General features: G+C 41.7%; 4 protein-coding genes and 2 long non-coding RNA genes across 16 annotated transcripts; 5 read left to right on the forward strand and 1 right to left on the reverse strand.

Annotated features, from left to right (window-relative positions):
* The first annotated feature begins 20,651 nt into the window (after positions 1–20,651).
* On the forward strand, positions 20,652–55,499 carry LOC311253765 (uncharacterized protein). Of its 8 annotated transcripts, none has more exons than XR_014621882.1 (8): positions 20,652–20,745; positions 22,675–22,837; positions 24,060–24,167; positions 39,555–39,677; positions 42,711–42,867; positions 49,468–50,123; positions 50,640–50,768; positions 53,395–55,496. XR_014621882.1 is itself a non-coding variant. In XM_084384240.1 (8 exons), the coding sequence occupies exons 3-6, from the start codon at positions 24,136–24,138 to the stop codon at positions 50,098–50,100; spliced, it is 489 nt and encodes a 162-aa protein (XP_084240366.1). In that variant the 5' UTR covers positions 20,652–20,745; positions 22,675–22,837; positions 24,060–24,135; the 3' UTR covers positions 50,101–50,123; positions 50,640–50,768; positions 53,395–55,499. The 8 variants fall into 8 exon arrangements, 3 of the variants coding, with proteins under 3 accessions (XP_084240366.1, XP_084240367.1, XP_084240365.1); XR_014621883.1 differs by having other exon boundaries at positions 39,558–39,677; XM_084384240.1 differs by lacking the exons at positions 39,555–39,677; positions 42,711–42,867 and adding an exon at positions 48,124–48,242 and having other exon boundaries at positions 49,468–49,771; positions 50,067–50,123; positions 53,395–55,499.
* Positions 55,500–67,272: 11,773 nt separating this feature from the next.
* LOC311253770 lies at positions 67,273–70,445 on the forward strand. Its single transcript, XR_014621888.1, has 5 exons — positions 67,273–68,249; positions 68,535–68,736; positions 68,865–68,981; positions 70,063–70,262; positions 70,359–70,445. It is a non-coding gene; the product is annotated as an uncharacterized lncRNA (long non-coding RNA).
* Positions 70,446–72,707: 2,262 nt separating this feature from the next.
* Positions 72,708–78,677, forward strand: LOC311253766 (uncharacterized protein). Of its 2 annotated transcripts, XM_084384242.1 has the most exons (17): positions 72,708–72,850; positions 72,986–73,144; positions 73,325–73,369; positions 73,479–73,571; positions 73,668–73,742; positions 74,471–74,559; positions 74,658–74,760; positions 74,882–74,998; positions 75,103–75,254; positions 75,409–75,555; positions 75,891–75,951; positions 76,079–76,207; positions 76,352–76,447; positions 76,574–76,671; positions 77,948–78,023; positions 78,238–78,389; positions 78,621–78,677. In XM_084384242.1, exons 1-12 carry the CDS (start codon positions 72,722–72,724, stop codon positions 76,148–76,150), a joined length of 1,242 nt encoding a protein of 413 aa, XP_084240368.1. In that variant the 5' UTR covers positions 72,708–72,721; the 3' UTR covers positions 76,151–76,207; positions 76,352–76,447; positions 76,574–76,671; positions 77,948–78,023; positions 78,238–78,389; positions 78,621–78,677. The 2 variants fall into 2 exon arrangements, with proteins under 2 accessions (XP_084240368.1, XP_084240369.1); XM_084384243.1 differs by lacking the exon at positions 76,574–76,671.
* A 104-nt stretch (positions 78,678–78,781) lies between these two features.
* On the forward strand, positions 78,782–80,862 carry LOC311253767. The gene is made up of 3 exons (XR_014621885.1): positions 78,782–79,404; positions 80,273–80,484; positions 80,847–80,862. It is a non-coding gene; the product is annotated as an uncharacterized lncRNA (long non-coding RNA).
* Positions 80,863–80,881: 19 nt separating this feature from the next.
* Positions 80,882–85,142, forward strand: LOC311253768 (uncharacterized protein). 2 transcript variants are annotated; one of them, XR_014621886.1, is made up of 6 exons: positions 80,882–81,520; positions 82,498–82,754; positions 82,860–82,951; positions 83,045–83,155; positions 83,961–84,237; positions 84,487–85,142. XR_014621886.1 is itself a non-coding variant. In XM_084384244.1 (6 exons), exons 1-6 carry the CDS (start codon positions 81,153–81,155, stop codon positions 84,721–84,723), a joined length of 1,131 nt encoding a protein of 376 aa, XP_084240370.1. In that variant the 5' UTR covers positions 80,882–81,152; the 3' UTR covers positions 84,724–85,142. The 2 variants fall into 2 exon arrangements, 1 of the variants encoding a protein (XP_084240370.1); XM_084384244.1 differs by having other exon boundaries at positions 82,709–82,754.
* A 175-nt stretch (positions 85,143–85,317) lies between these two features.
* Positions 85,318–90,891, reverse strand: LOC311253771 (uncharacterized protein). Of its 2 annotated transcripts, XM_084384248.1 has the most exons (14): positions 90,728–90,891; positions 90,407–90,629; positions 90,121–90,193; positions 89,765–90,039; positions 89,294–89,377; positions 89,126–89,205; positions 88,688–88,765; positions 88,359–88,564; positions 88,144–88,243; positions 87,881–88,043; positions 87,681–87,778; positions 87,284–87,431; positions 86,872–86,998; positions 85,318–86,207 (listed from the first exon to the last, which is right to left on the reverse strand). In XM_084384248.1, exons 1-14 carry the CDS (start codon positions 90,733–90,735, stop codon positions 85,855–85,857), a joined length of 2,016 nt encoding a protein of 671 aa, XP_084240374.1. In that variant the 5' UTR covers positions 90,736–90,891; the 3' UTR covers positions 85,318–85,854. The 2 variants fall into 2 exon arrangements, with proteins under 2 accessions (XP_084240374.1, XP_084240375.1); XM_084384249.1 differs by lacking the exons at positions 90,121–90,193; positions 90,728–90,891 and having other exon boundaries at positions 90,407–90,487.
* Between the last annotated feature and the right edge of the window lie 53,288 nt (positions 90,892–144,179).

The following is a 144,179-nucleotide window of genomic DNA, read 5'->3' on the forward strand; positions in this document are numbered from 1 at the left end:
CAAGGACACCTGTCAAGGTTCTCAAGATGGACCACAGCGCTCAATGTCATTGCTTGTATCTAGCGGTTGGCTAAGAGAATCAAGACCACGGAACCTTTAAAAAGGTGAAAGAGAGAAGGCAAGCCGCACTGACTCATTAAGCTTGCGCAACAAGATGCCTTCCAAGAGGAGTTGGACATGCTCAGTGAGAAATCAGGAAAGCTGCCTTGCAACCACCAACTCAGCTTGACCCGTTTCTCCAAGATGGTATAATGAGAGTGGGAGGAAGACTGAGAAAGGCATCTGCGCCTTTTGAGTTGAGACACCCAGTAATCCTTCCTAAAGATGGCGCTGTCACAAACCTCATCATTGCACATCATCATGATAAAATACAACACCAAGGCAGAGGACAAACTCTCAATGGACTAAGAGCCAACGGTTACTGGATAGTGCGTGGAAGTATAGCTGTAGCCTAATACATCAGGCAGTGTGTATGGTGCAGGAGGGTGCTTGCACCGCCAGAGGAACAACGGATGGTGGACTTACCGAGTGACCGTGTTGATCCTACACCACCATTCACTTACTGTGGCATGGACTGCTTCGGTCCCTTCCATACCAAGCAAGGTCGTAAGGAACAAAAACGGTACGGCCTCCTCTTCACATGTCTTTGTTCCAGAGCAGTGCATATAGAAATGTTGGAGGATATGACGACCGATGCGTTCATCAATGCCTTCCGATGCTTTGTCGCTATCCGTGGAACTGTTAGACACATTAGATCGGACCAGGGCACTAATTTCGTGGGAGCAAGAAAGGAAATGGCAAAGGCTCTGAAAGAACGCAATAAGGAAAGAGTGGCTGCATACCTGGCAGACAATCAGTGTGACTTCCAGATGAATACGCCGCACTCAAGTCATGCTGGAGGTGCCTGGGAGCGCCAAATCAGGACAGCGAGAAGTGTACTGAGCACAGTCCTTGCCAGCAGTGCTGGAAGGGTGGACGATACATCCTTAAGGACATTCCTTTAGGAAGCTATGTCCATTGTAAACAACCGCCCACTCACTGTCGACAACATCAGCGATCCCACAAGTTTGGAGCCACTCACGCCAAATCGCTTGATCACAATGAAATCTTCTGTTCCACTCCCTCCATCGGGAAAGTTCATCAAGGAAGACCTGTACACTAAAAAACGGTGGAGAAGGGTTCGATACCTGTCAGAGCAATTTTGGCACGGATGGAGGAAGGAATACCTATCAAACATTGCTCTATGACAGCGATGGCATGCGCCAAGCCGTAACATGGATGTGGGTGATATTGTAATCATCAAAGAAGAGGACGTCCCTCGCGATGAATCGAAAATTGCTAAGGTTGTTGAAGCACGTGAAGATGATGGTGGACTGGTACAAAAAGTGACAGTGCAAGTTGGAGAACGAAAGTTAGGAAAAGGGGGTGAACGCCTCAACCAGCCATCCATCGTTCAAAGACCCATTCAGAAGCTAAAAGGGGGAAAGATTAGTCATTGATTAAATGTCTCCTTTAAGCTAAAAGTGGTCATTAGCCGCTTCAAGGGACGTCCCCTTGAAGCGGCTGAGCTGCAAGCAGCAACAGAGCGCAGCAGAGCCAAGTTTGAGATAACTTGCACTACAAGGAAAGTGAAAAAAGGAGAAAAAGACAAGTGAGAGGAAATGGGGAAACCTAGAACAAACACCAGGTCGGAGAATAGCGCCGAAGCTGAGTCAATGTTGGACGCTATGAATGAAAGCCTGGCGGCGATGAGAGAGGAGCTTAAGGAAAGCATGACCGAAATCATGAAGAAGATGGAACCTCTCCAAAAGGTGATAGCTGAAATCAAACAGCTCCAGGAAGAGAATGCAAAAAAAGACCAGCTGCTAAAGGAGCTGGGGAACAGAGTGGAGGAGCTGGAACAGCAGGGAAGACTCAATGAGGTGATTGTGACTGGCCTCAAAATTAAGCATCAGACATACGCAAGGGCGGCTGCGGCCAACCGGTCGTCGGAGCCTGATGAATCGGATACCAAATCTGTGGAGAAGCAGGTGTCTGAGTTCCTGGCTGACAAAGACATCGATGTGGATTTCAACAATGTGGAAGTATGTCACCTCTTACCCCGGAGGAAAGAGTCTGGAACGCGAGCTGTCGTGCTGAGATTCACCAATAGAAAATACAAGACAGCACTGCTGAAGCAGGGCAGGAAGCTCAAAGGCTCGGATGTCTACATCAACGAGAATCTCATCAAAAAGAATGCTGACATCGCCAGAAAAGCTCGCCAACTGAAGAAAGGGGGCAAGATTCACCACACCTGGACGGCAAACTGCAGAATCCACATCAAAACAAATGGATCTTCAGCAGAAGAAGTCATAATAATACAAATCAGGAGTGAGGACGAACTGGAGAAATTCAACAATTAAGGTATGGCTCACGAACACTCCATAACTACAGCACAGCAAAGGTCAAGGGTTTTTACACAGACTAAAAAGATGATGGAAATATCAGAGGATTGCTGAGCATGAAAGTGAGGAGCTGATTACAAATCAACATGTGAACCACACCTTAACAGAACCGAATGAAGGAATTGACCCGGATAATCACTTCTACTTTAACATGACTGAGAAATGCCAGTGCTACACTGAAGATCAATACAACGAGAGCATTGAGATGGATGGGAAACTGTCTAATTCACTTTAATAGCAGGAGTCTATAGACCAACTTCAACCACATCAAGGAATACCTAACATCACTTCAAAAATCCTTTCATCATTGCGGTGTCGGAAACATGGATTAATGAAGACGAAGGCACAGATTTTTGCCTGGATGGATATAAACTTGTTTGTATTAACAGAAGAAACAAAGGTGGAGGAGGAGTGGCCCTGTTCTTTGACAATAACATCAAGTATGAGACTGTACAAAATATGTCTAAAGCTGTTGAGCACTTAATGGAATGTGTGACAATTGAAATCTGTGACAAAAGGTAGAAATATAGTGGTAAGCAGATTCAAAAATAGAAGCTATCAATGAATGTGTGGGAGGAATAATCTCAGAAACTAGCCAAAAGAGGGTTTTTATCTGTGGTGATGTAAATATTTACTTACTCAACCCAAAACAAAATACAGTGATTGATGAGTTCACTAATATGATGTATACGATGGGCTTACAACCTCTCATTACACGACCAAGCAGGATCACAACACACAGTGCTACTCTAATCGACAATATTTTCACTAATATTATATTATATTGTATTATATTATATTATATTATATTATATTATATTATATTATATTATAGGGAATGACATAATAAGAGGACTACTGATAAATGATACAAGTGACCACCTACCAATCTTTGCCATCTATGACTGGAAACACTGAGACAGACACTGAACAAAAACACATATAGAAGGGTCAGGACTGAAGAAGGAATGAATACACTGAAAAATGAACTACTGAGGCAAAACTGGAACAATGTTTACAATGAAACAGATGTGAATGGTGCATATGATTCCTTTTTGCAAGTATTTAAAACGCTGTATGACAGACACTGTCCTGTGAAAAAAAGACAAATCAAAATAAGGAGGGGAAACCATGGCTAACAAACATTGCTAAATGCCTGCAGGAAGAAAAACACCCTGTACATAAAATTAAGGACGGACCAGTCAGAAACGAGATACAAACGATATAGAAACAAACTAAATAGCATCCTAAATGATCACAAGAAAGAATACTACAGTAATCTACTAGCAGAAAACAGGAACTATACCAAAAAACTATGGGATACTCTAAACGATGTGATCAAGAATAAAAATACAAAACCTAGCTACCCTCCCGACTTAAAGGATAATACCATGAAGGAAGATAACATGAGAATCATAGCAGAAAGATTCAACAACTTCTTTGTTAATGTGGGGCCAGATCTAGCCAAGGACATTCCTGACTCATCCCTACAATGGGACCACTTTGATAAGGACAGAGGCAGAAATCCCAGCACAATGTTTCTCACACCAGTGAAGGACATAGAGATTAGACACCTGGTCAACAAATGCGTAGCAAAAACATCCACTGATGTCAATGACCTCGACATGACGCTAATTAAGAAAGTATTAGATGGAATCATTTCACCTCTAACACATATCTGCAACCTGTCATTTCAAACTGGGACATTTCCCACCAAAATGAAGTTGCAAAAGTTGTGCCACTGTTCAAGAAAGGTGACATACACGAAATTACTAATTACAGACCAGTCTCAATACTGCCACAACTGTCAAAAACTCTAGAGAAACTATTTAACAATAGGCTAGACAACTACATCAACAAACACAATCTGCTATACGATAGCCAATATGGATTCAGAAGAAACCACTCGACTGCTCTAGCTTTAACTGAGTCTGTGGAAATCATTACTGATGCTGCTGACCAAAAACTACATTCAATAGGAATTTTCATAGATCTGAAAAAAGCATTTGACAACATTAACCATGATATTTTGATAGCTAAACTGGAGAGATATGGTATTAGAGGTATAGTACTGGAATGGGTCAAGAGCTACCTACACAAGAGATCCCAATATGTTAAAATGGGTGATAACACAATAACTTGCTTGGACATAGTTTGTGGGGTCCCACAGGGGTCAGTTCTGGGTCCAAAGCTGTTTATACTATATATAAATGACATATGCAAAGTATCCAATATTCTGAAATTAATATTATTCGTAGATGATACTAATATTTTCTGTTCTGGGGATGACTTGAACCAATTAGTGGAAACAGTCAATAATGAAATGGCCAAGCTTCATATGTGGTTTAATATAAATAAACTATCACTAAATCTAGAGAAAACTAAATACATGCTGTATGGGAAAAAAGGCTACAAGAAGAGTATTAACATTCAAGTTAATGGAGTGAATATTGAAAGGGTTAGTGAGAACAAAGTGCTGGGAGTGATTATCGATGACATGTTAAGTTGGAAGCCATACATAAGACACTTAAAAAGTAAGCTGGCCAGGAGTGTGTCCATACTTTGGAAGGCACAAAAACTACTAAATCAGAAAGCACTTTATCTGTTGTATTGCACACTAGTCTCTCCACACCTACAATACTGTACAGAGGTTTGGGGACACACTTATAAAGGCAACACACATGCCCTGCTAATACTCCAAAAAAGAGCTTTGAGAATTCTACATTATGCCAATTACAGGGAACATACAAATCAATTATTTATCAAATCAAAAATACTCAAATTATATGATTTAATAAACCAATTGTACCCAAACAATAGCTGACATTGAAAAGCACAAATGTCAACTTGTGTGAAGAACTCAGCTGACTCCTGTAAATCGAGACACTAAGGAGAATCAATTGGTCCATGATGGAGTTGCTAAGCTGGTCACTGAATGCGATTGACAGACTGTTCTCAACAAGGCGTGTGGGTTCTGGTGAACCTACATGCCCGGACGGGACCTTCCTACCTTCCTATCGGAGTCAGGAATTGAGTCTCTAAACGACCCGGACTGATTTGAATACTCCAGCCCTCGCGCTGGGTATCTCCTCCCACACTATGCCAGCTACCTTACTCGCTTACTTGTAAGGTAATTGGCATAGTGTGTAATCTTAGCTGCTGGCATGAGAGACCAGACCTGAGAGCACCAAAACGTTATCTGCAGTAAAGCAATCACTACTTTGTTTTGGAGCCGGAGACAGGGGTTACCTGCTACATGTCTGCTGTGCTACTATCAGTTATATGCAGGCACGGACACAGAAAAGTTGCTTTGCGTTGTGTATTGCTCGTTGCCATGGTCATGCGATGCCATCCTCACGTCTTCCTCCTGGCAGGAAGAGGTAGGAGGCGCATGCAGTAGGGAAAGGCACTCAAACCGGCCGCTTAGAGCAGGGCTGTGAAACTGGTGTGTAAAGAACCCTGCTGTGCTTAATCCTACGTTTTTTTCGACCAAAGCATGTTACTATCATTTCATTTAGACCATTTAGTCACCTTTAAAGGACACAACAGAACAGTACTCAGAAATCACCATTAATCATCTAATGAAGAGTAAGTGTATTTCACATCTCCATTTGTGCTAATCAAAGGTAATTTGGTGAGAGTGTAGCTGACGCTCGCCATAGCATCTATGTGTTACCATGGCAACACCGAAGTTGGGTTGATATCACATTTGACTTCTGAATTATTATTATTATTATTATTATTATTATTATTATTATTATTATATGATGAAACCTAAATGCAGTTTAATTCATGGTTCTGCTGTCAGACTTGAAATGTATGAAATGTTTAAGTTAAAATAGTGGTGAGAGATTACTTCCTGTCGGACTAACATAAGATGTGAGCTGGAAGTTGTGAGTGAGAATTGGGGAAGAGAGAAAGAGACGAGAGAAAACTGTCTACTACTGGCTAATCAGGTGCACACGGTAATTATTCTATACATTTGTGTACGTTTTGTTTGGGAAAATAATTTCTGAAAGTGATGTATGTAAAATGCGTTTTGTTGCAGTTTTCACAGTGCTCCGTAACTTTCAAAGAGAGAAAATAAATTGGTTGTGGACATCAGTAAGAGGCGTGATTCCTTTAACCAGAGTAGATACAACAAGTACATAGCATACATACAGACCACAGTACGAGTACACAGACCACAGTACATGCAGTCCACATACCACAGTATACATACCACGGAACATAGTATACATACCACAGTAAAAAGGATTGAATCCTCTGGAAGCCCGCAGCGAAGGCGCGGACCCTCTGGAAGCCGGCGGCGAAACCGGCAGGAACCCACTGGAGGCCAGCTGGGAAGGCTCGGAACCTCTGGAATACACAGTATGAGTACACAGCATACATACAGACCACAGTATGAGTACACAGATCACAGAACAAGTATACAGTACGAATACAGAGGAGACAACACGCAGACCACGGTACAAACAACAAATACACAGTACGAGTCCACAGCACAAAATACACAGCAGGAAATGCATAGAACGAATGCTGAGTACACAGTGCAAATACACAATACCAAGTTCACAGACCACAGTATGAGTTCACAGCATACATGCAGAGCACAGTACGAGTATACAGCATACATACAGACCACAGTACGAGTACACAGACCACAGTACATGCAGTCTACATACCACAGTATACATACCACGGAACATAGTATACATACCACAGTAAAAAGGATTGAATCCTCTGGAAGCCCGCAGCGAAGGCGCGGACCCTCTGGAAGCCGGCGGCGAAACCGGCAGGAACCCACTGGAGGCCAGCTGGGAAGGCTCGGAATCTCTGGAATACACAGTATGAGTACACAGCATACATACAGACCACAGTATGAGTACACAGATCACAGAACAAGTATACAGTACGAATACAGAGGAGACAACACGCAGACCACGGTACAAACAACAAATACACAGTACGAGTGCACAGACCAAAGTACGAGTCCACAGCACAAAATACACAGCAGGAAATGCATAGAACGAATGCTGAGTACACAGTGCAAATACACAATACCAAGTTCACAGACCACAGTATGAGTTCACAGCATACATGCAGAGCACAGTACGAGTATACAGCATACATACAGACCACAGTACGAGTACACAGACCACAGTACATGCATTCCACATACCACAGTATACATACCACGGAACATAGTATACATACCACAGTAAAAAGGATCGAATCCTCTGGAAGCCCGCAGCGAAGGCGCGGACCCTCTCGAAACCGGCAGGAACCCACTGGAGGCCAGCTGGGAAGGCTCGGAACCTCTGGAATACACAGTATGAGTACACAGCATACATACAGACCACAGTATGAGTACACAGATCACAGAACAAGTATACAGTACGAATACAGAGGAGACAACACGCAGACCACGGTACAAACAACAAATACACAGTACGAGTCCACAGCACAAAATACACAGCAGGAAATGCATAGAACGAATGCTGAGTACACAGTGCAAATACACAATACCAAGTTCACAGACCACAGTATGAGTTCACAGCATACATGCAGAGCACAGTACGAGTATACAGCATACATACAGACCACAGTACGAGTACACAGACCACAGTACATGCAGTCCACATACAGTATACATACCACGGAACATAGTATACATACCACAGTAAAAAGGATCGAATCCTCTGGAAGCCGGCAGCGAAGGCGCGGACCCTCTCGAAACCGGCAGGAACCCACTGGAGGCCAGCGGCAAAGGCTCGGAGCCTCTGGAATACACAGTAAGAGTACACAGCATACAGACCACAGTACGAGTACACAGCATACACGCAGACCATAGTAGGAGTACACAGACCACAGTACATGCAGTCTATATACCACAGAACATAGTATACATACCACAATAAAAATGCACAGGCCACAGTATGACTACACAGACCGAGTACACGGGTACGAACACCAAATCGCAGTACAAGTAAACCTACCACAGAACGAGTACACCAACCACAGTAAACAGTACACCGCATACCACAGTGTACATACCTTAGACCACAGAACAAGTACACGGTACAAATACCGAGTACACAGACCAAAGAACTAGTACACAGTATGAATATCGAATACACAGTACCGAGTACACAGTCCACAGCACAAAATACACAGCCCACAGCACACAATATGCAGACTGCAGCACAAAATACACAGCAAGCACAACAGTCAAGCAAAACTTTGTCGTCTTTTCAAAGATTTTTAAAAACGGGTATAAAGAACAGGATTGTAATGTAGGACAGTAGCTGAAATAATGCAAAGTACTAACTGGAAAATAAATCATATTTTAAGCCATCCCTGAATCAAGTTGATTTCCAAGTGCAATGTTATGCCCCTGGTCTAGGGGAACCCAGGACATAACTGGATGGGAATCTACCCATTCTTTTCACTCCAAAAGTCAGTGTCACAGAGGAGTCACATTAAAGAAGCATTTATTTTGCTTCAGAGGGAGAACAAGGCTAACACAACAAACAAAATCCGTTTACCCTAACTTCCTGCCTCAAATCAAAAATATAAAGACAAAATCTTCCCTCACTCCTAAATCAGTATAAACAGGAGAAAAATGGGTTGTCAAAAGAAAAAGGCTTCTCCCTCCTACTATGCTAACACACAAGTAGTCTATTAATGAATTAAAAAGGACAGGTAAAACCAAATTCAACCAGTTCAGGCTATGAAACACCTTGAAAAACCTTTTTTCAGTCAAATACAGCTTATGCTACTGTACAGTGCAAAAAGAGACTTCTCTCGCTCAAAATTGACATAAGCCAGTTTTCACCCTTAATGACAGGTAAAACCTTGTTTGTCATGAAATGGATCCAAATTCAACATTCAGGCCAGGAAACTTGCTTGAAAAACCTTTTTTCAGTCAAATGCAGCTTATGCTACTGAACAGTGCAAAAAGACTTCTCTCGCTCTGAATCACTCAAAATTGACATAAGCCTGTTTTCACCCTTAATGAATTAAAGGACAGGTAAAGCCTTGTTTGCAATGAAAGATCCAAATTCAACCAGTTCATGCCAGGAAACTTGCTTGAAAAACCTTTTTTCAGTCAAATACAGCGTATGCTACTGTACAGTGCAAAAAGAGACTTCTCACTCAAAATTGACATAAGCCAGTTTTCACCCTTAATGAATTAAAGGACAGGTAAAACCTTGTTTGTCATGAAATGGATCCAAATTCAACATTCAGGCCAGGAAACTTGCTTGAAAAACCTTTTTTCAGTCAAATACAGCTTATGCTACTGTACAGTGCAAAAAGAGACTTCTCTTGCTCTGAAACGCTCAAAATTGACATAAGCCAGTTTTCACCCTTAATGAATTAAAGGACAGGTAAAACCTTGTTTGCAATGAAAGATCCAAATTCAACCAGTTCATGCCAGGAAACTTGCTTGAAAAACCTTTTTTCAGTCAAATAAGCCAGTTTTCACCCTTAATGAATTAAAGGACAGGTAAAACCTTGTTTGTCATGAAATTGATCCAAATTCAACATTCAGGCCAGGAAACTTGCTTGAAAAACCTTTTTTCAGTCAAATACAGCTTATGCTACTGTACAGTGCAAAAAGAGACTTCTCTCGCTCTGAATCACTCAAAATTGACATAAGCCTGTTTTCACCCTTAATGAATTAAAGGACAGGTAAAACCTTGTTTGCAATGAAAGATCCAAATTCAACCAGTTCATGCCAGGAAACTTGCTTGAAAAACCTTTTTTCAGTCAAATACAGCTTATGCTACTGTACAGTGCAAAAAGAGACTTCTCACTCAAAATTGACATAAGCCAGTTTTCACCCTTAATGAATTAAAGGACAGGTAAAACCTTGTTTGTCATGAAATTGATCCAAATTCAACATTCAGGCCAGGAAACTTGCTTGAAAAACCTTTTTTCAGTCAAATGCAGCTTATGCTACTGTACAGTGCAAAAAGAGACTTCTCTTGCTCTGAAACGCTCAAAATTGACATAAGCCAGTTTTCACCCTTAATGAATTAAAGGACAGGTAAAACCTTGCTTGTTATGAAATTGATCCAAATTCAACATTCAGGCCAGGAAACTTGCTTGAAAAACCTTTTTTCAGTCAAATACAGCTTATGCTACTGTACAGTGCAAAAAGAGACTTCTCTCGCTCTGAATCACTCAAAATTGACATAAGCCTGTTTTCACCCTTAATGAATTAAAGGACAGGTAAAACCTTGTTTGCAATGAAAGATCCAAATTCAACCAGTTCATGCCAGGAAACTTGCTTGAAAAACCTTTTTTCAGTCAAATACAGCTTATGCTACTGTACAGTGCAAAAAGAGACTTCTCACTCAAAATTGACATAAGCCAGTTTTCACCCTTAATGAATTAAAGGACAGGTAAAACCTTGTTTGTCATGAAATTGATCCAAATTCAACATTCAGGCCAGGAAACTTGCTTGAAAAACCTTTTTTCAGTCAAATGCAGCTTATGCTACTGTACAGTGCAAAAAGAGACTTCTCTTGCTCTGAAACGCTCAAAATTGACATAAGCCAGTTTTCACCCTTAATGAATTAAAGGACAGGTAAAACCTTGCTTGTTATGAAATTGATCCAAATTCAACATTCAGGCCAGGAAACTTGCTTGAAAAACCTTTTTTCAGTCAAATGCAGCTTATGCTACTGTACAGTGCAAAAAGAGACTTCTCTTGCTCTGAAACGCTCAAAATTGACATAAGCCAGTTTTCACCCTTAATGAATTAAAGGACAGGTAAAATCTTGTTTGCAATGAAAGATCCAAATTCAACCAGTTCATGCCAGGAAACTTGCTTGAAAAACCTTTTTTCAGTCAAATACAGCTTATGCTACTGTACAGTGCAAAAAGAGACTTCTCACTCAAAATTGACATAAGCCAGTTTTCACCCTTAATGAATTAAAGGACAGGTAAAACCTTGTTTGTCATGAAATTGATCCAAATTCAACATTCAGGCCAGGAAACTTGCTTGAAAAACCTTTTTTTCAGTCAAATACAGCTTATGCTACTGTACAGTGCAAAAAGAGACTTCTCTTGCTCTGAAACGCTCAAAATTGACATAAGCCAGTTTTCACCCTTACTGAATTAAAGGACAGGTAAAACCTTGCTTGTTATGAAATTGATCCAAATTCAACATTCAGGCCAGGAAACTTGCTTGAAAAACCTTTTTTCAGTCAAATGCAGCTTATGCTACTGTACAGTGCAAAAAGAGACTTCTCTTGCTCTGAAACGCTCAAAATTGACATAAGCCAGTTTTCACCCTTAATGAATTAAAGGACAGGTAAAACCTTGCTTGTTATGAAATTGATCCAAATTCAACATTCAGGCCAGGAAACTTGCTTGAAAAACCTTTTTTCAGTCAAATGCAGCTTATGCTACTGTACAGTGCAAAAAGAGACTTCTCTTGCTCTGAAACGCTCAAAATTGACATAAGCCAGTTTTCACCCTTAATGAATTAAAGGACAGGTAAAATCTTGTTTGCAATGAAAGATCCAAATTCAACCAGTTCATGCCAGGAAACTTGCTTGAAAAACCTTTTTTCAGTCCAATGCAGCTTATGCTACTGAACAGTGGAAAAAGACTTCTCTCGCTCTGAAACACTCAAAATTGACATAAGCCAGTTTTCACCCTTAATGAATTAAAGGACAGGTAAAGCCTTGTTTGCAATGAAAGATCCAAATTCAACCAGTTCATGCCAGGAAACTTGCTTGAAAAACCTTTTTTCAGTCAAATACAGCTTATGCTACTGTACAGTGCAAAAAGAGACTTCTCACTCAAAATTGACATAAGCCAGTTTTCACCCTTAATGAATTAAAGGACAGGTAAAACCTTGTTTGTCATGAAATTGATCCAAATTCAACATTCAGGCCAGGAAACTTGCTTGAAAAACCTTTTTTCAGTCAAATGCAGCTTATGCTACTGTACAGTGCAAAAAGAGACTTCTCTTGCTCTGAAACGCTCAAAATTGACATAAGCCAGTTTTCACCCTTAATGAATTAAAGGACAGGTAAAACCTTGTTTGCAATGAAAGATCCAAATTCAACCAGTTCATGCCAGGAAACTTGCTTGAAAAACCTTTTTTCAGTCCAATGCAGCTTATGCTACTGAACAGTGGAAAAAGACTTCTCTCGCTCTGAAACACTCAAAATTGACATAAGCCAGTTTTCACCCTTAATGAATTAAAGGACAGGTAAAGCCTTGTTTGCAATGAAAGATCCAAATTCAACCAGTTCATGCCAGGAAACTTGCTTGAAAAACCTTTTTTCAGTCAAATACAGCTTATGCTACTGTACAGTGCAAAAAGAGACTTCTCACTCAAAATTGACATAAGCCAGTTTTCACCCTTAATGAATTAAAGGACAGGTAAAACCTTGTTTGTCATGAAATTGATCCAAATTCAACATTCAGGCCAGGAAACTTGCTTGAAAAACCTTTTTTTCAGTCAAATACAGCTTATGCTACTGTACAGTGCAAAAAGAGACTTCTCTTGCTCTGAAACGCTCAAAATTGACATAAGCCAGTTTTCACCCTTAATGAATTAAAGGACAGGTAAAATCTTGTTTGCAATGAAAGATCCAAATTCAACCAGTTCATGCCAGGAAACTTGCTTGAAAAACCTTTTTTCAGTCCAATGCAGCTTATGCTACTGAACAGTGGAAAAAGACTTCTCTCGCTCTGAAACACTCAAAATTGACATAAGCCAGTTTTCACCCTTAATGAATTAAAGGACAGGTAAAACCTTGTTTGCAATGAAAGATCCAAATTCAACCAGTTCATGCCAGGAAACTTGCTTGAAAAACCTTTTTTCAGTCAAATACAGCTTATGCTACTGTACAGTGCAAAAAGAGACTTCTCACTCAAAATTGACATGAGCCAGTTTTCACCCTTAATGAATTAAAGGACAGGTAAAACCTTGTTTGTCATGAAATTGATCCAAATTCAACATTCAGGCCAGGAAACTTGCTTGAAAAACCTTTTTTTCAGTCAAATACAGCTTATGCTACTGTACAGTGCAAAAAGACTTCTCTTGCTCTGAAACGCTCAAAATTGACATAAGCCAGTTTTCACCCTTAATGAATTAAAGGACAGGTAAAACCTTGTTTGTCATGAAATGGATCCAAATTCAACCAGTTCAGGCCAGTTCAGGCCACTTGCTTGAAAAACCTTTTTTCAGTCAAATGCAGCTTATGCTACTGTACAGTGCAAAAAGAGGCTTCTCTTGCTCTGAAACGCTCAAAATAAGCCAGTTTTCACCCTGAAATGCCAGATTGTAGTGCAGCTGAGTTACTTACAACTGGTTTACGTCACAAACAAAACACTGGTCAAACCAGACACTGGTCCATGTTGGAAGTGGAAGATTGGTGGAAAGGGAGATTGCAGTAAGCCGGTGGTTTAAAAAGGGCTGCTCTCCTCCCTCTGACCAATCCAATGTCAGCAATCAAGCTGAGCAAGCCAATCAACAGGTCCAACCTGCTCTCAATCAGAAACACACACAATCACACAGAGACTGCTCACACACAACACTGAGGAGGAGATTAAGATCAGCAGCAAATGAAAAAAAAAAAAAACACAATCATGACTCAGGGTCACAACAGTAGGCCTAAACTATATTCACTATATATTTAATCACATAAATGTCTGAACTGATTACACTTAAATTGCAGACACGTGTTTGCTTTTATCACTATTGTCACTACTATTTGATCACAGGTAGGCCATATCCATGGACACCGCAGGAAATCGGTGTTGGGCTGTCGAGGTCATAAAACAGCCGTCATCAGAAACGGACATTGCTTCACGTGACGCTGCAGATGAAAGGACGTCTCACTTGTATTCAAACAGATTTCTTTGGTCCTCTCTCCTCCTGTGGTTTCCTCGGGTCTCTCCCTGAATCCTTGGGGGCTGGACTAAGACACAAGGAAAGGACGCAAGAAAGGACGCAAGTGAGTGAAACGTGGATGCAATTTACTGGCCAAATTGGGGCCCTAAGCAGAATTTTATTTTGAGGCCCCCCCTCCCCATTACAAAATGACTCTTTCAACAATGGAACAAGCCTTTTACAGATGCACACGTCTGCATTTTCTGGATGCAAAGTCATCAATGAGGTCATCATATGACAGCTGCTGTGCCACTTCTGAGTTGATGCTTATGATAGCCAGGCCACTCAAGCGTTCTTGCGCCATTGATGAGCTTCAGTTTTTGCTCAGCAAAGGCAACTGTAACAGGGAGAGTTACTGCAATGGTGCTAGCCAAATGCAATTAATGCAAATACGACTACAACTAATAATAATATGCATTATGATTTGATTTGATGATATTTCTATATTTAAATATTTTTATGTACTTATTTATACATTTAGTAATTAGGTTCTATATTCACACTGCTGTTTGCTGCTGTAACGCTTTAAATTTCTCCATTGTGGGTCAAATAAAGGATTATCTTAATTTATCTTATTTTATCTAATCTTATACTGTTATGAATTAAATTCACCAAGAGATGGCGACATTTTACCTCCATAAAAACAGCCCAAAACTTCTACTGATAGCATAGATTGATAGGCTATAAACCTGAGCCAACATATGACCACCAACTGGTCAATTAACCGCTCCTTTTTCAACAGAGGTGAATGTAGATGCAGTTAACAAGACATTCAATAAATGATAATCAGGGCCGCTGGAAAATTTAATCTCCAGTCCACATCTAGACAGAATTATCCTCTCTTCTGTCTCATGATTAGCATGCTAGCAGCTGGGGTGTTTATGCCACAAAGTTTTCTTTTTTATTTCAACAACATACCCACCTTCAAGTGAAGCACGAGCCTCCTCTTGTTTAGACTTTGTCTTTCTTTTGCTTGCTCCCGATTCATATTGCCATTTGGAGGCCATCTCTCCACCTGCATACAACTGCCTGTTGGCGCATCTGACCGCTGATTGGTAAGATGCTGCGTGCTGTCAATCGTTGCGGCAACGTGCGCCATGTCAGATTACTCGTCTCTTTTTTTTTCTCTCCTGCCTCGGGCTGACTCGGTGCTCTATGTGCCTCATGGCAGCGATGCGCATCCTTTGCACATTTGCAGAGAATGCGCCCCTTGTGCAAAATGGGGCCCCCCACGGATCATGGGGCCCTACGCACAGCGCGTGTTCTGCGTTTAGGGAGGGGCGGCGCTGGCAATTTAGGTGAAATGGGATGCACTTCTGCTGTGAACGGTTGTTAAGCTGTCTAGGGAGGGAACTCAGAACTGCATTGTAGGTGGGTGATAGGTAATGTCGTAGACCACCTCCTCTGTTCAAAGATGGTTGTTCCAGTTTGACATAGATGGACTCTTTTACTCCTCTTTCAAAACATCTGTCTTCTCTGGACAGGATGTTTACATTGTTGTCCTCAAAGGAATGATTTTTCTCCTTCAGATGTAAGTGGACAGCAGAGTCTGGACCTGAGGAGTTGGCCCTCCTGTGTTGTGCCATTCTTCTATGGAAAGGTTGTTTTGTTTCCCCAAACAGTATTATTTAGTTGTAAAGCCTGAAGCTGCTCCTCTGTCACTAACATAGTTTATAACTCCATGGTATCATAAACTGTTTGATATAAATAATCTAAATTCAAATATACTGTTATATCCCACATTGTTATTTATTCAACTGAACATCACCCTGAAAGTTTTAGTGTAGCACAGAGTGTAGAAGATCAATTGACTACTGTGTTGTTGTTTTTCTTTACTTTTTCTACAAGTGGAGTTTTGTAGTGTATTCCTGTTAGTCATTATATTTCATATGACTTTGTGCTCAGAATGCCGAAAGGCCTTGAAATTGTAATTTCCTAGAGAAAGATATCTGTATACAGTAATTGATAAAATAAAATAATAATAAGTATAACCAGTATAATAATACTGGACCAGTACTGAGTGATAAACCTACACTTGAACCACAGATAATGATGATGGAATTAGTAAAGCTCATACCAACAATTGGAAAGTGTGTATGTTGCAGCTGCAGGTGTGCCACTGGAAGCACAATGACATCATGACTTGTAACCAGGCCACTCTTGTCCAGGTTCCCAAGCCTCCTCTGTACACCTCACAGCTCAACCGAGAGAGGCGTCACCATCAGAAGCAACGCTTAGCACAAGAAGCTCAGGTGTGATCCACATTAAATATTGATCGTTTATATTTTTTGCCTTGATGACAGGATGAGATATACAGTGTTTTGTAGGCTAATGCTCACTGAAAATGGACCTTAAATCTAGGCAAGCAGAAGTTCAAGTTTGTTATTGCTCAACACCTGTCATTGTTCACAGAGGGGATTTTGTTTCTGAGTCACTTTCTCTGTCAGGATGTAATTGGAATTCCAACTGATGGCCCTCTAAATTGATTAATTTGACTAAAGTTTAACAAACTTTTCTCCCAGCACATTTGTTTCACATGTCAAACAAAGAAGAAAACAAATGAGTGACATGAGTTTGTTTGTCTTGCTGTTATTATTGTAAAGTCTGTCCACTTTGTCCATGCAGATGGTCCAGACTTAAATAGCCCAGTTTGAGATGAACAGGAAGAAACTGGTTACTTATGGCTTTGCTTCCTCATCAAGGCGAAAGAGAAAAAAAACATTTCCATGTTAACATTTAAGTAGAATTATGTATTTTTTTAATTTAGTTTAAGGAGTTTTATAGCAATATTTACAATCATACATTAGAAACATGACATTATGTTTGATTAGAATCTTTTTTATTCCAGTGGTCAGCCCTTGCCTGGAGACTTTGCTCTTCCTGGCAGCAGTCAGGGCTGTGACGCCTGTTCAGAAAGCAGCTGTACCAGGAGCGGAGAGAGAAGGATTTTCAGGAAGCTCTGGAGAGAGAGGTGGTGAGATAGGATGAATAAGGAGGAAAAGAAATCCTCTCTATTGTCACTTCGTATTAAGCATATTAAGCACAGGCTTGACTTTGTTAGTTTGTGCAGTATCATCAACAGGGTGTTAGGTATTATGAAGAGAGAGAGAGGGGCAGGAGGCGTAGTAAGACTATATGACCCATTACATGAACAATTATATGTTTATGCTATGTTTATGTTTAACAGCAATAACAAATTTAGTTAAGAATGCACAGATACTTGCATAAACACTGTTGGGACCCACAGATGAAGTCATTCATTGTGGATTTCAAAATGGACTCTGAACTGAACTCAGTGTCCCAGAATTCCCCATTCTTCACACCTAGGTGCAAAATTCAGCTTTGAGCTACTATTGGTCAGGGTGACAGACTCTCTGATCAGAGAGTCAAAACTCCAGCGCCTTCCTTTGTTCTCTCTCTTCTCCACAAGCTCTCTTCTCCTCGCGCCTCTCTTCTCCTCCAACTTCTTATCCTCAAGGGCTCCTCTCCATCTCCCCCCCCCCCCACGGGGCTGCCTGCCCTCAAGATCTCTTCTGGGCCTAACAGCTGCGGAGAGCTGCAAGCTTCATTTGCAGCAGGCCCAAAGAACTTCTCCTCACTGCAGCGACACGAGGTCCTGCCAGTATTCCTGATCAGTTAGCACCAGCAGCTGCGACGCAAAGCTTGCCAGCTAACTTCACAATCTGAGGAACATCAAGCAAGTTAGCACTGAGCCGCTATCCCTGCAAAGGAAAGGAGCGAACCGTTTCCTCCTCTGCCGACTTTCATCAGTCCTTGCACAGCAAGAACAACATTCAACAATGGAATCTCAACGTTCTCCTGCAACCACCAGCACCTTTTCTTCAAAGACTGGTAACGTTGAACTGGGCTTAGATAGCATAGCATAGCACGGCTAAGCACAGGACTTTAAACTCTGGTTGATGTAATGCAAATGTGTTCAATTTATGTGTGTCCACTGTTTGAGTGTTATTGTGATCTCAGGTCAGGTTATTGGTAGTTTGCTTTCCTAGACGGCTAATTTGACATTAGTCGAATGATGCTTCACACAGACTCAGGGTCTTTGCATGCAACAAACCATCTTCTATAACCTGGCATCACGTCACACACACACACACACACACACACACACACACACACACATTCCTTAAGCCTGGAGCATATCACACCCACATGTGATATCAGTGACCACCATTGTTTCTTTGTTCTGCCAGACACACACTCACACACACACATACACATACACACACACACACCTGTATATAGTACATGTTAGTTAGTGTGTTTTCATCTTTGTGTTGAATAAAAGACTTTTTAACCCACATGTTGTCTATTTAATATTGTACAAGAGTGAATGTTGCCAACCTCTACTCTGTCAAGAGCTCCAAAATCCTTCGAATATTACTAGCTGTTATGGTGATATTGGTTGTAGTTATTAAATTAATTATTAATCAGAGTTACAAACAGTTTAGTACCTTTCCTGAGACTGATTTGGTGAATTGGCTTTATTTTCCCTTCTTCAAGGGTGGTGCCCCAAGGTGATCTAATGTAAATTGGATCTTATTAGTAATCATAATTAATAATTGTCCCTGATAATCATTAATTATTATTGATAGCCAAATTTAACCCAAAACTCTTGCATGAAGCACTACATTATGGTGCCTCGTGTGATGTGAGCACAACAACACCAGGATGATGGCTACAGTTAAGCATGGTTTCAGTGTTAAATACACAGTATGCTTGTCTTCATTTGTCCAACAATCCTAGAGCAGATTGTCGAGCAATTAAGTGTCAGACTCTGCGGTTATTTAGATTTAGGGAGAAAATCACACAATCAAACGTACATCCATACTAGCAGTTTAATGAGTTATTAATTATGGTGTGTCCATTGACAAACTAGGGAGATGATAAAAATATTCCTTTCTTTTTACTGAAACCTTTAAAGGAAAAGTTCACTCTAAGTCCGGTGTAGTTTCTTATTCCTCAAAGTGCAGCTGGAGACCCGCGGGGGTACCCTCCGGCAGCAATAATCCATATAACGAGCGTTAATGGCGTCCGAAACGCCATTAACGCTCCTCCATACTGCTCTTCCGCTGCAATCCAAGTGTCCTGAAGTGGTGACATCCAGAGTTTACTCGAAACAACGTCATTTAGTAAATTTTTCTAGCCTAAAGAGTCACTATACTATATTTGTTTGGAGGCATGCTCCCGCGTTCACGCTAGTCTCCCTCACAGCGTTTGCACTACGGAAGCCGTGCCAAACAAAATCAACGAGACTCGCGATAGATACACACCTGTAGTTACATCCTCCATTAAACCTCAACTAGTGTTCACCCAAAGGCATGCGGGAGACTCCAAGGTCAACTGGAAGAAGTTTCTTTGGTCTGATGAGACCAAAATGAATCATACTAGATGCTATGTTTTGCAGACACCAAACACTGAACATCACCACAAACATACCATCCCCCCTGTGAAGCATGGTGGTGGCAGCATCATGCTGTGGGGAGAGGGTTTAATGAATGAAGCAAAATATAGGGAAATCCTGGAGGACATCCTGATGCAGTCTGCAACTACTACTTGGGAGAAGATTTATTTTCCAGAAGGACAATGACCTGAAGCAAACAGCTAATGCAACACAGAAATGGTTTAAAGACAACAAGGTGAATGTTCTGGAGTGGCCCAGTCAAAGCCTAGACCTCAGTCCAATAGAGAATTTGTGGCTGGACTTGAAAAGGGCTGTTCACACCCGACCCCCATTCAACCTCACAGAGCTTGAGCAGTTTTGCAAAGAAGAATGGAGTAAAATTGCAGTGTCCAGATGTGCAGGCCTGATTAAGATCTATCCACACACACACAGATTCAGTGATTGTATTGAGGGCAAAGGTGCATCTACTAAATACTGACTTTAAGGGGCAAATACTTATGCAGTCACTTATTTTACATTATATATATTCAGTTAATTTACATCAATTTGTAGAAATCTGTTTTCACTTTGACACTGAAGAGGTTTTTTTTGTTATATATTTTTGTTTTGTATATATTTTCTATATTGTCCATGATTCCATTTCTAAAAGCAATGAAAAGGGGAAAACAAATATATATTTATATATGTTAATGGGAGATATGAGATCTCAATATCTGCTCTTATGGCAAGCAAAATGATTTGTGACAAAGCCCCTGCAGACCAGACTAGGAAACCCGTTTAATTCGCTGAGTAGCACGTTACCTTCCCTTCATTAAATCGCCATTACATTGTCACTTCCGCCGGTAGGCTTTTAATGTGAAATCTAACAGGAAGTGGACTATCATACAACCGCCGGCGTTACAGCGCCGTGCCACCGCTGAAGTCGATGAAACAGGGTATAACAAGCAGCGTGTTCAGTAAGTACTAAGTATTTCATTAAAATATACAGTAGCGTAACCATGACAAGCCATGACAGTTTGATGCGTTGTGTAGCCATTTTTTATTTACTAAAACTGTCGGCTTTCTTGTTTAAAGGTCGCTTGCCGAACACAGGTGTATCATAAATTAGCACTTGCTAACAGTCACAGTCAGCTTAAGACAGTTATCAGAGTTTTCGGTCACCAGGGTGGACTGACTCGTTAAAATTAAGGTCATTTGTATGTTCGGGTGTCAGTTATTTTATTTATTTTTTATATTTTATGTTTGCCACGGTAGGAATGTAGCGGCTATATTCACTGAGTCCATCACACCTGGTGTGGGGGGATGGGTGGTTGGTTTCGCAGCACAATGCACTTGACTTGATCACAATTTGACCGGAAGTCATGCTTATGTGGGCTACGATAATCCAACCATATTGAAGTGGGCAAAGTTTTTAGAGCCATGCTTTTCAGACGAGGCGCAGTTAATATCGAAGATTTAGTGTTGGTTGGTTATAGTCATTAAACAGTGTAGCAAGCCAGGTTTTGCTTAGAATATTAATTAAGAATGTAGTGGATGTGTAACCTAAATCATGCCAGTGGAAATCAAATTCAGAGAATATATGTGTATATATATATATCATAGAAGAAAATAATAAATGAACAATATGTTAAATGAAGGATTTGGGGGCCCCACTGTACTGATTGATTTCATTACACAATAAACTCAATATTTCACAACTAAATTCAAGCTGGATTTAACAGAAATTGAGCTGGAATAGCACAATAAAAAAAAAAAGAGATGGTAAAAATGGAATGTTTACGCTTGCTGTTTTTCAGTTTGCTAAGGGGAAGAGTCCATATGCTACTTGGGTAACATATTGTTTAAAACCCTGTAACCTTATTTTACTAGAACTGATGCCTAAGCTATCTCATTTTTTATTAATTTCTTTGCAGTTTGATCCCGATCTGAGTCATTTAATATTTAGTATCTGCCGATACCAAGTCCCGATCCGATACTTAGCCCAATATTTTCTTAGATAATACAGCTGCATTACGAAAAAAAACACCTGCATCCAAGCTGTTCTTAATAGCTTTTTTTTATTTTGTTGAAACAAAGTAAATACTTTCATATGGCTCTTTCTTATTCTGCATACCCTATTGCAACATTGGTTTTCATTAGTTTAACAAAAACAACAAGTAAACAAAGTCAGTAAGTAAACCCTGATCCTCTACCACAGAGGTGGGCTGGTTATCCGGAGCGATGAATTCAATGACCTCTGTAATATTTGTTGCCATGTCGCTGACTCGAGGATATTTCTTTTTCCTTTGGAAAGTATCCACGAGTGTTTGTTGCTTCGGTGCCTTTGCCTGTATTGCTTGAGTGAACTCATGTTTTTGTTTATGTGCTAAACAGATAATAAGAATTTTTTATCTATTATTATTTATTGTTTCTAGAGCAGCAACAGTAAAGCTAACAGCAGGAACATCACTATATAAACTAATATATCACTGGAAATGAGTCAAAATGTAGGTAAACATAAATACATATTCTTTAAAATCATAATATTGAGTGAAGTTTAGAAAGGATAAAGAATACAGACGTCAGTCAGTAACAGCCATTCACCCTGTCCTCCTCCCTCTGCTGAGGTGATGCACTGCCTGCATGTATCACCTCAGCAGCAGCTTCGTGGCTGAAAACATTTTTTTCTCATGTTGACCCTTTTCTTTAAGAGCCCCAGCATTTTCTTGAGTTTGACAGTATAAAGACAGGGCATGAGCACACCACTACCATTTTTTCATAAATTCAAATTAGTCATTATTCTCGCTCTTTATCTACAGTGTGTATTTTTTAATACATTAAGCAACAGATCAAAAAACAATTGTAGTGGACATAATTTTTTTTTTTGTCTTATTTTTTTCTTACAGGACGTGGTTTATTCACCCAAGGTTCATTCTGCAAAGGAGACTTTGTAGTTGAATACAGGGGAGATTTGATTGATGATGACAAAGCCCAGAGGAGAAGAAGCTCTTACCACTCCTCATGCTCTGCATTTTTGTTTGCATTCAAGTGGAGAGGGAAAACATGGTGGTAAGATTTTCAGTTACTATACTGCTTTATAGTTATATACATTGTTAAATTTGACATACAGGCTTGCACAATCAGTGATCGCCATTTTGCCATCTGCTAATATGATCCTGCAATGTAAATGAAATACATTTCGAAATGTATCAAAGTTAAAACAAATAATTGTATAGGACCTGTAGGAGACTATTTTCATTTCTGTAATATTTTCCCCCTCCCTTTACTTGTTTTTTTATCCTTTTTAAGTATTGATGCCTCCAGAGAAGACGGTTTATTTGGGTGTTTAGTTAATGATGATGCTCTCATGGGTAACCACTTCTTCTTTTCTACTTTGTGTATGGACTTTTAACTTTGATGTGAAGCAAGACTTATTTTTTGTAAGATTTCTACATGTTTTATCCTGCCTTAGGACAACGGATAAAATTTAGCAACTGTGCTAACTCCGGCATATTTACATTGATGCTTTTCGCTGATATGTTGATTAATATGCATTGTCCTAATCAAATAGATAAATAAATAAATAAAAATGAACACAGACATCCAAATTGTAAGATGAAAAAAATTGATGTGGAAGGAAGACCACACTTATGTGACATAAAGGAAGGTGAGGAAATTACATATGACTATGGAGGAGATGACTGCCCATGGCGAATGCAAGTTTGTGTCACAACTGCACAGTGTTTAAGTGTGTAGGGTTTATTGTCTCAGAATAACATGGTGGTTGAATGTAGCGTCATTTGAAAAATAAATGAAATCTAATCAATCTGTGTATGAATACTTTCACGAATTTATGACATTTAGGACAGATCTGAACTTTAATAGACATGTTTTCCTTTGGCAGAAATATTACTCTAATCGGGGACATTCACAACGTCCCCACAGTGCACTTTTACTCTGGTGTACGAGTACAAACTTTTTTTGTTTCTGATGACCTGGAGACAACTGGTCCCCATAAATGATGACAACGTGGTGTGTGAAATGTCCCCACTAAGCTTCTTGTTTTCAAGATGTGTGACAGCACACAATAGCTGAAGTAATTGTAGGAAAAAATGCAGTAGAATTGGGTGTTTGTTTTCCTCTGAAGTCTGGTGTGTAGGCATGTCTTTATCTTTAGAGCTAAGTCCTTAAGGAAATGTATTACTCTAATTGAATATTATTAGTGTTAACATCAAATTGACCAATTGCTTAACATATTTTTTATTTTTTTTCTTCCATGAAATCATTGCAGACGACCACAACCACAAGGGATGTTCCTCCTGTCACAGGCTCCAACCATGCTGTCGTTACAGAGATGGAGATAACTGATGCTTCTTGTCCACAGGACACTTATCAACAGGTACGTTCATAGTTGATGTTAACTTCTGGAGTCTCTGAGTCTTCTTTTAGTGCTGTTATCTTTAAGCAAGTAAATGCAACAAGTAAGGTCAATATGAGGGAAATCTATTGTGAATCAGGTGAGCCATACAGTTTGATCTACTGCACCCATAAGGCAGATGATTTAAGGGACATTTAGGATAGATCTGAACTTTAGTAGACATTTTCCTTGGACAGAAATATTGCTCTAATCAGGGAAATTCATGACGTCCCCACAATGCACTTTTACTCTGGTGTACGAGTACAAACTTTGTGTGAGGTTTCTGATGACCTGGAGACAACTGGTCCCCATAAATGATGACAACGGGGTGTGTGAAATGTCCCCACTAAGCTTCTTGTTCTCAAGATGTGTGACAACTAGACTTTTAGTCAAGACTGCCTAAACCGAGACCAAGACACTACCAAGACCAGAGAGTATCGAGTACCAAGACCAAGGCAGACCAAGTCAAGACCAAGACTAGTTCAGCTCAAGACCGAGACCAAAAGAAAACTATTTTTTTTTGCCATTTTGCACGAGTTGTAGAACATAAGCACCATATTGGGTTCAGCTGCTTAGTATAAATATGAGATTGTATTATTTCAACTACAGGCACAATAATACAGAGACAGTGCATGTATCATAATGCATCAAATATGTGTAGCAATTGCATGACCGCTATTTCTACACTATTTGAGGATTGACTTCTTGAGTGCTGTTAAGGACTGACATGACTATAGTCCCAAAGTCATCTAACAAAATAACAAGCCTCCAACACCACCCTGCACCTCAAAAAAAGTCTATGGGAAACATGTTATGATTTAAATTAAATATGATTTAAATTGTACTTAATTTGTAGATGAAACGTGAATTTTAAATATAAAAGATACACACAATTATCAACTTGAAATTGCATTATTTCCAATTATAGTAGCCAAATTACACCGTATAATATCAGCATCACTGAAATGGCATAGGCCTAATGCTTAATCAATCACAACGATATGCAAATATTATTCAAAGGCCAATGATGCCATATATTTATTCAAAGGCCATTATAAGCACAATGTTTCACAATGTTTTCACAATGTTTCCATGGAGGGTTTCCACACTGTCCAGGCTGACAGGGACTGCACTATGAGCGGTAAGCGCAAAGGAGGGGGGCTTGCTGTTTATGTGAACAACAGGTGGTGCAATCCTGGTCACATTACTATCAAAGACCGCATCTGCAGCTCGGATATTGAACTGTTAGCTGTGGCTCTCCGTCCCTACTATGTACCCCATGAATTCTCACATGCTATTGTCGTGGCTGTGTATATTCCACCGTCCGCTAACCCGATGTCGGCATGTGACGTCATCCACTCGACAATAGCCGGACTACAGACTGCTCACCCGAGTGCTCTCATTATAATCTCGGGTGACTTCGACCATGTCTCCATTAAAAAAACACTCCCGAAATTCACCCAGTATGTGACCTGTAAAACCATAGAGGAGAAGACCCTGGACCTGCTGTATGCTAATGTAAAGGACGCATACACCTCCACGTCTCTCCCCCCACTGGGAAGATCAGATCACAACCTGGTGCTTCTCACCCCCTGCTATGTGCCTCTAGTGAAGAGGCTGCCTGTGACCACAAACACAGTGAGGACATGGTCAGAGGACTGCTATGAGGCACTGCAGGGCTGCTTTGAGGTGACTGACTGGAATGTACTCTGTGAGCCACACAGAGAGGACATTGATGGCCTTACTGAGTGCATTACGGACTACATTAATTTCTGTGTGGAGGGCATTGTCCCAGCAAGGACTGTGCGCTGTTACCCAAACAACAAGCCTTGACTTACAAAAGAGGAGGAGCTGAGGGACATTCAGAGGGACCTGAATGTCAAGATCAAAGAGGCTAAGGACGGCTACAGAAGGAAGCTGGAGTGGAAACTCCAGCAGAATAACATGAGGGAGGTCTGGAGTGGTATGAGGACCATTACCGGCTTCAGACCAACTAGCAGTGGAGCTGAGGGTAGTGTGGCTAGGGCCAATGAGTTAAATCTATTCTTCAATAGATTTGACACTGCAGCCCTGGCCCCTGCTGGCTCTCCTGTTGACTGTCTCCAGCCACCACAGCTTCAGACCCCCCCTCCTCCTCCTGCTAGCACCCCATCCAACTTCTTGAGCACCTCACACCCATCCCCCACTCCTCACACCTACTCTGGCTCCCATGCTACCTGGCCTCCTCTCATTGTGGACTCCAACTCTCCCCCTCCTCGACCTGCACTGTTTACACCGCTTCATGTCAGGAGACAGCTGAGCAAACTCCCCGCCGGTAAGGCTGCAGGCCCTGACGGTTTCAGCCCACGGTTTCTCAGAGCCTGCGCCGAACAGCTCTGTGGAGTGCTTCATCGTGTCTTCAACATGAGCCTTAGCCTCCAGAAGGTCCCTGTGATATGGAAGACGTCCTGCCTCGTTCCAGTGCCAAAGACGCCGCAGCCCAGTGGTTTCTCGGACCGGTGGCACTGACGTCACATATCATGAAGACCCTTGAGAGACTCGTCCTGGAGCAGCTCAGGCCTATGGTCAGGCCGCACCTGGATCCCCTCCAGTTCGCCTACCGGCCCCGGATTGGAGTCGGGGATGCCATTATCTTCCTGCTGAACCGTGTCCACGCCCACCTGGACATGCCGGGGAGCACTGTGAGGGTCACTTTCTTTGACTTCTCCAGTGCTTTCAATACCATCAGGCCTGCTCTACTGGGTGACAAGCTGACGGCGATGCTGGTGGATCCCCCCCTTGTGTCCTGGATTGTGGATTACCTCACTGGCCGACCACAGTACGTGCGCTTGCGGAACTGTGTGTCAGATGCTGTGGTCAGCAACACCGGGGCTCCACAAGGGACTGTCCTCTCTCCTTTCCTCGTCACACTTTATACCACGGACTTCAGCTACCAGACAGATGTCCCCATTATGGACATCTAAATCTACCCAGCTCAAACCAAACTGGGGACAAGTAGTGGCGGCTCCAGAGATTTATTACTGGGGGGTCCATGGGGGGGGGCCGGATTGTTTATAGGAGGTGCTAGTGAATTCTGACACAACAAACACCAAAAAAATAATCTTAATAATAAGATTTATTGATCCCAGATTAATATACTGTACATAAGGGTTTTGTGTTTTGCTTTACTTCAATTATCAAAACAATCATACAATCAACCCAGTATTTATGTCCCCTAACCAAATAACATGACGGCACAAAACAAAAACAGCAGCTGATCACCATCACTCCAAAACTAAATAGAAAGGGTTCCAGATCTTGTCCGACTTGTGTTTCAGGCTGTAACATGTAACATCATAAGCACTGTGAATTATTTTAACAAGCACCACAGAGAACATCTGTAGATTTACAAAATAGTGCAACTGTGAGCAGCAACAAATGTAGCACAGTATATAGTTAAATATACAAAGCCATCTAACAAAATAAACTGTTACAGGCTACATAACTTGTGTGTCACTCCTCTTGTGTGTCCTATAAACTCCTCTCCACTCCCATCCTCCTCTGTTCTCCCCTCCTTTTAGGGCTCCACTGAAACTAACAAACAATAAGTAGCATAATTCAGACCTGTCAAAAAAGAATTGTGTACTCACTAGTCATAAGAGAATGATCCGCCTGTTGTTGTGATTAGCTGCGAAGCGGTCAATGACTGCATCCACATCCAGTTCTTTGGTCCTTTTTGGAGCTGATTGCCAGCACACCCAGATTGCTGGTTCGGGCATATCCACTTCTGTTCCTGAGGTAGGTTTTTAAACGCCGTAAGCAGGAAAAACTCCTCTCACATGCAGCTGATGTGATGGGCAGTGTCATGGAGATGCACACAAGTTTGCACAGGTCGACAAAAGCATCCTTGTATGTCCTCAATAGCACCAGCACATCATGGGTGGTGCTGACAACGTCCCCACTTTGTTTTTTCCTCACAATAAGTCTTTTTACCTGGTGAAGTTCTGCTCCAAGGTTTTCCTCCAAGACTCTACAGTGTTTAGCCATGGGCAAAAGGGCATTTTTGTCCATGAATGTCTTGTGTTTGGGGTTAACAGCTGCTGCTCCTTTCAGAATGTGGCAGCTTTCAGAAGAAAATCGCCTGTTCAATTCACTGATTAATCTGTCGATTACTGGGGAAAAAGCAGTGCTTGCAATAGTCATCTGAAGTTTCCAGTGGCTCTTTTGATCCTGTTTGGCTGTTCACCACAAACTCCAGCAGGTGGCGGGGCTGTTTTTTTCTCCTCACTTGTGGGCGCTGCATGTCAATGCTAAGTGACTCACACATGTCACTGGCACAGTCCCAGATTTTTGTCCATGTTTCAGCATTGCGTTTGTCATTGAGGGCATCAACAACTGCAAAGACCAGGTCAATGGCAGATGCCAGCTCCAAATCTGTGGCCTGTAGATGATCAGATAAGGTTTTTGTGAGACTAAATATGCTCTCCAGCATATAGATGTGCAGAACAAACTGTGCATCAATAAGTCCAATCAGTGATTTCGCTTCAGTAGCTCTATGAGCATTCGTCTGGTTGCTCACATCCACAAGAGTTGCTAAGATATAAGGGATTGTTCTTTTTATTGCCCACAGTGTAGAATATTGGCAGGCCCATCTGGTATCTGATAGTCTTTTCAGTTCTGCTGTTCGTTTAGTGGGCTCGAGTTCTTGCTGTTTCTCCATGAACACCTTGTGTGTCACTGCCCCAGAAAAAAAGTTGTACAGCATCTGGACTGTTGCAAAGCATTCTGCAGCTGGTTTCACATTATGCACACAGTCAACTAAAACTAAGTTTAGTCTGTGCGCTTCGCAATGGATGTAAAGTGCATGTGGCACTTCTTGGCGAAATTTTTCCTGGACACCGTTGTTGCACCCGGACATGACAGATGCCCCGTCATAGCACTGTGCAATGCATGCATTTTTGTCTATGTTGCACTTAGCCAATGTCTGTTTAACTGACTTGAGTAAAGACTGTGCATCCAAGCCATCTGCAGGGATAAAGTCCAGAAACTCCTCATGAATGTTGTCATTATTTAGGCAACGCAGAACAACAGATATCTGCTCTTTCTTGCTCACATCTTTTGTTTCATCCACCATTAGAGCAAAGTGCTCTCCTAGCTTAACCTCGTTGCTTACTTGTTCTCTCACCATGCTGGACATAATATCAATCAGCTCATTTTGAATATCATGGTGCACATATTTAGCATTACCGGGTCCACTAGATAATTTCTTTGACACAGTACTGTCAAATTTCCCCAGCAGATTTAACAGTTCAAGGAAATTACCTCTGTTGGTGGACTGCTCATCCTCTCTGTGCCCCCTCTGTCCAATCGTTTGACAAGCTGTAAACTGCAGTGACTCCACCACTGCTTGCATGTACTGCCTGTTTTCTTGTACAATCTTGCTATGTCCAGTATCAAGGTGCGTCAAAATCCTCGACCCGCTTTTCTGTTTTTCCTTAAACTCACACCATCCTTCCATGGCTAGTCTGTGAGAAGCACTTGCATTGTGCTGAGCCAGTTTCTCTGCTCCTTTTCTCCAGTTTGTGAACCCGGCATGGGTGAAGCTCTTTTCTGTGTGACTCGGCCCATGGCCAAGGTGGTGGAAAAAATGCCTACAGGCATGGCAAATGGCCTCATCAATTGACAGCGAGTATTGCAGCCACGAATACTGTTTGAACCACAAGTAGTTAAAACTCCTTAAAGTTGGCTGGGAATAGGATCCAAATCTCTGACGCATGTATGACTGGAGTTGAGGCCGCCTCGGTCCCTCTGCTGGGTCTTGGCTCAAATCCACAGGGCCACCAAGATTCCTGCCGCCCGTGACCACAGTTTCACCGCTCGTTGAAGCACGCCCTTCCATCTCGGCACCGTTCTCATTTTCGTGTCTGTTAGCATTACCTCTGGTCTCAGAGTCAGAGTCTGTTGTTGTTGGAAATAAACCCTCTGCGGATGCAGCAGTCGCCGCTGATTCCGCTGACGCCGTTCCAGTTAATGCCTCTTCCTTGTCTTCATCCTCCCCTTCATTCTCATTCTCCACGTTTGGCACCATCACTCTATCCTCCATGCTGGCGCTGGAATGTGTGTGTGAATCGCCGCAACCGCCATCGTCCACTCTCACTCATTTTTTTGGGATAACGAAAGTAAATCGGTCCATGATGCTAACTCGCAAGCTAGCGGTTAATAGCCTACGCCAAGCAACGTCAAAAGGTCAAATGTAACGTGCCGTCTGCGTGCGAAACCAGCCAATCAAATCACGTGACACAATAGCAGCAAGGGTCATCATCATTTAAAAAAGTTATGCCGGTGGCGGCAAGGAAGTAGATCCGATGATTAAATGGCTCCTCGGGATCCCCCTGCTCCATGTTGATCCATCTGAAGATCCCTGAGAACCTCTTCTCTAAAGACTTTTTTAGTGCTCTAACTATTGTCACAATCTGCGGCAGCTGCACTTCCATCTTGTTGAGGTAAGTTCCAGGACGGTGGGGACCAACATGCTGATGGTAACCACAATATCTCCTTCTGTGAGGTCTGTTGCCTCAGAAAAAGGCTCAAGCACAGTACAAAGGTCTTTCAGCTTGGGCCCATTCTCGGACTGAAAACGCAATATTTTCTGTATCACATTCGCTGCACATTTCTGTGACAGCCCTGTGGTATTGCTAGCTGCCGGGATAGATTTATTAGCCCCAAAGTGGGTCTCAAACATGTCTCTGACCTTAGAACTGCTGTGAAGCAGGGTTGTGAACTTGGTGGCCTTAGCAATGGCTCTTGCAATTACCTTCACTTCTTTCATGCCATCACTGACGACCAGTTGGAGCGAGTGTGCGAAGCAAGACAAGCGTTCACCTGATGACCACGGCTGTTCAAAGTCTTCTACGTCCTCCCACATCATTTCATCATCAAGGTCATCACTGTCACTTTCAGGTTGCTCTGAGTCTGGCAATCTCACTTTAAGGGCCCGCTTCATGTTGGATATGTTATCCGTCAGAATGAAGCTTATTTTGTTGCTAATGCCATACTCCTCAACAATTTCATCAAATTCTGAGGTGATTCGTGTCTTGTACTTATTTGTACCTCGTAATACAACAAACGGACCAGAGACCAAGACGTGTAGTTGACTCTTTACTGAAGCATCACTTCCTATCTGAACACTTGCGCATGCGCGCTCATTACATATCCAAACCTGCTCACTACATCTCCCCCTTTAAACTGAGACTTTCCACTTCTTTATAGAAAACTGAAATCATATGCTATTAAAGCCTAATGCAGATTTTACCTTCTACGCAGGGGAACAGATGACATGTTAACCATCACTGTAAACATGAGCATATATGTAAACTGGTTAGATTAACTGGTTGATTTCAATGTTACATCACTTATCACATCTCATTTTCTCTCTTTTTTTTTTTTTTTTTTTTTGAACATTAAGGTAAGTACATAACCTAACTGAGAGGTAGGGTAGACTGCCTGATCCTCTCTGTTGTGGTATGGAGTTTATTCTGCTCCATGTATACACACAACACTAAACTACAAATTCAGTCTTTTCACAGGCTTGACTTCCCTGCCAGCCCTGGTGTGTTGTGCAGAGTCTGGCTGGTCCTTAGACGATGAAGGCACCACTCTCAGGTGAGAACGGTTTCTCCGGAGACTGCCGGTGGAGGTTTGAACCACATAAGAGCGTGGTGTCCCTGCTGAGCCAGAGACGACTCCTGTGTGTGTTGTGTTCCGTATCCAAACCTTCTGACCTGGCTTGAGAGGTGGTGTCTCCCGTGCTCTGTGTCGTCTGTTGTATCCCTCAGCCTGTTGTCTTTTCAGCTCCTGGTCTTTCAACTCAAAAGCCCTTAAGTCCGGCCAGGCTGGTGTGAGGGTGTTTGGACTCACCGGAAGGGGTGTTTGAATGTTTCGCCCCATCAGGAGCTGTGCAGGTGATACTCCATGAGCAAGAGGAGTTGCTCTGTACGTCATGAGTGCTTTGTGAGGGTCCTCACTCTTCTGCAGCAAGGCTTTGACAGTTTTTACTGCCCGTTCAGCTTCTCCGTTGCTTTGTGGGTAACGGGGGCTACTGGTTACGTGTTGAAAGTTGTAATCCTTAGCAAAATCTGCAAACTCAGTGGCAGCAAACTGTGGTCCGTTGTCTGTGACGAGTGTATCCGGCACTCCGTGGCGGCTAAAGATGGCTTTCATCTTCTCGATCACAGCTGTTGCTGAAGTGCGTGTAAGATTGACAACTTCAATGTAACGTGAATAATAATCAATGACAACTAAGTACTGACCCTTCTTCCACTCAAATAAGTCAGCTGCTAGCCGCTCCCAAGGGCGTGAAGGCAAGGGTGTGGTTATCAGAGGTTCTGTGGCATTTTGACACTCTTTAGCGCAAATTTCACACTGACGTACTTTCTCTCTGATTTGTGTGGTCAGCCCTGGCCACCACACTGATTCATGCGCCCTGGCCATGCATTTCACCATGCCTTGATGACCCTGGTGTAGTTTGTCCAAGATGTCGTTTTGCATGCTTAATGGGATCAGTATCCTGTTTCCTTTCATTAGCAGGCCATCTACCATCAGCAGGTCATTTCTGTATTGCCAGAAGGGCTTTAACTGTGGTGCCGAACTGTTTCTTTCCCACCCTGTGTGGATCAGGGAGGACAGCTGCTTACACACGGGGTCTTCCTCCTGAGCTCTCCTTATTTGTAGCAACTTCTCAGGTGAGGCTGGGAGCTGCTGAATGACCTCCTGGATATGAGCGTTCACGTCATTCTGAAGCACAAGGTCATCCTCTGTTGCTGTCGACTGTAGTGGCGCTCTTGATAAAGCGTCGGCTGCCACTAGGTTTTTTCCTGGTACGTGTATGATCGTGTAGGAAAAACGCATAAGTCGTAACCTAAATCGCATGATGCGAGGTGGGACGTCATCAAGCGGCCTTGAGCTGAGGAGACTGATCAACGGTTTGTGATCTGTTCGCATCACAAAGTGCAGACCCAGGAGGTAAGTCTGAAATCTTTCGCAAGCCCAGGTGACTGCAAGGGCCTCCTTCTCAATTTGGGCATATCTGCGCTCTGTCTCAGTCATACTGCGGGATATGAAAGCCACTGACCTCCAATCTCCTGAGTCTTGAAGCTGAGACAGCACCCCTCCTAACCCATACGAAGAGGCGTCTGCTGACACTCTTGTCGGTTTGTCTGGGCTGTACTGGGCAAGGACAGCAGATGAACTGAGCTCGTCTTTCACTCTATCAAATGCACTCTGCTGCGCTGCTCCCCACATCCACATGTTTTCTGTTTTCAGGAGTTCTCTAATAGGTCCTGTGAGCTCTGCAATGTTAGGTGAGAACTTTCCCACATAGTTGACCATTCCCATGAAGCGCTTCACATCGGACACGTCTGTCGGTGGTGGCATCTCCCTAATCGCTCTGATCTTCTCTGGATCTGCATGTGTGCCTTCTGCACTCACAACATGTCCAAGAAATTTGACCTGCTTCACGGCAAACTGACATTTGTCATTTAGAGTGAGGCCATGCTGCTGCAGTCTTTGCAACACTTTATGCACTCTCTCATCATGTTCTGTGGGGGTGGCACCGAAAATCAGGATGTCATCTGCATGACATAAGGTTCCCTCCAGGCCGTCCAGCAGTTGCGTCAATCTCTTCTGGAAGTGCTCAGGGGCCGACGATATACCAAAAGGGAGACGATTAAAGCAATAACGACCAAAGGGCGTGATGAAGGTGGTGAGTGGGGCTGAAGCTCTGTGCAAAGGCACCTGCCAAAAACCAGCAGTGGCGTCCAGTTTGGAAAAAATTCTAGCTCCGGCTAGTTTAGCTAGTGTTTCATCAACTGCTGGAAGAATATGTCGCTCCCTGCACACATTTTCATTCAGGCGGGTTAGGTCAACGCATATTCTAATTTTTCCATTTGGTTTTGGTACTACAACCATACCTGAGCACCACTCTGTAGCTTCCTCTATGGGAGAAATAACACCCATTTCCTCCATCCTTTTTAACTCTTCTTGGACTTTTCCCCTTAATGGCAATGGCACGCGACGTGGCACAGCGAGGGCAAAGGGAGAGGCATTGTCTTTTAGTTTAATTTTGTATTCTCCCTGTAGCTTACCTAAGCCAGTGAAAACTCTGGGATATTGTTCTTTGTAGCTTGTTTCCGCTGTTGTGATAGCCTGTACTGGATTGAGCAGGTCAAGGTCTTGTATAGCAGGTAATCCCAGCAAAGGAGTCACTAAACCTGGCACAACGTACACCTGCTGCTTTGCTACAGTTCCATTATGGCTAATCTCTGCAGTAAAATGTCCGTTTACCTCTATGGGAGCGTTGCTTGGTCCACACAGTCTTTTGGTTGTCGGTAACAGCCCCCCGTGTAGCTTTTTTGAGTACAAGCGTGCTGGGATAGCTGTCACTGCGGCGCCCGTGTCCAACTTGAACACCATCTGCTGGCCATTCACTGCAACTGACTTCTGCCAACATGTGTCGGATTTTGTACAATTCACTGTGCCCAGGAACAATGACTCAACTCTCTCATCCAAGTCACTTTCTTTAATTTCCTCCATTCTCATTTTAGTTTTACAGACAGCGGCGAAATGTCCCTTTTTCTTACATTTCTTGCACTCAGCAGTGCGGGCGGAACATGCATTGAATGAGTTTTCATGTATCCTTCCACATCTGCCACATTTATCATTTGCATAATTTTGCACTGTTCTTTCCTTCGGCTTAAAGCCACTCTTCCCATGTGGGGAGAATTTCTGTTTGAACTTGAATCCAACTGCATCCATGTTTGCCTCAGTGGCATCAGTGCTACTTCTTAATACAGGCTGTTGCTTTTTAATTTCCTCACTTTGTCGGATTTTCGTCGTAGCTTTCACAAGAGTTAGCTCAGAATCTAGCTGTTATTTCTCTGAAAGTGCGTGGTCTTTGATACCTACGACAAGGCGGTCTCTGATCATCTCATCTTTGAGAACTCCATACTGGCAATGCTCAGCCATTTTATGCACAGCTGTAATAAACGCTTCTGCCGTTTCTCCGGGCTCCTGGCGACGTTTGTTGAATTTAGCTCTCTCGTAGATAACGTTATGCTTGCAAATGAAATGCTTGTCAAACGCTTCTTTTACTTTGTCATAGTTTTTCTTGTCCCCATCCGACAGTGCTAACGTGTTCAGAACATCATCCGCCATATCTCCCATAGTGTACACTAGGGAGTTCCCTTGATACTCTTGACTTTTTTGATTAAGTCCTGCTGCTATGCGGAATCTTTCAAAGCGTCGGCTCCAATGTGGCCAACTACCAAAGTCTCCGAAGTCAAATGCTTCTGGTGGACTAATCGAAAATAGAGAATCCATTCTGTTTTACTTTCCGAAGGCTCCCCTCTGTATCATTGACCGATGTTGTGTCAACGTAGCTTCACGTTAGCTCTGCTAGTTCACTCACTTCACTGGAGTTGGCGAAAAGTTCTCTTCCCGTCGGTAAACTGCAACGAACCTTCCGTTTACTTGCGTCGGGTAGTTGCTTTCTTATCAGAGGCGAGGACGGTCACTTCTGACACCATGTCTTGTACTTATTTGTACCTCGTAATACAACAAACGGACCAGAGACCAAGACGTGTAGTTGACTCTTTACTGAAGCATCACTTCCTATCTGAACACTCGCGCATGCGCGCTCATTACATATCCAAACCTGCTCACTACAACTCGTTCACCACAGTGCTTCCCTGTGAAATGCCGACAATCCAGCAGAAAGGATTTTTAACTGTAGGAGTCCTTGTCTTCGCAGGCAATATGCGCAGTAACCCCAAGGAAGGAGCGAAGCCTCCTGTCAGACCAGAGGTCGGTTGTAAGCGCAACACTTGCCTGAGCTTCCACCGCTTTGATGATGTCATCCTTAACCTTACTGACTAGATAAGGTATCTGCTTCTCTGTCAAGCTGGTCCTAGACACAGGAGTGTATTTGCAGTCTATGACAGAAAGAAAGTGTCTAAAATTTGGATTTTCTACTAGAGACGGGCAGAGAGCATCCAATGACATGGTCCTGGAGGATGGCTTGTGTAATGGCCTGTTGCCTGGATGAATGGGCATATAAGTGGATTCTTTGTGCAAAGGAAGGTATTGTCTGCTGTGTGGTGTCTGCCATTGCCAGTGATGCAGGTCCTGCTTTGTACTCCAAGTACCTGCAAAATAGGGAAAGAGACATCTGTAAGACATCTGTTCATATTCAACCACAACCAACTGTCTTGCAAGTGATATGAAAATTAAGTGTACAGTCTGTAAGGGAAATTCTCCTTTGTGAGGTTGAGAGTTGCTAAATCTCAGAAGAATTGTAGACTCAGCGTGATGAATCGGATCTCTTTAATACATGCAGCATGGAGCGAAGACCTGAAGTGTTCTCTCCCGTCTTCCAAATGTTTCTGACTTAAACACAAAACAGAGTGGGGGGTTACAACATTTCTTCCCAGAACAATGACCCCTTGATGTTTGGTGGATCGTCTCTTTCCCAGGACAGTGACCCTTTTGATACTTCATTAGAATGTAAATTTCATCTACCATCTATCTTCCTGTAACACCCCAGACGAGAGGCAATTGTCTCTCGTCTGACTCTGACACTTACGGCAAAAGGGGTTTCTCCCCTTTTGCTCTCACATCCTGATATGGTGTTTACAGTATATTTCTTACTCAATGGAAAACTATTTAATTTCTCACAAGTCTAAACATCAGGTCTTTGCATTATGAAACCTAAATCCAATCCAGTATGACACATTAACAGATCATCTCTGTATTTGACTTCATCTTTTTGCATAACTGCAGCACTATGCCTGCTCCTCCTGTCAGCCAACTAACTCATGTGTATTGCTGCTGATAAGAAATGAAACCAATCTTAACAGAAAATACACTTCTGCTCTATAAGGTCTGATGTTGTTCTCTACAGAATCTGTAGCTTAAACCATTCTGCAGCTGTAGTGGCATGATAGGCTCATAGGGCCACACAGAAGTGGACTTAACCGTGTTAACCACATCACACATTATACATACATGTACCATAAGGCTGTGTGTGTGCGCGCGCGCTCTCACGGATTGACAGACTGTGTGCAGCGACACTGTGCCGTACCGTATCCACCCCCCCCCCTTAAGACAGTGATGAAAGCCATGATCCCAAACAAAGAAAATACTTTCTTTATGTTTTACTGGATGACTGCGGTATGGAGAGTCCCACCATATGTGACGGCACAACACCTGACTTGGACATCAACTACATCGCATCTGTCACCACTATTGAAGAAGAACCCTGCTCAAGTCAGGACCCCAATGGCAGCGTAGTTGTTGGTGCTTTCCAAAAAAAAATGGCAAAAGAGTCTACAATAAGAGACACTTCTGTGTCTATTGCAGTAAGCCATATGCCAAAATTGCAAGGCATCTTGAAAGTGCACACCAAGATAAAATGGATGTGTCAAGAGCTCTTAGCTTTCCAAAGGGATCCAAAGAGAGAAAACAACAGCTAGAATATATTCGTCACAGAGGCAACTATGTTCATAATGCTGCTGTCATGGAGTCAGGGAAGGGGCAACTTGTCCCATTGAAACAGCCACCAAAAGAAGTGCAGGCAACTGATATCATGAGCTGTGCGTACTGCCAAGGACTCTTTACAAGAGAGGTTCTGTGGCGACATGTGCAAATTTGTAAACTCAAGCCTGGGTCAATCAAACCAAAGCCCGGAAAGAACCGTGTTCAGGCTCTGTGTACATACACAGGTCTTGTGCTTTTGCATATGAACAGGCACTTGTGGGAAGTTTTCAGTGCTATGAATCCCAGTCCTTTCAAAGAAATTACAAAAAAATGGCCGCGTGAGTTTGGAGAGCACATGCTCAATAAAGGTGGGATGACAGCAAAAAATCAACAGTGCACTTGAGAAAAAATGTGTGAACTGGGACGACTGCTGGCTAATGCCAGGAAATTTACATATTTACATTACACAATTTACAATAACAAAGATGGAGGATTTTATTAATTATACCTAGAGTTGGTCAGAGCTGTCAAAGTGACATGCGGCTATGAGAGCAGCACAAACACTTTTGCCATTCCGTTACTTGCAACTAAACTTGGAAACTCTCTGGTAAAAGTCAGTAAGCTCATCAAAGCTCAGGCGCTAATATCCAATGATCAGGAACTTGTGAAGCATGCCACAGAATTCCAGCAAGTGCACAGTGAAAAGTGGAATGCAATGGTTTCTGCAACAGCACTGAGGAACATTGTTGAAGCCAAGTGGAATGCACCAACTGTAATTCCCTTTACTGAAGAAATTCAAAAAACGCATCGGTTTCTAAATGACTTCCAAGGTGAATGCAGTGGTGCGCTGTCCGAACGTCCTTCTACAAAGGCCTGGATAGATCTGGCAAAGGTCTGTTTAAAACAAACCCTGCTATTCAACAGATGCAGGGAAGGATGCATTTTTGTCAAGGGACACATCTGAGCCCCATGAGGATTTGAACTGGGCACTGTCTGCAGAGCTTTTTTCCACCTCAGACATTTCTCAACGATTATCATCAGAGGAAAGCGAGGCAGACCAGTTCCAATTCTTCTGACTTAAAAAATGCTCTGTGCATTAGACATCCTTGAGAGGCTTGAGGGGTTCTTAAAGACAATTGTTACATGTTTGCGAGACCTGCAGCTATGTCACACTTCCATGGTTCAGACTGCATTCGTGGCTTTGCAAATGCGTGTGGTGCAAAGTGTCCCAAGGCATTGACATCAACCAAACTGTGAAAGCATTCTGCGACCCTTTCAACAGTCCTGAACAAGACAGACATGGAGATGGACCAACTGGCCAACTTTCCACGACATCAGACTACATCGTGAGTTCTATCGACTCGCTGAGAAGACGCTGCAACTCGCGAAGATCAGCAAAGTTTTTATGGCACTTGAGCAGGAAAGATTGGTCGAGTTCCATGACAAGAATTTGAATGAAATCACAATTGATCCAAATAGTATGTTTGATTTCCATTCTCCTTTGTCTACCATTCTTTTTGTTTGACCAGATTTATAAGCTTGGTATGTCTCCTGCAGACAAAGTTCTGGGTAGTGTTGATAAAGATGGGTGCAGAGAGGAAGGAAACCATTCACCTTCTATTGATGGTATTTTTTATTTAGTTTTTAAGTAGGTTGTTGTACCATTTATTTTTGTCTCATATTCAAGATGACGTCTTTTATGGTACATTTCCTCACAACGTTCAAATACATTTGCAAATTAACACAAATATAGAATTTTAAAACTTTAATCTTTTATGGCACTGAAGTGTTTTGACACTTTATGGTCAGCATTGTTACAGCACAACTGAAGAACATATCTGACTAAATTATGTATTTCAGCAGAAAATAATGTTGCAGGTAATGAGGGGGATAACATCCCACTAACACGCAAGAGACGCAAACAACCATCAGCAGAGGATGGCGCATATTCTGGAGATGGTGCTGTAAGACCTTCTTGCAAAGGTGAATTTTTACACAAGATCAGTAGATGAAAAGCGTTTGAAAATAAACAAAAGATTCCTTCCATCTTTTCAACCCTGAGTTTGGGGGTGCAGAGGCATTGTTGCTGATCAGGTAGAATAAAACAGTCACAACCTGGTATAGTTTACTGCAACCATTACTTTTACTGAAAATATTTGAATTACATTATCCCAATTCTGCTTAAATTCTTCAGTAACATTTGCAGTGAAAGATATTTCCTTGTAAGTGTGATATTATTTATTTTACTTTAAGTATAGGTAAAGTAAAAGATCAGAATACTACGCCCACCACTTCAACCAAAAATATAGAAATATAGACACTGCATTGGCTGCTGGATTGTACCTCAACGTCGCCGCCATATTTGACCTGGCAAAGACTTGCCTGTGCACGAATACAAATAAACAAGGGAACTGTGGTTTTTCTGGGTGAAAAGTGCTATAGCATTGTAATTTCTCAACTGGTTTTGAGAGTAGTAAAAAAATAGTAATAAACCATTGAATATAAAAATGGCTCATTGAAATTAGTTGAGAAATTCAAATGTTATAGTGCTTTTTAATCATAAAAAGCTCTGTAAGCTTTACTTATATACATTTACAGGCCAGTCTTGCCCAGTCTGATATGGTGGCGAAATTGATGTATTGCGGTAATAAACCAAAGTCAGTGCAGCATGTACATGTACATGCCTTTTGTAAGCAACATTAACACGTCAGACTAAATAAGAGCTTGAGTCCCTGTGAGCTTCAATAGATTAAACAGTGTTTAAAAGATTGGTTAATTGAGCCTTTTTTCAGGTAAATACTGGATGTAATTCAGTGACAGTGAAGAAGTTGATTGTAAATCAGTTCTACAACATTCAAATGCATTTGCAAATGATGAATGCAAATACAGAATTTTAAAACTTGAATCTTTCATAGCACTGAAATGTTTTGACACAATTTTTTTTTTTATGGTCCGCATTGTTACAGCACAATTGAAGTATTGTCTTGTGACGAAGAGGACATCGTCACCTTGCTTTGCACACATGGCACCACGCACTTTGGACTGAGTGTGACTACAGTTTAATAATTGCACAGACACTTTAAGAGGAGCACCAGCACTTTATTGGAGATTTGCACAATACATTTTAACACTATTTTTTGCACATTTGTATGGATATGTTTATCGTATTTATTGAACGTTTATTGTCCTTGGTCGGGTCTTGGTATTGCAGGTGGGTGCTGTGTGTGCCACGCAGCTCCACCTAGAGCAGAGGGACAGAGGGTTAACAGTGCATAATAATTGTTAATTGCTTCAACAAGGAGCTAAGCTAAGAATTTGTATTGTGTTGCTCAATAAGTGCATGCAGTGAAGAAGTCAAGTGTGTTGTGTACTCACCAGTCTTGTCTTCAGGGTGTGCAGTCAAAAGGCTTCCCCCAGTAAAAAGGTAACCAAGCGTAAATTGGTGTGGGGGTGGTGGATGTGTGTATTGTATTTTAGTAAATGTAATATGAAGTGGGATGTGTATTTTTTTTGTTAGGGGAGGCAAATGAGGGTGTGTATATAGGTTACTGATTAGGTAGTGTAAATATAGGAATAAAAATGGTGGATTAAACATGTTGATAGGCAGTGGATCCCTGTGGATGGAATCTTCCAGGGTCATTAGCTGTGACACCAGCTGTCGTACTGATGTGTTTATGCTGTTTGCTGAGATGGAGGAATAAAGAACCACCTCTGTGACCCACCTTAAACCTGCCTGTAGATCATTTTTTGCTGCACCATCCAGCCGTAATTGTGGTCATTCTCACAAGTGGTGTCAGAAGCTGGGGCCCACGTTACAGCAAAGGATGCCAAGGCAGGGGAAGAAAAATGTCCAAGAAGAACCAGATGAGGGGCCCTGCGGAGCAGGTGCTCCAGACACCATGACGGATGCTAAAACAGAAGACAAGCTGGATGAATTAGCAGGTATGGTGAAATCACTCATGCGAGCACAAACGGAGAGAGACCAGCAAAGAGAGAAAGAGTCCTCACTTCAAGAACAGCGATGGAGACGCATGCAGTATCAAGTCTCCCAAATGCAGCAACAAGTTAACATGAGGAGAGAAGAACAAAGAACAGAGCCGGACACTATGGATGAGAGTCAGCGCCCACAAATAAATGATGAAAATTATGGTGATTTTGATGACCCAGATGAAATGATGAGCCAGGCAAGTTGGGTTGTCAGACAGAGGGAACTCAAGCTACTGCCATTATGTCCAGATGATGACATTGAGCATTTCTTAACAACATTTGAGAGAATGGCCCAGGTTTGTCACTGGCCTAAAGATGGATGGGCTGTGCGTCTGGTCCCTCTGCTCACCGGCAAAGCCCGCAGTGCTTGTGTTCTGATGGACATGAAAGAATCTGAAAGATATGAAAAAGCTCCCCAGACAAGAGGACATCTTCCAGACCCGCTGCATCCGGAAGGCTAAGAGAATTACCAGAGACAGCACACACCCTGGTCACTGCTTCTTTGCCCCGCTGCCCTCAGGAAGGCGCTACAGAACACTGAGCGCCCCCACAACAAGACTAAAAAACGCCTTTACCACAGAGCTGTTACACTACTGAACTCCACCCCCCTCCCACACTGAAACCCCCCCCCATCAACACACACTTACACACACACATTGCACTACTGGTCCCTTTAAGGCTTGGACTTCTTTGCACACATTTTAATTATTGTTATATTGTTGATTGTTTTCTTTATATTTTTATATTTATTTATATGTACAAGGCAGCTGGAAGGCTACTCCAACAAAATGTCATTGCCTCGACAATGACAATAAAGACTATTCTATTCTATTCAAAGTTAAAGCAGCAATTCTGGCAAAATATTAAATTACACCTGATACTTACTGCAGAAGATTCCGGTCCCTCAAGTTTGAGCCTGGTGAAACTCCAAGAGAGCTGTATGTGCATCTAAAAGACCTTTTTTGCAAATGGGTTAAGCCAGAGAAATCAACAGTTAAAGAACTAGTTGACACTATTATTCTTGAACAGTTCCTGAGGATGGTCCATGCAGAGCTGGAGATCTGGATCAGAGAGCATGACCCCAAGACAGCAGAGGAAGCTGCACGCCTGGCCGGCATCGTCACATCAGCCAGAAAAGGAAGCTGAGCTGCCACCTTTGGCTGGGAGAACCACCAGGTCCATTCAAGTAAGTCCTCTGGGGGTAAACAGGGGCTTGGTCAAGTCACGAGGTAGATGGTTTTCAAGTGATGGGCAGTTTACTCCCCAGGCCACAAGCTATGCTAAAAGTCGATGTCAGGTGTTACCACTGTAATGGTTTAGGGCATAGAAAACCATTTTGCCCAGCTTTGAGCCACACTAAACCATCTTTCCTTTATTCTGCTCCAAGGCCAGCTACAGTGGGTACAGTGAGGGACGCAGGCCATGCAGCCCCAGTTCTGATCAATTGAAAGCGTGAAATAGCATTACTTGACTCTGCAGGTTTTCAGACTGTAGTTTTGTCCGGTTTGGTCCCCAGAGATAAATGGAGTAAAGACAGATCACGGATAAGCTGTATTCATGGAGATGAGCATGTTTATCCTACAGCTGAAGTTTATCTGACTGTGGGGGGGGGCAGACTTTAATGTTGCCTGTGGCATTAGCTCCAACATTGCCATACACTCCAGGCCAGTGGTTCTCAACCTTTTTAAGTCGCGACCCCCAATTCAATATGCACTGCTGTCCGCAGTTGAATACATTGTGATCTCGTTGATCTGCTCTGTACATGCGACATCTATTGCACGTCTGTCCGTCCTGGGAGAGGGATCCCTCCTCTGTGGCTCTCCCTGAGGTTTCTTCCGCATTTTTTTTTCCCTGTTAAAAGGGCCTTTTTTTGGGGGCAAGTTTTTCCCCACTCGAATCGAGGGTCGAAGGACAGAGGGTGTCGTCTCTGTACAGATTGTAAAGCCCTCTGAGGCAAACTGTGATTTGTGAATTTGGGCTATACAAATAAAATTTGAATTGATTTGACCCCCCCCCACCCCACCCACACACAATCAATACACCGTAGGCTACGTCGAATTTACAAATCAGACAAGCACTTATGATCACACTTCAGCTATTAGTTTCTTTATCATTTTATTTTGAAACACTTTTGAATATTTTCAAACAAGAGTCTGACTTTTCACGTGAGTTACAGACCGACGATGGTCGCTACATCCCATCATATTGCTGGTAGTTGAGCCGGTTAAAATGTAAACAATTAACGCAAACTTTTTTTCTTTTTAATGAAATAAAATGATAACCAGCACATGCTAATTAGGAAGCCTTAACAAAACACACTGGGGAGAAAAACTGCCCATGTTTCATTTTAAACATCTATGTTGCTGAGAGCTTAAACATGAAAAAGAACGTCATAACATTGTGTCATAACAACAACTTAACAAGTTTTGTTAAAACAAACTCCTAACTCTATAAATGTTGTCTTCTTTTTTTTTTCTTCACAAAGCCAAATAGCTGCAACCACTATGTAATGTGATGGCTGGGCCTTTTGTTTGCCTCTTGTTTGAACAGAGCAGCTGCATTCTTGGCTTTATGTTAGACACGGCCACGCGAAGATCACTCTCAACTCTGAGGAGTCGTGATCTGTATTTGTTTTTCAGTATTCATCTGTATTTTGTTGTCATTCATCTGTATTTTGTTGTCAGTGCAGAAAAGGTCTTTTCACACAGATATGTGGATGCAAATGGAAATAGTACATCGGTTGCAGCTTTTGACAGTGCTGCGTACTTTGTTGCTACTGACAACCAGGACTCTTCCAGTGCGCATGCCGAGATAGCAGTCTGTAACGTGCGGTCAGAGGAGAGATCTAGCAGGGCGTCCTGCAGCTCTGATGGCAGGTGATGTGCGGTGGAGGTGGTGAAAGGCTGGCATATCCAGTCGTACTTTTCCGGCGTGTCATCATTTGGGAAGTACTTATTGAAACTTTCAAGCAGGCTTCTGAGGTGAGAGGCAATAATTCCTTTCATAGTTTGAATGGTTATGTCGTAACTCTCCATAAAGTCATCAAGCTCAGGGAACATTTCAACACTTCCCCCTTGCACTCGCACAGCCCACCACTTCAGCTTTCTCTTAAATGCCATGACCTTATCAGAGAGAATAAGGACATTTGTGTTTGGGCCTTGTAGGGACAAGTTTAAGCTGTTTAGTTTGTCAAAAATGCTGGCTAAATATGCGAGGCTCGTGACCCACTTTGGGTCAGTCAGATAGTCAGCAAGGGGAGAACTACAGTCTGATAAAAATATGCGGACCTCCTCACGCAGTTCAAAGAGCCTCGTTAAAACTTTGCTGTGAGAAAGCCACCTGACCTCTGTGTGAAAGAGAAGTCCTTCGTGGTCTGATCCCATTTCATGACAGAGTGTGGCAAAGAGTCTGCTTTGCAGTGGCCGTGATTTAATGAAATTGACAATCTTAACTGATGTTTGGAGGACACCTGCCAGCAAGTGCTTCCCTGTGGATCATACAGTGCAGAAATTTCACATGGGGGCTACCTCTAACACGCAGGCCCTCAAACCTTTTCTTGCCCCCTGCATAGCTCCAGCTCCATCTGTGCACACAGAGACACAGCTCTCCCATCTCAGTCTCTCTTTTTGTATGTTACTGTTGAGCTTGTTGAAAATGTCCCGTCCAGTGCATGTTCCCTCCATTGATGAGCAAAACAACATGTCCTCGTAGCTGTACCTCACAAAGGCCAGCAGCTGCGCATCTCCTGACACATCTGTGCATTCATCAATTTGCTCTTCCTCACTCTGTCAATGAGTTGCTCTTTAATGTCATTTGCTATGTCCTGAATGCGGCGCCCCACGGTGTCATTTGACAGGGGAATGGTTAAAGAGTGTTAGATATTTTCTCCCCATGCATTGCTCTTGTGATTGCTACAGCTGCGGGACGGATGAGACTCTCCGCAATCGTGTGAGCCTTTTTCGATTGAGCCACCAGATATGCGACCTCATATGAAGCTGCCAGGGCCTTAGCAGGGACTGTAGAATATTCACTCACCACTGTTTTTTGCCTTTTTAGTTCTTGCTCCCTGCGCTGAAAAAAATCAATTGGCTTATAAGTTAAGCTGCTGTGTTTTGTCTCTAAATGTCTTTTTAGTTTTGCTGGCTTCAAGCTCTCAGTGCCATATGTTTCTCAGGTGGTGGTTCTGGTGGCTGATCTTGGGACCCCTGCTGCTGCTGCTGACTGTCTTGTGCTGGAACACTTTTTCTTTTAAGCCATCGCTCCATTTTTCCAGCTAGCAAACTTGCTGCAGCTGTGGCTAAAACAACAACGCGCCTTTTTTCTCTCTCTTTTTCTTTTTTTATTTCCCCCCACGGTGAGAGGCGGGGTAGAGAGAGAGCCGTGTCTGTATGTGTGAATGAGAAGGGCAGACATGCAACTGGTTTTGAGTAATAAAATGCCTGTTTGAGACCAACCGCTCGTCGTCCTTGTAACATCCGGTTGGACGCTCATTATTTTGCGCATTTATATTTTTCCAAAATGATTTGGCGACCCCCAGAAATCATCTCGCGACCCCAATTGGGGTCAGGAATGGCTGCTCTAGGCGATGATGTACCCACACTCTATGACCTTATGACCCCGCCAATATGCAAACCTGACGGGAGCAGTGAGGAGGATCAGAGTTCAGTAGCCGATTTCAGTGAGCCATTGAGTGATTCAGTCACATTGCCTGTGTCACCACCAGAGTGCAGAGGGAGTCCTCAGAGAGCTGCCTTTCTTTGAGGTAGACTGGGAAGCAGGGCCAGTTAAACCTCACAAGTCACAAGCACAGTGAAGACGGGAGAAGCTAAAGGGTTCACTTAGACAAGGAGCACAAAGCTCTCCTTAACCACCAGAACTGCTTGATTTTGAGTTTCCCCCAGATTTGAGCTCACTGCAAAAACAAGATGTGACACTGAAGCAGTAGTTTGAAAAGGTGACAGATGTGGAGGGTGTTCAACAAAATAACCCAAGCTGTTTAGATGATGACACCTACATGGTGAAGGAGGGTCTTCTCTATCAGAAAAGGGGAAAAAAATGAGACTTTAGCACTGCCACAACAGTTCAGACAGAGAGTTATGGAGATGGGGCATTCAATTCTATGGGCAGGTCACCTGGCTTTCCAGAAAACTCTGAACAGGATTGGAAGCTGCTTTGTTTGGCCAGGGATGTACACTCAAGTCTCTCAGTGCTGTGCTTCCTGTGAAACCTGCCAACTAACCTCTGCTAGAGGAGTTACACGTACCCAATTACAGTCTTTGCCCATCATTGATACACCTTTTGAGAGGATAGGCATGGACATTGTAGGCCCATTTGAGAAAAGTTCCTCAGGCCACCTTTACATTTTGGTCATGTGCGACTATGCCACACGGCACCCTGAAGCCTTCCCTCTCAGGTCTTTCAAAGCTAGACAAGTAGCAGATTGCCTTTTACAACTTTTTTCTAGAGTAGGCATACCCAAGGAGATTTTAACAGACTGTGGGACGGATGGGCTGATGGAGCGCTATAACCAGACACTGAAAAACATGCTGCGCAAGTTTGTGTCTCACACAGGTTCGGATTGGGACTGCTGGCTGCCATACCTGCTGTTTGCGTACAGAGAGGTCCCATAAGCATCTACGGGCTTCTCTCCGTTTGAACTGTTGTATGGGCACCAGATGAGAGGACCGCTGGACCTGCTGAAAGATTACTGGGAGAGTTCGAAGCCAGAAGGAGAAAATGTGGTAGCATATGTGGTAAAAATGAGGGAGAGACTGGAGAAGATGATGGCGCTTGTACATGAACACATGGAGTCGGCTCAACAAAACCAGAAGGTGTGGTATGATCAAAAGGCCAGAGAGCGGGTCTTTCATCCAGGCCAAAAAGTACTGTTGTTGTTGTTGCCAACCAGTGAAAGCAAGTTGCTGACTAAGTGGCATGGACCATATGAAATCAGCAAACGTGCGGGTAAGGTCACACATGAACTTTTTATGCCGGACAGGTTTAAAAGATACCAGACTTTTCATGTTAACCTGCTTGAGGAGGTCCAGGTGCGTTCAGAGCCTGTGCACCAGCAGCTTTTGGTCCGTGAGGTGCAGGAGGAGGATACTGTTGACAAGTTCTTCCCAGCTACCACCACAACAGCAGAGGGCCCAGAAGTGGACCTGTCACATCTGTCTCTCACCCAGCAGGCAGAGGCGAAGCCCCTGCTTGACCCAGAACTCTTCAGGGAGACACCAGCTTTCACCTGACTGGTGCAGCACAGGATTCGGCTGAAGGGAGATGCCCCAGTGCAGTAGAAAAGCTACAGGATTCCTGAGCGGTTGATTCCTCTGCTGCAAAAGGAAATTAGGCTGATGTTGGAGCTGGGAATAACAGTGAGTGGCAGGCCCATTGTATTGGTCCCAAAGAAAGATGGTACTCTCAGATTTTGTATTGATTTCAGATACCTGAATACAGTGTGCAGCTTTCGGTACATCACCACACTGGACCTCAGCAAGGGCTACTGGCAGGTTGCCTTAGCACCAGATGCCAAGGAGATGACAGCTTTCAGAACACCATTTGGTATGTATCTGTTTAAGGTCATGCCATTTGGTCTCCAGGGGGCGCCAGCCACGTTTTAAAGACTAATGGACCATGTTTTGAGGGATTTATCTGACTGTGTGGCTGCATATTTGGATGATGTAGTTATTTTCAGCCAATCATGGGAGGAGCATATGGTGCACCTGCAACAGGTGCTGCAGAAAATAGAGGCACCCCCATCTACCCCTCAGACACTGTCATTAAGTTTGCCGATGACACGACTGTAGTTGGCTTGATCTCAGAGGAGGATGAGACAGCTTACAGGCATGAGGTGGATCATCTCATACAGTGGTGCGGAGCAAACGACCTCATCCTCAACACCTCTAAAACCAAGGAGATGATCGCTGACTTCTGTAGGACTAAGGTGGAACCGTACGCACCCCTCCACATAAATGGGGAGACGGTGAAGGATGTAGAAAAGCTGAAGTTTCTGGGAGTCACACTGTCGAACCAGCTGGCATGGACGAACAACACCATGCAGCTGGTCAATAAAGCTCAACAGAGACTTTTTCCTGAGGAAACTGAAGCGGGCCAAACTACTCCTCAACTTCTACAGAAGCACCATCGAGTCCATCCTGACCACCAGCGCCACAGTGTGGTACGCCAGCTGTACAGCCGCGGAACGCTACAGTCTCTATCGTGTGGTGAAGGTGGCTCAGCGCGTCATCAGGTTGAAGCTCCCCGAACTGGACACCATTTACACAAAAAGGCTCAACAAGAAAGCCCTCAGCATCCTTAGAGACACCCCACACCCGGTCACTCCATGTTTGAGCTGTTACCATCTGGCAGAAGGTTCAGGACAATCAGAACCAAAACAAACAGACTAAGAAACAGCTTCTACCCCAGAGCCGTTGCCTACATCATCCCACTTCTATCATAACAGTCACTGTTATACACACGCATGTTATACATGCTGCTGCTATCACTTATTATTATTATTATTATTATTATTATTATCATTATTTGAAGCTGCACTGATACCTTTCTGCTGCACAGACATTGTATTTTATATATACTGCTGCTCTTGTCTTGTTCTGTTGATCTCCATGTGTGCCTTTTATGTTTTTTAATTTTTTTTAATATATGTTTTATATTGTCTAACTAATTGTCTTTTACCGAGAATAGTCTAACAAAGTTTCATTGTACACCCAGTATAATGACAATAAAAGATTCATTCATTCATTCATTCATTCATTCATTCATTCAGACGGACACTTTTGGAGTGGGCCTGGGAGCAGTGTTTCTGCAGGAGGTGGAAGGAGAGGAGGTGGTGGTGGAAGGAGAGTCGGAAGCTGCTGGACAGAGAGACAAAGGTACTCTACAGTGGAAAAGGAGTGCTTGGCGATGAAGTGGGCCATCGACACCCTCAGATATTATCTGCTGGGGCGGCACTTCTTCCTGGAAACTGATCATCGGTCTTTGCAGTGGCTTTATCGCATGAGGGATGCCAACATGCACATCGCTAGGTGGTACCTGGCCCTGCAGCCCTATGACTTCACGGTGCACTACAGGTCAGGGAAGTCAAATGTGGTGGCGGACTGTCTGTCCAGAATGTCAGAGGAATGAGGTACTGTTCTCTTTGGGGAGAGGGAGGAGGAAATCTGACGAAGAGCACATCGTCACCAGGCTTTGCACACATGGCACCACGCACTATGGACTGAGTGTGACTACATATGCAGAGGAGCAACAGCACTTTATTGGAGATTTGCACAATACATTTTAACACTGTTTTTTGCACATTTGTATGGATATGTTTATCGTATTTATTGAACGTTTATTGTCCTTGGTCGGGTCTTGGTTTTACAGGTGGGTGATGTGTGGGCCACGCAGCTCCACCTAGAGCAGCGGGACAGAGGGTTAAAGGTGCATATTAAATGTGTTAATTCCTTCAACAAGGAGCTAAGCTAAGAATGTGTATTGTGTTGCTCAATAAGTGCATGCAGTGAAGAAGTCAAGTGTATTGTTTACTCACCAGTGTTTGTCTTCAGGGTGTGCAGGCAAAAGGCTTCCCCCAGGAAAAAAGACAAAGTGGGATGTGTATTTTTGTTGTTAGGGGAGGCAAATGAGGGTGTGTATTTGTTACTGATAAGGTGGTGTAAATATAGGAATAAAAATGGTGGGTTAAACATGTTGATAGGCAGTGGATCCCTGTGGATGGAATCTTCCAGGGTCATTAGCTGTGACACCCTATAAATGGGGGCCATTTTAACAACCTGGGGGAGGTGGTACTGATGTGTTATGCTGTTTGCTGAGGTGGAGGAATAAAGAACCACCTCTGTGACCCACCTTAAACCTGCCTGTGGATAATTTTTTGCTGTACCATCCAGCCGTAATTGTGGTCATTCTCACATGTCTGACTGAATATTTTGTATTTCATAGAACCATCAGCAGAGTAAACTATTGCAGCTGATGAGGGGGATAACATCCCACCAACACACAAGAGACGCAAACAACCATCAGCAGAGGATGGAGCATCTGGAGTCGGTGCCAGGAAACCTTCTTCCAAAAGTGAATTTTGAAACATTTTCATTTATTTGGAGTAACATAAGTAGATCTGGGTGTGTAAAATAAATTTAAAAAACGCACGCCTCAGTCTGGTGGCACCCTAGTACATTTAGTCAAGTAATGTATTTAATTACAAATTTGAGATACTTGTACTTAAATTTAGCCTTTTCTTTTCATATTACTTTTAAAGTTCCACTTTACTACATCTTAGAAGCAAATATTGCACTTTTTACTCCACTACATTTATCTGACAGCTATAGTTATTACCAGTTACACTGGAAATTATTATTTTTTTGCACAAAAATGAAGGGCTTATACAATATGGTTTGTTATAAATTCAAGTATTCATCAGTTTTTACATATATTGCTTATATTTGATTAATCAGTTGATTGACAGAAAATTAATTGATAACAATTTTGATAGTGGTTTCAGTTATTTTTCCAGTAAAATCATGTGGTTGCCGCTTTACAGCTGGTATGACATTTGCTGCGTTTCCTTTAAATCATTTCATTGTATTTATAATGTTCAGGTTTGGACTGGACATTGTGAAGGTGTCACTTGGGCCTCTGGCTTACTGTGACCACAGTTCTCAATATTTTTACCGATCAAAGGATTAATGGAGAAAACAACCAGCATGAAAATAACCATCGGTTGCTGTCCTAAACAAAATATTACAAAATCCTACCTTTACGTTATTGTAATCATTCTTAATGCCGGTCATCGGGTCAGAATTTCTGTTATCTGGTTAGATTAGTCATAAAATGGAAACTATTTTTCATGGTGGAGTGCTGAGGATGAATCGAGTCTCACAGCCTGTGGAAAGAAGCTTCTTGTTAGTCTAGTGATGCAGCACTAAAACAAACAAGCTGGTCAGGCCTGGTATTATTTGTTGTGAGCGCCTGTTCATAAGTGGACAGCTCCAAGTACAGGTGTGAATGCCTTAGGATTTTATGACTCAGACCGCAGTCAGTGGTGGTCTTGGCCACACGTGACCACATTCTTTTAGCACTGTGTAAGCACATGTGTCCTGGACCAGATTGAAGCACCGCCTGTTCAACTGATATTTTCTGTAGAGTGCTGATCACACTAAGACTCATTATGGGCATAGCCCCTTCAGAAACGTCCATAATGCAAAATAATTAATAGAATAAATGTCTGAGGTAAAACACAGCCCTCTATGCACTCTCCCCTCTCCTCCTCTCCTCTCCTTAGCAGCGGCGGTTCAATTTCAACAGTGGGGGGGACCCCTGGTGGAACGAGGAAGATGTAAGACACGTTTCACAGAGGCTCCGCTGGAATGATATTTTTTTTTTTTTACACTTTTATATTACACTTTTGTATTTTTTCGGCCAGCTTTAAGCCTTAATACTGCAGCCTTTTACTATAGGTAAACTTATTTTTTTACTTGCGGACACTCTATGATGGCAGGCCGAGGGAGAAATGATGCTTCTAAAACAGGCTGCGACAGGCCCCAGCCATCACCTGAGCAGCTAGATGCTAATGCTAATGCCACTGTGGCGAGAGCGGGTCTGAGTGTGTGTTTGTGTGAGCGTGTGTATGTGTAGTGTGTGTCGTCAACAACGCCACCTGGGATTTTAACCCAGGAAATAGCCATACAAGGCCAACACTAGGGCTGCAACTAACGATTATTTTGGTTGTCGACTAATCTAACGATTATTTTTTCGATTAGTCACAATTATTTTCGACTTTACCTCATATTCTCAGAGCAAATTAAAAACCCATGAAACATGTATTTGAAAACATAATATTTTGAAACAACTGCATTTTTAAATTGTTATTTTAATGAAACATAAATTGACAAAATAATACATTAAAGTGCAAGTTGTGATAACAAAAACATAATGTACAAATAACTTTACTATACTATAACTATACCTTTTTGAAATAGTGCTGCCAAGTCCAAAATTTCAAATAAAACTAGTAAATGTAAATAAAATTTAAAAAAATCCAGTACAAATGACTGTATAATTCACAAATTCTTCAAATTGCAATGCAGGAATGTGAGCATATCAACATACTCAGGTGTGAGGCTGGCTCTCTTCTTGGAGGTTATGTTCCCAGCAGCTGAGAACAGTCGCTCAGAAGGAGTAGAAGTGGCAGGAATGCACAAGAATGACCAGGCTAATGATGCAAGACTTGGATATTTTGCTTCATTTGACTTCCACCAAGATAGGGGATTAAAGTACATCAGTACCTGCAATGGGACAACAGATGAAAATTAGGCTTGTGAAAAAGTATGGCATGTTACAGTTGATGTTAAATGTTAATTAATAAGAACTGTTCTTATTTAAACACATAAATCTTGCCTCGTTGGTGATAGCTTGGTTGTGAGCATCCTGTTCAGCAGTCTCACTGTCAGTATCTGTTGAGGAGTCACATCCAAACAGTGAATCAAGAGACCCATTTGAAGTTCTCTTAGCACATGTAATGGCTTCCTCATTCTCACTGGCACACTGCCTCTTTGCAGTTTCTTCTTGCATGGACTGTAAGGCAAGAGATTGGACTTTACTTTGAAATTTCTGACACCAGGTTCAGTGTTCAGTTTCTGAAAACGCGGGTCCAGTGCAGCTGCAATGATCTGTGTGTTTGTGTTGTCATCTTTGACAGTGACTTCTCTGGACCAGCGTGCAGTTGTCTCCTGTGAAGCAGCTGCCTGGAATGCCAGAAACAGAAGCTGTATCATAGGTGGTCTGAGTGGACTTCTGAAGCCCTCTGACCAGAGGAGGCAGGGCAGAGGCGGTAGCATAGGTTTCACCACTCAGGTAGACAGTGGCACTTTCAAAGGCCTGAAGAGCTTTTGCCAGTTCCTCAAGCAAGGCCGACTGGTCTGGTTTCAGGTCGAGATGCTGTTTCCCTTTCTGTGTTACTGTTTGGGTTAGACAATGTTGCAGTCAGCGGCCATCTCTGTTCTAGCAGACGAGTCACCATGTAAAAGGTGCTATTCCACCTAGTAGAGACATCTTGGATAAATTTCTTCTCTGGGATTCCCATTTGTTTCTATTTGGTCTTCAGCTTGCTTGAGGCTAGTTCACTTCTTTTGAAGTGCTCTACAAGACACCTCGCTGCTCCTAGTGTTTTAGTGATCTGAGGATGTTTCAGAGCATGACCGATCACCTATTGTGGCCAAGTGTGGCCTGCACAGCGGACTGAATTCCACCCATGCTTTTCTTTCAAAATGTTTGCAGCCAGCACTGTGTCAACATTGGAGCCATTGTCATGGACAACAGCCACAATCTTGCTAGCAGGGACCTCAAACCTTGCCATGGCATACTCAATCCATGCAGCAATGTTAACTCCAGTGTGTCGTTCTTCCAGTGGCATGGTGGTGAGGCAGAAGCTAGTGAGTTCCCAGTCATCACTTAAAGTGACAAGTGATGCCAAAATATGCCTCTGTGGCAATACTGGTCCAGGCATCAGCTGTCAGGGCAATCTTGCTCTTAGTTGATTTAAGGACGTCTATAAGATAGATTAATGTTGAGTCGGTGTGTAGCTATGCCAAAACAATGTCGGACTCCGTAGTTTTCTCCGGGCCCCTGCCAAACCTAACCAGTGATGACATGTTCAGCCGCATGTCATCATTCAACCGCTGGCTGTCAAGGTGGTGTCCAGCAAACGATGTGGGCTTTGTTGATAATTGGCGGACTTTCTGGGGAAAACCTGGTCTCATTAGGAGAGACGGCATCCATCCCACTTTGGACGGAGCGGCTCTCATCTCTAGAAATTTAACCCATTTCATTAGCCAACAACCAGCCTGACAACCCAGAGTTGAGACCAGGAGGCAGAGCTGCAGTCTTACACGCTTCTCTGAGCTTCCATTAGATCAGTTGCTCCATTGAGACTGTGTCTGCCCCCCGACCACCTAAATTAATTAAATTAATCAAATCAAAAGTCCACAGAAGAGGAGTTGTGCATGAAAATCTAATAAAAATTAACAGCAACTCTGCAATCTCAAAACAAGACAAGAGAATTAAATGCGGACTCCTAAATATCAGATCCCTGTCATCGAAAGCTGTACTAGTAAATGACTTAATTTCAGACTGTAATATTGATTTATTCTGTCTTACTGAAACTTGGCTGCATCCTGAAGAATATGTCAGCCTGAATGAATCCACTCCACCCAGTCATATTAATACTCACATTCCTCGAGGCTCCGGCCGAGGAGGTGGTGTTGCAGCTATTTATGACTTAAGTCTGTCAATCATTCCTAAACCTAAATTAAATTATAACTCATTTGAAAGCCTTGTTCTGAGTCTTTCACATCCAACGTGGAAAACTTTACAGCCAGTTCTATTTGTTGTAGTGTATCGAGCACCTGGTCCTTACTCAGAGTTTTTATCTGAATTCTCTGAGTTTTTATCAAGTATAGTCCTCAAATCAGATAAAGTAATTATTGTAGGTGATTTTAATATTCATGTGGATGCCGTTAATGATAGCCTTAGTACTGCATTTATCTCATTATTAGACTCCATTGGCTTCTCTCAGTGTGTACATAAACCAACTCACTGTTTTGACCACACCCTTGACCTTGTTCTAGCTTATGGTATCGAGATTGAAAATCTAACAGTTTCTCCACAGAATCCTCTTTTATCAGACCATCACTTAATAACTTTTGAAGTTCTATTACTGGACTACACACCATTAGGCAAAAACTCCTTCACTAGATGTCTATCTGATAGTGCTGTAGCTAAATTTAAGGAAATTATACCGCTGGCACTAAATTCAATGCCATGTCTTAATATAATAGAGGACTCCTCCGCTAACCTCAGTTCCTCACAAATCGATCATCTTGTTGATAGCACTGCAGGCTCATTGCGAACAACACTGGACTCTATTGCCCCCCTGAAAAGGAAACCTATAAAGCACAGGAGGTTAGCACCCTGGTATAACTCGGATACCCGCAAATTGAAGCAAACATCACGGAAATTTGAAAGGAAATGGCGTTCCACCAACTTGGAAGAATCCCGCTTAGCCTGGAAAGATAGCCTTAAAATATATAGGAAGGCCCTCCGCAATGCCAGAGCAAGCTATTACTCGTCATTAATAGAGGAAAACAAAAACAACACCAGGTTTCTTTTCAGCACTGTAGCCAGGCTGACAGAAAGTCACAGCTCTACTGAACCATGTATTCCTACAACGCTCAGTAGTAATGACTTCATGAGCTTCTTTAATGATAAAATTTTAACTATTAGAGACAAAATCCATCATCGCTTGCCCTCAACTGGCACTATTGTATCTTTAAACACAGGAACCTCAGAAACAGTTGTAAATTCTGACTTATATTTAGACTGCTTCTCTCCCATCGACCTCCACCAACTAACTTCGATGGTTTCTTCATCTAGACCAACAACTTGTCTCCTAGACCCCATCCCAACTAGGTTGCTGAAAGAAACTTTACCTTTAATTAGCACATCTCTACTAGAAATGATCAACCTGTCTCTATTAACAGGATACGTACCACAATCCTTTAAACTAGCTGTAATTAGACCGCTCCTTAAAAAGCCTAATCTTGACCCAGAAGCTTTAGCCAACTATAGACCTATATCCAACCTCCCTTTCCTCTCCAAGATCCTTGAGAAAGCGGTCGCCAACCAGCTATGTGACTTTCTTCATAAAAATAGTTTATATGAGGATTTTCAATCAGGTTTTAGAGCACATCATAGCACAGAGACGGCACTGGTGAAAGTTACAAATGACCTCCTCATCGCTTCTGACGAATGACTTGTCTCTGTCCTGGTCTTACTAGATCTTAGTGCTGCATTTGATACCATTGATCATCACATTCTACTACAGAGACTGGAACACTTAATTGGCATTAAAGGACCCGCATTAAACTGGTTTATGTCCCATTTATCGGATCGATTTCAGTTTGTACATGTTAATGATGAGTCATCCCTGTATACCAAGGTTAGTCATGGTGTTCCTCAAGGCTCCGTGCTTGGACCCATACTATTCACCTTATATACGCTCCCTCTAGGAAATATAATTCGGAAACACTCCATAAACTTTCATTGTTATGCAGATGATACACAGTTATACCTATCAATAAAGCCAAATGAAACTAATCAGCTTACTAACCTCCATGCATGTCTCAAGGACATTAAGACCTGGATGACCTGCAATTTTCTGCTGTTAAACTCAGATAAAACCGAAGTTATAGTACTTGGTCCTAAACACCTTAGAGATGCATTATCTAATGATATAGCGAGTTTGGATGGCATTAACTTGGCCTCCAGCACCACCGTCAGGAATCTGGGAGTTATCTTTGATCAAGATATGTCCTTCAACTCCCACATAAAACAAATTTCAAGGTCTGCATTTTTTCATCTATGTAACATTGCAAAAATCAGGCCCATCCTGTCTCAAAAAGACGCAGAAAAGCTAGTCCATGCATTTGTTACGTCCAGGCTGGACTATTGTAATTCTCTATTATCAGGCTGCCCTAACAAGTCTCTAAAGAGTCTCCAGCTGGTCCAGAATGCTGCAGCACGTGTACTGACAGGAACTAAGAAAAGAGATCATATTACTCCTGTATTGGCCTCTCTGCACTGGCTCCCTGTAAAATCAAGAATAGAGTTTAAAACCCTTCTCCTCACTTACAAAGCTGTTAATGGTCAGGCACCATCATATCTCCAGGAGCTCATACTACCCTATCACCCAACTAGAGCATTACGCTCCCAGAACGCAGGATTACTTGTAGTTCTTAAAGTCTCCAAAAGTAGAATGGGAGCCAGAGCCTTCAGTTATCAAGCTCCTCTTCTGTGGAACCATCTTCCTGTTTTGGTCCGGGAGGCGGACACCCTCTCTACCTTTAAGAATAGACTTAAGACCTTCCTCTTCGATAAGAGCTTATAGTTAGGGCTGGGCCAGGACAGGCCCAGGCCTGTCTTGGACCAGCTCTTAGTTATGCTGCTATAGGCCTAGTCTGGGGGACAATGACACACTGAGCTTCTCTCTCCTCCCCTCTCCTCTCCTCTCCATCTGTATACATTATGCCTGTATACATGCCCCATCTCTGCATGTCACTGACTTACTTCTTCCCCGGAGTCCTTGTGCTTTCTAGTCCTACAGGCTCCCATGGATCCTGGCCGCGCCCGGGTCGTGGATCGTGGATGCGCCCACTGCTATGGCCCTGCCTGATCGTGGATGCGCCTACTGCTATGGCCCTGCCTGATCGTGGATGCGCCTACTGCCATGACCCTGCCTGACACCCACCACTACTGTCTCTAATATTAGTCACATCTCTGTTACATACGTTCCACTACTATTATTGTAATGCATTACTACATACCATCCTTACCATTAATCACTACTACTGTTATCACTAGTAATCACATTTCCATGTGCATTTCATTATTATTGCTGTAATACATCTTAATGTACTTTCACTCCTGTCAACCATCGCTTATAATTGAATACATTGTGATCTCGTTGATCTGCTCTGTACATGCGACATCTATTGCACGTCTGTCCGTCCTGGGAGAGGGATCCCTCCTCTGTGGCTCTCCCTGAGGTTTCTTCCGCATTTTTTTTTTCCCTGTTAAAAGGGCCTTTTTTTTGGGGCAAGTTTTTCCTCACTCGAATCGAGGGTCGAAGGACAGAGGGTGTCGTCTCTGTACAGATTGTAAAGCCCTCTGAGGCAACTGTGATTTGTGAATTTGGGCTATACAAATAAAATTTGATTTGATTTGATGTCATTGACTATCATGTTGACGATGCTTTCTGTCAAGACTTGAGCCATTGGAGGGGTTCATGTGCCTCTTCTGACAACAAAGTCATCTACACGCCTTTTCTTGGCACTGGAACTACTAAAAGAGAGAACAAAACAGAATTGTGTATCATTTAAGAAGCTGAAATCTATGCATCATCACGTTGTCATGCCTGATAGTAATTATTACAGTTTTTAATTGATTACATATCTTACAAATGAATTATTATTGTTATAAATCATTGCATTAAGTGGAGGTTTACTATTCAGTGTCTTATCCAATTTATATTATTACTGTTTTGTACTGATTTAATATCCTACACATGAATTATTACTGATATTGTTGCTGTCAGACAAAAACCTCTTATTTGCAAATTTGACTTTTTTCGACTATTTTTTTATAATCGATTTTACTGGCCACCCTTCACGTCTGTATACATTATTAACCAATGAATGTATTCAAAGAGCTTATCTCCAGCCGGCCTCTTGTCATGTTATGATGCACGGCAGAGCTTGGGTTCACGACAACCGCAGTTGTTGTCATTCGAGATCTGTTGCATTTTTAATAACTTTGAATTTTAATAAATCACTTTTTGGTTGCACACTATTGGATGAATATGTCCATTTCCGTTCTATTTGCTCGTAGGTTTGTAGCTTACTACCTACAGTTGGTACTAGTTTCAAATAGAGGTTTCCCTCACGGAAAGCGTGATTCACGCGTTGCGTGAAATTGTAGGTCACATTGTAGCCACTAGGTGGAAGCATCATACTGAAATGCAGCTCAAAAGATTTGGGGATAATTCCACATTTGACCACAACATAGCTGCAATGGAGAGTGGCGCTGTTCATAGGCCATAGGCTACTTAATTTGCAGCTGTGGTCGAGAGAGCTAGAGAGTGAATGGAGAGAGGGAGCGCTACGCCGGTAAATCAGATCAATGTTGTTTTTTATTGTTTCACAGTGGTTACGTTCAACAGGATCAGTGGTTCTCATGGGGGTCCTGTCCCCCTCCATATTTTTGATCTCTCCTGTAGCCTGGCCGGGTCTGGCTCCAAGTTTTAGCAAATTGTCTCATATCTATTTTCTGCAAGTTCTCGTGAATGTAACAATCCACTTATAGCCCACGATCGCTCGTTTAAACAGTCTCTAAGCTGCTTCGGTCGTGCCAGCAGCCTGGACCCGATGCAGCTGGACTCACGAGCGGAGCATTAATGCACATCTGTCTGCAGCTGCTCCAAACACACAATTTGAAGGGACAGATTAGATGTTAATTTTGTTAACAGTGACTTTGTTGATACTACTTTAATCGTAGAATGGAGCCACAACGGGCTGATTTCAGCCAAGAGCAGCAGGTTGTTTTAATGGAAAGTAGGCTATGAGCGATACAAAAAAGCTGATCACAGCCTGAAGCAACAGTGTTGCTGCAAATATAACAAGAGGAGGCTGCTTTTAATTTCTGACAGCTGAACATTGCGCTTTTAAATATGAAGCTTACCCAAACAAAAAACTAGAGCAACAACTGTCATTTTTTAAATTGTGTTTTCATATATTTCACCGATTGTAATAGAATGCGAGTGTGTTTTATTGAAAGCGAGACTGGGTGTGTGTATGAAAATCGCTACAGTGAACTGGTGCTTTGGTTTTTAGGTGCTCTACAATCTCATAGTTTCAAAGAAAATGGATTGATTGATTTATACTTAACGAAATGAAACGAAAACAATATATATTATATTACTATATTGTTGCAACTTTAGAAAATATAATCCAGGGGAAAAAAGGCTTACAAACATGGACCAAAACAGCTCAGTAATACGCACAAAAATCCAAAAGAAACGAAAATGAACTAAAAAAAATAACTAAACATCATGAAGTGGTCTCAATCTGTGTTTTACGCATGCCTCTGTGCATCTGGCACATGTGTCTTGGAGTTCTGAATGGAGGCTGTATGTTCAGCTCCCCTTACATGTGAAATTTATTACATGAAACACGACGAAATTTCTTCACTTATGAACTGAAAAGTGTGAGGAGAGCTACTGTAGGAACCGGTTTTTCTGTTCAAAGCAAACAGCTGTGTGAAGTACTGTGGGGGGCAGGACTTTTGTCTGACAATGTACTTGAGTGAAGTATCCACAAACACACCCATTGGTCAGTGTAAGTGTGACTCCATCTCTTTTTACTTTTTAAACACACACTAAAATTATGGAGCGTGAGCATGTAGTTGACGCGTGTCTTAGGCCACAAAAACTCCACAGTTCTTTCTCACGTGGGTTTATTGAAACCTTTATTCAAGTTACAACAAAAAATAAAACTGTAGCAATCCAAAATCAGGCAATAATCATTAGCACGGTCAAAAACTAGTGTGCTCTCCTCGCCTCCATAATCATCACTGAACCAAAGTACGCACGCATCACGTTACGCACATCTCAGCCAATAAGAAGAGCGCAGTTGTTATTAACTAATAGGCACTCTTATAACCTCAAATATACAAAATCAGAATAAATCCAACAAATCTAAATTATTTATCACCTTATGTGTAATATACAAAATGGCTCCTACAGTCAGAGATAAATGGAGGATGCTAATGTGTTACATTGTGTCCAGCTGTCGTCACAGCAATTATTACAAGCACACCTATTGGTCAGAGATAAATGGAGGCGCTAATATGTCTATTAAGCTCATTACTTTCAATAGAGCCGAGAAGATGGAACATAGGAAAATATTTTTCATTCTAGTTTTAGAGGCTGCATTTAAAAAATATATATATAAAAAAATAAAGTTATTACTTTACATCACGTTCATAAGATGTGTAGTGACTGGAATTCAGACTTCCCAAAAATATAAGATATATACATGGTAGCCTACGTGCTTCAAATAAAACATTTTTGTTTAAAAAATCGACAGGTATACAGAACAGTGCAGTATGATATACAGTAGGTAATTTAAAGCAGAGTGTGTCCTCAGATCTGCGTAGTGTGCGCATCAGTCTTTCAGCAGGAGATCCTTCGGCCCTGGGCATTTTTCGCCGTCTGCCATGCAGTCACATGCCAGTCGGTCCTCCCTTTAATGCTATGACCTGTTCAATGACTTTGTCCAAGTGATCTATGTATTTGTTGCAGGCCTCTTTGGTGAGCTTATATTTCCAAAATGACTCTATTGCGGAGATCAGTTCATCTCTGTTTTTGGGTTTGGCCTCACAGCGAATGTAGCGTTTCATTGAAGCCCAGACTAACTCGATCGGGTTCAGATCCGGCGACCTAAGAAATTTTTGCTGAGCATAAGGTTTGTTCTAAATTAAATAAAAGCCTGTCCCATACAGACGCGTGTCTCTCTAAAGGGGTCCGCTCGGCACACACACACCCTCCAAAAAAAAAAAAAAACTATTGGCAGAAGTCCGGGCCGTGAGAACCGGCAGTCTACCTCTCGTATGGATAATCCAACGGATTTGATCTGGAAAATCCCTTGTTGTGATAGACTCATGTGTTTTCATAATCTACAGTAGCCTATCATAAAGTGGATACAATCACCGCAACTCTGTCCGGAGCTTCGCTACTTTTATTTCCGTATACTTGGTAACAGTAACCCAGGTACAAGGATCCCCCCCTCCCCGCTTGACTTGAAATTAAAAAAAGTGACACAGGCTATTGCCCGTTCCTTCATGAGAAATCATCCAGCAGCACACTCAATCAAACAAGGTGGGGAATGAGAAATCTGCGGCACTACTGTACAGTAGTTCGCTCATTTTAAAAATACAGACGGGTGTGTTTCGAGCTGACGAGACTGAGGACCGAAAAAAGAGAGTGAGACGTATACTGTAGCTGCCGTCGTTACATTTGTCTCATTGAAAAACTATACTGTATTACAGTGGCGAGCGGTGACCTTTTACTGTGGTCATGCTGAAGTGTCAATACCATGCGCGCCCGTAAGGGGGGTATTTATTTATTAATAAAAAATATAATATGGTTTTTAACTACTACAGTGGAAACCGCTTATAGTGATCACGTTGGTCCAGAGTACATTTGATCACTATAAGCGGTTGATTGCTAAAACCGAATTGTTATTATTTCACTTATTTTTTTGTGCAGAACATAATCTAAATGCCAGTTGTATAGTTTTTCAATGAGAAAAATGTAATGAAACGGTCGTCAGCGCGATCCTCTCGTCAGCTCCAAACTCACCCTTCTGCACCTCAATCACAGACCACAGCTGGTTTTCCACACAGCATTTACAGTAACTCACGTGACACGTCTCAGATCAGTAGGCGCTGCTGCCGGTGTGTTTTTAAAATGAGCGAACTAGGCTAGTAGCGCCGCAGATTGACAGATCTGACACTTGTTTGACAGAGTGTTTCGAGATGGTTTTCATGAATGAACAGGCAATATGTCACTGTCAGACCGGATCGTTTGACGGGAGGGGGGGTCGGCCAGTTTTTGTGATATTTACTTCAGGAGTAGGCCGTCCACTTGAAATTATAGTTTTCTTTTCCTCAAAAGTTCTCCGCGAAAACGGCACTGAACGCAAAGACTGAATAGAATTAATATTTTCACTCATTTTGACCGGGCTACACGATGAAATGAACCACTGACAGTTTCCCGCTGAACAATTCAAACAAGTCAGTTTTGCGCATGCGCGTTGGCAGATAAGCTGCTTCACTGACAGCTTTTTTGCCATTCAAAATGCTCATCTACAGTAAACACAGCCTCTAGCAGTAACTGTACTACTCTGTGTCACAGTGCGCACGCGCGAAACAAGCTGTCAGCTTTCCAGCTTTTCGCAAGCAAAACGGGACAGATTAGGCACGGATTTAAGACCAAAACAGTAGAACTAAGGTATTGTATAATTGAACACACTGCCAGATTAATATTTTCAATTATTTTTATTGAAGGGCTTGGGCATGCACTGCATTTATAGCTTATTAAGACCGCTCGCCCATGCTGTATTATTATTATATTGCATTCCCCATTTGTGCTCACTGCCCCGTGCTGCTGTCTTATGGAGGCGTCCTGCTGCTCACAGATGCCACCTGGCGGTTGTTTGGGCACATTGCAGCTTCTGGTGAAAACACAATTACTCCTCCAAAAAAAAAATCTGTGTGACTCTCCCGTGACTCATGCGTGAAATCCTCCAAATGAAACTAGTACCCACTGTACAGTGACACGTAAATTTAATACCATATATTGAAGATAGGAGGCTTCTGCTTGACAGCGACGATATGCTACAAACCACTACAAAACAGATAGGCTACGGCTGTAAGTCACTGATAACGAAGACAAATAACTTTTATCGGTTCAACTCGTGAATTTACCCTTCTGGCGTACATGCCACCACAGCTCCAGGGTGCTTACGTTTCAGGTGCTCATGCATGGCTGTAGTGCTGCCATGAAATGACAGCTGTGTTTGACAAAATTTGCACATCACATGTGAGTGACGCCGAGATCGAAAAGTGGCCAAAGGTATGTTGATTGCCGCTCAGCGGCTTATACCGATGCCTAGAGTCTTATGCCGTTCCACGGAGAGGTGGCCAAAGTTATGTCTATTGCTGCTCAGCGGCTTATACCTATGCCTAGCTTTATGCCGTTCCTCGGAGAGGTGGCCAAATTTATGTCGATTGCTGCTAAGCGGCTTATACCGATGCCTAGAGTCCTATGCCGTTCCTCGGAGAGGTGGCCAAAGTTATGTAGATTGCTGCTCAGCGGCTTATACCGATGCCTAGCCTTATGCCGTTCCTCGGAGAGGTGGCCAAAGTTATGTCGATTGCTGCTCAGCGGCTTTTACCGATCCCCAGACTCTTATACCGTTCCTCGGAGTGGTGTGCCGCTGTTATGCCGCTGATATTCCGCCGACACATGACGGTGTGTGCCGCTAGAGAGCGTTATGCTTCTGAGAGACTGTTGGATGGGTACCGTCCCCTGATGGATATGCAAATGTAATGCCACTGGGCTGGTTTTACGACAAGTGCTGCCGTAAATGTATACATTGTTGTAGTCTTTTTTGACAATGCTAACTTAACACATTGCCGTAAATAAAGGAACGTAGGCTATGTGTTTCTTTTGGATGTTATGTTGGTGGGATGTAGGCATATAGACAGTAATTACACTTGGGATTCTTGCGATATGATAGCAAAGTAATATGTCTAAATTTGGGCCTATACACTACTTAAAGCTAATGAAAGCGATAGCCTTAGCTAACATGGCTACTGTTAGCCCAGCCACCGTAGCCAGTCTGACTAATCGATAGCAGAAACTTTGAGCCAACCAACTAAACAATACTTACTGACAGGCTTCCTTTACTAGGAGAACACAAGAATACATTACTTCATATAAAATCTACTTCGACGAACATTATCCATTTCAATATTGTTTTGAAGATGTGGGTACAAAATGAATGTGTCACAAGTCACCATTAAATTTGTTTACTCATTTGGATCATTTGTTTAGGCTGAGACGTGATGTTTATAAGTGACTGTGTGCAAGGCACAAGCTAAATACATGTAGCTATACGATGCTTTCCACCTTTGTAGTAAGTAACATTGTTATGATGCAGTAAGTAGTGCAGCGGCCTTGCAGTGAAAGGAGTTTGAACTGATCATGTGAACTTTATTTATCCATTGTTTTTTTTTTCCTCTTTTGCAACAAAGACATCCTTTATCCTGTACAATGTGCAAATAAGAGCATGTCTTAATTTTGGAGCTTGACTAAGAAAACACATTGAAATGTCTTAGTTGAAAGCCAGTATTGCAAATCCTGGTGGAAATATTGTCTAAATGTGAATTTGTCATTGTTGTCTTCATATACTCAATAAAACATTTGCACTTCTGAGCCAGTCGAATGTTGTGTTGCTAGTGATTTCTGTTTAACAGAAAAATGCTCACTGGAGGATTGTTGTAGACATCGGGGCGTTTTTCTCATGAGCTTAAGAAATGAGAATGTGTAAATGTATTGACTACGCCTGGAATAGTTCACTGCTGCCAATGTCCAGATGCAGGTTCCTATATCTGCCAGAGGGTGGCACTGTAGACATTTGATGACTTGTTTTCATTCATGGTCTAACAGCCACTGAACCTAGACCTGTTTACAGTCTGGCTAGTTGTGATAAAGAAAGTGCTGAAAATGTAGCGTCTCAATTTAATTGTTACTCCTATCTTTCATCTATCGGATCATGCTATTCTACACATGTCTATGCAGCAGCATTTGTTCAGAATTAGAATCAGATTCAGAAATAGTTTATAATCCCCGAGGGGAAATTGCTCCCATTCAAAATTCAGAATATGCAGAAATAATAATAATAATAATAATAATATTAGGAGTTGAACAAAGTGTTGAATGTACTCCTGTGGCTGACCACCACGTCATGGCGTGGATGAGAGCCATTGTTCAAGATGACATGTAACTTGGACAGCATCCTCCTCGCTGACACCACCGTCAGAGAGTCCAGCTCCACTCGCAACAACGTCACTGGCCTTGCGGATCAGTCTGTTCAACCTTTTTGCGTCCGCTACCCTCAGCCTGCTGCCCCAGCGCACAACAGCATAGTATAGCACTGGCCACCACAGACTCATAAAACATCCTGAGTATAGTCCGGGAGATGTTGAATGACCTCAATCGTGTCAGAAACTAGAGATGTATGTATATATATATAATAGTTACATATACCACTCCTGCTTCAGCACACATTTCCCTGAGATCATGGTAGTATTTTCATACATTAATGTAAAACAACAATTGTGCTTCCTGCTGGAAAGCGCAGGCGCAGACACTGTAAACACGAGCACTTATTGCCAGAGACCGTACTTGCGAAGCAAAATACACGAGTGAAAGAATTGTACAATGCTTTCCATTCTCGACTCAGTGGCGTACTAGATAGCGTGACCACCCGCCCAGGAGAATACTAAGCACGAGACCGCTGATCCAAAGGGGCTGCTTTATGCAACTTTCTCTTTCTTTTGTGCCATAAACAAACCTTTTATCCTTTAAAATGTGCAAATTAGATCTTATCCTCATTTTTTTAATTTCTCACATCTAAGCCAGTATTGCAAATACTGGTGAAATGTGGTCTATATGTGAAGATTTAATCAACATCCTCATACCCAAATTTAGCCTTGTTCTAGCCTAGTCATCAGGTTTGCAATTGACGGCTATTACATGTTTATTACACAGAAAGTTGCTTGCTGGGTAGTGTATACAGCTCATCCACCGCCTCTATACAACCCCCAATATCAATTGCCTTACGTCATACCACAAACGATATGAATCATAGGCTATGTAGGCTATAGCAAAGTAGATCAGCGCTAAGCCATTACCCATAATTCAAGTGTGTTGCGTGAGGTCAGTACGTCTACCACTCTTTGATACCAGAGACAGTGTTTACCTGATGACTTGAAGACATAGCTGGTAAGTTTTGCTCGCATACAAGCTCTCACAAGGAAAAAAAAAAGTGGTTTCCATGATTTTACAGTATTCCCTACAATATTTAAGTAGTATGCTAGACTGGCAATGGAATTACTCTAACTGAAAAAGTCCGAATCACCTTGTCATAATTCTACAAGCAAGCTTACGTGAAGCCATTACCGAAGTTTACAGCCAAGTTGCAGTTGCTGTGTTCGAGTTGGAATTATAATACGTTACAATAAGTTGAGGTGAACCGTTCACTTTTTCATAAAAGCCTTAAAATAGGTGGTCAGTTGTATTGTTGTGGCCCCTCAACATTTTTAGAAATGGTGCCATCGAAAAAACGCGTAATGGCGGTTACGACGCTTTTTTTTTTCTAACAACTGTAGCCCACCTGCCAGCCTGACCTTCCAGTCATTGCAGGCAATGAAAGACAAGGGATTAATATCACAGGAGTGGTCTGACCAGTGTGAGAGCATGCATAAAGCTGCCTTAGAAAATGTAGTGGACACAGTATACCCCCTCTTTTATGGTGACATGGGATACTCCAAAAGATGGGTGTTCTTCTCTATATACACTGGCCAGATGGATAACTGGTGCAAATGTGGGCGCACTAGAGTAACCTTTGACTCAGTGTCTGGTAAGTGGAACTGCCAGTGTAGAGGGACTGGGAAATCACATTGTTGTCTCCACCGCATGCTGGCAATGTGGTGGATCTTTCAGGAATCCCCAGATCTTCTCCTGCCTAATTCAGACATCCTGATAAATGACATAGACGATCTGGAAACAGAAATACACATGTTGGAAGCTGAAATTTCAGCGTATGCCGAAAATGACAGAAATGTATGTCAAATGACCAACTATTTGTATACTAAAAAGAAAATCCCACCACTCCAGGAGCTACCAGTGGATCTCAGAAGTAAAGAGAAGGATCCCCCCAATGTTTTCTTTCCAGAAGAGACCACTTGCCCATATTGTCCGGGACCCACACCACCAGATCTACTGCCCTACAACATTATTACCACTCAGGCAACTGTTTATGGCTACACATACATTAAAAAAAGCAAGTGATGTTGATAGTTTAAAAAACATGCATCTGTTTCTGTCTGTCCTTTCTGACTGTCTGTCTGTCTGTCTGTCTATCAGTCATTATGTTACACATACTGTACATATTAAGTCTTCATCTGTGTTTGTTTGTCATCTTGTTTTCATTTGGCCCTAAATGATCTACAGGTATCTCCGTGGCCATCAAGCAGTGTCCCCTATGCAAGAACCATGTGCGTTTTCAGGACTACAAGTCTGGGTTCCACAATTTCAATGACCGTGTCTTCCTGACCCTCCCGTTATGTGAACTTCTGCTTTCTGCATTGACCGTAAGTGTTAATGTTTAGAGTGAAAATCTTTATTGAACGTCATCTGTCATGCAAATAATGATGAACTACTGCCAGGGGCCTTTGTTCTTTATTTTAAGCTACTTTTCATTGAAATTAGACACTATATAATGCTTTACGTGTTATGACATCATTAAATGTACTAACTCTCTATTTTAAGTAGTCGTTGAGGTTATTGGTAACAGAAAAGTTATGTCTCAGGACTGTTGTGTGTGACAACAGCAATTGGATGTATTTTTTTGACTCAGGTTTTTATGCATTTCTCAGAACAAAACCGCTCCTGGTCGCATGCCGTCAACCCTGTCATTCTTCAATGACAACCGTTTCCACCACCAAACTGTTCGAAGAGCTTTTCACCACTTTCTGTCATTGACAGACTTCAGATTCATGTTCAGTTGTTACCAGTGTGGGGACTGCCCTCCAGTTGTTATCGCAGATGCAAACTGGAAGGTAGCCTTTGACATACCAGGTGAGCCTGCAGTGTATACATGAACATCTAACTAAACTTAGTGTTGTTTGCAATTATGCTAATTATCAATAACAGCTATTGTTTATATCATTCTACACTGCTGTTGCTAATATGATGACTTTTTGCAGTCTCTACATTAGAAGAGGCCTGATCCAGAGGTTCTCACAGAAGAAGACCTCAGCATCAACATCAACAGCGCATGGGAACAGCTAGACAGTAAATGATCGCCGAGGGGTTTATATCAGGTTAGTTTATTGCATTAGACATTTAAAGTTCCTATCCTAGGCCCCATAACCACATTTACATGACAAGACAAAAATGGCTCAAGGAAAGGGGATGGGTTTGTCAAACAGAAACTGTTAACATTTGATTTACATTGTTCTTGTACGGAAAATTGAAAACACTTTTGGCATAACTTTGATTTGTTTTTATAAGCTACAAGTGAACTTTTGTGAGGTAATTATTAGCTTATCTGTGTACCTTCATATCAATCAATTGCCTATTCTGAAACGAAAACTGGAAAAAAGAGTGTTCTTTTAATTATGGTTTGTCATCTAATTTGAAAAAGGGAGATATCCTCGCGTTTTCACAAAATACAATAGAATTTGGTAGAATAAGACTAAATTTTTTTTATCACTCACAACCCTCATTTTTCTTCTAAGTATGCATCCAAAAGAATTGAATGGCCTGTACAGAAAATTCACACTGATCTCTCATCACTTGCCTGTGGCCAAAATTATAATCAAAGCTGGACAGGACTATACATACCTGTTATAAAAGTTTACCACATTGTTGCTCGCTTATGCCACAAGAGGGAGTATACCCTTAAGTGAGTTCTGTCCAGAGTAAACTGTTATTCACATAATTCATTTGATATAAAAAGTGCATACAGATCACAGCCATCAGTCCACAACAACGATCATGAATGCTTCCAGTACACTTTTTGCTAGAAATGCTCATTTAAAATCAGCCCAATTTCATATTTTGTAGTAATGAATATAGGACTTTTCTGTTGGCTTACTGCACATGTACTGATTTACATTTTATTTTTGGGACCAAGGTGCTGTCTTCTGTGTTGTTATTTCTTTGAGGGGATTTGTATGTTTTCCCTCATTTAAAGTCACTTATTGTGCATTTTAAGTTTTGTCAAGGTAGCCAGGACTGTGAGTGAGCTAAAGAAAAAACACGTTATTCAGAGTAACCGGAAAACAGTATAATTGGACATACATATCACACGCAGTACACAGGCCTGCATATCTATAAATTACATAGAGTATGTTGTTAATGTTAATGAAAGTTATTTTTATCATTTAAAAATATCCCCAGGTACATCAACTAGAAACCCATATGAGACCAAGACATCATACTCAACATTGGCTCCTTGGATGGGGGAGGATGTTAGAAAGGGGGACATGCTGCCAAAAACAGAGGCAAAGAAAGGCATGAAAAAAAGAAAAGAAGATTCAAAAGTGCCAGCAAAGCAGTTGGATGAAGACACGATTCTGTCCCTGCTTGAATTGAAGAAGGTGTGTTATATTGAAAATGTCAGTAGTTATTTTCGTCATTTATATTGTCTAAACAATGTAATACAAAAAAACTACTACTGTCCAAAACACCCACAGCCTCTAAAGAAAGACCTGCAAGAGGCCTGTAATGCACTTGGTGTCAGTGATGAGGGATCTGTCACTGACCTCGTGAACAGATTGGAGGAGCTCGTCAACTTCAAGGAAGTGTACCCAAAGCTTTTCTTGAAGCTGCAAGTCTTTTGCTGGAGGTTAGACTTCAAAATGAGATGTCTTTAAAATGATTATGTGTCGTTGGTCTTTTTTTCTATGTTTATGCTTTCTTTTATTATTTACAGGTGGAGTACTGCATTTCTCTTGCCCTCATGGAGTGGTCTACTATTTGAACTTTTTGTTCTGGACTGAGTCCGCTAGGGACCATGTTGATGGTTTGCTTAGTTTTAAAGCATTCCCAACATGCTATATCTCAGATGTGTCTGGCCAAGTTGCCAGACACATGAACAATCGAAGCAGGGCGATTGTGTCCACCAACCACAGACAATTTGGCAAGTGCAGCAGAAAAGAAACTCCAAATTGAAATGGCCTGGGTAAAAAACCTCAGTACACATTCCCCCTTACAACCACCAACAAAAAACGATGACCGATGGATACTGCCCCATCCAGTTACCAAAACCACTGAGAGGTACGCATTGTACGACCGTTTCCACCAGAAGAGACCAGAGGAAAGTTTAAGGAGTTTGAACTTGTGCCCCAATTTACGCTCCAAAATAAATTCATCTGTAGCAGAACAGCTGAATCGCGAGTTAGCAGCTACCAGGTACTCGCTCACCCAAATGAACGAGGTACATTTCAAGCAGACAGTGAGGATTTTGTTGGAGATGCACAACTGCTGCATTAACAACAAATTCCTTGATGACATCAGAAAACTGTCATCCGTGCCCCTGACATTGGGTCCGCTGGGCACACTGGTCTTCAGGTCTTCAGGTTTGTTTACATGTTTTCAACAGTGGTCAAATCAAATCAAATCAAATTTTATTTGTATAGCCCAAATTCACAAATCACAGTTTGCCTCAGAGGGCTTTACAATCTGTACAGAGACGACACCCTCTGTCCTTCGACCCTCGATTCGAGTGAGGAAAAACTTGCCCCAAAAAAAAGCCCTTTTAACAGGGGAAAAAAAAAATGCGGAAGAAACCTCAGGAAGAGCCACAGAGGAGGGATCCCTTTCCCAGGACGGACAGACGTGCAATAGATGTCGCATGTACAGAGCAGATCAACGAGATCACGATGTATACAATTATAATGGATGGTTGACAGGAATGAAAGCACATAAAGAGGCATCACAGCAACAACAATGAAATGCACATGGAAATGTGATTACTAGTGATAACAGTAGTAGTGGTTAACGGTAAGGATAGTATGTAGTATTGCATTACAATAATAGTAGTGGAACGTATGTAACAGAGATATGACTAATATTAGCGACAGTAGTGGTGGGTGTCAGGCAGGGCCATGGCAGTAGGCGCATCCATAATCAGGCAGGGCCATAGCAGTAGGCGCATCCACGATCCACGAACCGGGCGCGGCCAGGATCCATGGGAGCCTGTAGGACTAGAGAGCACAAGGACTCCGGGGAAGAAGTGAAGTCAGTGACATGCAGAGATGGGGCATGTATACAGGCATAATGTATACAGATGGAGAGGAGAGGAGGAGAGAGAAGCTCAGTGTGTCATTTGTCCCCCGGACTAGGCCTATAGCAGCATAACTAAGAGCTGGTCCAAGACAGGCCTGGGCCAGCCCTAACTATAAGCTCTATCGAAAAGGAAGGTCTTAAGTCTACTCTTAAAGGTAGAGAGGGTGTCCGCCTCCCGGACCAAAACAGGAAGATGGTTCCACAGAAGAGGAGCTTGATAACTGAAGGCTCTGGCTCCCATTCTGCTTTTGGAGACTTTAGGAACTACAAGTAAGCTTGCGTTCTGGGAGCGCAATGCTCTAGTTGGGTAATAGGGTAGTATGAGCTCCTGGAGATATGATGGTGCCTGACCATTAACAGCTTTGTAAGTGAGGAGAAGGATTTTAAACTCTATTCTTGATTTCACAGGGAGCCAGTGCAGAGAGGCCAATACAGGAGTAATATGATCTCTTTTCTTAGTTCCTGTCAGTACACGTGCTGCAGCATTCTGGACCAGCTGGAGACTCAAGTGGTGTGTTTAGTATATGGGAGTAGAAATATAGGAGTTGTATTATAAAAAACATTGTGACACTATGAACCACCCGCACAACTATGACAGTGAAAAACTAAAATTCTGTATTTCTGTGATCACAGCACACAGGATGCAACCTATTGCATTGCTCTTCCATTATTTAACAACCGAGGACATGCAATACACCCTTACATTATAAATAACACCGCTGTTAAGGAATAGTGCCTTTATACATGTGTAAAGACCAAATAATAATATATGGGACACTGCCACTTCCACCGCAGTGGGACACTGCCACTTCCACCGCCACCTATTGCTGTTCCAGCAGACAAGGTCCAAGACATCACTTTTCAGGCCAGCAACTACAGCATATCTGAAGAGGACAAGGTTAGTAGCTGCATCTGATGTTTTTCACATAAAAACAGTTTGAAAATCGTACAATGTGAACATAACTTTTCTCATTTTGTACTTCCATAATGATTATGAATTGTATAAGCTAATAGAAAACACTGCTGTTTGTAGAGCACTTTGAAAAGTCTTCTAACTGGATCTCGGGACGAAAATCAAGTTTTGACTAAAATCGGGAGAAAGTTCCAGATTTCAATAAAAGACATTAAGAGTGTTTGCCCTCTGGATTTACTGGACGACACCTCATGGACGATGCCGTGGCTGACAGATGATGTGAGTATGACAGTACTGTTAACATTATTAAATCTATTAAGACGTATATGTTTACAGTCAGACATGCAGTCTGACTAAAGATAAATGCTGTGGCTCATGTCAGTGTGCACTCAAGTGTGTGGTGACAATTTTTATGTGCTAAATCCTGCAAAAACTGATATCACCATCTTTTTTATTCAGGCTGTCAATTTCAGAGTGGCACAGATTACACGGGCCTGCAGTAAGGTAATATGAAGTACTTGTGTGTATGCTTTTGTCAATTCTGAACAAACACAACATCCTCAGTAAAGGTAGGAGACAGTAACACTTATAAATCTTTATCCCCACTGCACAGTCTGTGAGTTTGGCTCACTTTGACAACATTCTGTGGAGTCGGGACTGGATAAGAAATGGCCATGTCCAGGACAAAACTGTCAAACACTTAAAGGTGGGTTTGCCATTCTTGAAAGATGTATGTCTTTACAATCTGTCTTTTTAACATGGACATTTAATACTGAAATCGCTATTGTCTCCACTGCACTAGACTGCAGACCGAATATTTCTGCCAAGGCTTGTGGGTCACAGCACTCCTGAGACTGGAAACCACTTTATCCTTTGGGTAGGCCAACATGACAGCACATCAACCATGTCATAAAAATGATGTTAAACACATGTATATCACTATAATTATTCAAAAGAGATGCTTGGACCATGTTTGCTGCAGCAAAGTGTTAGCAACATGTTAAATTTGTGTGTAATTTTACTTCAAGAATTAAAGTGAACAGCAGGTAAACAGTAGCCAAAGTAGTATAAAAGTTATCACCCAAACATGCATTCAGAATGAAGAATGCAATAAACATATGATGCTATATTTGAAATACTATGCAAGAAATGTTTAACACTTATATTAATAAATAACACAAATAATAAGTGTAATGTGAGACATTTTATCAGTTACTAAAGGGGAGTTTTGCATTCCCCCATGGTAGTTGAGCTCATATTTGACATGTAAATATGCATTTTTATCTTTTAAGAAGACAATCATATTTACTCAAGTCCAGCATATAAATATAGGTCTCACACAGTGGACATGCTGCAATAAAAAAGTCATAGAACATTAGGTAAGAACATTTGTAATGATGTACTGTATAATTGATATGTTATTTTGTATAGCCTTAATGGTGTGATAAGACAGAGACTGATGGACAATATATAAATGTATAAATGCACCGATAACTTGGTTAGAAAGTTATCACTGTGGCTATCAAAAGCATTACTTTTTCTCTGTAAGACAAAACAAAAGATGTAACTGCAGATATATGTGCTTCTGGTATCTTTATGACTTAGGTACTAGACTTCTCAAACAAAGAATTGAGATTGTACGATTCTTTGAGGATTCAAACAACAATGACAGATGACGACATGGCTCTTCTGAGGTGAGAAGTGAAGACACAAAATTCAGAGGGTGGTTCAAAAATTTAGGCAAGGGAATTACTGTCATAGAAATGTGACCCCTTATGTTTTGTTATCAAAGTAATGTCTTCAGAAACCACGGAGGTCTCAAGGGATGGAAGGTCACATTCCCAAAGCAGTGGAGGCTGAGAGACCATGATAACTGTGGGATCTTTGTGTGCTCGGTAAGTAAACTGTTTCAGCTTTGTAGGAGCTGTCATCATTTGTAAAACACACAAACAGGATGACAACAAGAAATAACTGTTTTGTATGCCATTTGTGACTATGTTTTTATCCCAAAAAAAGGCAGCTGAGAATGAGGTCCAAAACAGAGATGTCAGCAATGACGATCTCTCCCTCAACCAGTGTCGAACTCTAAGAAGACACAATGCGGCTGAGATGATAAAAGGCCTGAGTGTTCAGGTCAGATATATTAAACTTTTCGCTTAAAGCCAATGTTTACTCAAAGAGAATTCAGAGTAATGTTATTTATGTTTTTATTTTTTTATTTTTTGTCATTCACACAGACTTTCCCACTCACCAAAGAAGACCTGGAAAAAATAAAATTTGAGGAGGACAGGATTCAGCAACAGGAAAAAAAAGCAAGCGACTCCAACTGTCATTGCTTAGCCTGGGAAAAACAAGCCTGCGTGTTTCAGCGGGTAACTGGCTCAAAGAGGTATTGAAGAAAGAAATTGAACAGCAATACGCAGCATTTGTGTAATGATTAATGCCAGGTGTTTGATACAAAAGTAGAGCATAATAAAGGTGTCTACAGTTTTAAGATAAATATAGTCGAATAAGCTGATAGACTGTTTCGATTTGTCTTGTAGAACACTCCACAGTCAAGTGAAAAACTTTTCTTGGCTCGAGTGTAAAAGCTGTGGAGGTTGGATACATTTTGAATGCGCAGGTGTGCAAGGAGACTGGACCACCAGAGAGTTCCATTGTGGTTGTGATCGCGACATGACTACATATCTGTAAGTATATGACACATGCTCATGTTCCATTAAATAACCTAAAAAAAAAAATTAAATAAATAAAAAAAACCTAATAAAATATCTCAAATAATTTGCTGTAATTTTATCGTTCTGTCATTACTGTATGAAATATGACCATAATTTGTTGAACAGTGATGTTTTTAAATTGTGCTAGTAGTACGGTACTTTAGCAAGCTGACTTTCAAAGAAATTACAATGTTTTTAAGTGTTGTCCTCCAGCTCAAAAGTCAATTAGGAACATTTTCTCAAATACATGTCTTTGCTATATTGCAATTACAAGCCGACCTCATAGTTCATGCTTTTACTTCTTGCAGGGATAAAGATATTGTGGAATCCACCCAGGCAGACAGCATTTTGACTGACAAAGAGATCAAGGTATTACTGACAGATTTCCCTTTTTGGGTTTGGGGTTTGGTTTGAAAGAATAATGACATCCTTTTTCAAACCTGACATGTTGCTTTTTAAAGGTATTTGGACTGATTAAACTATTTTGTATTCTCAGTGTTTGGAGATAGATCTTCTGTCAGGTCGCATTCTGTCAAACAGAATGTACCTGTTCAGGAACACAGGATAAGACCCAACACTGAAAGCATTCTATGCTGACCACCTGTCTGTTTTTGACGACATAAAGGTAAAGATTATACATGCATGTAATGCTAATATATTAATAAACACCTTACAAATGAAAAAAATAGTTCATGGTGTCTCTACGTATGAAACGCATACAATATGAAAATAAAGGCAAATATTAATGTTGTCATTATCAATATTTCAGACAGGAGAACTCATTGTCAGGTTAGAAGGGCTTGTTGCCAAACAAGTGGCTGTTGCTGAAAGAGATGCCTACTTAATTGAGGTCATTTTGCCAGAGGTAAGTACAACATAATTTTTTGTATCCAAGTTAGACAAATAAAAAGTTAATTATTTCTTGCCCGGGGGATTAAATGAATTGTGACAATAAAACCACAATGACAAATAAAATAAAAAATTGTTCCAGGTAGTCATCGAGTGGCTAACACAGCGGTTCAGCATCTGCCGGTATGAAGCAGAATGTATTCTGCTAAGTACCACCTTTTTGTGGAACAAGATGGAATGGTAATGTATTAACATTTAGAAACAGTATTTGCAAGTCAGGGTTAGGGTTAGGGTTAGGGTTAGGTGAGTGGTAAAGCATAGGGCAATATTTCAAGTCTGTCTTCTATTTATGTAGCGTTACCCATCCAAATTTGTCAAATCAAGTGGATATTTGATAACAGTAGTCCATTTTTGTATAAAAACATTTACTGTGTAAAAGTGTCAATATATTTTTTTAAAACAACAGAACGTCTAAAAATGGCACAAAAATACACATCTCAAAATAAAAAACATTTTGAATTTCTAACAGAAGCCCCTAGAGCAATTTTGAAGAAAATAAAGTCTATGTCATTTTCTAATACATTAAGCAATGACATTATTGCAGCATCACAAATGTCACAAATTAGTATAGTGATCAACAATCATCCCGTACCACGAGATCTCGCGATATAAAATCGTTAAACTATTTTTCGTGGAGGTTAAAAGCTGTCTCGCGATATGAGTAGCTACAGAACAAATGCAGAGCGGCAGCTCGTATAACGGAGTCTGACGTTCAACTGGCAACATTTAGAGTGCTTGGTGGAAGCAATAAGCGGCACACGGTGACAGACAAGACGGGAACAACATGTAAGCACTATTATAAGCACTAATACTACAAAATAGTGCCGTACACTGCGGCTAACACGAGCACTATGCAAAGACACCCACAGATAGCATAGCCGAAGTTTTACAAGCATCTGCGAGTGACTGCGAGCTTCAGATGCTAAACCATGGTGTTGCTACTGTGACCGACAATTTACGCAAATTGTCGTTGTAGTTGTAGCCAGCTGTCTTTATCACGCTTGAACAAAAAATGTGTCAGTCTGTGTTTGCACTTTAAGTATTGAGAGACTATTATTATTATTATTATTATTATTATTATTATTATTATTATCTATTAATTTCTCATTTGAATTTATGGAAAGGAGTTCAGTAACAAGGTCACACACTAGAACTGAAATGACGTTCATTACAAGATAAGAACTATTTAAAACATTTCACGATGGATCAGCATTGTTTTGCATTTTGTGCAAACACTATTTTTCCAGTCACATATTTCATCATTGAAGTTGTCTTTGCAAATAGTGTTCAAAAAACGTCTCATTCTCGTGAACCCAAAATCATGTAGTGTCTCTGTCATGAGCTGGGTGTATCATCACACCACTGTTTTTCAACTAATCACGAAAGAGTTCAAGTGCTGCAGTTACATATTCAAGCTTCCACAAATAAACTTAATGCCTTTTCCATGACTTGGCAGGTTGGAAAGTGGAACTGCCCCAGGTGCCAAATGTGTGCAGACAACAGGAGGGCCTCACACAACGCACTTTGAGGAGGTACTTTATTATTCAATGATAACTACAATTTTTACTTGCATAGTAATTACCAGTCATAAGCGATCATCATCATTCACTGACATTTTGTGCAACCCAACACATCCACATATATGCCAAAAGGTACAAAGTACATCAGTGTTCTAATTTGGATAAATACTCAAGTAAAGTTTTGGTGCAGTAATTTTTAAAATTTTATTTGAATTTGTCTGCACAGCTTTCTGATGAACTTCTTGTGGAGGTGTTTCTGGAAGTCATCCTCATGGAAGGAGATGGCCATCGCAAAGATTGCACTTGTATGCAAGACGTTTAGGGACATTGTATCAAGTAAATGGTTCCGGAAGAGAGCACATTACAGATGGCTACAAAGTAAGTAACAATAACGTAAGCAAATGTATATACAGTGCCTATAAAAAGTATTCCCATAAGCTTTGGCTGGTGAAGAACCCGGGCAACAGTTGTTGTATACAGAGTCTCTCCCATTTCAGCTGCTGAAGCTTTTAACTCCTTCAGAGTAGTCATAGGTGTCTTGGTGGCCTCCCTCACTAGCCTCCTTCTGTGTTTTAATTATGTATTAATGTGTTGTTTTTTTCTCAATAGGTGTTGTGAATCTTCAAAAGTTTTCTTCTGCTTTTCAAGAAGAACTCAAAAGCATGTACACAATTGAACCTTGCACTGCCTGTGGATTGCTATACAAATCCTTCCCTGGAGGTATAAATGCCAGTTTTCTGATTCATAACAGTGCGCTCAGTTGCAGTTTTTTGGCTTTGTTGAGCTACATTTCATATCAGCAAACACCTGTAATGTGTTGTAATGTCAACCTTAACTGTTCATATCTCTCTTCTTCTTCAAGGATATATTGGGCAAGGGAGGAGAGTATGGAGCCAGAACGGTGACTTTAAAATTTGGCATCCAAAAAAAAAATTGGCATTGAAAACAAAACCAGTACTGAAAAAGGAAACATTGGCATTGAAACATTTGTATTGAAAACAGTTGTATTGGCATTGAAACAAGTATTGGCACTGAAAAAGGAAACTAATTAAAATAATTAAAATCTGAAAATCTTATTATTTTATTTTATTGGGATTTTTTGTATTTTTCAATGACAATCTTGAGATTTTTTCTTCATGTCACTTTTTTTTCAGTGACAGATTTTTTTACAATGTCAGTATTTTTTCAGTGTCACTGATTTTCAGTTTCAACTTTCTGTCACTGTTTTGGCGTCGAGAGGGAGGGGTCTGAGGGGAGGGGCAAGTAGAGCGTGGTTTGCATATAATTTGCATATCGGCATCCTGAAGAAGTGCGCAACCCGCCATCAGCCCGAAGCCTCTGGCATGGTGGCATTGCTAAAATGTCCAGTCCACCGGGAACTTCCAAACCGCAAGTAAGTCTGTTTTTTTTCTCTGCTATTTACATGTTTATTCACATGCAACCTGGCCTGTTTGGTTAGCTTTTAACGGCCGTTATGTTGTTTTTGTAGAGGTCCGCTGGAACATGTAAGTTTCTAACATTAGCCGTGTTGGCTAACTTAACCTGTGGTTAATGCAGGATCAAAAATAAACACCCGCCAAGCGCCGAACACGGCTAAAAGTCGGTTTTGGCAGAAAAATAAATTAATGTCATGTGTCACCGGCCTGGCGGTAAATACTTGTTGCTGCCAAGTAATAATACATCACAACAGCGGCTAACAGTAACATAGCCTGGGACGTTAACATTGACATGATAAACAGCAGGGCTTCGGCTGTGTAGTTAAGCTACTGACATCCCCAGCACACGCACACACACACCATACAGAGTCTCATCTTTGAGCCGCTAGCTCAGCTTCAACGCAGGTATGCCACAATAACTCTTACAAGGGCCGCGAATTTGCTTCTGGTGACGATAAAAATGTTCCAGCGGACTCTGTTTCCAGCGCGGTCATGGAGAGTCTGAGCAGCTAACTTACTGAGCTGTGACTACCAGCTCTGCTTTTCTCAGTTTACCTGCCACTGACAGATGAGCCAGAAAGTTAAATGTGGACCCTGAGTAAATGGTAGCTAATGTTAAGTCTCCAGCCCTGTGATGTTTTGCCGTTGTGTTTTTCACAAAGACCCTGGCCGAGTGAAAGTTAACTTTAAACGGCTGTTGTGCTGGTTTGGCAGCGGTCCACTGAAACCAATGCTAAGTTATTAGGTGTTGGCTAGCTAATCTGTGGTTAATGATAGTTAGCGTTAATTCTCCAGCCCTGTGATGTCTCTTTTCTTTTTCTTTAGGAGTTAGAGGCCAGTGTTATTGCTGCTGCACAAGGCCTCATAAACGTGCTAACGCAAAATATTCAGCAGCATCACACCCCAGCACAGCAGAATCCAGTGCAGTCACATGAGCAACAGAATCGACAAGCACAAACCCGGAATATTACTTCAGTTCAAGGGAGGTGTTGTTGAAGTTGAGAGAGATGGCAGATTCGCGACCCCAACAGATGACGGTAAGTTAATCAAAATATGTTTACCTATTAACTTTTATATATTTGGCTTTTTGCGCTGACGATCCAAGGAAATGACAAGTTTCTTTAAATAACATCTTTTGTTATTTCATGAATTGCACTGAGTTCTGCTTAGCTAATTTGAAATCAAAATTAAAGTTTTGCATTTGCTCATATGTGGAAAGGGGGGTTTCTAACATTAAATTATTTGATTTAAACGTAATTAATATTTAATTAAATGTGCGCCAATTCAACATTTCTATAGCTGTATGGCAGATCTAAGGTAGAGTAGCTTGTCATGGCAACTTGAGCTCTGATAAATGTGTCATCACATTAGTGTTTTTTTTTTTTTATATTAATTACAGGAACCTTCGATTGTGACGCAGTTCATGGAGAGAATGCTGAGAAGGCTTCAGGAAGTTCTGCGACGTCAGCCTGTGGATTTGGATTATTTGCACTTTGTTTTAAGTCATGAAGTGGGACTTCTACGCTCTTTTGCCAATGTAGTAGAGCTGCCTCAAGATGTTGTTCGTGCTTTATCTGACTTATTAAGACTTCTTCGTTTACAAGAGGAGAGTTATCCAGCTGCCACCTATGTAGAGGTTCTGGGGGGTGGTAGGGGACAGCCAAAACTTGCAATTTCTAAAGAATGTCTCCAAAACCTTATCGACATGCAGTTGTCCATCCCCTGTGTAGCTAAGCTCCTGGGTGTCTGCAAAAGGACAGTATATCGGCGGATGCGTGAGTATGGACTATCAGTTACGGGATCATACAGCAATATCACAGATATGGAGCTGGACAATCTTGTGCGCTCAGTTAAATTGAGGATGCCGCACATAGGCTATAGAATGATGAAGGGCGAACTGCAAGCGATGGGACACCGAGTCAGATGGGAGCAGGTTTCAGCATCCATGCACAGGGTGGATTCTGCAGGGATCTTGGAGAGAATGGCACGTTTAGGCTGTGTTGCTAGAAGAACATATTCTGTCAAGGGTCCCCACTCACTGGTCCACGTGGACACAAACCACAAACTTATCAGGTGTGTGTGTGTGTTTGTTATGTTTTACAAGAATATTGTTATAATATGTTCATATATTTATATGTATAAATGTTGAAATTGTTTGCAGAGGGAGTCTTGCTTGAGCTTTTACAAATAAGTTCTATTCATGTTTGAAGGATGCTGGTAGATTTTGTATGCTATTACAACATAGGCTATAGATTGCTGGAGCTGTATTACAACAAAACAAACTTTTGTAATACAGTTTATTAATTAAGCTGCACATACAGTTAGTTTGTGCCCCCATTCTATAAAATTTCAACATGTGAATGGGTAGCTATTTAATGATTGTTGCTTAGTGACTCTTAGTCCATTCCACACTGTGTGGATCAGCATGCATGCTGTAAATTAAGAACATTCCTGAAGAAGCCTTGATCATTTTAGCATGGTTCTTTAAGGTTCTTTAATTCAGCGTTAGGCAGTAAATGCAGTAGTTTACCATAAAAAAACAGGATGAGGATGTCATACAGTCAGGAAAAAGTCTACTGTGCCACACATAATGAAACATGGTTATGTGTACAACATTGGTTTAACTGTTACATGAAATAAAGGAGGGAAAAAACAGTCATTTACACACTGAGGCTAGTTTCATTTCATCATATTATAGGGGGATGTCCCGTCTAAAGTGCAGCTTTTACAAATAATTGGACTTCACTCTATGAGACCATCTCAAGAACATCATCTTGAATACTGACAGTTTTTCTTTAAGGTCTTTGCAGTTGTCTCCAGTGAATGTGTAGTCCTCTTTGGACAGTGTGAAATTAATTAATTAAGAAATTATTTAATAAAGTGATGGTAGATGTCTTGTATACCCCCCTAGTAAACCATCCATTTAATATTGTGGAAAATATACCGGAGGATGCTGCCCATCTTTGCTGATTAAACCTTTTTGAATACCCTAATTTTTTTTATTGTAATTTGGTTAAAGCAGAATCATGAAGATAACTTTTTTTTGACAGTATAACTGCACAGTGAGAAAAGAAACATGCAATTCTGTAGGGAAAAGATTCTAAATGTTACATGGGTTCATGGTAAGTTAACATGAAACTTGAAAACCTGGGAAATACCTTGTATGAAAATCTGAATTGACCCACTTAATGATTTGTGTATGTAGAGCTATTATAATTTTAAGAGTTGATACACTTTCTGATAATTTATTTTTCCTTTCAGATATGGTATTGTTATCTTCGCTGGAATTGATGGTTATTCACGAAAGGTAAACATTTGACACTTTTTCAAAAAGCAATGCGGCTGAGCCTAGTATTACCATATTCTATTTAGTGTGGCACATTCACGCAAGTATTTTGTCACTATACTCTAGATAATGTACCTGGGTTCTGCGAATAATAACAAGGCATCAACAGCACTTGGCTTCTTCATGAGCTCAGTTGAAAAGTTTGGCTTTCCATTAAGGTAAGAAAACAGCAAGAGCATGATTGTCTTTTTGTCAAAATTCATTGACTGAAAACATTTGACTTTATCTCTGTTTCTTATGTCATAATTTAGAGTTAGAGGAGACCAAGGGGTTGAAAATGTCGGCATTGCTCAATGCATGTTCACTATTCGTGGCTGTGGCAGAGCAAGCTACATATCTGGGAAAAGTGTGCATAATCAAAGGTAAATATCAAAGTTGTGTTTCTTTTAAGTAACCCTAACCCAATGATTTGTTTTTTGATGCCTAAAGCATTAAAGAATTGCATTGCAAAGACCGTAACACCAACATCTCTGTCCTAGTAAATTTGGATAATCCACAGACTCGCTGTAAACAGTCTTCACCAAAAATGATTTATGTAAAAATGATTTCTGTCATAGAAATTCTTGGGAGCAAGTCAATTCTTATTGACGGCCAGCCGGGGAGACTTGCAACAGTAATACAGAGTGAACACTGCAGTACCAAACCAAATCTGAAGGATACATCCTCACAGGAAGCATTTATCCTTCGTAGGCCTACAGAGATGCACTGTGTCCAAATTAGGTTATTGTTCACCACTTTATACATGCGTGAAGAGTCTTGGATTTTTGTTCAAATCAAGACACCATGCTTACCTAAGTTAACTTAAGTCAATGTTTCCCACATATAGACTTTACTTGGGCGGGCCACCCAGGTATATGGATGGCCAGCCCGGGTATATTTGGCAACCCATTCAACGTTTTGCAGAGAAAAATAGAGAAGCAATCTATTATGTTACAATACATGCAACACTTTCTACAGAGAGTCTATCTGTAATGAAACAAAATATAGATGATCTCAACCTTGGGTTACCTAGGAAATGGATAGCAGTGCATCCATATCAAGACAGTTGCGTCAGTCAGTTCACCAAGCAGGCAGAGAGGAGAAACCAAGTCTGACCTACATTTTGAGTGTCCCTGGCTGTGATTCTAATATTAATACGGTGCACTTTTTGTATTTTTGTTCCTTAAGAGTGGAGCGCTTATGGCGTGACGTGTGGATGGCAGTAACAAGGGTATATTATGAGCTACTTCATGGTCTTGAAGAGGAGTGCCTGCTTGATCCCTCCAACAGCCTGCAGTTATTCTGTGCCCAGTACATATTTGTACCACGCCTCCAAATGGACCTAGACACTTTTACAGCTGGGTGGGATAACCATCCTCTGCGTACGGAACAAAACCTGACTCCCAATCAACTTTGGACCATTGGATTTCTCCAGTATCCTGTGGCTGCTCCAGAGAATCTAGAGGTAGACCTCAAAAATGTTGAATCCAAGCTATGTTTAATCAGGTTTACCCATTGTCTCATATTTTAAGATCTGAAACAATTGTGACAAATAATGCAAAAATAGATCAAATCAGAAGTCAAAAAATGTTTTAACGACAATGTATATTCAGTATTTTCGTACTCTCAACAAATTAAAATGAATTCTTTGAAGATCAAATGTGTGAAGTATACAAAAGGCAAGTGTTATAACAAAATTACTTGCCATTTATAGGATTTGCAAGATCACTTGTTGGACTTCAACCCTGACAGTTTGAGAGAAGATGCTCCTGCTGCTGCTGCTGCTGCTGGTGGAGTAGTTCTACCACCCATCCAGTGCCCTCTGGGGCCACAGGCTATGGCTGGACTGAGGGCAGCCATCAATCCTATCACTCCCTCCCAGGACAATGGAAGAGACATTTACAAGGCTGCGCTTGACTATGTAACATTTCACTCAAACTTTGCAGGATAACATGCAGTCTGCAATATAGAATAGATGTTCAACAGTTTCTGTGATTTCAAAAAAATTGTTTCTGATTCTTAGACAAATGAAATTGTAATTGCTTGCATGAATAGGTATTTGTGCAGAACTATTGTGGAGATTGTTTAGGATATATAGGTTTTACTATGCAGTATATAAACAACTCAGTCTGTCATGGTAAAAAGAGATCCAGTTTTATTCTGCTGTTACTTGTTTTAAACAACCAAATGTAACCTCCCACAATTTTATTGGCCAAACTTTTAAATCTAGTGTATGCAGATATTTTAAACTGGCGTCTTAAATACCATTAGACAGTTATCTCGCACTGCATTACACATCTACCAAACTCAGTATGTCATGTTTGATATCTTGGTAATGAAGAATTTAAAATAAAGCTATGTGAATTTGAACACTTTCATGCTGTATAATGTGCATCTGTATTGTGTTGGGCTCTTAAGTGAAATGCTGGGGGTTTTTTTCAGTGGAAAACAGCACATTAGTTCCATTTTACAGCATAATACTGTAGACATACTCAAGTAAAACACTTCAGTTAATATTCACAATGAAAAAATGATAAAGGCCACAGACCGCATTATGTCCATATTTATTGTTGTCAAGTTAATTTTTGCTGACGATTTAGTAAAAAATCCAAACCCCCACAAAGTTGATTTCACTTAAATGACATGAATTTGCCATACACATGTTGAAACTAATGTGTATGTGGAAGACTGAACAATTTCAACTTTTCAATAGTACACGTAACCTTGTAATTTGAGGAACAGCATCACATTTCAAGGTTTTACATTACATGTACATTTGTCAGTGCGCTGTAAACAAAATGCAAATACAGAGTTCTTAAATGACCTTTTTTCAAATAAACTGTTAGCAGTGATCCCAAACTAAAAAAACAATGCAATGGGAGAATCAAGTGTGAAGAACCAAACCGTAATATTGAGCTGTTTTTATGGTTTGACTTATCTGTATTTGCTATCTGTATTTTTTTTATTAAGACTCTCACAGAACAATAAATAGCTCACTGAACAGATTTAACAAAAATGCCAAAAAAAATTCACAATACTGGCTGACTTTCAAGTAAACATCAGTGGTCACAAAACATGACCTCTACACACGACCGAAGTCTCTACCCATTCTGATTGCTACTGTCATTATATCTCTGAACTCTGTGTATGTTTTCATATGTTCGACAGGAATAGTTATTGTATTTGTGCAGGCACTTACAAGTGGGAAACAAATGTGGTGACCAGGCATTTTCTCATTACAGTGGTGTTCAAATATTAGATTTATTTTAAAATCTGCCCTCTCTGATGGAAGAAGGGGCTTGTGCCTTTGTCCAGTTAACCACTGCATTACTGTTGGGACAGACAGGCTTGCGTGCTTTTGTTGATTCCAGTGCCCTTCACTTAGCAGCTCCTCTTGGGTCAGAGGCTCACACATTTTCTGGTCTTCATTCTGATCTGCATGATAAAACAAATCAGAGTATTTCATTACAATGGAGTAAAAATCCAACACTGCAAGAAGCCAACCCTATTTACCAATTTGCACGATTAATCCCAAAGGCCTATTTCAACTAACCCTACTGCATTCATTTCTATTTAATATACACTGACATAACTGAAAGATAAAAACAAAAGGTAGGAATAGTCCTAGAATAATGTAATCCAAAAGAATACCAGGTATACAGTATGAAATCTTTTGATTACATTTGTAGTGTACTATGTTGTCACCACAGGCATATGTTTCCATTCAACATTGGAGGGGACACATAAGCTTAAACAATATTCCTGCATTCTGGGAATTTTTTTTTTTCTTAAGAAACATGTATTTTGATCTATTACTTATGTCTTTGGGCTGTGGAGGGCAAAGTCCAGAAAGGCTCTAGTGAAGTTCAAAACCTGGACCATTTTGCCATAAGCATTGCCACCCGCCATTACCCACAAAATTAATGTTTCTAAAAAGGAAATCTATTGATGGTCCTTTTTGGTGGAGTGCTATAATAAGTGCCAAATGTAGGTCATGTACATGGAATCATATTCTGCTCTACTCATTTTAGGTAACAGCTGTTTGCATGGCAAATATGTATAGTACTTTAAAATGTGAGAAAGACAGGTTAAGTCAAACCTGTGTTTTCCAGGTCTTGTAGAAAGTCCTGGAGGAAGTTGATGATGGCATTTTCTCTTGCTTGCCTTGGACTTCCCTTCTCACTCAGCTCAGGCACTAGGATACTCATTATGTAATCAGCATCCGGCTGGGGGGGGGGGGCAAAAGGGGGGAAAAAAGGAGGAGGGTTGACTACACATATAGGAACACATAGAAACTTTGAAAAAAGACCACAGGTCCACATTACATATGACTTTGTATTCTTCAAAAACAAAAAAGGTTAAGCAAAGCAATAACAGAAAGTCATAAAAAGATAATGGTATCAATCATAAAGAGATGCAGCTCTACTACTACATCCTGTAGGGTTTCTAAGCATATTATCAAGTCATAGCAGTAAAGCAAATCTGGATGATTTAATGCCCAGAATCCTTACTCTGTCATCGTCCTCTTTGGGGACAAACAGGTTTGAGCAGAGAGTTTGATGCTTCCCAATCACATCCAGAAGGTTGTAGACCTTCATCCCATTTCTAATTTGCTGAAGCATAGGAGTCAGACGCATTGTAGCATGCAGAACAATGGCTCTATTGAGAACAGGGAACAAAGTTTGTCTTGATTTGCAGAAGACCCATAAACAAAAGGGAAATACATGCTTTTTTCCACACAACTAAATTAAGACTAAGACAAGGCTGTACAAATTTATATTTTAAGTTCAAATGCTGCATTTCTAAAAACAGTAATAATACTATTCTGTTATAGTGGCTACTGATGCTGGGTGCATCAAAATGAATTATATAAAAATAAAAATTGTACTCTGGAAAATAAGTACGGACCTTATGATTCTGTCCTTTCGGTCCATCTTTAGCAAACCAGTGTAACCACAACTCACGATTTCATCTGTCAACTGTGTCAGATCAGTTGCTGCCTCCACCTAAAATTACAACAAATTTATTAACAGTATAGCAATGAAATACTGTACACTAAGAAAAGCCTTTAATGGTCTTGCACAGTTGTTCATAGCAGATGTACTCACCTTTTCTATGAGTGAGGCATATTCAAGATCATCCACATCATCTTTGGTCAGCTGCAGAGCATCAAAGTCCCCTGTTGCAAGAAACTGGTAACACCAATTTCTGAAGAAGCATGGTGCTGGGCCACCCTGAGCTAGGCTGACAGAAAACACTTCTCCTGCAGTTCTGCATGTCATCAACAAACAGTGCAGACATTGTAATTGTGACTTTTTACTTTTACTTGCATAAACTGCATAATGTAGGATAACTAGGAAACAATGCAAACCTGTAGAAACCATTTTCTAGGTCACACATAGAGTAGACAGGACTCTTTCCCTTCTTGCCACTGCCCTCAAACAATCGCCTCTCAATGCCATGCATCATTTCTAAATACAATAAATGATGACAGAAAACACCGTTCAGTAAATAAAAAAATATTGTACCTATGAACCTGATTTCAGTAGTGTTTGGTGCGAGAGATTGTCATAAAAGATACATTACCAGTCAAAAATTCTTTGCTTAATGCTCCAGTGTCGATTCCAGCTTCGCCAATGAAAGTCACATTGAGTTTGTTGACAGGGGAGCCCTTCTTCTGTCTCTGCCACTGAATTAGGCCTCTTTGGACGAGGTTGTCCCGGGTGATGCAGATCTTAAAATCTTTGCTTGCATCTACTTGGCTTGCAAGCCACTGGAGGACATCATCGTCACTATTAAAAAGCAGCAAGAAAAAAAGAAAAAAAAAGAGAGAAAAATCAATTACTTAACTTTGAATTTAATGACACCGTAGGAAAACAAATGACTGATGAAAAAAGATGGGGGTAAAAAATCACCTAGACATATCGGCCATAGATACGCTTCCCTCCCGTAGCACACAGCTGTCTGTACTGTAGTTCAACATGTCCTGTAGACTGACAAGGATCAACAAAAACACATTAAAACATTCAATTTGTATGTAATATTCAGTATAATATATCAATGTTTATGTTTCAGCACACCTGAAAAACAATGGTAAAAAGGCATTCTACTGATGTTATTTTGGACCTATGTGTCAACCTAGATGCCCATTGAGTAACCTTGCCATTACACTCTTGTGTTATCACAGCATTTCTTGTGCATTATGAAGGCTAAAATAAAGATGCAAATTATATTTAAATTAATCCCAAATCCCTGATATAGTGCATAGTAGATATATTACAAGGAGACACAGCTTTAACAAAGACAATATGTTGGGGAAATAAAATGTATGATAACATGATAGAATGGCAAACCTTTCCCCACACAGGCTTGCATGCAGAACAATTTCATCTGATGGAAAGCAGCCACAACATATAGGGCATTCCTTTCTATCCTGTAGACAACAGATATTCAAATCAATTGCACAAGGTCTCTGTCTGCAATTTTACATATCTTTCAAGATATCAGCTCAAAATCATTACCTGGCCACAATCTCTGGACTCTTTGTTAGGGTGCGCAAGTGGTGAGTTTGTGACAGAAAGAACCTCGAACTCATTCTGCCAGTCCTGTAAAGTAACAAACAGCTGTATCCATAAATACATAGGAGGAGAAATAATCAATGCTACGACATACATAGAAACAATAAAAATTTCCGGACACTTTTTTGCAAACAGTGTATTATCTCAACTGTCTATAAAAAACATCTGAGGAACTCAGAGCACTTCATGATGTTCTGAATTATTACAGTACAGGGTTTAATTCTTGCTTCGTAAAGTTCAAATGTATCATTGTTAGGAGTATAGTTTATATATAAGATATTGAGATATGTTTTATGTGTTATGAAATAGTGTTACCATCTACAAAACAATGTGATGGTATTTTACCATTTATTACACTGTGATTCCCAAATATATGTACTGTTTCGCCATATCTTCTCTGTTATATGCATTTACCTCATCATCATCATCTGCTGCAGACTCCATACAACCCTCGATGTGCAATGCTAGGATATGCAGAGGCATGTTTTCTTTGCACACTTGGCATGCAGCCTTAGGCATTTTTTGAAATTCAGTGGCATCAGATGGCAGTGGAGTAAGATCAAGGTCCTGCTGCAGTGGAACAATGTACATGGTCGTCTTCCCAGCACCCGAAACACTGCGAATCAGTCTACCTGTATACCCGTCTACATCAGGAGGAATGGCAAGCAATTTTCTTCTACCGTGGCCACCTGCAAATACAGAAAGTGAGAGAAAGAGTTCTGAGTGTTCCTGCACCATCCAAAGGAAAGGTGTTTGAAAATGGTATGCACCTGAAGCCTTGTAGAACAACCACCCTTCCACCCCCTCCATTTTGGGATATTCTTCAATGAGAATTTTATTTACCTGAGAAATCAATAACAGAAATGAGAAAAGGCGGTTAAAAAAGGACAGTATAATAAAACGAATAAAAGTATTTATAACTAATACTTTAAATTGTTTTGTATAGTAATAGCATCACAATAACTACTGTATATTGACAAGTTTAATAGTGTGCATGCAGTTGGACTGTAATGCCAAAATTATGATTAACTTAAATTTAAAGAGTGGTTGCAATACCATTGCATGGCTCATATCATCCGTCAAAGTGAGGGACCTCTTCCCCAACCCTGCTTGGCTCAACTCCAGCTCTTCAGGTGCAGAAGGCGTGCTGGTACAGCCCTTATTCACCAAATATACATACACACTGAATGGCTTACAGACTTTCGGCTTCCCTTGAGTGGTTTGTAAGGGTGAAAAGCGGTTTTTGCCTTTCCTTTTGGTAAAGAAGCCAGGAAATGACCTGCATGTGGGAGGTTAACAGATGAAAATAAATCAACATTATGAAATATAATTTTCCATCAAATAAGTCAAACATATGATCACAAATAAATTAAACACCTGGTCATCTCCTCCTGCACTGTTTGTTTTGTTGTTTGTGCTTGTCGATTCTGTTGCTCATGTGACTGCACTGGATTCTGCTGTGCTGGGGTGTGATGCTGCTGAATATTTTGCGTTAGCACGTTTATGAGGCCTTGTGCAGCAGCAATAACACTGGCCTCTAACTCCTAAAGAAAAAGAAAAGAGACATAGTTAGTTATGCTGCTATAGGCCTAGTCCGGGGGACAATGACACACTGAGCTTCTCTCTCCTCCCCTCTCCTCTCCTCTCCATCTGTATACATTATGCCTGTATACATGCCCCATCTCTGCATGTCACTGACTTGCTTCTTCCCCGGAGTCCTTGTGCTTTCTAGTCCTACAGGCTCCCTTGGATCCTGGCCGCGCCCGGGTCGTGGATCGTGGATGCGCCCACTGCTATGGCCCTGCCTGATCGTGGATGCGCCCACTGCTATGGCCCTGCCTGATCGTGGATGCGCCTACTGCTATGGCCCTGCCTGATCGTGGATGCACCTACTGCCATGACCCTGCCTGACACCCACCACTACTGTCGCTAATATTAGTCACATCTCTGTTACATACGTTCCACTACTATTATCGTACTGCATTGCTACATACCATCCTTGCCATTGATCATTACTACTGTTATCACTAGTAATCACATTTCCATGTGCATTTCATCATTATTGCTGTAATACATCTTTGTGTACTTTCACTCCTGTCAACCATCGCTTATAATTGAATACATTGTGATCTCGTTGATCTGCTCTGTACATGCGACATCTATTGCACGTCTGTCCGTCCTGGGAGAGGGATCCCTCCTCTGTGGCTCTCCCTGAGGTTTCTTCCACATTTTTTCCCTGTTAAAAGGGCCTTTTTTGGGGCAAGTTTTTCCTCACTCGAATCGAGGGTCGAAGGACAGAGGGTGTCGTCTCTGTACAGATTGTAAAGCCCTCTGAGGCAAACTGTGATTTGTGAATTTGGGCTATACAAATAAAATTTGATTTGATTTGATTTGATTTGATCACAGGGCTGGAGAATTAACGCTAACTATCATTAACCACAGATTAGCTAGCCAACACCTAATAACTTAGCATTGGTTTCAGTGGACCGCTGCCAAACCAGCACAACAGCCGTTTAAAGTTAACTTTCACTCGGCCAGGGTCTTTGTGAAAAACACAACGGCAAAACATCACAGGGCTGGAGACTTAACATTAGCTACCATTTACTCAGGGTCCACATTTAACTTTCTGGCTCATCTGTCAGTGGCAGGTAAACTGAGAAAAGCAGAGCTGGTAGTCACAGCTCAGTAAGTTAGCTGCTCAGACTCTCCATGACCGCGCTGGAAACAGAGTCCGCTGGAACATTTTTATCGTCACCAGAAGCAAATTCGCGGCCCTTGTAAGAGTTATTGTGGCATACCTGCGTTGAAGCTGAGCTAGCGGCTCAAAGATGAGACTCTGTATGGTGTGTGTGTGCGTGTGCTGGGGATGTCAGTAGCTTAACTACACAGCCGAAGCCCTGCTGTTTATCATGTCAATGTTAACGTCCCAGGCTATGTTACTGTTAGCCGCTGTTGTGATGTATTATTACTTGGCAGCAACAAGTATTTACCGCCAGGCCGGTGACACATGACATTAATTTATTTTTCTGCCAAAACCGACTTTTAGCCGTGTTCGGCGCTTGGCGGGTGTTTATTTTTGATCCTGCATTAACCACAGGTTAAGTTAGCCAACACGGCTAATGTTAGAAACTTACATGTTCCAGCGGACCTCTACAAAAACAACATAACGGCCGTTAAAAGCTAACCAAACAGGCCAGGTTGCATGTGAATAAACATGTAAATAGCAGAGAAAAAAAACAGACTTACTTGCGGTTTGGAAGTTCCCGGTGGACTGGACATTTTAGCAATGCCACCATGCCAGAGGCTTCGGGCTGATGGCGGGTTGCGCACTTCTTCAGGATGCCGATATGCAAATTATATGCAAACCACGCTCTACTTGCCCCTCCCCTCAGACCCCTCCCTCTCGACGCCAAAACAGTGACAGAAAGTTGAAACTGAAAATCAGTGACACTGAAAAAATACTGACATTGTAAAAAAATCTGTCACTGAAAAAAAAGTGACATGAAGAAAAAATCTCAAGATTGTCATTGAAAAATACAAAAAATCCCAATAAAATAAAATAATAAGATTTTCAGATTTTAATTATTTTAATTAGTTTCCTTTTTCAGTGCCAATACTTGTTTCAATGCCAATACAACTGTTTTCAATACAAATGTTTCAATGCCAATGTTTCCTTTTTCAGTACTGGTTTTGTTTTCAATGCCAATTTTTTTTTTGGATGCCAAATTTTAAAGTCACCGTTCTGGCTCCATAGCAGAGGAGAGAGTCGTGGGTACTACAGTGAGCCACCTCACCCAGGGTTCTGTAGCCATACCTGCGCTCCGACAGAGGAACCAGGCGATTAAAACGGGTAGGAAACATTTGTGCACAACTGGACACAACCTGTTCAAACTCCTCCCCTCTGGTAAGCGCTGTGAGCTCTGTACGAGGAACCCAGTGGTAGAAAGAGTACTGAAAATCTGTGTTAAAGTATGAATACAGTTACATTACTAAAATATTAAAACTAAAACTCAATTTCAACTTCTGGTCTTAAAATCAGAATCAGAATGAGAAAGAAGTTTATTGCCAAGTAGGTTTTCACATACAAGGAATTTGTTTTGGTCTCGAAGCTATGTGTGCCAAACAATAAACAATAAATAGACAACATGATAACGAGACAGACAGAACCATAAGTGATAACAAAGTGAAAGAGATATGGTGTCAGTGGGGGTCAAGCAAGAGGTAAGAGTCATTTTCAGTGTCAGTGTCAGTGGGGGACCGGGCATTGTTTTGTGAGGCCAACTGCAGTCTGCAGCCAACTGCAAAAAAAATCATACTTAAGTAAAAATACTAAGCATTCTTCTCAAACGCTACTCAGTATGAGTTGCCTTTTTAGCGGTTGATGTTTCACACATTATCTATAGCATGCACGCTGTTCAGCCCAGTGGTCATGGTCACCTCTCCAAACCTGTGCCTGCAGCAGAATTTTTGTTTGTCCACATATGAGGGTTTTCATTGGCCCAAAACTTCCCACAGGCCATGACTGTGATTAATAGTTAGATCAGTCACAGTGTCAATAACCCTCTAACACCAAAACAACCATTTCTAGACTATATTTTTGTAGTTTGAAGTCACTGTTTTTAATATGCCTCACACCTGTTACCATTATCCTTTCAGTGTGTCATTGTCAGGCTTAATGAATCTCTCATCCCTAGTGTAGTACTAATGGTTCATTTGTGTTCTGCCAAGAAGAAAGCAACGAACTAGACTTTTTTGTAAATTTTCTTCAAGCTTTTCTGCAAGCTCTGTTTTTTTCTGTCCCCCTCACTCTCTCTCATTTCTCTCATCTTCCTCCTCCTACTTTCACCAGGTCTCTCTGCTGAACCATTCACCCTCCAGCAACTAATCGTTCCTGACCTGTTCAACAATGGTTATCTGTTTGTGTTATGGAGAGTTTTTGACAATAAAAAATGACTACACCCTCTAATGTTTGTTATGTATTTACCCTGTCCAATTAGCCTAAAATACTCATAGAAACACATTTCATATACTAGTAATGTACTAGTATGTCTATCTAACTGAATCTTCACTCTCAAGCAAATGTTTGAATTAACAGTAATATGTGGTGTAAACAATACATATGTGGATTGTCATTTCAGACTATCTGAAGGTGGATCATAGAAAATACCCCAATACATTAATTTCCAACAGTTGTTTGATACAATGATTCAGACTGAATTTTTTATACGAAGTAATGTATTGTTGTGTTCTCCTAGTAAAGGAAGCCTGTCAGGAAGTATTGTTTAGTTGGTTGGCTCAAAGTTTCTGCTATCGATTAGTCAGACTGGCTACGGTGGCTGGGCTTACAGTAGCCATGTTAGCTAAGGCTATTGCTTTCATTAGCTTTAAGTAGTGTATTGGCCCAAATTTAGACATATTACTTTGCTATCATATTGCAAGAATCCCACGTGTAATTACTGTCTATATGCCTACATCCCACCAACATAACATCCAAAAGAAACACATAGCCTACGTTCCTTTATTTACGGCAATGTGTTAAGTTAGCATTGTTAAAAAAGACTACAACAATGTATACATTTATGGCAGCACTTGTCGTAAAACCAGCCCAGCGGCACTACATTTGCATATCCATCAGGGGACGGTACCCATCCAGCAGTCTCTCAGAAGCATAACGCTCTCTAGCAGCACACACCGTCATGTGTCGGCGGAATATCAGCGGCATAACAGCGGCACAACAGCGGCACACCACTCCTAGGAACGGTATAAGAGTCTGGGGATCGGTATAAGCCACTGAGCAGCAATCGACATAAATTTGGCCACCTCTACGAGGAACGGCATAAGGCTCTAGGCATCGGTATAAGCCGCTGAGCAGCAATCGACATAAATTTGGCCACCTCTCCGAGGAACGGCATAAGGCTAGGCATCGGTATAAGCCGCTGAGCAGCAATCGGCATAACTTTGGCCACCTCTCCGAGGAACGGCATAAGACTCTAGGCATCGGTATAACGCAAAAGTTTTGCGTCGACAAATTTTTATTGTTGACATAATCGATTACGTCGACTAATCGTTGCAGCCCTAGCCAACACAGGTTTGTACAATCACGAGGGCCAGAGGACGTGGTTTCAAAGAAATATACTTTAACAAAATGGCTTAAAATGACTAAAGGAGGGTTGCAGGCTTAGCTGACCCAAGGGGGAATATGCAGATAGAGCCACCACACTGGCAAAAGAAACAATGGTGAGCTGGGGCTCACCATGGCGGCAGGGAACTCAAAAAGGGACAAAATCCAAACTATAAACCAACAGTGCACTGCAACCAAAAGACTGTGTCAAACACCACCACCAGGGGAGGACTGCCACTCGCTTGGGCCTCAGCACCTGTTGTAAAACAAGAAAAACACAAAATTAACACAAGGCACAGTGTGGGGACCTCTGGGGGAATCTACGGTTTAAAAAGCAAGAAAAGGAAACCAAATACACAATTAATCAATTAATTAATACCAAAGAAACCCAAAGAAAATATCAGAACAAAATAGAAATATTTTATATATCACAAAAAAAAAGGAAATAACAAATTCAGTTTATAACTAAGGAATTTAAGAAAATTAACACCACAATATAAACCAACTTAGGTTTGGATCAAATATTAAACAAAGAAAGAAAATAATATTTTAACCCAAAATCAGCTTAATGCAATAAAGACAATCTAAACTATTAGCAAACAAATAATAAACTAAGTGCAACCTAAATTAAATCCACAAAACAATCTTTGATATTTAAATTAATAAAGGAAAATAATGTGTTAAATCAAGAGAAGACAGGTGAGCCAACTCTGCTGGACTCGGACTGGATTTCGTGGTGTGGGTACAATAATGGCGTGACGCCTTCAAACTGGGCCTGAGGCTGTAACCACATACAGTGACCTGAGACAGTATGACACATCTCAGTCCACCTGGAGCCGAGCCAGGACAGCAGCAACCCTTATCATGGTGGCCGATGACTGGAACGCACCAGGACGCCAAATGGATAGATGCAGAACTAGGAGAACGGGGGACCGCTGGTTACGGCAGCCTCGCTGCACAGCAAAAGAGAATGTGTCACAACTAGGGCAATAAGTGAAAAACTGCAGCAGCAGACAAATACGAGCAGCATACCTGTGAGCTCTACTGCACCCAACCTGCTCGCGCCCGCCGGCTCACTGTCGCTCCCAGCACTGCAGCGGGAGGATGAAGCCCCAGAGCCAAATAAATTTGCGATGAAACAGCAGATAATAAAGGGTACCTACCTTAATAACACGACGGGGAGACACGGACATGCACGCCGACCAACACGCCAGACTCACCGCACAGCAGAAGCAGATCGGGAGAGCGGCGACCAACACACCTGGTTTTAATCACCCGCAGCGCTGCCCCACATTAACCTGCACAGGCTGGCACAGCGCCATGCAGTGACCAGGGGAGAGATGGCTCACCCGGCCACATCACCCTGTTGCCGAACATGAGGGAGATGATGGACGAAATGCGCTCGGACATCCTCAGTAAGTTTGATACCACCATCTCGGCAGCAGTTAAGAGAGATCGTGGCGGCTTTGGAGCCCTTTAAGAACAGACTTGCTTTATATGGCGAATCGATCACGGACCTCGAGCGCTCAGACAATGCTCACGACATGGAGCTATCCGACCAACCGCCACTGTTGACTCCCTGTCAAAGAAATGCGAGGACCTGGAGGGTCTTTCAAGATGGAATAATGTTCGTTTAGTTGGCCTGCCTGAGGGCACAGAAGGTCCTCGTCCTACCGAGTTTGCTGCCCAGCTCCTACAAGACATACTTGGTCTTGATAACAAACCTATGCTGGACCGGGCCCATCGCACTCTACGCTTTACATCACAGCACTCCTGACACTATTTAGCATGTTAACTTGCTATTGGGCTGCTACTGTTACTAGTCCTGAGGACTACACTTGCCATTCATCCTGGATGTCATGTTTTCTTAATGTGTTCAGTGAACTACAGTTCTGATATGACACCAATTTTTTTATTTATTTATTTATTTATTTTTCTTGTTTACTCCTGCCAGTCTTGATTTTCTTCAACAAGGCTCATGGTGACCACTAGGGCTGGGCTATGTGGACCAAAAGTCATATCCCGATATATTTAGGCTGAATATCGATATACAATATATATCCTGATATTTTTTCCGCAAAGTGAGAGCAAGTTTTAGCAAGTAGTTTTATTGAAACCGGCTATTTCAGTAAACAGTTGCAAAATCAAATGAAAAAATAATAAACGGGTTTCTTCACCTGGTTCATGAATAAATGCTCAGCTGTTCAAATACCAATAAAATGTAAACATACTGTATAACAACAGGAGTACCTTTTTTGAAATCAAAGCTCCGTAAGGTGCACATTTAAATAAAAAAATATCTTAAATGAAAATAGCCTATAAAAAAAACAGGCCAATCTTTTTCTGAAATAAATATATTTATATGAGTAAAGTACAATATCAAATTTTTTTTAGTTTGACAACTATAAAAGGCTTATTAAAATCAAATTACAGATTTTCTTCTCTCTAACAAATCCACAGATGCAAATAACGAACATTACAAAAGAACAAAATATGACAAACACTAGTAAGGGCAGCATTTACACTCACCGGCCACTTTATTAGGTACACCTTGCTAGTACCGGGCCTTCAGAACTGCTTTAATCCTACGTGGCATAGATTCAACAAGGTACTGGAAACATTCCTCAGAGAGTTTGGTCCATATTGACATGATAGCATCACGCAGTTGCTGCAGATTTGTCGGCTGCACATCCATGATGCGACTCTCCTGTTCCACCACATCCCAAAGGTGCTCTATTGGATTGAGATCTGGTGACTGTGGAGGCCATTTGAGTACAGTGAACTCATTGTCATGTTCAAGAAACCAGTCTGAGATGATTCGCGCTTTATGACATGGCGCGTTATCCTGCTGGAAGTAGCCATCAGAAGATGGGTACACTGTGGTCATAAAGGGATGGACATGGTCAGCAACAATACTCAGGCTGTGGCATTGACACGATGCTCAATTGGTACTAATGGGCCAAAGTGTGCCAAGAAAATATCCCCCACACCATTACACCACCACCACCAGCCTGAACCGTTGATACAAGGCAGGATGGATCCATGCTGTCATGTTGTTGACGCCAAATTCTGACCCTACCATCCGAATGTCGCAGCAGAAATCGAGACTCATCAGACCAGGCAACGTTTTTCCAATCTTCTATTGTCCAATTTTGGTGAGCCTGTGCGAATTGTAACCTCAGTTTCCTGTTCTTAGCTGACAGGAGTGGCACCCGGTGTGGTCTTCTGCTGCTGTAGCCCATCCGCCTCAAGGTTCGACGTGTTGTGCGTTCAGAGATGCTCTTCTGCATACCTCGGTTGTAACGAGTGGTTATTTGAGTTACTGTTGCCTTTCTATCAGCTCGAACCAGTCTGGCCATTCTCCTCTGACCTCTGGCATCAACAAGGCATTTGCGCCCACAGAACTGCCGCTCACTGGATATTTTCTCTTTTTCGGACCATTCTCTGTAAACCCTAGAGATGGTTGTGCGTGAAAATCCCAGTAGATCAGCAGTTTCTGAAATACTCAGACCAGCCCGTCTGGCACCAACAACCATGCCACGTTCAAAGTCACTTAAATCACCTTTCTTCCCCATTCTGATGCTCGGTTTGAACTGCAGCAGATCGTCTTGACCATGGCCGTTTCTCAATATGCGTTCTTCTCTGTACTTCTGTTCTTGTGGACTTGAGAAACGTCATTAGCGCCGGACCAAGTACTGTTCCAATTCAAAGTTCGCATCTGGCCAAGTACGGTCGAATACCCCGGATGTGTTCTCGTCCCACCCGTTTCATCGAGGATGCATCGGTGGAGACTTGTGTGGACTTTTGGAAGTTACGTATCCCAGAATGCATTTCGTGATAGCAATGGCCGAGGAGCGGACTCACAACTGTAAGTTACAAGTTTTAAACGTTTGATTTAGGGTCACGAAATGTAAGTTTTAATTTTTTGTACGAGAATGTAATTGTTATAACAGCAAATTAGTGCTGTGGTCGATTCATTACTGCCGCACGTAGTTTTTGCTTCGACGTTTTCGGTGGTAACCACCCGCTAACAGCTATCGTACTCCGCTAGCTGCTAGCAAATTGGCCCGGGTGCTTAGCATTACTGCTACCCCGCAGATTACAGCCGTGTCCCGGCGTGACCCTCTGAAATCAGCCGCCCGCTGGTTCTGTATCGTTGTAGTGGTAAAACGTGACCGTTCACTTTGCATTTAATGGGTAAGTGTCTGAAACGAAATACTTTAGGGTTTTTGATACCGGATAAATTGGTCTGTGTGGGGTGCGAGGGTTTTATTTAAGTTTTATATTTCATTTAACATGAAGCACTTGTCGCCGACCAAAACGCGTAACGTTATCCGCTCATACTCCCTGTTGTTCCCTATTAGCTTGACTACTTAAACACATCAGAAGTGTAAAAATGTACGGTTTTGTGTATTAAATCTGTCGACCGTAATTTCATTCAAGGGACAGCTGAGGAGACCCGGGCCCTGATCAAATGGTGCTCGGAGAACAAGGCCCTTTTCACAGGGCGTAAAAACTCTGCAAAGACGGGATGGGAGTGAGTATATTATTTTCATCATAGCCTGTATATCTGGGGAAGGGTTCGACTTTGCCAGTCATAAACCATATTATGGAGGAGTATGCAATTTAATGTATTTATGTATTTTCCAAGGGACTTTGTTAGAATATGTGGCCTTCCCATCACTGCCAAACAGGCAAAAAAAAAAAAGGAACAATCTGAAGGACAAGTATAAGGTACCAATTATATCTTTGTGTTTAAAATGGTGATGGAAAGCTCTGTTGGATTTTTCAGATTTTTGAAAAAAATACTTTTTCTCATGTCATAAATTAAACCAAACAAAGACTTTCAGTGTCACAATGTAATGATTAATAACTTATTTCTAGGAGTTAAAAGACCCACCAACTGGGAAAGGGGTAGAGGCCGGGAGTGTGACCGCTGCCATCTGGCAGTGGTACAGCCTCATGGACGCTGTACTCCAGGGGCAGCATGCCATCAACCCGCCCCTGGTTGTGGCCAGTGCCACGCCAGGTGGCGTGGTCAGCAGCACCCCGGCCTCTACCTCTGCAGAGGAAGATGAAGTGAGAGAGGAAAGAGAGGAAAGCAGGACAGGACGAAAGAGGAAGAGGGAGAATGAACTGTTGGACTTTTTGAAAAGACAAGCTGAGAGAGAGGATGAGAGAGAGAGAGAGGCCTTGGTTAGGGAGGAGGAGAGGGAGAGGGCAGCAGCTGACAGGACCGAGAGGTACCTCTCATTGTTTGAGAGGCTTGTAAATAAGTTTTAGTTGTGTGTTGTGATATTTAATTATTTTTTGTTCTGTGTTCTTGTGTTTATTAAATTTTGTTTAAAATGTGTTTGAGACAATTCATATTTAAGCGATACTGTACATATTCAATATGTGTAATTATTTACATTTATACAAAAAAGAACATTGGATAGACAACATATATACTTTTATTTACAGTTGTGTTTAAATTAGAATGAACCAAAAAAACAAAACCAATTACATTGAAAAGAAAAAATATTATTTACAGTGATTTCATTGAATTTAAATTTGGGCTAACCTGAAAAAAATACAATATAAAAAAAATACATACTACATATGTACAACATATTTACACCTATACAATCTATATTCATCTGATTTACACAATATATACATTGACATCTAACCATATGTACATATTTACACACTCCCAAGTGAACATGACTACATCTAGAGAGCGCGAGTGAATATTTACTCTCTAGATGTAATCATGTTCACCCAGACATGCAGGCAGGTCCCGAGGAGCAGAGAGCTGGGCAGCCAGACGTCCCCGGACCTCCCTCCCTGCCAGGCCCCTTTCATCCCCCTCTTCAATTCCTGGGTCAGCCTCGCCGCCGGGGACCTCCACCATCTCGTCCTCCTCTTGCTCCATCTCCTCCTCCAGGATGTCCTCAGCTACAACACATATGTTGTGGAGGATGCAGCAGGCACCAACCACCTTTGGGGCAAACACGGGCCATCAAGGGCCCTCAGGAAGATTGAGCGCCACCTTGTCTTGAGGATCCCAAAGGTGCGCTCAATTATGTTCCTTGCCCTTGAATGGTGCCTGTTGAAGCAGGCTTCAACTTGGGCTATTCAAGGTTAGAAAGAAATATTTAAATGTAAAATGTGAAAATGTATAGTGTATTTGAAACTCCCCAAATTATCTGTGTGTGCGTGTCTGTGTATGTTTTCATACTTGCTACAGGCTGGCGATACGGGGTCATGATGGCCACAGGGCGCTGCAGGCATGGGTACCCTCCATCTCCCAGTAGAAAGTATCCAGCTGGTGGATACAGGGCCTGGTGGTACAATGGTGACCTCCGGAGGACCAGTGCATCATGCACTGACCCTGGCTGACCTACATAAATGTCCAGGAAAGAGCCTTTGGCATCACACATTCCCTGGAGTATAATGGAGGGGAAGAGCTTTCTATTTATATAGCTTTTTTTTTTGTGGCTCAGCAGGAGGAACAATCTTTATATGGCACCCGTCGATGGCACCAGCAGCAGCCTGAAATGCCTCATGCACGGCAAGCAGCGCAAAGCCAGCCCCCACCTCTGCCATCTGCTCAGCCCTGGGGAAGTGGATCACTCTAGGCAGGATGGTCATCATTTCCTCCACAACCCTGTGCACAATCCTGCACACAGTGGCTTGTGGTACAGAGAAGACATTGGAGGTGACCCGGTACGACGCTCCACAGGCGAGCCAGTAGAGTGTCACCAGCACCTCCAGCTCATGGCTCCATCCATGGCTCTTCTCCCGGGGCAACATCTGGAGCAGCATGGTGATGCTGTCCCTGGAGAGCCTGAACGCCGGCTTCACTTCAGCCCCAGAAAAGAATGTGGCCAGGATAGGCACCTGGTCATTCAGCTGTGCATACATATGCACAGGGCCTTGGTCCTATATCAGAGGAAATATTTGATTTATTAGTTATTTATTATTATATTGTATGTAATCATCGATTTATTATTATGAAGTCTGTTTTTAATCATGTATAGTAATCAATGTAGTAAAAGTAGTTGAGTTAATTTGACAGGGACCACATACAATAAAACTGTTAGACTTGAAATTCTATGCATTATATAGTTATGTGAACAAACCTATAGGTGTTGTAGTTAAACATAACAGCAATTTTCAAAAAGGTCACGTCATTTTTTTAAATTAGGACTAAATAAAATGTTATGATTACACAAACTAACTTTTCCAGAGAGACATGCCAGGATGGCACGCCTCCTCTCTGTCTGTCGCCGAATGCCGGCACTCCTCCGGCGGATGCTCCTCCTCAAACAGTCCGCTTCGTCTTCCGCTTCCTTGTACATCGCCCCGGCGATTAAAGTAGCGACCAACTGCGCCATATGTCGTCAATTTGACAACAATATTAACGATAACAGTATGAATAACAAAATAAATAGATAGTTAGTGCTTCAATTGCCGCTGCGTCACTGCTCTGTCCACTACAATAAAACCCACAATATTTTCCCGCCACTCGCCCTTTATATAGCCACTTTTCTGAAATTCTATATTCATATCTGTATAAAAAGAAAATTCTATATTATATCTGCATATAATATATATTAAAATATACAAATGAAACGGAGTTTTTTTATTGGGTTTATTTTTTATTTTAATCAGAAAATAACCAGAAGTTGAAGTGCCGAAACCAGCGAAGACGATGACGATGACGTCATCAAGTATGTTCCTGTTCCAATTGCAGAAAGACCGTCCTCCCGTTCTCCCGTCCTCCCGTTCCCCGGGAGTTCGTTCTTCCAACTGAACTCCGCAAGTCCAGACTCCCGGAGTTCACAAGTTCGAACTTGCGTACTGGGTATTGAGAAACGGCCCTTGTCTACATGCCTAAATGCATTGAGTTGCTGCCATGTGATTGGCTGATTAGAAATTTGCGTTAACGAGCAGTTGGACAGGTGTACCTAATAAAGTGGCCAGTGAGTGTATATATATTGGGCGCTGCTCTTGTGGCGACCGGCAGAAGGCGTTGGCGTGTGTGTGTTTTTAGTTGTTTATTAACTCAACAGTGTTTACTAACTTCCAAACCAGTGGCATCCTGTCTTTAACGCTCTTATGCGCACTTTTCAGATAGTTTTGAGTCGAAGATGGTAGATAGTATTTTTACTTTTCCTGATGGCCACGCTGAATCTCACACTGGGACTGGTTGTCAATCCTCCTCACACAAGTAGGATTCAATACAGTCGTGACATCCTTTTCGGATTTCAATCCCATGGTCTCCCAGTGGATCTAACTGTGGACTTTTCCCCTTCCAGTGACGAATATGTTTTTAACTGCAACAATGACTTTATGCGCACCTCTACAAACACTTGGAGTGAGACGAGGAGGAGGAAGAGGGGAAAGAAAGGCGGTGTCCGACAGCGGCTAAGGAAGTTGACCCGGGCTAATCGTCTCCCCTTACCGTCTGTAGTCCTGTCAAATGTCCAGTCTTTAAAAACACAAGTCTGATGAACTACAAGTCTACGTGTCTTTCATACACAAGTTTAGGGATGTGTGTGCTCCGCAGACGTTGTTGCTTCCTCCATGTTTGTTGAAGAGTGCCGGAGTGTGTGTTCCTGCCCCTCCCCCCTCTGTGGTAAAAAAGGAGGGGCGGGGGGAGCAGTGCAGAGAGCTCCGGGTCAGCAGCTTGCCTGGAGCAAGGAACTATATCGATATATGCGATATGGTCTAATTCCATATCACATTTAAAAATATATCGATATATTTTTCATATCGATATATCGCCCAGCCCTAGTGACCACTTGAATGCAGGAATACCTCAGGCAAAAACTGTAGCACTATAGGTGCCTTACTGTTATGACACAATTGATTGTGAGATGCTGCAAGTGTTCTTTATTGCTTAATGTTCGTATTATTGTTCAATAGGATTGTTTAATGTATTGATTTATTAGTCAGCTTTAGTTACCTGGCTTGGTTATAAGTACATTTATTACAGTGTAATTTCATTGACTTTACCCCATGTTACAGTTTCAACGCCTAATTAGTTGTAGTTCTTCAGTTGTTTATTATAGGCTCTCTTCAAGAGGTGTGACAGATTGGGGGGATGCTTCTGCTAAAGTCCATGTGGGTGGAGGGACGGGTGGGAGGGGAAAGGTACGGAAAGGTTTATTCTTTTTCTGTTTCTGTCTCTTTTTGTTTTGTTTCTTCTTGTCTTACATCAGTCAAGTTTTCACTTCCAGCTTTGCCTCAGATCATCATAATATCTCTTACATAATACTCCTGTTAGCTGGCTATGACCCCATCTAATGCAACTTCAGCCAGTGAGTGTGCCATTAGATTCACTAGTTTCAACTGTAAAGGGCTCAATAATCCTATAAAACTAAGTAAGATACTGCACCATCTTTACCATCTTGGTGCCGTTTTGATTTTTTTGCAAGAGACCCACCTCAGAGACTCGGATGGGTAGGTCAGACTTATCATTTCTCATTTCAAGGCAAATCTCGGGGTGCAGCCATCTTGTTACATAAATCTGTTCCCTTTGTGCGTTCCATTACCATCTCTGACCCTAATAGGCAGATTTATCATAGTTGCTGGCAAGATTCCACAACACCCGGGTGGTTTTGGCTAACATTTATGCTCCCAATTGTGACAACGATGCTTTCTGTAAAAGCCTTTTTCTAAATCGCTCTGATTTGTCGTCACATCACTTAACATTTAGGGGTGTTCCAACAAGGGTACCTCACGATTCGTTTCGATTTCGATTATGGGAGCTTCGATTCGATTATTGGCCACGATTCTTGGATTATTGCAATTTTTTATGCTTTTTTCCATACAAGATTGATTTTGTCTTCATCTGTGGCTATATTTGTAAATAAATAGCCTATCAATTAACTCAGTCTCCTAAAACTACACTCATAAAGTAAATAACAAGGTTTTTTGAACATTTGACTTGTATTTTTCAAAGACACAAAATATTTTATTTTATGACTATGTAAACATTTGCACTTTGACCTACTTAACTTTGACCAGGGAAAGCTCCACTTGCAGGAGAGCCCCCTCTATTGGCGGAAAACACTGAAAACAGTCAAGCCCTGGATTTAATGAGGCGTAAACATGTGACGTGACGTGGCGTGAAGCACGAAGTTGGGCAGTGATCAGTGACAACAAAGTTGTCTTCAAAATAAGAGCTTTACATTGCACCCCATTGGATTTTAGAACTGGGTTCTTAGCGGGGGGCTTTTAATTTGAAAGTAGCGACCGTTCGTAACTTGCCGCTACACAACAGCTGACAGTCAGCAGCTACTACTGTCCTGGGAGAGGGATCCCTCCTCTGTGGCTCTCCCTGAGGTTTCTTCCGCATTTTTTTTTTCCCTGTTAAAAGGGCCTTTTTTTTGGGGCAAGTTTTTCCTCACTCGAATCGAGGGTCGAAGGACAGAGGGTGTCGTCTCTGTACAGATTGTAAAGCCCTCTGAGGCAAACTGTGATTTGTGAATTTGGGCTATACAAATAAAATTTGATTTGATTTGATTTGATTTACTAGCTGTTTGGTTGTGTCCGCTAGCTGTCAGCTACAGAGACCGAGGAGACGGTAGCATCTCCCGGATCTCAGCGGCTTTCCAGTTGCTCATCTTGACATCCGCGGATGAAGTGATGAACTGACTGCTGTGATCAGCTGTTTCCTGGTTTTAAAACTCCCGGCTGCGGGTCGCACAACAGTGCACGTTATCGACACCTCCGCCTATGTCTCGCAATTGCCGGGACATTGACGCCTCGGATTTAGATAGCAATGGAGGCGGCAGTAAGTGTACCCTCAGAGGCGTCAAATTGGCGGACCAAAACAGACCGCCAATTTGCCGCCTTCTGTCTTAATGCGCGGACCTAGCAAAGCATCGACGTTAATTAATCGATGCCGAATCGTCACGTGACGCATCGCGATGCATCGCCACATCGATGAATTGCACCCACCTCTATTAATATTAGGTGGAGACTTTAATTGCTGGCTTGACCATCAGCTGGACCGTTCCTCCTCCAGAGCTTGCGCTCCATTGAAGTCGGCTAAGGAAATCCAGTCCTTTATGAAGGAATTTGCTGTCACCGACGTCTGGTGCTTTTTCAACCCTTCTAAGAGGGAATATTCTTTCTTTTCTCAGGTCCATCACACTTTCACCTTTTGATTATTTTTTGGTTGATAATAGACTGCTGTCATCGGTATCGAACTGTAAATATGATGCTATTGTTATTTCTGATCACGCCCCTATTACTACGAGGCAACTAAAGTGGATGTGGGGTTCCCCGAGGGTCAATTCAGGAGACACGGCATCAGCTTCCATAGTTACGCTGATGATACACAACTGTACATTGTTGTCTCCTGATGACACAGGGCAAATTGATGCCCTTTTTAACTGCATTGTAGACATCAAGTCATGGATGGCAGTGAATTTCCTACAGCTCAACCAGGACAAAACTGAGGTTTTAGTTATAGGTCCTGAAGGCCAGAGCGAGAAACTTTTTTACCAAAACTACAAGATCTTAATCCAACACAGTCAGTAAAAAGTCTGGGTGTGATTTTTGATTCTGAGCTGAATTTTATTCCACATATAAAAAATATGACGAGAATAGGTTTTTATCATCTAAAGAACATAGCCAGAGTCCGCCCGTTTCTCTCCCAGGCCAGTACGGAGGTGCTAATGCATGCTTTTATTTCCTGTCGCTTAGATTACTGTAATGCCCTGTTCTCTGGTCTTCCCAAAAAGAGTATTTTAAATCTCCAACTATTACAAAACTCAGCCGCACGCGTGCTGACGAGGACCAGAGGGCGGAAGCACATTACACCGATTTTAGAGTCGCTGCATTGGCTCCCCGTCCACTTCAGGATTGATTTTAAGGTTCTTTTACTGTTTTTTAAATGTCTTAATGGCCTTGCGCCCTGCTACTTATCTGACCTGCTTTTACCATATCAACCCTTGCAGAAACTGAGGTCCTCTGGCACCGGCCTTTTATCCATACCAAAACCAAGAACTAAAACCCATGGTAAGGTGGCATTTAGCCACTATGGCCCCCACCTGTGGAACAGCCAAAAAATTGTATTTGTTTTATTTATCTGCGGTATTACTTTATTTTATTCATTATCGTATGTATTTTTATCCTTTAACTGTTCACTCTATTTACTTATCTTTTGTCGGGGTTTTTATCCTATCTTATGTTTTTAGTCTTTAAGGTTTAACTCCAGTGTTTCCCCAGGGGGTCCTCCACAGGGTTAGGGTTAGGGTTAGTTGTGTCTGGGCTGCTGCTGGGGGTGCTGTCCTTGGGTCCCTTCGGCCCGGCCTCGGGTCTGTTGGGGTCGGGGGGCCTGAGCACTGGTGCCCCCTGTGGCACAGCCTGTGACTCCTCCCAATATGGACGACCCCAAAGGTGGCGCTTCCTCAATCCTCAGTGCCTTGCCATGTCTCCCAATTGTCAGTTGTGTGTGTGTGTGTGTGTGTGTGTGTGTGTGTGTGCAGTATGGAGGGTGGGAGGGAGGCGCTTTCTTTATTATTGTTTTATCTTTCATGTGTAAAGCACTTTGTGCTGCACGCCCGTGTATGAAAAGTGCTATATAAATAGTTTGATTTGATATGAATATATGCTTTAAGAACTTTAATTCTACGCATGCACCATGGCGTCTCAATACACGCTTATTTTCAAATGATAATTTTGTTAACTTTGTCTCACAACAAATTGATTTTTTTGTGAGTTTTAATAAAACACCCGATGTATCTGCCTCGGTACTATGGGAGGCCTTAAAGGCATACATCGGGGGGAGATAATCTCCTACACAGGTTATGAGAAGAAACTTAGAAAGAAAAAATTAACTAAGCTGACACAACTTATATCTAAACTTGACAGGTTGTATGCTACTTGCAAACCTCCAGAGCTATATAAATAGCGCCTCTGTTTACAGGCAGAATTCGATGTTCTGACGACACGACGTACTACTGAACTTCTCCTACAAACAGAGTCCCAGTTCTATGAGCATGGAGATAAGGCCAGCAAATGGTTAGAGCACCAATTACGTCAGGCATCAGCATCTCACCTTATCCCACAAATTCAGACTAACTCATGTAACACCACTGAACGCATGGAAATTAACAATGTGTTTAAGGAATTTTACACGTCTCTCTATTCATCTGATCAAGATGTCACTCCTGATTTTGACATTTTTAAAAAAAAAATTTGGTCATACCCTCGCTTAAGCAAGCAGCTGCGGAAGAGTTAGAGAGGCCAATCACTATTACTGAACTTAATACAGCTGCTTCATCTCTGCAAAATGGGAAGAGTCCTGGGCCAGATGGCTTTCCCTCCAAATTTTCAAAAAGTTTTGGCAAAAGTTTTTGCCCCTTTGTTATTGGATATGTTCAATGAATCATCTGAATCGGGCCGCCTTCCTCAAACTCTCAATCAAGCCTCCATTTCCCTTCTCCTTAAAAAAGGCAAGGACCCATTAGACTGCACCTCTTATCGTCCATTAAGTTTATCGAATGCTGATTTTAAATTGTTATCCAAACTATTAGCCCTACGCCTGGAATCCTTCCTCCCTTCTATCATTTCCTTGGACCAAACGGGGTTCATTCGAAATAGGCACTCTTTCTCTAACCTTAGACGTTTGTGTACTTTACAACGTCCTGAAGCCATAGTTTCGTTAAATGCCGAAAAGGTATTCGATAGGGTTCAGTGGGATTACCTCTTCTATGCCTTGGAGAACTATTTCATGGATTAAGTTGCTCTATTCAGCCCCACAAGCTTCAGTCAGGACAAATAATATCCAATCAGAATATTTTCGCCTTTATCGCTCTACTAGACAGGACTGTCCTTTGAACCCCTTATTATTCGCAATCGCAAATGAACCTCTCTCGATAGCCCTTGGTCTAATCCCCTTATTACAGGCATATTTAGCAACCATACTCAGCTGAGAGTTTCCCTTTATGCAGATGACCTACTTTTATATGTTTCTGACCTGCCTGTATCAGTTCCCGTTGCTCTTGCCACCCTTCATTCATTTGGTCAAATATCTGGTTACGAGTTAAATCTGAACAAAAGTGAGATATTTCCCATTAACCCCGCTGCTAAGATGTATCCCCTGGAAAATTTCCCCTTTAAAGTTGCCCATTATAGTTTTGTATATCTTGTAGTCCATGTTACACATACATTTGAAGACCTCTACAAAGCTAACTTTGCCCCCCTATTGACCCGAATCCAGAAAGACTTTGAATGATGGTCTCTGCTCAATCTGTCTTTGATTGCATGTGTCAACTCCGTTAAAATGAATATACTCCCTATACTCCCAAGACTCTCCTACCTGTTCCAGTGCTTACCAATCTTCCTCCCTCAGTCTTTTTTTCCATAAACTAGATAGCCTGATTTCAGAATTTATCTGGAATAAAAAGATTCCTAGGCTGCGCAAACAATATTTACAAAGACCGAAGCCACTGGGAGGGCTGGCCCTGCCAAATCTTAGATTCTATTATTGGGCTACCAATATCAGGATTCTTAAATACTGGCTTCAATATGAGGCTTTTGATCCTCCCCCAGCATGGCTGGTTATGGAGGCAAGTTCAGCAAAGCCAGTCTCCCTGAAAGCCTTAGTGCACTCCCCTATCCACTCCTCCACTTTTCCCTACACCAAAAATGTGATTAAGACCTCACTCAGGATCTGGGTTCAGTTTAAGCGCTACTTTGGCCTACAGACTTTCTTTATGTATGCACCACTTGCAGCTAACCATGCATTTCCTCCTTCCCTTATAGACAGGGTTTTCTTAAGGTGGACACATTTTGGCATTCATAACTTTAAAGACCTGTATATCAATAATGTCTTTGCTTCATTTCAGCAACTTCCAGACAAATTCTCACTTTCTAAGCAACATTTCTTTAGATATTTACAAGTCCGAAGCATTGTCATGACACTTTTCCTAGCTTTCCTAATTTACCCTCTGACTCAGCTTTGGATGATTTTCTTGATACCAATCACCACTCTTAAAGGCTCTATCTCATATCTATAACCAAATGATTCTTTTACGTTCAGAGCCCTTAGGCTTAATAAAGTCTCTCTGGGAGGAGGACCTGGGGGTAGCGATATCAGAGGAAGTCTGGACAGAGATTTTGAGACGGGTACATAAATCTTCTATTTGTGCAATACAGTCTTAGCCAGTCAAACCAGGTATAATAGGTACAGTATACTAATTTGCACTGAATAACATTTATGAGGGTGTGATAGGTAACCCCAACTTGTGATAGGTGTCAGCAATCTCCTGCAAATGCTCTGGCATTGTCCATCTCTATAAAGACCCTTTCCAAAAAATTAGAATATCATGGAAAAGTTTATTTATTTCCATAATTCCATTCAAAAAGTTAAACTTTCATAGATTATAGATTCAGGGCCCACAATTTAAAAGATTTCAAGTATGTATTTGTTTATTTGTACATAATTTGTGCTTCTGGCTCCCACGGAAACAGGAATTCAAAAAATTAGAATACTGTGAAGAAATCACCATTTACTTCTCAGTTTTTGCAGGAAAAAAAAGAAATAAATTAGGATCACATCAAATCAACCAAAATATGGTACTTTCAAAACGATATGTCAATCTTCAATACTTGGTTGGGAATCCCTTTGCCTTAATCACTGCCTCGATGCGCCGTGGCATTGAGGCAATCAGCCTGTGGCATTGCCTGGGAGTTATGGAAGCCCAGATTTCCTTGATGCTTGCTGTCAGCTCTTCTTTGTTTTTGGGTCTGGTGCCCCTAATTTTCCTCTTGATAATACCCCATAGATTCTCAATGGGGTTTAGGTCCTCACACGTCTTCCTCCAAACCCTTGGACCTTGGTTCCCGAATGAAAGGCACACTTTACTTTCATCTGAAAAGAGGACCTTGGACCACTGGCCAACAGTACAGTCCTTCTTCTCCTTGGCCCAGTTGAGACGCTTCCTACGTTGGCTCAGGCTCAGCAGTGGCTTGACCCGAGGAACCCGACAGTTGTAGCCCATCTCCCGGATGTGTCTGAATGTGGTGGTTTTTGAAGCTGTGACTCCCGCCTCATTCCACTCTTTCTGGATTTCTGCCAGATTCTTGAATCTTCTCTGTTTGATAATCCGCTGAAGCCCACGGTCATCTCTTCTGCTGGTGCATCTTCTCCTGCCACATTTCGCCCTTCCACTAGACTTTCCATTGATATGCTTGGACACCGCACTCTGTGAACAGCCAGCCTCCTTAGCTATGAACTTTTGTGGCTTACCCATCCTATGGAGGGTATCAATGATGATTGAACCAAAGTGAAGCAATTTAATGACACCTGGGGAAACCTGTGCAGGTGCTTTGAGTTTAGTAGATGATTAGTGTGTGACACTAAGTTTAAAACATTCGTGCCCTGCAAAATTTGGGCTGATTTCTTCACAGTATTCTAATTTTTTGAATTCCTGTTTTCGTGGGTTTTATGAGCTGGAAGTCCAAATTATGTACAAATAAATACTTGAAATCGTTTAAATTGTGGGCCCTGAATCTATAATCTATGAAAGTTTAACTTTTTGAATGGAATTATGGAAATAAATAAACTTCTTCGTGATATTCTAATTTTTTGGAAAGGGTCTGTATAATTACTGGACTGAGATTTTTAGAGAGAGGTGGATATGTTATTTCTGCTGTGATGAGGGTTATATGTCGCTACTTTGACTTGGGATTTCTGTTGCTTTCTGTATTGCAGTTTACTGTTACCTGATTGATGTGCCTGTATTTCTTATTTGTTTCTTTTTCTTTTCTTTTTCTTTTTTTTCCTTTTTCTTTCTAATTGTCTATTTCTGTCCTAGTCCTACTTTTCAACTTTTTGTATTTAATTTTCTTCTTTGTGGTTGTTCTAGTTTTATACAAGTTGTTCGGGCATGCAGCAATGCCTCAGTGACCTCTTTTTCTTTCTGTTGTTTTTCTAAAAAGAAAAAATGTATACTTAACTCCTTGTAAATGTTTTGATACAAATGTATACGTCTGCAAAACCCAATAAAAAAAAAGTTTAAAAAAAAAAAATTCTGCTGCTGCCATTTGTATAAAGGGAAATGGTGTTTGAAATGGAATGTCTATCAGGTTTATCAAATCAACTGACAGAATTTAAGGACATGTGGTCACTTTTCTGTAGTTTTGTTTTTTTTCCCCGTATATCAAATGACCACAAAACTATATTATGATATTTAAGGACCTTGTCCACCAAAATGGCGGACACTGACAAAGTCTAATGCAACCTCTGCCCCTCAAATTACCAGCTTACCATTACCATGCAAATCAAATCAAATCAAATCAAATTTTATTTGTATAGCCCAAATTCACAAATCACAGTTTGCCTCAGAGGGCTTTACAATCTGTACAGAGACGACACCCTCTGTCCTTCGACCCTCGATTCGAGTGAGGAAAAACTTGCCCCAAAAAAGGCCCTTTTAACAGGGAAAAAATGCGGAAGAAACCTCAGGGAGAGCCACAGAGGAGGGATCCCTCTCCCAGGACGGACAGACGTGCAATAGATGTCGCATGTACAGAGCAGATCAACGAGATCACAATGTATTCAATTATAAGCGATGGTTGACAGGAGTGAAAGTACACAAAGATGTATTACAGCAATAATGATGAAATGCACATGGAAATGTGATTACTAGTGATAACAGTAGTAATGATCAATGGCAAGGATGGTATGTAGCAATGCAGTACGATAATAGTAGTGGAACGTATGTAACAGAGATGTGACTAATATTAGCGACAGTAGTGGTAGTGGGCACCATTGTATTGACGGTGAACATGTCAAATATTAAAAATACAGTAAACAGTAACCAATGTAGGCTTCTTGTTTGTCACCCATGGAGAAAGTCCCCAAACTCCCTGAAAAAAAAGCTCAATTTTGTGAGTTGTTGAATTGGGAGAAACTTTGTGAAACACTGTCTCTGACAAATTCTCAATTATTTGTGATTTGGTGATGTACGTGTTAATTTGTATAGTGCAGTAAAGTGAGATGTGATCACAAGTGGTCACTCGGACGCATGTTAATGTCAGTTGTGAACTGACAGACAAAGCTGTTTATATCAGATCACTTAGGACATATGGTAATACCAGGTCTGACCAGCCTCATAATTTCACTTTTACTATAGATGTAGGTATACATATACTCATACAAGACTTACAACTTATAGGAACTGTAGCTCCTTCCATTTACTTTTATTTAAACATTTGTTTTTGTCCTCACTTACAGGTAAAGGAACACCCTGGCAGCAAGCAGAAGTAGAGGCAGTAGAGAGACGAATGAATCGATTCATCCATTTTTGTATTGTACCATCAAAGAGTGAATGCGAGAAATGTTTAAGGGCTGAACCACAAGCTCTGAAGAGTCGGAATTGACAGAAGTTGAAATGTTGTGTTTATAACCGCATTACAGCCCTCAAAAGGAAAATTCAGCTTAAATAGTATGGAGAATACAATGAAAAGGCTGGTACTGAAGCATTGTTTTTTTTCCTAAAGTCTGATTTCTCAGCAAAACACTGTTCCTGAAATTGTTGAATGTCAAATTAATTTCCCATGTTTAAAAATAGAATTGTAAGGAAATCACCTTATTCGAAACTAACTTGCCATGTACTCCATCACAGTCTAGGGTGTCTTTTGAGAAAGTCTAAATTATTAATTTGTGGTAATGTATTTGTGAACAGGAGAACTTGGTGTGTCATGCATGCCCTAATTTGGCACTAAAAGTAAGCCTGTCCTTGTAACAACATGCATGTTTCTTGTTGTTTGTTTCTGGTATAAAGTGTTCTGATGCAGTTTGTAAATGCAATGGCTTTTGAATAGCTGATCAGCGTGAGTGTTCAGCGTCAGGCTTTCAAAACATTCCATGGTCTCAGCAGTATTGCTAAAACCTGACTAAATCACAGATGGATTACTTGGCTCAGATTCAAGTCTGGTTTATTCTTCTTTGTGTGAAATGGCTATCTTTAGGGAAATGTAAACTAGGTCTGTCTTTTCTAATCAGTGGCCATAAACCTGTAAATTTTATCCTTCAACATGGACACGAGAATGTTCTTAAGGTATTTTGGTTTTACACGTTGAATAGGGACTAACCATACCAGAGTAAAAAAAAAGTCCTTTTACAAATGTAGGAAAACATGTCCCTTGCCTCTGCTTTTAATTGCGGTTTTGTTTTCTGAAAGGCAAACATTCCTTTACAGATATGAGCTATCCTCTTCACCTGGCAAGGAGGACAAGTAGAGGTTCATCATCAAATTAATCCACTCTCCAGATATCAAGAGGAACAGAAGAACTGTGACAATCATGTGTTATTTTATGTCTTAGCCATTGTTCATCTCATTTACAATTGCTTATTTGCTATGTTCTCTCCTGATCCAAATTAACATACACACACACACACACATTTCCAGAGTGAAGGTAAAACCCCCCTCTTCGTTACTGATCTGGGTCAACAGCTCAGAAATTTACAATCTTGTTTTTCTCATCGGTTGCATTCCACTGTGAAGTTCCCCACACTTCTCCAGATTTCAACAAGATTCTAAATAGCTATTAAGCCAGAACCTCATCTTCCTAATTTAAAAAAAAATAATTATTAAACAGAAAAGTTATTTAATCTGATTTTCTTACATTTCCCTACGATTAAGATTGACTGAGATCAAATTCAACGTGTAAAATGTCCTGTGTTCCGTGGAACCACAGTACCCTCTAAGGATGAGTCCTGGTATGAATGGGAAGAACTTTTTAATCATCTTGTTAATACATTTTTGGATTATTACCAGTGAATTGATATGCCCTGTTTAATAAGTAAGAAATATATGAGTGGTTAGTTCTTCTGTATAATCAAGTGTGTTTAGATGTTTTGATCCAGTTTTAATTCCTTTTTGAATGTTAAAGTGGTTTTAATAATGACATGATTTCGTGTAAGACAAAGTCCACATATTAGGCCATGGTGACATTCTGTGGAAGGTGAAGCATGGTTTTGAAACATTTAAAACTATAGTTTAGTTTTAGTAAGTTCCTGTGAATTTTCACACTTTCTACTATCTACTTGGAGACAAAAAGCCGGCAGCCCTGCCCCCAGGCACGCCTGCCATTTGGAGACAACAAAACAGAGACATCACTTCTCTCTACTCTTACTCTTAACGCTCTCTCTTGAAATCTCTTACTCTTAAAAACCCTCTTCTTTTAATTTTTCCGCTCTTTATTTTTTTACTTTGAAACACGCTTCAAGACAGCGATCTCAGCCGAAGTGCTCACTCGTTGATTTTTCTCACTATATTTTTCACCACATTAACTTCTTTTTATTAAGTTTCTAGCAGAACGAAGTTCTGTTTTAATTTGTTTTATACAGTTAAGTATTGTAACCTGATTTAGAGGAAGTGAACTTAATTTAAATTATCTTGTATTGAGTAATAACGGAATGTATCATCCTCAGTTATTTTATTCAAGAAGTTAAATTTAGTTTACAAAGTCACAGCCTGAGAGCCACTCGAAGGAACAAAGAAGTACATCTTTATTAAAATCATCATCACGACACTACAGCAACTTGCTGTCCTAAACCGTGCAAGCGGTTTCCAGCGAAAGAAACTCTTTGACAAGCCATACCGGCTCTGAACCCAACGCTCACTAGCAGTACCATCCCGCTGGGCATTGAGCCAAAATTGTCACCGGCTCGGTAATGGACGAGCTGCACTCTTCCTACGACATCGGACCGAGGTCGCCAACCGGCGGATACCGGACGAGCTGCGACACTCGGCCATTGGACCGGGACTGCCAGCTAGAGTCGCAAATCACTGGAGAGAAACCTGCCGCTGCTGACTCCACAACTCTGCTAAGAAAGTAGGTTCTCCATCGCTCATAACAGCTTGATTCACACATGAAACACGAGTTGGTGTCTTTTGGCTTCTGATTCATATCTGTTTATCTTAAGAGAAATTCGGTTAGGGTTTTGTTAGTACTAAAATTATTCTTGTAATATTTGAAGGCTTCACCCGACCCGCGATCTTACCATCCGCACATGTTCATATAATCCCATTACCTTTATCATTACAGACTCCAAATTTACTGTTATCTTTTGTTGTTTAAATTACCATTTCATTTATTCACCCTGATTTATCTAGTTAAACATATTTAGCTGTATGTCGTTGTCTGTGCAGGTTTGTTTTTAATGTGGAGAACCGATGGATACTGTAGAAATCACTACTTCAGCTATAAGATTGAATAAATTGATCTGAAATTGATTAGAATTGTTACAAGTTAATCTTGTCCAGTCGGATTTGATTAATTCCCCCCGGATTATTCAAACAGACAAACCATGGAGGTGGTGCCCCGTCACATAAAGCGAGTGCTTTATTGATCGCCAGTGATTAATAAAAAAAAAAAAAGAAATTAAATTATTTATTATTAGTGTATCTGTCACCGAGTGGAGTGACTGGGACAGGGTGCAAGACCACAATTATTTCTGTTAGGGGAGCAACCACCCCAAACAGCAGAGACCAGAGGGGAATGTTCTTCTACAAATATATTATTTTATTACAAGGTCAATAATATGGATTAAAAGATACTTTTAAGAGTCCATTAAAAGAGTCCACAGTCAGTTTTGCTTCCGGATCAGGGACGTGCTGAGCTCCTGGGCAACAGGTCTCAATCCCACTGGTTGTAGATAGCTTTAAAGGAATAGTTCACTCTAAAACAAAATTCAGTCATTATCGACTCACCCTCATGCTGATGAGAAGTCCGGTGTAGTTTCTTTTTCCTCAAAGTGCAGCTGGAGACCCGAGGGGGGTACTCTCCGGCAGGAATAATCCATATAACGAGTAGGGCTGAGTATCAATCAAAAATGTTCGATACCGGCACCAATACCGATACCTTCATTTCTATACCGGTTCCTGAACGATACTTTTTTCGATACCAATTTTATAATATTAGTTCTAACACAAATACTATTACATAACACATTACAGTACAAATCTTGAGTTTTATTTTTCAGCTGTTTTTCAACAGACTTACAGTATTTGATATAATTTTTTTCATTGCAGGCAACACAAAACTTTTTTTTTTTGCAAAACAATGATTTTTGTGTTCACTGTCTGATAACTGAACAGGTCCATCACTCAACAAAATATAGAGAAATGTCCCACAAAGCAACATCACATGACCATACAACTGTAAGGTAGTAACTGGTCGTGTCTTCGGCAACTTATATGAGGAAAAGCCTCTGGCCTCCTGTCTGTCCGACCGACTCTTCGTCACATTTCTGGCCGAAAAACAGCATCTGTCGCTGTCAAAAAACTTAAACTCACCAACTGTATGTCAACCCTCACAGACGCCGACTTTCTGTGTGAATTATGCTCTGGTTCGTCTTTTACGCTGGAGCTGCTCGGCTCTGTGTGAACAACCAATGGTGGAGAATTGGCGAACCGCCGCTACGGCGATAATGCGGCGTCTGTGTGAAAAGGGCTGGTAACTTGTGGTTGTGATGGTAACTTGTGACCTTTGCTCGCACACTGTACTCCAAAATCATTTTCCCGGTTCGCACATACATTTTTCAAGGGGCAAATGCGAGTGAAATACTCGCAGTATAGAGCCCTGCACAGGCGGACTTAAGTGCTGAGAGGAGGATGGTCGGTCCGCTTGTCTTGCAGTCAAACACTTCCGGCATGCCGTAACGTTACAGCCAATCATCGGCAGCATTATCAGATCTTGATCCCGTGATTAACCTCTGGGAACCGAAACTTGGCATCGAAAGACAAGGCATATTTTGATACTCGGTACTACAGAAGCATTTCGGTCGGTGCCATTAAAGACCCGAAGTTCGGTACTCAGCCCTAATAACGAGCGTCAATTGTGCCCGAGAGGAAAAGGTCCATAAAACTACACAAAAACTTTGTAAAATTCCTCCATACTGCTCGTCCAATGGAGGCACACTCCGCGTTAACGCGAGTCTCCCTCACAGCCGATTGCACAACGGAAGCCGCGCCGGACAAGATGAACAAGACTCGCGATAGTTCAGATCGACTTAGACTTTGCCCCAAAGTGAGGTTTAAAATGGCCAATGACATTTTACTTTAGGGTGCATTATTCCAGTTTCACACCACCATCTTTTTTTACAGTGCCATGACATGTCATCAGCTCATCCAACTAGAGCATTTGACCAAATGAGTTTAATGTCTGAATTACCTCACCCGTCTTGCTCATCTTGTGTATTGATGTGATATCTTCCTCTTTCATGCTTATTAGAAGTGGTTCTGCAGCCACATCAATTGACTTGACACCGTTGTGAATCTCACATGTGCATCCCCCATTAAAGTAACAGCACAGTTGACTGATAACTTTTCTCCTGTTTTTTTCCCCCTTTATTTTTATAGTTTATATGAAATGTGTGTCTGGCTAAGCTGCTATGTTGCTGGCGAATGTCAGTTCAAACATTTTGCTCTCCTAGCCCTGTCTGTAGGACTTTTAGATGGTGATCATAGTCCATGAGGCCTACTAGAGGTTCCCGGGAGTTGGTTTTGTTATCTGTGTTTATTTATCTGATGTTTTTTCTTCTTCTGTGAAGGACTTTGTAAGCTTGTTTTGTGCTATATAAATATGTGCACATGTAGTAAATTAATTTGTTAAGCAGTGTAAAAGTAAGTCTGGATTCAGTAACGATGTTATCAGTAGTGTACAAGCTGTTTTATTTTTCTGATCATGATTATCTATCATCATCAGTCTAATGACACCTGCCAGTGAAACAGGCAAAGGTGAAGACGCATAAATCCAAAGGAAGATGCAAAATTTTATGTGACTACTGGAAAGGACAAAGTGGGACTTGACATCAAATACATCAATGCCTTCAAAGGTAAGTTGAATCTTCTGACTTTTTAGTCATGATTAAACTTTAAATTATGATTTTACTATATGTCACTACTTTGTTTTTTGTGTCTCAAATAGGTCTTGGCATCTTCACATCTGCTCCATTTGACAGAGGAGACTTTCTGTTGGAGTACATCATTGTTCATGCTGCATGTTGTAAAGGCTATTCTACCCATAATGCACAGCATAGCAGGCTATGGGAGGTGGTTTAGTCGAAAACATGCTTAATGCTTCCTGCAGTTGGGTCGGATCGAGGTTGGATCATGTTCTCACCACAAACGAATCGTACCAGAGTTTGTTTGAAATCTGACCGAGACCACCTCTTCAACAAGGTCTCGGTCCAGTTGTTTTGGTCCGCACCCGAGTGCGATTGATGTGTTCACACCTTCCCAAACGAACTGCACCAATAGGGTAAACGCTCCAGGATTCGCCCTAAATCTTTCGTCCTCTACATCAACAGCACTGAAGGTTTTCCACTTCACCATACTCTGACACTTGTTTCATTACATCAACTGTCTTTAGCCAGTCAACATCAAGCAACCAAGTCCTGGCTAAGACAAGACCCCTGACATAATCACTGACTGTTAAAAATACAAGATGAAAAAATAAAATGTTCTGTGGCCTTGAAGACCTGGATTCAGAACCACTACACTACACTGAATGACACTGATGGTACTCTCACCTCATCCGTCTTACTGCCCTCCTCATCAAGGCTGCAAGGATCAATTTCGGACACACCCTCCCTCATGGGCTTCTGCTTAAAAAGATACATCACAGAAATTGCACAATTTTGTATTAAAAGTGTTCATACTGATAAAATAAGTAATTTTTTCCTGTTCAAATGTAAAAAGGGGTCAAACCTTCATCAACACATTTTTCAGAATAATCAGATAACCTTTGCCTGGTAATCCAGACCCTGATTAGACAACCTAGATACGTGAGCTCTGCATGATTTTACCCTAGACTTGTGTGCAAGTTAACTTATAACTGTAACCACATCTTGAGAATCCAGTCAACTTCTCTTTTAATGGGGATAGCACTTTTCTAACTAGAGGGACACATGGAGAGGACAGGAATTGGGTTCAAGTACAAATGTAATAATGGGTTTCTGCTTTAAAAGATACATCATGGAATTTGTACAATTTTGTGTTAAAGTTCTCATACAGAGTGTGCTCATACCGAGAAATATGGAGAGAATTTTGTTCCTTTTTTTATTCAATCAAATAGAATAGAATTGAAACCAAAAAAGAGATGTGAGAGAAAGTGGCAATCAATTTATTATTATTTTTTAGATCGAAACAGAACAGGTTGCAATTTAAAGACAAATGTTAGAGAGCAAATTTCTTCAACTTCAATCAAAACTAATGTTTGTAAGTAAAAACATACAACCATTTTGGGTCTGGGTATGAAAGTATAATCCGTTTTTCTGTCAAAACCAAAAAAACGAATAAACGGAAACAGCGCCACTTTTTCCTTTTTTCGTTTTGAATCAAAAACGGTAAAACGGTTTTTGCTGTCAGCATCAAAAAACGAGAAAACCAAAAAACCAAAACCAAATAACGGCTGAAATTTGGTTTTTGCAAATTCATTTTTTTCGTTTTTCGTTTCTTTATTTTTATGAATATGACGGCAAATATGACGGAGGACAGACCGGAAGCGGAAGTGAAGTGTAAAACCGTCAAAATAATAGTTTAGCGTGCTGGCGCTAACTTCTTAGCATATTATAGACTACCGTCCTCTCTCTACACCATATGGTTCACATTTATTTTACTTCTGTGAAACTATAACAGCTGGTTGTTTGGAAGAACGTGTTAGGCCTATAATTATAATTTTAGCCGAGTGTGTGAATGCACTTTGTGGAAAAACTTTACTATTAGCTAGGCTTTACGTTCCCTGCCTAAATTAAGAACATCTATCAAGTCACCCACAGTCAAGACTAGGTGTCCTGACAGTGCAGGTCTGCAGCCAGACTGTCTTGAATGATTTTGAAAATGAGAATTTAAGTGCAGTTGTTTAGCCACAGGGTGGCGCAGTTTTTACATGAATAGTAGACCTCAGGGCTACCACGGCGGATAATGGCCAACACAGCCAGGCTCTGTGTTCATGATGCGGCTCAACAAAAACTAAATCCCCTGACAGACCCAACTGGTGTCACGGCGGTGATGAGCTGCGCCTGTGATCACTTCATTTCAGTCGGGAGGAGCAGGTTGATTTAATGGAGAGCTGTGAGGAATAGCCTACAAAAAAGTGATCACAGCCAAATATGACAATGAGGCAAGCTTTTAATTTCTGACAGCTGAGCATTGCAGATCAACCTTCGCCCATTTAAACAAAATAAACGATAGCAACAGCTATCTGTTTTCTTCCTTTTGTCTTTACCCTTGCTGCCGCGACACAGTGATCAGTTCCACGATAGCCTCCTGGAAGGGGCGTGGTTGTTGGTTTACAGCATTGTCGAATAAACTGCATAAAATTATAATTATAGGCCTAACACGTTCTTCCAAACAACCAGCTGTTATAGTTTCATAGAAGTAAAATAAATGTGAACCATATGGTGTAGAAAGAGGATGGTAGTCTATAATATGCTAAGAAGTTAGCGCCAGCACGCTAAACTATTATTTTGACAGTTTTACACTTCACTTCCGCTTCCGGTCTGTCTGCCGTCATATTCGCCATCATATTCATGAAAAAAAGAAACGAAAAACGAAAAAATGAATTTGCAAAAACCAAATTTCGGCCGTTATTTGGTTTTGTTTTTTTCGTTTTTGATTCAAAACGAAAGAAGGAAAAAGGGGCGCTGTTTCAGTTTATTGGTTTTTTGGTTTTGACAGAAAAACGGATTATACTTTCATACCCGGACCATTTTGCTTATAAATCAGTCCTCTTTGCTTTAAAGTCAAAAACCTTTGCTTGCTAATCAGTCCACTTTGCTTGCGAGTTATAAAGTTTTGTTTGCAAATCAGTCCTCTTTGCTTGCAAGTTCTAAAGTTTTGCTTGCAAATCAACTGCACTTGATGCGCCCACTGCTATGGCCCTGCCTGACCGTGGATGCGCCCACTGCCATGGCGCTGCCTGATCGTGGATGCGCCTACTGCTATGACCCTGCCGGATCGTGGATGCGCCTACTGCCATGACCCTGCCTGACACCCACCACTACTGTCGCTAATATTAGTCACATCTGTTACATACGTTCCACTACTATTATTGTAATGCATTACTACATACTATCCTTACCATTAATCACTACTACTGTTATCACTAGTAATCACATTTCCATGTGCATTTCATTATTATTGCTGTAATACATCTTTATGTACTTTCACTCCTGTCAACCATCGCTTATAATTGAATACATTGTGATCTCGTTGATCTGCTCTGTACATGCGACATCTATTGCACGTCTGTCCGTCCTGGGAGAGGGATCCCTCCTCTGTGGCTCTCCCTGAGGTTTCTTCCGCATTTTTTTCCCTGTTAAAAGGGCCTTTTTTTTAATTTGATTTGATTTGATGGGCGAGGCCTACGCTGGTGGATAAGAGAAGAATTTCTATTGGTTGGTTTGACCTGGCTCCAGCGCCAGCTACGCTTTTCGCATTACACCTACTTCTCCCTTGTGCTGTGCTGCTTGGAGGTAGAGTTTAGATTCTCTGGCCAAGCCCGAGCCCAGACTATCCTCAGGCCGGGCCGGGCCCTTGATCAGGCATTTGTGTATGTTTTTTTTTTTTTAAATCATTACTTTATTCATTTGTGATCCATTACGTTCTGAATGAACAAACAACGCAGTTTACATGCTTCGTCCTTGTTGCATTATTCATTAAGATGATTGTAAACAGATTTCTGTAGTTCAAACAACTCGGAGTTGTAGTTGAGAACATCAGTTATAACAGCCCACTGTAATGTGGGCTGGTGAAGGGGAAGGTGATGGTCCACTTTAGTGCGGGTGCCTCCGTTTACTCAAGAGACAGCAGGCAACATGTGGGGGTTTCTGCACGGCACTTTTATTCATAATACTGACCATACCATGCCAGGTCTCTACGGCACTAGATTTTACAGGCATACATGCAAATAATCCAGGCAGAGGTTCTTGCACCAACACTTAACAAAATAAAATGGGGAGTCTTTGCTCTGTCGGCAGTATCCTTTCTCTAGGGGAGCGGAAGTACACCTGCTCTTCTTCATCGTACAGGTTACATTACCCACTGAACAAAAGGAGGTGCCACCTAGTGGCGCTACATTGAATAACTCTGACTGTTACACCACGTATTAAAAAAATTGGCGCGTTTAAATCGGGCTCATAATTACAGTTAATGTGACGGGCCGGGCCGGGCCAGGCCGGGCTTGGACACAACGTAAACAGGCTCGGGTAGGATCGGGTTTGATTTTTTGGGCCTGATCTAAGCTCTACTTGGAGGTAAGTTGATAGCCCGTTGCTTTTGAAACGTTTCCCATAAGTAATGAATTGCGCTATATATCGTTGGCTACAGCCTGCCGTACAGTCACAACAACAACAACAACAACAACAACAACAACACAAGTTATGAATTATAATGCCCTGCTGCTGCAAGCACACTGATTGGCAGCAACATGGTTGTCTCTGCTAGTTACGGCCTGAGCAGAGTAGCCTAAGTGAGTGAATTACAGGGAGGCGTATACAACGTAGGGCTGTGATTTAAACATTTAGTGTTGCATGGTACTCGCGGTGCCAAAACGTCACGGTTCCCACACAACAATACTACTGTGGATTACTAAACTACAGCTGAACGCGGTGCCAGTTTCCACTGTGTAGTGGGCTGCCGCTACTCCTCCTGGATCCGGTTCTCACTACAGCTGTTCTAATGTCAACAAACACACATGATGAATAATTTAACAATGTCCTTTGGTCTGATTATACAGATCAGTGGTGCTGATATTTGCGTTTCTCTTCTATAGCCTACACATTCTACATCTCGGAGGTCAAAAGCATCATTCAGTGTCATTTAAGTCGGACCGTCTGACACAGCTACTCCTGTATAGACCAGTAATGCTGGCTGGTTAGAAATATGGGTGTGAATTTGTTAAGTTGTTGTTGTTGTTGTTGTGAATGTACGACAGGCTGTAGCCTGTACATATGCCAATGACATATAGCACAATTCATTACTTATGGGAAACGTTTCAAGAGCAACAGGCTATCAACTTACCTCCAAGCAGCACAGCACAAGGGAGAAGTAGGTGTAATGCGGAAGGCGTAGCTGGCGCAGGAGCCAGGTCAAACCAATCAATAGAAACTCTTCTCTCATCCACCAGCGTAGGCCCCGCCCATCAAGTGCAGTTAAATTCGCAAGCAAAACTTTAGAACTTGCAAGCAAAGAGGACTGATTTGCAAACAAAACTTTATAACCCGCAAGCAAAGAGGACTGATTAGCAAGCAAAGGTTTGAAGTTGAAGAAATATGCTCTCTCATATTTTTTACTACTTATTCTCTTTTGCTCTCAAATCAAATCAAATCAAATAAAAGTTTTTCGTTTCAAATCTATTCTATTTGATTAGATAATGAAGGAACATAATTCTCTCCATAGAGAAATGGGTAATTTTCTCCTGTTCAAATGTCAAAAGGGGTCAAACCTTCATCAACACATTTTTCAGAATAAACACGCCTAGTAATCCAGACCCTGATCAGACAACACATGGCGCATGACCTCTACATGAGTTTAAGTTAGACTTGTGTGCAAGTTGATGTATACCTGTAATTTATGTACACATCAAGCCCATTTTTATACCACTCACTTTAGTTTCATCACCAGCTCGTGTACCATGTTTCAGGGATCCAGCTGACTTCCATTTTAATGGGGAAAACAGCAACAGCGACTGAAGAATATTCAATACATTATTTAACTCAGAGGACACAGAGATGGAATTTGAGTTCTTAATTTCATTATAAGTGCCAAAGTTCCACGTTTTCATCATCAGTATATTGAAAAACTTCAGTTCACCACATTAACTGAACTGTATATCCAATCACTGGTTTTGGTCCTGAAAGGACCAGAGGACTGAGGAGATTACAGTTGTTTACTGTTTCCGTCACAGCATCAGACAAATCAATAGACAGAGACATGCACTCAATGTGTTTTACATATATATCAGAGTATTACTCACAAAGTCCTCTTGCTGCATCTCTTTGTCCATAGTCTTGAGCCCTCCTTCCATATTCTCATACATGATACATGTTTATTAGAGCAACACACTGTTGTGTTCACTTAGATTCCTGAGTTCACGTTCTGCCACAAGGGGGCACTGTGAGATAGTGAAGGAAGAAGAAAGAAAGGGGAAGTAACTATCTGTTAGGGATGTGCGATACCACTGTTTTTCCTTTCAAATCAAATCAAATCAAATCAAATTTTATTTGTATAGCCCAAATTCACAAATCACAGTTTGCCTCAGAGGGCTTTACAATCTGTACAGAGACGACACCCTCTGTCCTTCGACCCTCGATTCGAGTGAGGAAAAACTTGCCCCAAAAAAGGCCCTTTTAACAGGGAAAAAATGCGGAAGAAACCTCAGGGAGAGCCACAGAGGAGGGATCCCTCTCCCAGGACGGACAGACGTGCAATAGATGTCGCATGTACAGAGCAGATCAACGAGATCACAATGTATTCAATTATAAGCGATGGTTGACAGGAGTGAAAGTACACAAAGATGTATTACAGCAATAATGATGAAATGCACATGGAAATGTGATTACTAGTGATAACAGTAGTAATGATCAATGGCAAGGATGGTATGTAGCAATGCAGTACGATAATAGTAGTGGAACGTATGTAACAGAGATGTGACTAATATTAGCGACAGTAGTGGTGGGTGTCAGGCAGGGTCATGGCAGTAGGTGCATCCACGATCAGGCAGGGCCATAGCAGTAGGCGCATCCACGATCAGGCAGGGCCATAGCAGTGGGCGCATCCACGATCAGGCAGGGCCATAGCAGTGGGCGCATCCACGATCCACGACCCGGGCGCGGCCAGGATCCAAGGGAGCCTGTAGGACTAGAAAGCACAAGGACTCCGGGGAAGAAGCAAGTCAGTGACATGCAGAGATGGGGCATTTATACAGGCATAATGTATACAGATGGAGAGGAGAGGAGAGGGGAGGAGAGAGAAGCTCAGTGTGTCATTGTCCCCCGGACTAGGCCTATAGCAGCATAACTAAGAGCTGGTCCAGGACAGGCCTGGGCTTGTCCTGGACCAGCCCTAACTATAAGCTCTATCGAAGAGGAAGGTCTTAAGTCTACTCTTAAAGGTAGAGAGGGTGTCCGCCTCCCGGACCAAAACAGGAAGATGGTTCCACAGAAGAGGAGCTTGATAACTGAAGGCTCTGGCTCCCATTCTACTTTTGGAGACTTTAGGAACTACAAGTAATCCTGCGTTCTGGGAGCGTAATGCTCTAGTTGGGTGATAGGGTAATATGAGCTCCTGGAGATATGATGGTGCCTGACCATTAACAGCTTTGTAAGTGAGGAGAAGGATTTTCGATCTGATACCAAGTAATACCAAGGCTAGTATCCCGATATTGATATTGATACTTAGACGTCCACTTGTGTATATGTAAATTAAGACTTTTACAATGAACACTTGTGAATGTGATTATGAAAAATGTATTTTATACATATGCATAAGAATTGAACAAGCTGCCAAAAATCAGATTTTGTTTTCTCTTTAATCAGAGCAATTAAAGACAATCTGTGCAAATCCACATGTCAACTGAAAATCAACAGGTCAACTGAAAATCTGAGCAAATCACATTTTAAAAAAAATCTCTCTCAAAAAAAAAAAAAAAAATGAAAATAAGAACAGTTACTTTGACTTCAATATAATTCTTTTTGGACCAGACGGAATGGTCTTCAGGTTAGAACTTGACAGAACTTGAACTTGAACTTTGACAACAAAGGTCACATTTTACATTCTCTATCATTTCCTATTTACATGTTTTTGTTAAGAAACAACAGCATGTTGACATGATCCCTCTTCAGTCTGTTTCTTCTCTGGCTCACTAACTCTCCTGCCTTGGAAAATATCCTCTCTGAGGGTACAGATGAAGCAGTGATTCTGAGGTACTTGGTTGCAAGTCTGCTTAGGGATGGGAAGGCTTGCTCGTGACTTTGCCACCAAAGTAATGGGTCCTGGTCCCTTGGAACTGGCTTTTCCTCCGCGTAGCGACGTATTTCAATAAGTGCATCAGTACCCGTTGTGCGGTGTCAAAATCGGCCCATATCCCTTTTTTCACTGGGGCAGAGCTGGAAGAAGGTGCAGCACTCCCTGGTGAGGCAGAGCTCGGCCCAGGTGCTGAGGAAGCTGCTGGTGGGGCTGCAGAAGACGACTCTGAGGTTAGCTGATAAGTTTCCTGCATTTCAGCGAGGAGTCGCTTTTTCATGTTTTCTACATTGTCTTTGTCACGGAATGCAAGGTTTAAAAACCTGACATCCAAGAAAGTGCTGGCAGCAAGACTGTGGTAGGTTTCAATCCCATGGAATCTGCGTTGAGATTGCAGTGCCAGCTCTGCTGAAAGAGACCTTGACGCTCAGTGGCTGCATTTGCTCTGTGAAGAAGTGATACAAGGGGGATAACTTTTGACACACAGACATATTTTTCTGCTGAAACCTCTCTTGTCACCTCCTCAAAGGGTCTCAAGGCCTCAACAATTAGGTGGATCATGGAGAGCTCTTCATCATTTAAGCAAAAAGAGTTCTTCCCAAGTAGACAAAGGACTGTGATCACGGTTTCCCTCTGTTCATGGAGCCTCTCTAACATGTAGAAAACTGAATTCCACCTAGTTTCCACTGATTGGATCAGTTTATGCTCTGCAACCTTCAGTTGTTTTTGGATCTGCTTCAGCTTCTCTGTAGCCTTTGTGCTATGGTGGAAAAAGGAGACTATGCTGCTGCATTTTGTCAAGAGCTGAGCAACTTCAGGGACCGCTTTTATTGCATCTTTTATGACAAGGTTTAAGGTGTGAGCGATGCAAGGGTAGTGCTTCCACCCAGCCTTGTGAACTGCAGAAACCATATTAGCACCGTTGTCTGTGACAACTGCTATCACCTTCTGAGTTATGGCCCATTCATCTGTGATTCTTTTCAGCTCTAGACTGATGTTGTCTGCTGTGTGCTGACCAAGGAAACAACGAGTTTCCAAAACAAACTCTTGCATTTGCCAGTTGTCAATGAAATGACAGGACACAGTCAAATATGCTTCTGTGGACCACGAAGTCCACATATCTGTTGTGAGAACCACACTGTGTGCACGTTGTAGAGCTGCCTTTACTTTCTCTTTACAGTCGTTGTACAAGTCTGTAATTGTGCATTCCATCATATGTTTGCGGCTTGGGATTTTGTAGCGGGGATCAAGAGTCTTAACAAATGCCTTAAAACCTCTGTCTTCTACTATTGATATTGGCTGTAGGTCCTTTACGATAATTTCTCCCAGACTTCTTGTAATCTCTGCAGCTCTTTGGGAGTCATCTATAAAAAATTAAAATATTTTTGATGTATAAGGAAGTCTTTTTATGGGAAGTATAACTCAAACACAACCAACAATAGACTTAATAGCTACAGGTTCACTTGAATGTGCCATTTAAGTAGTACAAGTTTAATTATACAATGCATTATCCAACTTTTGATAAAAGTGACACTGAATTGTGTTAAGATGATGGCAGGAATACGAGTTAAATTTACTACATATTGTTCTGGAAGGCAACGTTGTTTTTCTAACTAAACACTAAAATAATAATAAAAAAAATAAAGATTATGTTTTAATGCAAAATTGACAAAATACATTCTGGTATTTTATGTAAATTATCTAATCTACGTCTATAGGCCTGTGATGGGCACTGTGACGTATTTTCACTATATACCTGGATATTGCCTGCCTCTCCGAAGGGCTTTCCATCATAGAGGTCTGTCTCATTCGGGCGGCAGGTGTGGGGTCATTTCCCTGCGCTCCCTCTCTCTCACGCTCCTCTAATCGCCTCCGCTGTAACTCGTCATGCTTTTCTATGTGGTTCATCTTCAAGTGTTTGTTTAGATTTAGGTTGCCACAATACCTCACAGACTTTCGACACATGTCACAAGTTGCTTCATTTGCTTTCACTGGAGTGAAATAACGCGAAACTATGTTTCTTTTTCTGTCTGCCATACTGCAGAGCTTCACTTATTCTCCCCTGTGATGATGTGACTGACAGGGCTGCTGGCGTGTGCGCGCGTATCAGTGCGCGGGCGCCAAGCATGAGGAGAGAGCGGAGGAAAAGCAGTTCCTATATCCTACACAAATACTGACTACAGATTTCACTTTTTACTTTTTTAGAATTGATTACAGATTCGGTGTCACAAAAGTATTAAGTATTATTAAGTATTATCTTGTAAAAGCGGACTTGGGATCTGTGGTGTAGGTGAGTAAAGTAGAGGAGCCAGACGAACAGTTTAGTTACTTTACTGAACTCTTAGTAGCAGGGTACATGTATATCTCGTAGCATCGCTTTCTGAACTCTCCTTCGTGCTTCTCTATCCAGTCTTAATCCACTATCACCATCTTACAGCGCCACTCACTGGCCATACAGTGTAGTGTCTCAATATTACCGTTCTTATCTGTGTCTGTAAACACAACAACTCCCCTGTTACTCATAGAAATACTACTTCTCCATATGAACAACTTTTAGCAGCAGTAGTAAACATTTTCTTCTTCTGTAAGGTAACATTACCACGTAACTTAATGTTCAACATTTCCCAGCTTGTTCTATTCAGTCTGTTAATGTAATATTACAACTGTAACAGTGTTATTGTAACCTGAAATCATATCTTTCTATATACCATACTTAGAAAAGTGACTGTACCGTACGTCAGGTATTTCCAAACATAAACAAATGCTGTATACATATAAAGTAGACCAAAATAAATTCTTCAGGCATTTCACTTGACCTTACTTCATAAGAATAACTGAAAATGTGACCTATATCAATTCAAAATGTAGCAACTGAAATTCACATTACTGTCACTTAATCAACTTCACATTTGTTTTGCTTTAGGCTTGGAGCTATTTCAACACATAGTCCATACTTGCCAACATTGGGTTGTGAAAAATAGGGAGATTTTTTTCATCGGTGTATCGGCCCAAGGAACAAGGTTCCTTCGCCAGGTGTGCGTATAAATTGTCATAATTTCTTGCCTTGTATTTTAAACCTGATGAAGGAACCTTGTTCTGAAAATGTTGTTTCTTTGATATTCAATACATGATTCTGTTTACCATTGAGGACAATGAAAAAATGAGCAGTTTTAATTGTTGAAATGAGTACCAGAAGGCTAAATAATAAGGCGGTTACACTGCAATGCATTTAGAACGCAGTATTTATTGCACATCAAATTAAAAATAGATACACCTTCCCTCCTCAAAATCTCAAAAGTACTGAAAAAGAATGTGTACAGAAATACAATATTGTACACAATGTGCAAAAGAGTTGCCTTACAAACAACACTAACTGGACACTGAATTGTGTGCATCTTAGTGAGTGTGTGAATGTCCAAGCCTTAATCCTTGTTCCCTTTGTCACTCAAGGACTTGTTGTACTCGTAGGTGGCATGCTTGGCAGCGGCGAGAACCTTCTTCGAGGGATCATACTTGTAGCCAGGGGTGGTATGGTTGATCTTGCAGGACATGAGGGCACAAAGAGTAGAGTTATCCATGTTCATTCTATTTTCAGTCAGAATTTTTCTGACCATACTGAAGGACCTCTCTGAGCTAGCATTACTATGAGGGATGCAGAGCATAGCCTTCATCAGAGATGCCAGACCTGTGAACCTCTCATATTTCCCTAACAGACCCCAGAACCTGTCGACTCTCTCTTCCTGTGGAAGCTCCTTGCTATCTGCCACTTGGTAGTCCACCAACTCTTCCCTCAGCTTATCTGCATCTCCTGACAGGCCTAGTTGAGGAAACAGGACCACTAGCCTTTCCACTGAAAATTAAAAAAGTGGAATGATGCTTGACTTCATGACCTCTCTTCCTATCTTCACTTAACTATCAAAACCAAGCATAATCCTACCTGTGTCTGGAGTGATGTCGAGCCGATAGGTTGGGTCCAGCGTCCTGAGGTCGTTGAGCATTTGGTTCTCAATGGGGAAGGACTTCAGCATCTTTCCAATAGATGCTTCATAGAAGGCTCTCACTGCCCTAAAAGTTGAAATAAGATGTGCAATACTGATGATTATTTTAGGGGACACCTACAGCTTTCATTAATAGTATATTACTATTAAAAATAATTTGAGTTCATAATATCAAATGAGAAGCAGTAGTGTACTCACTGAAAGAATCTCCTCTCCGTTGTGGGTGTAAGGTCTTCATTTCTGATGAATTCCTTTGTCGCTGTTCCGATGAAAAGGTCTTCATCAGCAAGCTGGTTTTCCTTTCCATACTGGATTTCCTTCAGTGGGATGTCCATGATTGCCCTTGCTGGAACAAGGTATCCGAGGAATCGCTTGACCAGCTTGCACATCTCTCTTTCTAGTTTGTGAATCATGACCTGGTCTGACTGTGGGGAAATAGAAGAAAAATCATGTAAATAAAAGGCATAGGAAATACATACTGTATATCATGTTTTCATTATTATATCATATCCATAAGCTACCCACCTGAAAGGATGTGTTGAAGTCTGCTAAGGGCTTTAGAGCCACACTCAGGAAAAAGAAGTACGCTTTCATCTCAGGGTCACGGAGATGTCCTGCCAGGGCACGGATTTTGGCGTTCCTCTCCACCTCATCATGGCTCTCAAAGTAGGCTTGTAGAGCTGCCCACTGGTTGAGCACTCGCTGAATGCAGGTGAGGAGGCTGAGCCACCTGGTGGAGCAGTACCTCAGGAGCTTGAGGGAGTCAGAGTCGGTGAAGTGCACAAATTCTTTATACAACTCACACCTCTTTGCGCTGAAGGAAAGAGATAGTAAAATATTAAATTGGTAAGGTTTGTAATATTCATAGCAAGGAACAAAATGGTATAAGGTCAGTGGTGGGAGAAGTATTGAAATCATTTACTTAAGTAAAAGTACCCTATACAATGTGTGGAAATAAATAATACTCAATATATTTACCTCTTGTCAAAGTGGTAGTATATACCGACTAAGAAGTCCTCCACTGGAAGAGGTATGGCCTTGACGCCACAACCCGTGGCAAGCTGCACCAGGTGGCATATGCAGCCCAAGTCTTGGACATGTGGTTGGCTGCTCCGAAGTCTGGTGATCACTGAATTGTGTCTGCCCTTCATTACGCTGGCATTGTCGGAGTTAAAGGCTATGAGCCCCTCCCAAGGAATGTTCCTTTCCCTAACAAAAACATTTCATGAAAGAATTGAAATATACATACATGATAAATGAAATGCATTAATATAGTGCTTTTCTACTCTGAAGAGTAATCCTACCGGTAATTAAAGCATGGTAATGTTATGCTTTCACACAAAGCTCACCTCAAAGTGGATGCTAGCTTCTCATACAGGTTCTCAGCATTCCCCATGTTGCAAACTGGCATGTCTAAGAACCTGGTGGCCACCTGCATTTTTGGAATTGGAATATTTTTTTAAGTGTCATCATGCACCACAAATAGGATGTCCAGCCCTTATGGGCTTACAAGACACAATAATCATGAACATAAACTAAAAATATAATCAAAATCAGACATTCAACTCAACAGACATTCCAGTACCTGCATCTCAGCCTCACAGTAGACCCTGGCCAGTATCACGAATCCCTTGTCTTGCTTTATGTTGTTGGACTCATCACAAAGAAGAGCAAATGGTTTAGTCTGGCATGTCTTGGTGACTTGGTCATCCAGCTCCAAGGTGATGGCTCCTGCAAAGTTACAAAATGATTTTTCAATTCACTATTAATTGAGATGATATGGTTCAAATTGCCTCAATTTGGCATGTATATTCTCCATCCAGCAATATAGTAAGCCTACCCCACAAATAAGCGTAATTAAAAAGAAATAGTTACTATTATGGAGAGAGTAATGAGAAGGGAAAGAGCACAGCTTTATTTCGTTGGTTGCTCACCTTATTGCTTTTGTTTACATATAATATAACTTGCTGGTAGCTTATCACTAAGCCAGCTAGCCATGTTGCTGGTAGCTAGCCAGCCAGCAATAGAATATTAGCAAAACTACACCAGCATCTCAAGTCAAGGTAAAACGTTTTTCCTTTGCCTTGTTTCAAAAACCGCTTTGTGAAACATACATTAAAAGAAATAGCTAATCATGTTTCTTACCTTTGATAATCTGTGTTGTTTTTGTTCTCCCAGAGGAGTACTTCTTGGCGATGACTGAATCAGGAAACATGGCAGCAACACTTTTGCTGAACTCATCGCTGAATGCCATTGGCAAGTTGTTTTTTGCAATCAGCCTGGCCATTTTACATTCTGCCTTGGTCACTAGATCAGCCTCCGTCTGTCCTCTAATGAAGAATGAGTCCATCTTTGGCATTCCCCTCTGTCCTTCTATGGCTACTTTATGTTTAGCAGTGCTAGCATGCTTCATCAAATCATTTTTCCCGCCGTGCTCCACATTAAAATCAACATGACAAGCCTTACAAAACGCACGGTGGGTACTACACCGGCTGGCTCTAACCCAGGGGAAGGTCTCGGTCCACGCTGTGTTAAATCTGGACGCATATTTCTTTTTTTCTTTTTCAGTTTTTCGTTTCTTTGGCGGAGTGTCAGGTGTCAGTCTTTCTCTGACTCTATCCATCTCTGTCAACTACCAGCCAGTGACTTCTTCTTCTTCTTATTTTCCGGCAGTATCAACGCTACTTGGCGTATCACTGCCTCCAGCGAGTGACTGAGTCACGTCGCCGGCTTGCCTCATACGCGCATGCAGGCCAGGGTTGCCAGATACTGCGACAAATCCCCCACAATGTTACTTGTTTCCTTCACTGTAAAATCGGGAGATTAACGGGAGAAATTACTGACCGGGAGCATCGCGGGAGATAGGGTTAAAAATCGGGAGTCTCCCGCGTGAATCGGGAGAGTTGGCAAGTATGATAGTCTTTGGTCCAGGCTGGTTTCTGTCTCTCTCTCTGAGCAGTTTGTCTTGTTATGGTCTCAGCTGGACTGGTGGTCTGTACTGTACCAGCTCTCTGTTCCTCCTCTTTGCTCTTTGGGCAGAGAGAAAGGCGTGCTGCATTCCACCTTTTCCCGTTGCTCAGGATGAAGGTGCTCAATCCTGTCTGTTGCTCCACAGACATGGGATCAGTGTACTGTCTCTCTCCTTTTCCAACATGAAAAGGCTTGCGTACCCGGACGTTATCACCGACTGTGACCTTGGGAGGTTTCGCACCTCGTTTCATGTCCGTGTAGCGTTTGCTCTTTTCCTGCTGTAGGGCAACTCTGGCTGCAATGTGACCATATTTTTCTCTGTGTTCAGGGTTTAGCAGAACATTTAATTTTGTCCACATCGGTCGTCCTCTCAGAAGCTGGAAAGGGGATTCACCAGTTGTCGCATGAGCTGTTGCTCTGTAGCTGTGTAGCATTTCAGTGACTGCTGGTTTCCATGGGCGTTGGGCTGCTTGAGCTTCTGAATACAGTCCTTGAGCACTCTGTTAAAGCGCTCGACACCTCCGTTAGCTTGAGGATGGTAAACACTTGTTCTGATGTGTTTGATGCCCCTCTCTGTGAGAAACTCAGCAAAGGCAGAGGACGTAAACTGTGGGCCATTATCAGTTGTAATGGCACAGGGATTTCCCTCACGTGCAAAGATGGAAGACAGGAATGTTATGATTGTGTCTGTAGTTGCAGATGAAGTAAAGGCAACTTCCGGCCATTTACTGAAATAGTCAATGAGAGTAATGGCAAATCTGCAGTCATAAGTCCCACGTTCAAACGGGCCGACAATGTCCACAGCCACATGCTGAAAAGGGCCCCCTGGAAATTCAACAGGCTGCATTGGGGCAGGAGGAGTTTTGGCTGTTTTGTCACATGACTGACAGATCGTACAGGATGACAGAACTGTGTGAACTAGGTCGTCCATGTGTGGCCACCAGTAAAGGTCTCTGAGGCGTTGTTTCGTGCGGACCACGCCCTGGTGCCCTTCGTGTGCCAGTTGTACTATCCTCTGTCGAAGAGACTTACGCACTACCAGGCGAGTTCCACGGAAGATCAGTGGTGCCTCAACAGCAAGTTCATATCGCATTAGGAAGTACAGCTGCACATCACTTGGAAGAGACTTTTTCGTCTTAGGCCATCCTGACTGAATGACCTGTCTCAGCTTTGTAAGTTCAGGGCAGTCCTCACATTCAGCTTTGAAATCTGCAAGTGGCAGGGCTGACAGGAGAGGAGAAATCTCAGCAATCTCCGCGAATAACTCTTGCTCAGCTTCCGCAGCAATGTTGGAGTTGGCGAGGGGAACACGTGAAAGAAAGTCTGCCATAACATTCTGTGAACCTGGGCGGTACTGCACATCGTACTGAAAACACATCAGTCTCGCTGACCATCTGGCGATCCTCATGCCAGCTCTGTTCATGCCTTTGGTGTTGAGAAGGGTGGTAAGAGCTTGATGGTCGGTTCTAAGTGTGAATCTGTGCCCCCACACATATATACGCCAACGTTCCACAGCCCATACACAGGCTAGGGCCTCTTTTTCTGTTGTGGAGTACTTCCTCTCGGCAGCTGAAAGTGTACGGGAAGCAAAGGCAACAATGTGTTCAGCATTGTCTGAATGCAGCTGCGTCAGGACAGCTCCTAACCCGTAGTCTGAGGCATCTGTCGTAATGAAGGTCGGAAGCTTTGGGTTATAGATGGCAAGCGCTGGACTCTCAAGTTTTCAGCTTAGCGAAGCTTTCATCTGCTGCCGTGTCCCATTGAAGTTCAGCCTGAGCATTTGGTCTGAGCAGCTGTCGTAGTGGCTCAACCAGTGTTGCATAGTTCGAAAGAAACTTGCTGAACCAGGAAGTCAAGCCGAGGAAAGAGCGTAGTGCTGCCATGTCTTTTGGAGCAGGAGCTTCAGCGATGGCAGTCAGATGATCTGGGCTCGGGCGCAGACCCTCCTTTGAAATGACATGTCCAAGGAATGGAATGCAGGTCTGACCAAACGAGCTTTTGTTGAAGTTGATCTGAAGGCCAGTATCTCTCAGTCGCTGCAGAACAGCTTGTAGATGTTGATCATGCATCTCTTTTGAGTCACCATAAATTATGATGTCATCCAAGTAGTTCTGAACTCCTGGCAAATCCTTCAGGATGGTCTGCATCATTTTCTGAAATGCAGACGGTGCTGAAGCCAGGCCAAAAGATACTCGTGTAAATCTGAAGACACCATCATGTGTTATGAATGCCGTGAGATTTCGGCTGTCAGGGTGCAAAGGCAGTTGCTGGTAAGCAGAACTCAGGTCGATTTGGCTGTAGTGTGTAGCACCTGCCAGTTCTGTAAATATGTCCTCCATATGAGGGAGAGGATAACAGTCCATGATGACACTCTTATTGGGCTCACACAGGTCAACACACAGTCGCAGCCCTCCCCCACGTTTCCGTGCCACGACCAGGGGACTCACCCACTCAGACGCATCCACACGTTCTATGAAGCCAGCTTGAAGTAGGCGGTTGAGCTCTGCTGACACCTCCTTACGTATTCTCAGTGGTAGGCGTCTCAACTTTTGACGTACTGGATGCACTGTGTTGTTAACTTGTACTTTATGAATGAACCCTTTGACACATCCAAGCTGATGCGGTGGAGCTAACTCAACCATCTGCACTGTGGATTTTTGGATGTCATTAGCAGGTAAGTTTGAATCAGTTTCCTTGCTGTAGTTCACCTTGCCTCCAACAATGTTGACATTGAGCGCTTTAATCAGGTCCAGGCCCAGCAGAGGTGATCCAGCTTTAACAATGTGGAAGGAGGCTGGGACCCTGCTGCCTTGCTCTGCTATGGCTGCTTTTGCTGGCAGGCAACCAATAACAGGTACCTCACGTCTAGCATAAGTGACCAGTTTGACTTGAGGTTCTGTCAGTGAGCAATCTGCAAAACATTGTCTGTACATTGTCTCTGGCAGAATAGACACAGATGCTCCCGTATCAACAATCAACTCCAGGACATGAGAATTTCCCTCTGGTGCTTCAACATTGACATTGCAGGTGATTTTATCATAAGTTGCTGCAGTAAGTTTAACGTTATCCATCCACAGTACAGCTAGCTCAGGGACTACAACTTCTCTTACTTCACTTACAGTAGATTTACATATTTTGGCGAAATGCCCCTTTTTGCCACATTTATTGCAGTTTACTGAAGCAGCTGGACAGTTTTTATCATTAGCCAAGAGCTTGTTGGAGTCACATCTGAAGCACTTACGTTGCTGTTGGTTTGTGTTCCTCTTTTTATCACGGTCTGGAGCTGGGGCTTTGGCATGGCGAGCTCCTCTTTGCCCTCGGAAATGCTCCTTGGCTGCACCGACAGCTTGCACTAGCGCGGTCGGGACCGTTTTAGTTGAAGAAAGCAGTGTGGCGTTTTTAACCGCTGCCTCCACCTGGCATGCGATTGTGTGAGCTTTCTCCAGAGTGAGGTCGTCCTCTAGCAGTAATTTGTCTCTCACAGCAGCGAGGTAAACATTTGAAATCAGCTGATCACGGATCATCTTGTTTTCCATCTGTCCAAAACTACACGATGAAGCTAATGCTCTCAAAGCTGCCACATACTGTGATGCCGTCTCATCCGCTCGTTGAGTGCGTTGTCTGAATGTGTGTCTGCAGGCCACAACATTAACTTTCGGTACAAAGTGTTTCTCGAGGGTGGACATGGCGTCCTCATATGTCGTACCTTGGTCTGGCAAAGTGTAGAAAAGTAGTTGTCCTTCCGGACCCAGGCAATGAAGTAACACTGCACGTTGCCTTGCATCCGGCCATGCGTCTCCTCTTGCATGAATGACGAGCATGTAGTTGTCGAAAATCTTCCGCCACGTCTCGAACAGTATTTGCGGCTCACCCACATGAGGAAGGAAGGGCGGTGGACTCGGTACAGAAGCGCTCATCCTCGTCGCCAATTTGTGGTGTAGGTGAGTAAAGTAGAGGAGCCAGACGAACAGTTTAGTTACTTTACTGAACTCTTAGTAGCAGGGTACATGTACATCTCGTAGCATCTCTTTTCTGAACACTCCGTACTTCTCTATCCAGTCTTAATCCACTATCACCATCTTACAGCGCCACTCACTGGCCATACAGTGTAGTGTCTCAATATTACCGTTCTTATCTGTGTCTGCAAACACAACAGGATCGATATTTTGATGGGAAGATCGATTCTAAAAAACACACGTCTAGATCGGAAGTATCGATATTTCTGGATTGATACGCACATCCCTACTATCTGTGGGAGTTGTTGATCCTGAAAGTTAAAAAGAAAAGTGATTTGTACTCGTGCTACCATGCAGCAATAAAACCAGTTCCTACCACACTATTCATCCACACTACACACACCACAGTAACCCCATGGTAACTTCTAACTTCTACCATGTGAAGAACAGGATGTTTGGTCACACCTATTATCTCAGTATCAAACCCGACATTTTCGTACTGTCAGGTCATGTGACCCTACATCTCCTTAGGGTTAGGGTTACGACCTTACAGTTGTTTACAGTGGTGCTTTTCATTCATATTCAACTGCTACTCACAAGGTCCTTCTTCTCAATCGTCTCGTAGTCTGTATCTTTGTCTGTACTCTTGAGGTCTCCTTCCATGCTTTTGTAACTCATCACAGATGTCTTTTTGAGCAATAGGAGCTCATATCTTCAAGTCCCCTACTACCGCACCAGAGCACTGCACTCCCAGAGTGCATTCATGGTTCCTAGAGTCTCAGAGAGTAGAAAAGGAGGCATACTCTCCCCTCTCTCTCCTTGTTCAAGAGCAGACTCAAGACCTTCCTTTTTGATAAAGCTTATAGTTAGGCAAGGTTAAGCCTTGAACAATCCCATAGTTATGTTGCCATAGGCCTAGACTGCTGGGGGGATTTCCCATGATGCACCAAACCCCTCTCCCTTCCTGTCCCTCTCAATCTCTATTCATATTCATCCCCATTTATCAATGCCTGTTACTAACTGAGCCTTTCCCTCTTCTGTAGTGCTGTTCTTCCTCTTCTCTCTCCTGTGTCCTCCTGTCACTGTCTACAGGTGTTTCTGCCTCCAGCGCTGCAGAGTCTGGATCTAAGGCTGTCTTCAACTGACCCGTGATCAATCATCATTACTCGTCTCATCATCATTGTTATTTATTACTGTTACTATTATTACCACTGTAAGTACTGTAATTACTTTTTCTGTTATGTTTATTAATTTGATTACTGTCCTATTACTGTTATCAGTAGGTGATTTGTTAATTTTTAACAGGGGGGATGGCCCAATGGGAGCACCTCCCTGACACACCTATGTACACCTCCCAAAGGACAATGTTGCAGGACGCTTTAACCATAACTGACATTTCTAAGTCTACAATTTCATTTTATCCAGGTATCTTCCTTCTCTCCCTACTACAATCTTTTAAAAACTGTATTAAAGTCATGAGTAAATACACCTTTAAATTGTATGCAGTGGACTGAGTTTATTCAGGCAGGGTTTTCTCATGTTTCTCCCAATACACTACAAGCAGGGTAATTTTAAGTTACATGACCCCTTGGAATTTTTTACCATCTAAATTCCTAGAAGGACACACAGTGAACATTGTGCAAAATAGTAGAGCCCGACTGATTTATTGGTAGGCCGATTTTTCGGCCGATATTAGCCTATCGCAGATATATCGGTATCGGTGTAATATTGTCCGATATGCACCAATATGAAAACCTTATATTTAAAAACTGTAATGGAGAAAAACATGTTTGGGGTAATTTAAAATTTGTGTAATGATATAGTTTGTCTAGCAGAGTGCGCTTCAACGGGGATAAAACAGCTGGTGTCAGGAAATGTAACAGCTACCTCACTAAAAAATGACAATTACCAACATAACATAAACCACCATGTTCTGAACAGGCACACTAAAAACACTTATAAAAAGTAACTTTTAGTTTTAGAACATAAATGGCAAAGTTACTATTGATATTAAACTGTCAGAAAAAACTAATCTCTGAAAAAACTTGAACATTACTGAAGGGTCGAAGGACAGAGGGTGTCGTCTCTGTACAGATTGTAAAGCCCTCTGAGGCAAACTGTGATTTGTGAATTTGGGCTATACAAATAAAATTTGATTTGATTTGATTTGATTTGAAAATAAACATGAAATATTTGCACCCCTGATATAACCAGCAAAGGGAATGGAGTCTATGAATAAAGAACAAGTCTGTGAAAATCATTTGAGAGAACCCCAGTGGGAGCGTTTCAGAAGCTGAGCCTTTTGTCTGCCCAAATTTGTTGACTTGCTCAGATTTTGTTGATCCAGTCATTTTTCATTTTTATACAATCAGGAGTCTGCACAGGGTGTTTTATTTTGAAAATTGACCAGATGCTCTATGCCATTCCTGTGTCTCTGCCATTCCTGCCGGCGTGATCTGCTCTTTGCAGCTTGTTGCGGCTTCCGTCAAAATAGTCAAAATGCAAAGCAGCCGTGCACGGCTCGACTCCACTGTGCGCCGGAGCTGATCGCGGCCACTTGTGATTTGTAACACACTATCTGCTACTAGGGGATGGAGAGTAATGGCAGGTTAACAAGGGGGATGCTTTTTGGTAATTTTGCTAACAAGGGGGACAGCAACCCCCCTCATATCGCCTATTGACTGTTATCACTACTGTATTAGTATGATCAGTTCTGTTGTTTGTTTCTGTGTGTTCTCTCTCTCCTTCTCTTTCTCTCAAGTGAACCAGTCGAGGCAGGTAACCCTAGACCTGCTCTCTATGGAAAGTGCCCTGAGATAACTTGTGTTATGATATGGCCTTACACAAATAAAATTGAACTGAATTGAACTGAAATCACAAAATTATTTTTGGATCGATGTATTTGATATTAAGAATTGTTTTTCAACATATGAACAAACTTGAATTTAAGGGACTGGTACAGAAAACTGTACTGTTTATTCTGGTACTCACCTCTGTGTCCACAATGTTGCTGGCCATCTGGTCCCACAGCTTCCACACCTCAATCACTCAATCTTCCTGCTCTCCAAACAGGAAAACAAAACTATCTTATGGACTTACTTGATATTATGGATTTATTTCCTACAAATAACTCAACTTCACCATGTCAAGGAGTCATATACTCCAATATGTGTGTATGGTAGCCTACATCTAAAGTGCATAACCATTAACACTTTTAAAACAGAAGAGAATGGGCTATAATACATGTACTATTACATCTAGGTTCTTCTATTGCTCCAGTACAATATCTTAATCACCTTTGCAATGTTCTGGGCTTTCCTGTCTCCAGACTTCGATTCATGGGAAGGAAGTTCAACTGTGAAGATTTCATTGCCAGATTCTGTTCTGCAGCAGTTGGAAATCTTAATTCTACTGATGGTGAGGACCCAAATTCCCACTGCTATTACTATTGCTACTTGATATTTAAAAAAATATTGGCACTACATCCTTATACAATTATGAGTAATTCAGCAGTTGTTGCAATGCCATTATTGCAATATGTGCATATGTGCTTATTTTGTGCATTATTTCGATCTACTCATAACTGATATCAACCCTATAAATTATAAGGCAATAATAGTTACTTTGCGGTTACATTAAAGTTAATGTGTGCATTAGTTTTTGGTATCAGTTAGAATAACTTCTTCATAAGCAGGGGCGTAGCAAGCTTTTCAAAAGTGTGGGGGATGGATGTGGTCTTTCCAGTTCAGAGAACTTGTTCCAGATGCCTTAACATTTGCATTCCCTCCTGCTCAAATCTTTCTCCAAGCTGCATGTCAATAACATCCATAACTTTGTAGAATTCAGTCCTGTAATAGTCAGAAGGGGACGCATATACATGTGCAGGAGCACTACCTGTGAAGCACTGAGGTGGGATACGGACAGGAGGAGAGGCAATAGGAGTGAGATGGAGTGTCTCACACATCCTTGTTGCCTCTCATTGACCCATTCACACACGTATGAATATATCTGGGAAACAGACAGGTACCAAAAACAACGTCTTTAACGTTGTCTGATGATTATAAACATTAACTACTCCTTATATGTTCAGTAAACAGGTAGGCACCAAACCCACATATGTGTTTTTCTAATGTTTTTATGAGTGTTTACAGCCATAGACATATATACATATGTTCTTCAATGTGTCTCCTTGTACATACAGCTGTATAGATATAAGTATGTATATATGTTCTTCAGTGACCTGCTCTATGTAAAAGCCAGACAGCCAATTGCAGTGTCTTATTTTTTTATTTTTGATTTGCAGGCTTTTTAAAAAAAAAAATTGTCTCCATGATTGTCATTTTTAGTAGTTAAAATCACTGGATATAAAAACGATTCATCAAAATAAGTTAAATGTAAAATGTAATGTAAACATCAGTGCTTCTTATTCCCACAGACATCACATTTACATGTCAGGATCTGGTTATTATAGACACAGATTCAATATCATCACAGTAACAGAGTTACATACATTGGCAGCTGTAAACAAATTGGCATTGGCAGCTGTAAACTAATAAAAACATTAGAAAAATGCATACGTGGGTCTGGTGCCTACCTGTTTACTAAACATATCAGGAGTAGGCTATGTAACGTTTATAATCATCAGAGAACGTTACAGACGGTGTTTTTTGTGCCTGTCTGTTTCCCAGGTATATTCGTACGTGTGTGAATGGGTCAATGAGAGGCATGAACTTATAGCGCTTTGTAGAAGGAGCTTTATAAAGTTCACTCCACTGACTTCGACATACGATTCAGCGCTCAGTGAAGCGTCTATGTATATGTATATCTATGGCTAGTTCCCGCCTCCTCAGCATGAGCTGAACGATAAATCTAACACAGCAGAGGCGGGACTTAAGGCAGAACAGCCAATCATCAGCCGGTCACACTGAAAGCCGTTGTCATGTTTGAAGCAACAAAAAAAGAAAAAGTGTGGCTGTTGAATCCTCTGACAGGGAAAAGTGTGGGTGTTAAAACACCCCCTGCCCCACTCTATCGCTGTACGTTACTGCTTATCAGTACGAGATCGGTATTCAGAGTATGTTCTTATGCACTTTTAGCATAACAGTATGAATGAAATCTGTAAAGTATTCACTTTTGTTGTCACAAAAGTCTTGAATAATGCAGTTGAGGGGACAAATGTCACTGTTTGGAGGTGCACAGAGCTGTAACTGTGGTTTCCATGCAAAGAAGGTATCAGAAGTCTCTCATACAATTATGACGTGCTGGTGTTGAATTCTGTAATATTACAATTTTTTTTCTTGTCTGTGAACCTGTAGCCTTCCAGTTCGCTCCCTGAGACGCTACAGCCAGGACCCTCGCCTGCAGGTTCACCACCACCACCACCAAAGGATGTCTCCTTAGCTGGTGGTGAACCTAGAAGGCCCATTTTGACTTTGGCATCAGTAAGTAATGAGGATTTACTTTTGCTGATATTTATATTAATATTATTAATATACTCAACTATATAAAATGTACAAAGCCCCAGTTAATGTCATTTTTTTCCTTTTGTCAGTTTACAAAGCCGCGGTTTGGTGGCTCTCATGGTGCCGTGTTAAAACCAAATTTAAGTTTGGCTAGGAAGCATTCATCTAAGGTAATGTAAAGAGAATGATACATAGATTGACTTTGATTTAAAAATATATATATACACTGTTATTGTTTTCATGTAGCAGTAACTATAGTGGGACTTTCATGCATTCATTTCATGTTGAAATGGTCTGGTTTTATTGACTGCTATAGAATCAGAATTCCTTTATT

The sequence above is a fragment of the Pagrus pagrus genome (genome assembly GCF_965226575.1).
Source record: "Pagrus pagrus genome assembly, contig: HAP1_SCAFFOLD_43, whole genome shotgun sequence".
Taxonomy (NCBI): Eukaryota; Metazoa; Chordata; class Actinopteri; order Spariformes; family Sparidae; genus Pagrus; species Pagrus pagrus.

What these genes read in the sequence shown, in the direction of transcription:
- LOC311253765 (XM_084384239.1), top strand. Translation starts at nt 24,136, where the DNA reads ATGCTTCTTGTCCACAGGACACTTATCAACAG. An exon ending in CACAGGACACTTATCAACAG is followed by an intron (nt 24,168 to 48,123) that starts GTACGTTCATAG and finishes TATTGATTTCAG; the next exon opens with ATACCTGAATACAGTGTGCA. An exon ending in AGCTTTCAGAACACCATTTG is followed by an intron (nt 48,243 to 49,467) that starts GTATGTATCTGT and finishes TCATTCATTCAG; the next exon opens with ACGGACACTTTTGGAGTGGG.
- LOC311253766 (XM_084384242.1), top strand. Translation starts at nt 72,722, where the DNA reads ATGGGACACTGCCACTTCCACCGCAGTGGGACACTGCCACTTCCACCG. An exon ending in TAAAAGGCCTGAGTGTTCAG is followed by an intron (nt 74,999 to 75,102) that starts GTCAGATATATT and finishes TCATTCACACAG; the next exon opens with ACTTTCCCACTCACCAAAGA. An exon ending in TGACTGACAAAGAGATCAAG is followed by an intron (nt 75,952 to 76,078) that starts GTATTACTGACA and finishes TTGTATTCTCAG; the next exon opens with TGTTTGGAGATAGATCTTCT.
- LOC311253768 (XM_084384244.1), top strand. Translation starts at nt 81,153, where the DNA reads ATGCAGTTGTCCATCCCCTGTGTAGCTAAGCTCCTGGGTGTCTGCAAA. An exon ending in ACAAACCACAAACTTATCAG is followed by an intron (nt 81,521 to 82,708) that starts GTGTGTGTGTGT and finishes TTTTCCTTTCAG; the next exon opens with ATATGGTATTGTTATCTTCG. An exon ending in CTGCTCCAGAGAATCTAGAG is followed by an intron (nt 84,238 to 84,486) that starts GTAGACCTCAAA and finishes TGCCATTTATAG; the next exon opens with GATTTGCAAGATCACTTGTT.
- LOC311253771 (XM_084384248.1), bottom strand. An exon ending in GTTGTTCTACAAGGCTTCAG is followed by an intron (nt 90,040 to 90,120) that starts GTGCATACCATT and finishes CTGTATTTGCAG; the next exon opens with GTGGCCACGGTAGAAGAAAA. An exon ending in TCTATGGCCGATATGTCTAG is followed by an intron (nt 88,565 to 88,687) that starts GTGATTTTTTAC and finishes GCTTTTTAATAG; the next exon opens with TGACGATGATGTCCTCCAGT.